The sequence below is a fragment of the Pseudorca crassidens genome, chromosome 10 (genome assembly GCF_039906515.1).
Source record: "Pseudorca crassidens isolate mPseCra1 chromosome 10, mPseCra1.hap1, whole genome shotgun sequence".
In the NCBI taxonomy this organism is placed as follows: Eukaryota; Metazoa; Chordata; class Mammalia; order Artiodactyla; family Delphinidae; genus Pseudorca; species Pseudorca crassidens.
The window spans coordinates 55,485,308-55,629,486 of record NC_090305.1 but is presented as its reverse complement, the minus strand read 5'-3'; the positions used below and the strand labels follow the sequence as shown (position 1 = coordinate 55,629,486).

Here is a 144,179-nt window from a genome sequence, read left to right as displayed (position 1 = left end):
ACATGGAGACTAAACAAAACGCTACTAAATAACCAAGAGATCACAGAAGAAATCAAAGAGGAAATCAAAAAATACCTAGAAACATATGACAAGGAAAACACAATAACCCAAAATCTATGGGATGCAGCAAAAGCAGTTCTAAGAGAGAAGTTTACAGCAATACAATCCTACCTCAAGAAACAAGAAACATCACAAATAAACAACCTAACCTTACATCTAAGGCAATTAGAGAAAGAAGAACAAAAAAAACCCAAAGTCAAGAGAAGGAAAGAAATCATAAAGATCAGATCAGAAATAAATGAAAAGCAAAGAAGGAAATGATAGTAAAGATCAATAAAACTAAAAGCTATGGGTTTCCCTGGTGGCTTAGTGGTTGAGAGTCCACTTACTGATGCAGGGGACACAGGTTCGTGCCCCGGTCCAGGAAGATCCCACATGCTGCGGAGTGGCTGGGCCCATGAGCCATGGCCGCTGGGCCTGCACGTCCGGAGCCTGTGCTCCGCAACAGGAGAGGCCACAACGGTGAGAGGCCCATGTAACGCAAAAGAAAAACAACAAAAAAAAACTAAAAGCTGCTTCTGGGCTTCCCTGGTGGCGCAGTGGTTGAGCGGTCGGCTGCCGACGCAGGGGACACGGGTTCGTGCCCCGGTCCAGGAAGATCCCACATGCCATGGAGCGGCAGGGCCCGTGAGCCATGGCCACAGAACCTGCGCATCCGGAGCCTGTGTTCCACAACGGGAAAGGCCACAACAGTGAGAGGCCTATGTACGGTAAAAAAAATTAAAAAATAAAAATAAAAAATAATAAAAGCTGCTTCTTTGAGAAGATAAACAAAACTGATAAACCATGAGCCAGACTCATCAATAAAGAAAGAGAGAAGACTTAAATCAATAGAATCAGAAATGAAAAACGAAAAGTAACAACTGACACTGCAGAAATACAAAGGATCATGAGAGATTACTACAAGCAACTTTATGCCAATAAAATGGACAACCTGGAAGAAATGGACAAATTCTTAGAAAAGCACAACCTGCCAAGACTGAATCAGGAAGAAACAGAAAATATAAACAGACCAATCACAAGCACTGAAATTGAAACTATGATTAAAAATCTTCCAACAAACAAAAGCCCATGACCGGATAGCTTCACAGGTGAATTCTATGAAACATTTAGAGAAGAGCTAACACCTATCCTTCTCAAACTCTTCCAAAATAGAGCAGAGGGGGTAACACTCCCAAACTCATTCTATGAGAGCACCATCACTCTGATACCAAAACCAAACAAAGATGTCACAAAAAAAGAAAATTACACGCCAATATCACTGATGAACATAGATGCAAAAATCCTCAACAAAATACTAGCAAACAGAATCCAACAACACATTGAAAGGATCATACACCATGATCAACTGGGGTTTATCCCAGGAAGGCAGAATTCTTCAATATACACAAATCAATCTATGTGACAAACTGTATTAACAAACTGAAGGAGAAAAACCATATGATCATCTCAACAGATGCAGAAAAATCTTTTGACAAAATTCAACACCCATTTATGATAAAAATCCTCCAGAAAGTAGGCATAGAGGGGACTTTCCTCAACATAATAAAGGCCATATATGACAAACCCACAGCCAACATCATTCTCAATGGTGAAAAACTGAAACCATTTTCTGTAAGATCAGGAACAAGACAAGGTTGCCCACTCTCACCACTATGATTCAACATAGTTTTGGAAGTTTTAGCCACAGCAATCAGATAAGAAAAAGAAATAAAAGGAATCCAAATCGGAAAAGAAGTAAAACTGGCACTGTTTTCAGATGACATGATACAATACGTAGAGAATCCCAAAGATGCTACCAGAAAACTACTAGAGCTAATCAATGAATTTGGTAAAGTAGCAGGATACAAAATTAATGCACAGAAATCTCTTGCATTCCTATACACTAATGATGAAAAATCTGAAAGAGAAATTAAGGGAACACTCCCATTTACCACTGCCACAAAAAGAATAAAATATCTAGCAATAAACCTACCTAAGGAGACAAAAGACCTGTATGCAGAAAACTATAAGACACTGATGAAAGAAATTAAAGTTGATACAAACAGATGGAGTGATATACTATGTTCCTGGATTGGAAGAATCAACATTGTGAAAATGACTCTACTACCCAAAGCAATCTACAGATTCAATGCAATCCCTATCAAACTACCAATGGCATTTTTCACAGAACTAGAACAAAAAAGTTCACAATTTGTATGGAAACACAAAAGACCCCAAGTAGCCAAAGCAACCTTGATAAAGAAAAACGGAGCTGGAGGACTCAGGCTGCTTGACTTCAGACTATACTACAAAGCTACAGTAATCAAGACAGTATGGTACTGGCAGAAAAACAGAACTATAGATCAGGGGAATAGGATAGAAAGCCCAGAGATAAACCCACACACATATGGTCACCTTATCTTTGATAAAGGAGGCAAGAATATACAACGGAGAAAAGAGAGCATGTTCAATAAGTGGTGCTTGGAAAACTGGACAGCTACATGTAAAAGAATGAAAGTAGAACACTCCCTAACACCATACACAAAAATAAACTCAAAATGGATTAAAGACCTAAATGTAAGGCCAGACAGTATAAAACTCTCAGAGGAAAACATAGGCAGAACACTCTATGACACAAGTCACAGTAAGATCCTTTTTGACCCATCTCCTAGAGAAATGAGAGTTAAAACAAAAATAAACAAATGGGACCTAATGAAACTTCAAAGCTTTTGCACAGCAAAGGAAACCATAAACAAGACAAAAAGGCAACCCTCAGAACAAGAGAAAATATTTGCAAAGAAAGCAACTGACAAAGGATTAATCTCCAAAATTTGCAAGCAGCTCATGCATCTCAATATCAAAAAACCACACAACCCAATCCAAAAATGGGCAGAAGACCTAAATAGACATTTCTCCAAAGAAGATATACAGATTGCCAAGAAACATATGAAAGGATGTTCAACATCACTAATCATCAGAGAAATGCAAATCAAAACTACAATGAGTCCACTCTCTACATCTGCATCTTTGTTCCTGTCCTGACCCTAGGTTCTTCAGAACCATTTTTTTTTAGATTCCATATATATGTGTTAGCATACAGTATATGTTTTTCTCTTTCTGACTTACTTCACTCTGTATGACAGACTCTAGGTCCATCTACCTCACTACAAATAACTCAATTTCATTTCTTTTTATGGCTGAGTAATATTCCATTGTATATATGTGCCACATCTTCTTTATCCATTCATCTGTCGATGGAAACGGGGAGGGGGAAGGTAAGTTGGGACGAAGTGAGAGAGTGGCATGGACTTATATATACTACCAAATGTAAAACAGATAGCTAGTGGGAAGCAGCCGCATAGCACTGGGAGACCAGGTCGGTGCTTTGTGACCACCTAGAGAGGTGTGATAGGGAGCGTGGGAGGGAGACGCAAGAGTGAAGGGATATGGGGATATGTGTATACATATAGCTGATTCACTTTGTTACACAGCAGAAACTAACACACCACTGTAAAGCAATTATACCCCAATAAAGATGTTAAAAAAATAAAATAAAATTTCAATTAATATTCCTATTTTATAAATAGAAGGCTGGAAAGGTTCAATTACTAGTCCAAGACAGCACAGTTAAGATGCTGTAGAACTAAGACTCAAACGAGAAGACTTCAGATCATAAATTCTTCCCACCAGCTGCTCAGCCTGAAGCAAGTAAAACACACTCCCATCTATTATTTGATAGGACCATGACCCTCTGCAGAAGAAAAGATTTTACACCGTGCCCAGGATTAAAGTCAAGGTAAGAGTTGGCTTTATTCGCAGCTAAGAACCTTTGCCAAGAGGGAAGACAAGTCCCATTCAGGCTCACACAAGATCTGCATTAATTCAGAAGCAAAGGGAACCCCAGGTTGGTAAGAAAAGACCTCGGCAACAGCATCCTCACTTCCTCAGGCTCCCGGACCTGATGCACTCCTCTCTCCTGCCTCTCAAACCCACAGATGCACAAACATTTTTAATGAGCTTGGTGTCAAACCGCAATCGTCACAAGAGCAGGGCCCAGGTTTCGGATCAATGTGAGCAATATTTAGCCTTCCCCGGGCCCTGCCCGTCACCCTCACCTGTTCAGCAGTTCTGCAGTGCCATTTTTAGTGTGTTAAGCTAACAGAGATCCCTGGAGTGATGTGGAAAGGGGAAAGGCACTGGAAAAGTGCTGCTAAATTTGTAACCTGACAGAGGCCTGCAGCTAGAGTTTCAGTAGGGAGGTGATGCGGGAGTGAGGTGAACAGCCCACAATCAGTTCATGTCTTAACTGATGGATACTGTTTCAGGCTGCCCTGGCCTGGGCAGGGGGAAGAACGACCAGCACAATTCTCCTTCTGCCTCAGTGATAAAGTAAATGAAATAAATGATGTGGGGGAGGGATGGACTGGGAGTTTGGGATTAGCAGAGGCAAACTAATATATAGGATGGATAAACAGCAAGGCCCTACTGTATTGCACAGGAAACTACATTCAATATCCTGTGATAAACCATAATGGAAAAGAATATATATATAAAACTGAATCACTTTGACGTACAGCAGAAATTAACACAACCTTGTAAATCAACTCTACTTCAATAAAATAATTTTTTAAAAAATAAATTAAGGGAATTCCCTGGCATCCAGCAGTTAGGACTCAGCAATTTCACTGCCAGGGCCTGGGTTCAATCCCTGGTTGGGGAACGAAGATCCCACAAGCCTCGCAGTGCAGCCAAGTAAAAACAAAAACAAACAAGAAAAAGACAGCACTGTTCTATGAGCTTAACCTTTACAAATAAAATAACATAAAACAGATGATGATTCCATATATATGTGTTAGCGTACAGTATTTATTTTTCTCTTTCTGACTTGCTTCACTCTGTATGACAGTTTCTAGGTCCAACCATGTCACTACAAAGCCGCATAGCACAGGGAGATCAGCTCCGTGCTCTGTGACCACCTAGAGGGGTGGGATAGGGAGGGTGGGAGGGAGGGAGACACAAGAGGGAGGGGATATGGGGATATTTGTATACGTATAGCTGATTCACTTTGTTATACAGCAGAAACTAACACACCGTTGTAAAGCAATTATACTCCAATAAAGATGTTTTTAAAAAATAGATGATGAAATGAAATTAAAATAATAGTATTCAGGGAGGAAAACCAGCCCATAAGCTTACATTACATTAAAACATATGTTAGGAAATAAAAACCATTCACTCTTAACCGATGTCAAACCTTTGGTTTCATACTCAAATAACCTCTACCCTAACATTCCCTCTGGAAAGCTGTCAGTGTAATTAGAGCTATAACAAAGGACATACAGACTTACCCAGGAAAGAAAATTATGACAGGCTTGATCAAAATTACCCTATAAATATCACTTTGCTGTTTTAACTACCATGTTTTAGTTCTAGGGCCATGAAAATGAGTCATATGCTACCAAAACCAGGCATGAAATTTGATTAATTTCTTTTATGGCAGCCACAAGTACAGATGTGCCCACTGAGAGGCTCGCCCTGTGATTAATGTATATAAGGTCCCTGGTGGGCAGGTCCATAAATGTGAAAGTTATACTGAAAGGAAGGCTGAGGGAATAAAAATAGAAATCGAGAACTTTTCCTCCACCTTCTGCTGCTAAGCCATGAACATCCCAAGTGAGGTTTCCCTAGAATGGCAAAAGATGGAGTAACTCTTGGCCAAGGGAAGTGCACTGGGCACCACCATCTAACTACTCAACCTTGCACATGGTGCTGATTTTTTTATTCCTTGACAACTTTAGAAGGTGATGGGTTTTCACCAAATTTGGCAAGTACACCAAGAAACACAAGGGCAATTTGGGGGTGAGGCAGAGAAAAAGGAAGAGAAAGAAAAAAGTACAGTTCCACCTGCCTTCTTGGAACAATAGGTTGACTAATGAACATTTCCAAAGGATGATTTTTTTTCCTATCATTTTTGTTGTCGTTTATTGAACTTCACTATGAAGACTGAAGTTACAAAGGAAAATGTCTTATGAAGGGGAGAAAAATGACTTATTCCCATCACAACTGAAGGAAGCATCCCTACCATCTCCTACATTGTTCATACAAACATGAGTCGTTTTACCTTGTTTCTGAATCAGGACATGCTCAGATACCACTTCCTCTAGAAGTGGGAATCAGAGGTTTTGAAACCTGTTCACTGATGCAAGATTTGATTCTGACTGACTTGTCAGAGGAACATGAAATTTTTATCTCTCTGGGTCCATGGGAAAAAAGGCTAGGCTCTCTTTTCATAAAGGCTTTTGTTTAAAATATTAAATGTTAATAACTAAATTGATAAAGAGGATTATTAAAAGAAAGATTTAGAGTTTCCAGACCGCTGGTTCAAGACATGTGGAATATCTGAAGGCTGAATCTAGTTTATTTTTACAAATCTTCCAGATTTGTTTTGTTTTTTTTTTAACATCTTTATTGAAGTATAATTGTTTTACAATTGTGTGTTAGTTTCTGCTATATAACAAAGTGAGTCAGCTATACATATATAAATATCCCCATATATCCCCTCCCTCTTGCATCTCCCTCTCACCCTCCCTATCCCACTCCTCTAGGTGGTCACAAAGCACCGAGCTGATCTCCCTGTGCTATGCGGCTGCTTCCCACTAGCTGTCTATTTTACATTTGGTAGTGTATATATGTACATGCCACTCTCTCACTTCGTCCCAGCTTACCCTTCCCCCTCCCCATGTCCTCAAGTCCATTCTCTACGTCTGCGTCTTTATTCCTGTCCTGCCCCTAGGTTCTTCAGAACCCTTTTTTTTTTTCAGATTCCATATATATGTGTTACCATACAGTATTTGTTTTTCTCTTTCTGACTTACTTCACTCTGTATGACAGTCTCTAGGTCCATCCACCTCACTACAAATAACTCAGTTTCTTTTCTTTTTATGGCTGAGTAATATTCCATTGTATATATGTGCCACGTCTTCTTTATCCATTCACCTGTCGATGGACACTTAGGTTGCTTCCATGTCCTGGCTATTGTAAATAGTTCTGCAATGAACATTGTGGTACCTGACTCTTTTTGAATTATGGTTTTCTCAGGGTATTTGCCCAGCAGTGAGATTGCTGGGTCATATGGTAGTTCTATTTTTAGGTTTTTAAGGAAGCTCCATACTGTTCTCCATAGTGGCTGTAACAATTTACTTTCCCACCAACAGTGCAAGAGGGTTCCCTTTTCTCCACACCCTCTCCAGCATTTACTGTTTGTAGATTTTTTGATGATGGCCATTCTGACCAGTGTGAGGTGATACCTCATTGTGGTCTTGATTTGCATTTCTCTAATGATTAGTGATGTTGAGCATCCTTTCATGTGTTTCTTGGCAATCTGTATATCTTCTTTGGAGAAATGTTTATTTAGGTCTTCTGCCCATTTTTGGATTGGGTTGTTTGTGTTTTTTGATACTGAGATGCACGAGCTGCTTGTAAATTCTGGAGATTAATCCTTTGTCAGTTGCTTCATTTGCAACTATTTTCTCCCATTCTGAAGGTTGTCTTTTCATCTTGTTTATGGTTTCCTTTGCTGTGCGAAAGCTTTTAAGTTTCATTAGGTCCCACTTGTTTATTTTTGTTTTTATTTCCATTTCTCTAGGAGGTGGGTCAAAAAGGATCTTGCTGTGATTTATGTCATAGAGTGTTCTGCCTATGTTTTCCTCTAAGAGTTTCATACTGTCTGGCCTTACGTTTAAGTCTTTAATCCATTTTGAGTTTATTTTTGTGTATGGTGTTAGGGAGTGCTCTAGTCTCATTCTTTTACATGTAGCTGTCCAGTTTTCCCAACATCACTTATCAAAGGTGATGTCTTTTCTCCATTGTATATTCTTGCCTCCTTTATCAAAGATAAGGTGACCATATGTGTGTGGGTTTATCTTTGGGCTTTCTATCCTGTTCCATTGATCTATAGTTCTGCTTTTGTGCCAGTACCATACTGTCTTGATTACTGTAGCTTTGTAGTATAGTCGTAAGTCCTGGAGCCTGATTCCTCCAGCTCCATTTTTCTTTCTCAAGATTGCTTTGGCTATTCGGGGTCTTTTGTGTTTCCATACAAATTGTGAAATTTTTCATTCTAGTTCTGGAAGAAAGGCCATTGGTAGTTTGATAGGGATTGCACTGAATCTGTAGATTGCTTTGGGTAGTATAGTCATTTTCACAATGTTGATTCTTCCAATCCAAGAACATGGTATATATCTCCATCTGTTTGTATCATCTTTAATTTACAGATTTGTTTTGATTCTACAGAGACCCACTGGCCATCTACTCAGTTCCACTTTGGAAAGCTAGGAGGAGGTGAGAACATGTCCCTGAATGCACCTGTCACGTACATTCAGCTCCATCATCTGAGGTGGGGGGGAGGAGCTGCTCTTCCCATTGGCTGCCCTGAGGAGCCCCAACTGCAGTGGGAGGGAAGGACAAGAGGACTCAAGGTGGGGATGGCATGAGAATATTACCAGTGTTAGGAAGATCATCAAGGCAGGCTGAGGAGGTCTTGCCCAAACCCAGTCAGAAATTACTGAGGGTAGGGTTTTTGACCCACGTCTTCAGCTGAAACAACCTTCACATTTCGCCTTTATCATCACAGAGCATCCTGCAGTTTTTCAAGCATCATCCAGGACTGCTGTCCATCTGTCCTCCTGAGGAATTGCTGGTCCTGCCACCAGACTGTCTATGTGTTTCCATCAGACATTGGCCTTTTGGTTATAATAGCTAGTGAAAGCCAAGCATTGATTTTCTGAGCCAGTTATTAGCTCTTTCTCACTGAAAGCCATATCGTAAGCCCTATATCTGATGAGCACCGTTTTTTTCAGTGAGCAATTGGAGACTGTCATTATCTCTGAGTACACAGAGGAGCCTCTGCCCCCACTGAAGCCATCCAAAAACCAGAAAAAAGCTGGAGAAGCACCATTCTGGCCGCCATTATCCTAGCATGTTCAGTGGACTAACCTACTCTTCAAATCCACCAGTGGAGATTTCAAACCTGGGTCCCACTCATGTAATGAGAAGGTCCTTTGTAAAAGATGGACTCCCTCTAGCCCTCTCCCACTCAGGCATTGAACCCCTAAACTGGGGAATACAACCTGAACCAGCCAAACTATCATCTGACCTTTGGCATTTTGTCTTCACATTTCTGTCTGAATCTCAAATCTGAGGGTGGGGGGAGAAGCCAGCATTAGATTAATAAGATTCATGGGGAAATAATGATTACCTAATTTAGCAGTGAGAAGAGAGGATGGGAACAACCTTCAAATATCATCATCCGAGGCACTGTTGAAATGCCTCCTTTCTCTGACACAGTTCCGTCAATTAGCTGAGCACAGCAATTACCATTCCTTTCTCTTTTTTATTTGCAAAGAACCAAAACTTTGTAAGGATGATAAATGACTCCCTGGAAAATGCAATGCTGGTTCTGCTAAATTTGCACTTTCCATATTGTAAGGGTTTTGGTGGATTTTTTTTCCAGTTATTTCTCATAATCAATAGGGTGAGCAGCTGGGGGAAAAAAAAAACCCACTTTGTGTAGAATTCAGAGATGGGGACCTTACAAGAAATTAGACACACTCAGATCTGTCCAAATGACCAGCAAATGAATACCTATCTCAGTGTAATTAGTACAGTCGAGGACATTGTTAGCCAAATAATGAAGTAAATCTCATTTTAATTGTTCTGAATGCTATTCCCATTCCCCTAAAAAGAAGAAAAGGAAATGTATTCAGATTATGACCTTTGAGAGTTCTGGACTCATTAGCGTTTCATGTAACACAGCACAGAATTAAAGCGGGAGCGAATCCACAGTGTTCCCCTCACTGCAGCGTGTACCTCGTTAATGGCACATAATTAAGGAGGTGTCAGTGTTGGTCCCGGGTCTCAGTTGACAATGTCTCACAAACAGCATCTTCAGTCCAATATAATAGCCAGCTTACAGTGGTTAAACCTGTTCATTAAAAAGAAGACAAAGGAGACCCAATTTTGCTCCAGTGCTAGGACAGGGGACAAAAAGAATAGGGAGGTGGACACTGATACCTCTCCTGAACCGGGTTTCAGAAGTTTCTGTAGCCTCAAGGGCTCACCACAGCAATATAAGAGGAGGGGGCAAGAAGGAAGTGAGGAAAACCAGGCACAGATAGAGACCAGGGAAGGAATGGTGAAGAAGAAAACTCGAGAGAAGAGAGACAGGGAGACAGAGGCCATTCTGTCTGTCATTGCCCCCTCGTGCCAAGACAGACTGCCCTCCACAGGCTACAATTAACGTCACAGTAAAGGAAGAGGTAACAGGAGAAACCGGGCAGGCAGAGCAGCCTAGAGATGTCTGTTTCAGAGACTCTCCACCCAGAAGAGCCCAGCCGCAGCCCAACTCCCCACATCATCTGGCTGAAGAGGTCTTTTCCATTATCCATTGCTGTATCACAAACCACCCAAAACCAGTGGCTTAGAACAATGATCATCTATTCTTCTTCATGATTTTGTTGGGGGGATGAGTTCTGCTCCAGGGGGTGTAGCTGTGGTCACTCCTCTGGCTGTGTTCAGGCAGACTCTTGGCTGGGGCTGGGACTTCCAAGATGGTCCCTGAGAAGGAAGGGTGTTGGTCCACGTGGCATCTCATCATCTCATAGGGTGGTCACCTGGAGCCTCTTTACAGCATGGCGGCCAACTGCCAAGAGAGGCTTCCAAGAGGACAAGCCCCCAAAGTGCGAGCACTTATCTAGCCCCTTCCTGCTTTATGTTGACCAATGACCCATTGGCCAGAGCAAGTCACAAGGCCAAGTCCCAGGTTAGTGCGGGAGGGGATGCCCAAGGGTGTGCGTTCCAAGATCCACGGTTCACTGGAGAACACCAGTCTACCACAAGGGCACAAGCCTTCTCAGAATCAAAGGCCTTTCTGAGGCTTCACCTCCTTTCCACTGAGGCTGCTGGAAGGCATGTAACACAGCAATGCTGTAGAAACTGCCATGGATTTGAGGTTTGCTCACACACACGCACACGTACACGTACACACACACACGCACACGCACACACACACACACACACACTTCCAGTGTTTCTTTGCTCTGTAAATGGTACCACGATCCATTCCACTGTGCATACGAGATCCTCCCTTGATATCACCCTCTCCTCCTCACACCCTAACTCAGCCCATTACCAAATCCCCTTCAGGGAAGGACATCAATTTAGGGGGGACACTATTCAACCCAATACAATTTGCACTAAGCATGTGGCAGCACTGAATGAGTAAATGGACAAACGAACAGACAAATGCAGGACTGGATGGTCAACCAGCAACCACTGCACGCCAAGACCACTAGATGGGCCTTTGTGAGTCCCCGCTGGACATTGATCTGTGAAGGGGAAAGCTACCTTGGGCCTCTGGCCTCTTTTTTGGGATGGATGTTCAAAATACAGGGTTTTTAAAACACTGCAGAAAGAGCAAAGACACCTTTCAAAGTGAAAAAGCAACGATGCTCACAGTAGTGAGCCTCCAGGCTTCATGGAGGGGGATCTTCGGAGCACACAATGTGTCTGACAGGCGGCCATCCCCCGGTCTCTCACACCCCTGAGCTCAGTTCTCCCAGACTATTGTTTTTCTAAATGAGGCCTGAATTTGGGTTCATCCAACATATGACAAGTGCCCAGAGAGGGCCCATCTTATTTCCATGCTCAGCCCTCATTAGAAGTCTCAGCTAAGAAGCTGCTAAGCCCTGACACTGCACATTTATTTAGAACTGCAAGCACCTGTGCACTAGAAAACCAGGCCAGCAGAAAGTCTGGCCTCTTAGTCACCACTCCCGTCCCCAGCAGTCTCTATTATCAGGGTCAGCCTGTCTTCCCTTGCCCCCATCTCAGCTCAGCCCGAAACGAGAAGTCACAGTGATTCACGCACTTGATGAAGGCAGAGCACCCCCCCCAGCCCCACACATGAGCACCTAGACAGACAGCCTCATCACTGCAGTCCCCTCCCACGCTAAGGCGCTTCCCACTAAGGCTTAAAGAAATCATTATTGTAGGGATGGGAGACATAGGAAATAGCATTAGCCTAAGGAGGAAGCAGATTTCCTGAGCCCAGCTGAGAAATACAATTAAGGTGTAATATTTTGTCAAGGGTTGTCCTCCTCCTGACTGCTTATCAGTATTAAGAGACAATTTATACTTTGCAATTCTCTGGGGTGGTAAGTATACCTCACAGCAGGCAGGTGAGATTAAACTGTCCGTCGTGAGGCGCTGGCCTTCCCGTGTTGCTACACACACACAGCTGGGGAGATGCCAGCCCCTGGCCCTTGGTGGAGCTGCTGACCTGGAGCCCTACCGACCGTGAGCAGGATGCACCATCTCCCCCTTGACCTTGACTATTGCTGGGAAACTGGAATCAGGACCAACAGGAAGATTCAGGACCCTCCTTACACACGGGGCATGGGCGGGGTTCCCCTCTTCAACACACAAGATAAGATGTCTTAGCTTTACACTCAAGGGTCTCTGGTCCCCCAACAAGTTGAAAGTGGGGTCCATTGGGGGCCCCCCTTCCAGCAGGGAACTGCTGTCACTAAGCAGAAGGCACCCTGATTAGCTCACTTCCTCATACAAGTTCACATGATGAACACACTCAAGTAAGTTCATGCATCTCCGAGGGGACACATTTAGCCTGTCTTGAAATCCAGTCAGCCTGGATTTCTCTCTCTGTTATAAAGGGTTTCAGCACATTGAATAACTGAAAATCTGTTGACTCTCCTTATCTTCCTAAGTTTTATTCACTTGAAAATGAATGCTCATGTCCACAAAAAGACGTGCACAGGAATGTTCATTGCAGCTTTATTCAAAATAGCCCCAAACTAGAAACAACCCAAGTGTCGTCAACAGAAGGGATAAACAAGCTATGGTGTATTCATACAATGGAATACTGCTCCTCAATGAAATATGACAAGCTGCTGACACATGCAACAACGTGGATGAACCTCACAGACATTATGTGGAGTGAAAAAAGTCAGATCCCAAAAAGTACAGACTGTATGATACCATGTCTATGAAGTATAAGATCAGTCAAAACTGATTTTGGGGCTTCCCTGGTGGCGCAGTGGTTGAGAGTCCGCCTGCCGATGCAGGGAACACGGGTTCGTGCCCCGGTCCGGGAGGATCCCACATGACGCGGAACGGCTGGGCCCGTGAGCCATGGCCGCTGAGCCTGCACGTCTGGAGCCTATGCTCTGCAATGGGAGAGGCCACAACAGTGAGAGGCCCGCGTCCGGGAAAAAAAAAAAAAAAACTGATTTCGGTAACATGTCAGGATAGTGGTTATCTCTGAAGGGGGGTATTGACTGGACAGGTATTTTTTGGGGTGATGGAAATGTTCTAGTGGTCACACAGGTGTATACCTTGTAAAAAGTCATCAAGTTGGACACTTAAGATTTGTTCATTTTACTGTATGTAAATTAAACCTCAGTTTTAAAAAACTTCTAAAATTGACTCATGGTGCCATTTAACTTGAATTATATCTTCCCCTCCAACCTACCAGACTGTCCCAACCTTCCAGCCGTTTGCTGAAAATAAACTTCTCAGCACTCTGGGACTGTTGGCTCCTCCACCAGACCGTGAACTCCCAGCTCTTTATGCGGCCCTCTGATGGCTGCCGGATGAACGGGTGAATGGATGGATGGATGCTGGCAGATGACCAGTCAGTGTTAGGCTATGTGATCAGATGACAGACTTAAGTTAATGGGTCCACAAGACAATGAAACCGTAACTTACCCCATTCATCTGAGCTACTGGAAACCATGTTTAAAAACTGTGATGGAGGAAAAGAACTAACTTGGATAATCCAAACTTAGTCCAAAAATGACTTGTATGTGTCTCAAAAATTGTTACTGCTGCCTCACTGTTTAGTTCAAAATTTTCTTACTTGCTAAAAGGCTACAATAGGCAGGAAGCAAACCAAATTAGTTATGGAGATGGCAGGCTGGGAAAAATCTTTTATAGGCAATGAACGTCTGAGAATCCAGTTCCAGTGAAAATGCAGTTAATCTTTGGGTCTCCATTACTGGGAGTATCTTATTTAGACTGAAAACTGTCCATCAGGATCCATGTTTCTGCTTTGAACCAGATTTTGGAGTCTTTTTCCTTTTAACTCTGAATGTGTGCACAGGATTCTTTCCTCAGAGGGACAAGAAAAAAACCTTGGCTATAAAATGCATTCTCAATTACTTTACACACACACAGAGAAAAAGAGAGAGAGAGAGAGAGAGACCATATCCCAAGAGAAGGGACGAAGGGGAGAAGAGGAAGGCTATCTTGCTTCAAAGAGGCGTTCTTTTGACCTTTTGGGGTGAAGCTGATCAAATACCTGAGCGGGAGAAAGGTTACACATGTGAAAATGTTAAAAGATTGATAGTTAATTGTTTAAAGTGCCAAAGTAATAAAGGGCAAATTTGCCACCATTTCTCTCTGAGTACGGGGTCTGGGATATTCAGATACAACTGGCTAGGCTTTCAAAAATGAAGATGAACGTTGTTCTTTAAACCAACAGAGCATGCAGCCGTCATGGATTAGACAACCACCAGAAACCTGGCCCTGGCGAGTCCCTGCCTGTATTTACAAAGCCACCGATGCTGACGCAGGGCACTGTCCTCCGATAGCCAGGGGCTTGCGGCCTGCAGGTTCTGAAGTCAGTCAGGAAACTAACTTTAGCAATCCCTTTAGACAAGCGCGTGCGCGCGCGCGCACACCACACACACACACACACACACACACACACACACACACACACACACACTCACACTCACACTCACACACCATCCAGCCCCACCAGCATCTCATCACCAGGATTCAGAGAGCAACACCTCTAGCAGGTGCCCTTGGTCCGAGCTCCCGCAGGCGGTTTAGGTGAAGACCTCTGAAGCTTGTACCCACAGCTCCAATCAGCAAACCCAGTTTCCCACAAAGCCTTCCTCCCCTGGTCCTGGAGAAGCCCCATATCTGGCTTCTCCGGACCACACCCTGGGGCTGTCAGTGGGAGGATGGCCACGACTGGGCCTCCCCCAATTCTTTTTCCAAGTTTCACAAGTCTCTGATGAGCACAGCTACAGAAGGCTGGCACAGCCTGCTTCACATGTGCCTCCTTAAAAAATCCCACCCTCTCCCATGTGTCATATTCCCACAGCAATATGAGGACGTGACCCACAACCGTGGATGACACAACCACAGTTTTGCTTCACAAGCTGGTGTGATGAAGGAATTGAGCCAAACTGAAATTTGGGGACAGCCAATCTGGTCTGAGAAGAGGGGCTTACCTCCAGAATGAACTGAGGAATCGGGGGACCACAGAGCAGGGGCAACAGGAAAGAGGAAAAGAACCAGAGGCCACACTGGCATCCACAGTCTTGACTCTCTCAGCTTTAATCCCAGCTTCCCGCCCATTCTAGGCCTGGCCCAGGCTTCAGAAGAGGGATGGTGATGAGAGCTGCTCCAGATGCTGGGTCCAGAAGCTGGACTCTCAGCTCTGGCACTCGGCACTTGGGTAACACTTAGGAGACAGTGCAGCTGTGGGCCTGGGTTTACCCATCTGTGAAGTACAGGTTATCTTGGTGCCCACCACAGGCTTGTGTGGAGGACTAAATTGGTCATATATGTAAGGCCCAGAGCATCACGCCCAGCACATGAGGACTCCTCAGAAGTATATTACACCCTAGTGCTAACAGTTGCGTGATATTGGACAATGTACATAACTTGTAAGGGTCTTGATTTCTGAGCTGTAAACTAAGGAAGTGAGATGAGCTTTGTATCCAATAAAGAAATGTAACTGCTAAAAAAAAATTAAAGCAGTCCACGACAGGTTAACATGAAGATAAATAAAGAGTTCAAAGGATTTGGAGGGCCGCTCTTGGCCCAGAATCCCCACCACCAATATTGCCTCCCAGAGAGAAGACACTAACCCCATGCCTGGCTCTTTTGTTATCACCTTCTGAAGGCAGCATGGGGACCCGCCTCAGACTCAGGGCTGGGTCAGGATGTCCCTGGGTCTTCATTATCAAGATCCATTTTTCCTCCACGTCAGAGGACTAGGAACAGGAAGGAAGGAGAAAAGGGGGCATTGCTGTGACCTCCCTACTTTGTGCTGTCACCACGCCCTCACTCAGAGGCTCCTACTGGCCCGCCACTCAGAGTCCAAGCCTCACTGCCCTTCCCACGGAAGGCCTGAGGCCAGGCCTGCTCTCAGACGTGGACGGCTCCCTCAGCTGCGTTCTCTGTCCTCTCCCCACTTCCACCACCACCAGCCCATCCTTGGAGCCCAGAAAAGTGGACGCCTCTGTAGTCAGGATACCCGGTGGTTTCCAGGCCCTGTGTCAGCACCTTTCGATGAGCTCCATTCTATTTTTAGTCAAGATGGTGCTGAAAGAGCCAAGAAATCTCCCACCTACCTCTTTCTCCTGCACAAGGTCCTACCTAGAAAAAATCCTCTTGTTCTCAACCTGAAAAACAGAGTGTTGGAACCTGAAAGTTTACGGGCCGGATGAGAACTGAAGATGGAGACAGGGAAAGAGTGACACAGAGCAGATTTGTTATAGGAGGCGGAGTCCAGCATGGGAGGGAGAAGTCTGGAGAGTGATGGAGAAAAGGAAAGTAGTGAGGTGGGGTTGGGGAGGGGGGGTAGTGTTCAGGCAGGGTAAGAAGTCTGGGGGCCCAGGGTAGGCCAGGGAAGGAAGACACAAAGGTAAACATTAGGATGGGAAAAGCCAAACTCCTGAATCTCTCCCACACACTCCTCGCCCACCCACCACCCCATCCCAATGTGACAGAAAGCACTTCATAAACCTGCATCCATGGAGGTGTTTGTTATGATCCTAGCTTCATCTTTTGCCAGGACTCCCCCTCCACTGGCTCCTTTCCCCATGAATGGCAGCTGATTCCGTAAACTAAGGGTGGTTTCGTTCCCCAGAAAAACCCATCTGAGAGCCCTCCATGCCCAAGGGTTGATGGCACGCCTTCAGGTTTTCCTCCTGAAAGAAAGGCTTTTGCCACACATTTGTGAAAGGCAGATAACATAAAAAGGGAAAACGCTGAAGGCAGAGATTAAGAGGAAATAATAAAGAAAAGATGGGTGAGGAAAGCAGCTTCTGCATCCTAGTTTCTTCCACTAAAGATGGGCAAAACATCCCCCAAACAGCCAGAATGCTCACACCTTTGGATGCGCAGACTTGCTTTCCACACATTCTAGGGAGTGACACCCATGCAGAAGGTGCTGGAAGGTGCTGGAAGGTTGGAGTAGCCCCTGTTGACTGCAAGGCACCAAGAGTTTCTGGAGGACCCTCAAGCTTTCTACTTCCCATCTTCAAGACCCCACTTTATTGAACTACCCCTCTACACCCCTTAAACCTGTCTGCACCTTCATCCTCAGACCCTGTCACTGGGGACACTCCTCTGAGCTCAGAAAGTTCTCATTCACTTTTTTTTTTGCAAAGGGGGGGTTTAGGGATTCAATTTCACACACACTGATAGGCTGCTGCTGTAACAGGTGTGGCTATCTGGTTGACCCGGCAACCTTCACTTCCCTGCTACGTTATACACGAAGAAGCACTGCAAACAGCGGCGACAGTGAGCAACCAAGTAATCTAAAAAGACAGCACCATTTACAGCAACGTGGACGGACCTAGAGACTGTCATAGTGAGTGAAGTAAGTCAGACAGAGAAGGATAAATATCATATGATATTGCTTATATGTGGAATCTAAAAAAATGGTACAAATGAACTTATCTACAAAACAGAAATAGAGTCACAGATGTAGAAAACGATCTTATGGTTACCAGGTGGTAAGGGGGGGAGAGATAAATTGGGAGATTGGGATTGACATATACACACTACTATATATAAAACAGATAACTAATAAGCACCTACTGTACAGCACAGGGAACTCTACTCAATACTCTGTAATGGCCTATATGGAAAAAGAATCTAAAAAGAGTGGATATGTGTATATGTATAACTGATTCACTTGGCTGTACAGCAGAAAGTAACACAGCATTGTAACTCAGCTACACTCTGATAAAAATTTTTTTTAATAAATAAATAAATAAGAAAGTAAAAAGACACCAAATAGGGAGCGAAGAGTGGGAGAAAACACAACAGTTTGGAGGCATTTGGTGCAAAACTGAGTGCAATGCCTCCCAAGCAAAGCCACAGGAGATGGTGCTGAAGGTGAAAATCAGACAAGCTTCATCATATTCATGCAACAAATGATGTACTGCATATATTTGGAATTCCTCATTATGTCTCAAAATCTTTCTCAAAAATAAGTATTTTTCCATTTCTTTGTAGCTGTTAATAATGACTTCATTTTCAAAGAAAAAAAAAAGAGCATTAGGACAGCACAATGAAACACTTGCCTTTTTAAGAGATGAAAAGTCCTAACCCTCACCCTCCAGAAACAGCCTGTGAACGTCCAAGATAAACTCAGTACTGAAATTCAGGTAGGAAAGGCTCTCTCAAATCCTATGTGCTCTTACTGAACGTAGAATTTTAACTCCGTTGGCTCTATTCATTTCCAGACCCATAGGAGCCAAACTAGAGAGAGTCCTCATAAAGGCAAGGATACAGACATGAGAAATACATGGAAGGGGATGTGTGCTGCATGGACCGCAAAACGCTGCCCTAATGATGACCAGAGGTCAGCATAAACAGGGTGAATACAAATAATCTGGGGTAGAGGGAAGTGGGGACAAAATAAAAGTTGGTCATGAATTGATCATTGCTGAGGCTGGCAGTTGGGTATATACAGTTTATTATATTATTCTCTCATTTTTGTATATGCTTGAATTTTTCCATAATAAAAAGAAGATATTTTATGGGGAGTTCCCTGGTGGCCTAGCGGTCCGGATTCTGGGCTTTCATTGCTATGGGCCAGGTTCAGTCCCTGGTTGGGGAACTGAGATCCTGTAAGCCACGTGGCGCAGCCAAAAAAAAAAAAAAAAATTATTTCAAGGCTGAACTGATCTTAGGGTACTCTGCTTGTAAAAGGTGGAAATCACATGATACATTATAAAACCATTCTTTTCAAAAAACAATCCAACAACATAAGAAGGTCCTTTAAAGGATATACTCTAGAAGATATACATTTATCTGAAAATACCTCACTTCTTGGCAGTAATTTATGTGCAGGGAAGGAAGTGTGTGTATGTCAAACTCTCTTGCCTCTGCTAGGGCCCAAATCTATTCTTTCTGCACTGATAACCTCTCTCTCCACATAGACCAGCCAGCCCTAAGATGTGCAGCCCAAGGCACGGGTAGCTATGGCCATGGGAGGCGAAAATGCTGGGCCTCCTGCCAGATCCTGCCCGAGGAGAGGCGCCCTCCCAGGCTGCCCACAGGTGCCTGGAACCAGGATCTCTATCCCCTGCTGGCTGCCGGGGCAGCCTGGGCAGGGCCGAGCTGGACCCAGGCTCTGAGATTTAGGCTCAGGCACACATGTGTCACCACTGGCCTCTTCCTGGACCTGAAGGGTTTCACCTCACCCCCTGGGTGTCAGCCATTAGGGAAGATTGGTGCTGCAGAGCAACGCACTGTCTCAGACCAAAATTAAATTGAGTTTTCAGGAAACACAAGCACTCGAGTCTGAGGGGGGATCCAATCATTCATTCCAAAGCAAGTTAATTTATTCTTCATTTGTTCACATCAATGACGCCTCAACGGCCTGAGCTCAAGAGCCGTGGGTAGGAGACAGCAGCCAGCCTTGGCATTCCAGTGGGCTTCCTCTGGAGGCTCCAAATGATTTCCTGTTTGTGAATACTTAGAGGTGCCAGCCTTCTCTGCATGTTCCTGTCAAGGACCATTTGAGATGATTATCCTTGAGGAAACAGTGCATCGAGATAGTTAATGACTTATGAACAGACAGTCACTCAAGGCAGTAGTGGCCATCCACTATTTTTACAGAAGCCCCCATCTCACAAAATGGTACCACACCCATCTTATTACTCAAAACAAACCTGGGCACCAGCCCAAAAAGTACCCTCTCCAACACATCTGAGCCAATACAGTCCATTTTCATTCCTAAGTTTCTCTCAAATCCACCCAGCTCTCCATTCCTACCTCCAATACCCTCATCCACTCTAATTTCCTTGAGCTTACTGATATCTGTGAGAAAGTTCAAAATGAGGCCAAGCAACGGAGGACACACCTCCAAACCCCAGGAAGGAAGATGTGCCTTCCCTGCAGGGGAAACCTGGCATCGTAGAATATCAAATCCTCCCCGAGTCTCAGCATCTGTCTCAACCCATCCCCCAAATTGGAGCCAATCAGGCCAGCATCGATGAGGAAGATTTGCTTGAGAGGTTGTCCCTGAAAGCCGCTCTCAGCAGCAAGCAGAAAATCAAAAGCCCTGTCCCAAGAAGAACGAGAAAGGAGTTTGGGGACCCGGTTAAGAATTTCACATAGGGTTACTAGCATAAAAAGTTGACGGTTGAGTCCTTCAGTATGTCAGGCTGGTTTCATGTGAAACTCATTCTAATTCTTGAGGGACTCAAAGAGGCAGCCTGTTGACATGACCAAGAGCAGGTTTTGCTCAAGGTGTTTAGTATTGGACTTAAAGCCCTTTAGCTGGAATTTTCCATCTGCATTTCGCCCCAGGCCCCACCACACCTGACAGTATGACACCTGGCCAATTTGCATATTTCCACAACCTTCTGAACCCTCAAGGCAGTTAATTGCTTCACCCCCATAACATAAGCATAAATGACAACAGAAAGCCCCAAAGGAGCACATTGTACAGTGTGTGACACTTCTCTCCCTGACCCAGTGTCTCTGGAGAGGGAGGGAGCTGGGAGCAGCTCCAGGACCTCTCGCCAAATCCAGGGAGGGAGGTAAACCAAGTGTCCATCAGGTATTCACAGACTGCTCAACTAGAAGGGGAAGCCGAGAGTGCTGGAAGCAGACAGGTGAGAGGCAGGTTGTGTCTCGAGCTTCCACGGCCAGGCAGAGGGGAAGTGGGGGGTCAGAGCCATCTCCCAGCTGAGGGCTGTGCTCTGGGGCCAGCTGGTGTTCAGCCTCCCTGGTTACCAGCGCATGAACAGTTGAGATGGAAGCAGCACCATGAAGACCATCATGTAGATGGCTGCAGTCTCCTCCATGGACCCTGCTTGGGCCTGTGCCTTCTTGCCAAGAGCAGAGAAGCCCTGGGTAAAAAGGCAGCTGGAGGGTTTGGGCTGCAGCTGAACATCCTCTGCAGTGTTCACTCCGGAGGAGACGCCACTACCTGTGGGTCTCATGGAGCAGGAGGCCACGGTCAAGCCCTTCCTATCCTCAGTGGAGCTCCTCTTGGCCAGCAAGTCCCTGGCATTTCTATCTCCTGCCCTTACAAAGAAGGGGTTCAATCCAACTCTTTACGCTTGAAGACCTTTCTAGAAATCCAAATTATCCAGCAGTCCAGACGGACCACACCTCTTCCAGGGTGGCCCTGGAGGAGGTAACAACCCCTCCCCAGGCAGATGTGATGCTCCAGGAAGCCCAGAGGAACCACCCTAGACTTGAGCACCAGAAGGAAGGGAGCACCAGCTCAGTTCCCCATGAGCTGAGCCTGTCACAGAACAATTCAGGGTTTGCTCTTCTCTGAGTTTCAAATCCCAGACGACATGTCATGTCCATGGTGATGGCTGCTCATTCTACCCGTTAGGAACCATGCCCCTTCCAGTTCCCTGGTTGACCATTCACTCCTGTACTCCTCTGTCTGTTTACTCATTTGCTCTTTCATTGCTATCACACACTGAGAATAAAACTCAAAGTCCTCATCACAGCTTACAAGGCTCCTGGTTACTTGACTGGAGCCTCCTGACTGCTCTCCATACACAGCAAACATCCTCAGTGCTCTGGGCCTTTGCACTTCCTACATGACTCATCGCTCCTTGGATCCTGCACCTTCCAGCAGGCTGACCTGGGCTTGCTTACGTGGTAACTCAGCAAGTTTCTGAGGGAAAGGGAGGAAGCACCCGAGGTCCCTTGAGGCCTAGGCCAGGACCTGGTAGTTGGTCACATCTGCCACGTTCTACCAGCCACAGCAGGTCACAGGGCAAGCCCAGATTCAAGGGGTGGGGAAATACACTACACCTCCTGATGGGAGAAGCTTCAAGCAAAGAGGTTTGGATAGAGGGAGGGAGAGGAACTATGGCCATGTTTCAATCCACCATATTCGCATTGCTTTCCCATAAGGATCAGGCCTGGGAGAAATCTCCCGGGGCGGGAGAAGGATTTTCCTTGATATGCCTTCTTATCCCTCTTGGATTTTGAACCCATTAAAGCAAATAATTGCAGCTAAAGCAAATAATAAGCAAATAATTTCAACTAAGTCTCTTTTTTAACCTCTTTTTTTAAATGTCCATTAAGGAAGGAGATGGAAACGTTTAGCTAAAGAAAATATGGGGCTTCATGATCCCTGCACAAGTTAAGATGGATAACCACACGTTGGCTGGGTCTGTGTTTCTAGCAGTCCAGTTTGGTAACTTCTTTGTATTTTGGTTCTTTCTAACGTTCTGCCTGTCCTTAAAGAACAACGTGGCTGAAGTGTCATTTCAGAGGGCTGGTGTCTATGATGTTATGTACATGTGCGCTGAGGTCACACCTTCATGGGTTCGGGTCCTAGCTGTGACACTGCCTTTCTGGAATCTCAGGCAACTCGTTCATCCTATTTAAGTCTCAGTTTCCTCTGTAAAATGGAGATAATAACATCTATTCTGTGGGATTTGGGAAAGAATTAGAGAAAATATATACAGAATACCTAGAGAAATGCCTGGCACATAATAGATGAAACAAATAGTACTACTCAGCAAGTTGAAACGTGAATTTTCTTTCCACAAACAATTTCCTACATTAATTTAAAAATAAACCTTCTTGGGGAACTTCCCTGGTGGCACAGTGGTTAAGAATCTGCCTGCCAATGCAGGGGACACGAGTTCAATCCCTGGTCCGTGAAGATCCCACATGCCGCGGAACAACTAAGCCAGTGCGCCTAGAGCCCATGAAGCCACCGCAATGAGAAGCCCACGCACCACAACGAAGAGTAGTCCCCCACTCGCCGCAACTAGAGAAAGCCCGTGTGCAGCAACGAAGACCCAACGCAGCCAAAAATAAATAAATAAATTTTAAAAGTAATATTTTTAAAAAATTAAAAGTGAAAAATAAACCTTTTCGGGAGTTCCCTGGCGGTCCAATGGTTAGGACTCATCGCTTCCACTGCGATCACTGGGGTTCAATCCCTGGCTGGGGAACTAAGATCCCACAAGCCACACAGCGCAGCCGAAAAAAAAATAAAACAACACCTTTTCAATAGAATGGATAAACAACAAGGTCCTACTGTATAGCACAGAGAACTATATTCAATATCCTGTAATAAACCATAATGGAAAAGAATAGTTTAAAAAAGAATGTATATATATATTTATACGTATATACACATATATACATATATGTATAACTAAATCCCTTTGCAGTACGGCAGAAATTAACACAACATTGTAACTCAACTATACTTCAATAAAAAATGAATAAATAAATAAACCCTTTCAGATCAGATAACTGGCTAGTGCTTCCACGCGAAGCCCTGGTAATCAACCCTTTAAAAAGACATGGCAATCCTCTTATTGGTTATGATTTTCAAAACCCAGGTTTACTTAAGGTAAACAATGCCTGTGTTAATCACTGTCACTCAGACAGCAAATCTATCCCCCAACCTATTAAATACACCATCAGAAGACACGGGGCATTTTTTTATACCCACAGGTAGATGAGTCAGGCCTCTAGGAACCCAGAGGCTGGGACCACCCCAGAGAGAAGTAACCTCTTTCCAAATAAAGTATGGGGTTTGGAGAAAATTAGACTCTAATTCAGAAGATGGCTAATAAGAGAATGGTATGATGCCATTTGCTCCAGGAGGTGCTCTTGTAAACCCTAGGGAAATGAGGCTCAGGTCGACAAGATGCCTCCTGGGATTTGGATGGATAACCCAGATGAATCAAGTGGATTATCAAGGCTCTAACTAGGCTGACTGCATCCTTGCCAGCTTAATCACAAAGGCACGTCTCTGGAAGGGTAGGGCTCCACCCTTGCTAGGGGCTTAGAAAAAGAAAGGTCCTGGTATCCAAGCAGTGGGCTCAGGGCTGCCGGGAAGCCAAAACATGGTGCGGTTGCGTGGGGTGCCTGCTGGGTGGCTGAAAACTGAAGACGATTGCTTTCCAACGACAAGCTCCAGCTCACACTTGCTCACACATACAGATTTATTACCCAAACAGCGAGAAGCGAAATTTTAAGTCTTCGACAAAGAAGGAGCATTTTGAACTAGGGATTTACAATGACCAAGAGACAGCAGAAAGATACAGTCCTTTGCATCCATCCGAGCAGTAGGGCAGTCTGAGAAATGATTATCACTGCGTTCCTTGAGGGCGTTCATCAGAATTACAATGAGAAACTGGAAACTTCCACTGTGGAAAGGCCAGGACTGGCAGAAATGTGAAGAGGGCTGAAGTACTCTTCTAGACTTCCCGGCTCTTCTCTCCTTCCCAGCTAACCTGCCCCCATAACTCACCCCTAGACCCTCTCTCCTGCATCCCACTCTCCCAACATCAAAGGCTAACCCTAGGGAATGATCTAATCCAGGGACCAGCTAACTTTTCCGGTAAATACTTCAGGCTTTCCAGGCCATGAGCCTCTGTTGCACCGACCCAGCTCTGCTACTCCAGTGCAAAAGCAGCCAACAACAAAACCGTGTTCCAACAACACTTTTATTCATGGACCCAGAAATTTGGGTTTCATATCATTTTCATGTGTCATGAAATATCTTCTCATTTTGATTTTTTTTCCAACCATTTAAAAATGTATAAACCATTCTCAGCTCACATGCCACACAAAAACAGGTTGGCAGGCAGCACTGGCCCTGGGGCAGCGGTACTCCTGATCCAGTGAAGTCGCACACACTGGAAAGTAAATGACTACTAGGGTTGAAAGTATCACCTCTCCCACAGGGAACTGCACATAAGGGAGTCAACAATGACCCCGCAATCCCACTACTGGGCATATACCCTGAGAAAACCATAATTCCAAAAGAGTCATGTACCAAAATGTCCGTTACAGCTCTACTTACAATAGCCAGGGCATGGAAGCAACCTAAGTGTCCATCAACAGATGAATGGATAAAGAAGATGTGGCATATATATACAATGGAATATTACTCAGCCATAAAAAGAAACAAAATTGAGTTATTTGTAGTGAGGTGGATGCACCTAGAGTCTGTCATACAGAGTGAAGTAAGTCAGAAAGAGAAAAACGAATACCGTATGCTAACACATATATATGGAATCTAAAAAAAATATGGTCATGAAGAACCTAGGGGCAGCACAGGAATAAAGACTCAGACCTACTAGAGAATGGACTTGAGGACACGGGGAGGGGGAAGGGTAAGCTGGGACAAAGTGAGAGAGTGGCATGGACATATATACACTACCAAACATAAAATAGATAGCTAGTGGGAAGCAGCCGCATAGCACAGGGAGATCAGCTCGGTGCTTTGTGACCACCTAGAGGGGTGGGCTAGGGAGGGTGGGAGGGAGGGAGACACAAGAGGCAAGAGATATGGGGATATATGTATATGTATAGCTGATTCACTTTGTTATAAAGCAGAAACTAACACACCATTGTAAAGCAATTATACTCTAATAAAGATGTTTTTAAAAACTTTTTTAAAAATAAGGGAGTCAACAGAATCCATCCTTCCAATAACTAGTTATTGAGCATCTTCTAAGTGCCAAGCGCCATGCTGGATCCTGGAGATATACTGGGTGATCCAAACAAGTCCTGGTCCCTGAATTCCTATAGCTGATGGGTTAGCAGGGAATTTCCCTAACTGTATTATGTGAAGACTTAGAGCAGGTAGAGAGGCTATCTTAGAATGCCCAGAAAACTCCCCTGGATGTCAAATCCACACCCTTGAACCCAAAGTCAACCTTTGACAAACCCAAAGACTGAACCGGCTACAACACAGCCCCGCCATTCCTCCAGCTGGATGTCTTCCGGCCCCAGAATTCCTTGAGGAAGCAGCAGCTGCTTTGTCCTGTGGAGAGTTGGATGCTTTTGTTGGGTGGGGGTGGGGGGGGCGGGGTTGGAGTGTAGTACAGAGGTGAGGGGACCAAGTCAGGAAGATCACTGAATGATATTAAAACTCAAATCACAGACTTGTGGTGGGATTAACACCTGTTCCCAGGCAAATTTACCGATGATAATTCAGAACTTTACGTTTTCTGGGCAACGAGACTCATTTACGCAGAGCTTTTGAAAATTCTGTTGTTCTGTCTCCCCAGCCTGTGAAGGGTGCAGAACGCAATCTGCACTTGCTTATTTTGTATCTAAGCAACTGTCAGATTCCATATCTACTAATAAGAAAGGGTATAATTATACCGTGATACTTTAATTAGTAGCAGATGCCTGTGTTTGTGAATAAAATGTAAGATTTTGAGAGACCCGGAAGCTCAATTATATGCAAACTTCAGGTGCCTGATGCTTAAGACTCTAAACCTTCCTCTTGGTCAGCGAGGACACAGATGCCCAGACAGTGGCCTTTACCCGATTTGGCCACAGTGAGGAAGGCTAGGGGCCTATATGCATGCAATTTTCATATTACTGAATATCACTGTGTAATAGGAACAGACTTTCTCTAGCGCTTTTCCAGTTACGGATGGTAACGTCTTTATTTTTAATTCACCACTTCTTTCTACCCACAAAACCTATTCAACTAATAAACCCTAAGAGAAAGAGAGATGAGAGCCTGGAGAATCCGGACAGACTACCATAAACTGTGACTGGATTACAGTTTGGACAGCAACACCCAGACAGTATTTTTGAGTTTATCTATTGCAGAAGGTGTATTTCGTCGGGCCAAAAAAAAAAGTCTTTAAGTTGACTAGCTTGATTTATTTTCATCCTGTCAGAATTCAAGGCAAGTTCCTACAGATAAAAAAATAAAATTTGCTTCCTCAGGTCTGAAAGCACTACATCTTGTATCCAGGCCTATAGGGAGGACAGAAGTGATCAAACATGTCCTTGGAATTGCTAATACTGCTGCTTACTCACTTCCACCTGGTAAATGCAAAGCCCCCGAGGGCTTAAAAAAAAATCATCAAAATTCAAAAAAAAAAGAAAAAAAAGAGGAAGAGAGAAAGAGAAAGGGAAACTAATATAATGAAGAAAAAAAGGGGGGCGGGGGCAGGAAGCCATTCTTCCATACCTGTATCCACCACTCACCATAAGGCACCTGGGCCATAAGCTGATCCATAAACTGATAGAGGCTGTATTTCAGTCTCTTTGTTTGGCCTCGGTCCCTGGCACAGAGCGGGCCCTCATTTAAGGTTGCCAAAACAAACTGAATGGAACTCTCTGGGCCTCAGTTTTCTCATCTGAACAAGACAGGCTGGGGACAGGACAATCTCTAACATCTATTCTGTAATTCTACAACCCTATTACCAGTAGGCTTGCAGACTTCTGCAGGGGTCAGCTGTCCAGCCAAGCCTAAATTTTGGTTAAAGACAGAGAATAACTTGAAAAAGTCCAGACCCTGACCTTAAACACTGAAATCTCTAAGAAGAATGTGTCTCCGCCCATCTGAAAACAACTTCAAGGTGTTTTCAGATGGCACGTCCACCAAACAGTCAGGAAAACATGACTGTCTCTGAACGGATTTCCAACGAAGCGCTCCAACTTTGGGGTCCACTGACCAAATGAGAGAGTCTCTGGAACAAACCACTACAGGATAAAAGAAGCTGGACTCTATATGGTGACCTCACAATCTGGGGAATTTCAGGAAACCTTCCTTTGCACTTGTTTTCTTAGAAACCAAAGATGGACTCCAGTCCCTCAAACATGGGGGGCCACAGGGCTCCACCCTAGACTTTAGTCCCAGGGAATCTATGGAGGATGAAGAAGAGAGAACCTTAGGAGCCAAGATAACCATGTATATTCTTTTCCCCAGTCTGAATTCAGCCAAACAGCTGGACACAGGAGGAAAGCAGATCTGCGCTCTGTCCCCTACAGAGCTGGAGGGTGTTAGCAGAGCCTCTGGGCAGCGGGTGGGCCTATCCTGCAAGCCCACTGCATGGTGGGAAAGGATGCTCTCATTCCCTGCCAGCCAACTTTGACCAACCCACACTGCAGACTGGCTGCCGCTGCCTCCCTGACCTCAGGGAGCAGAACAAAGTGGATTGGGAACTTTTTCCCACTCTTAATTCCCTTCAGCTTCGCTGTACCCAGCTGCTGACATCCCTCCCGCGGGAAGACTGTGTATGTTTAACATAGCTCGAGGCAAAAAAAGAAGCAATTACTCTTGCCCAAATCTCTGATTCCACAAAACAGCCTTCCCAGACTCGCTGGTGAAGTCTCAGTTTCTTTAATATCATCCCAACAATCTCCTTTCACGACCCAACTATGCTCAGCCACCCCTACCCACGCCTTTATCATTTTGTCTTGACCCTTGGCAGTGACAGCGCGGTGCCTGTTTTCTGCCGATGCCTGTCCATCCATTGCCACCTAGCGTTCGCATGCTGTCAGATCCGCCCGACTCTCAGGCAGTTGTTGAGAGCATTTCCTTGAGCAATTCTGTTCGTTCCCCTGGAAAGAAATACTAGGAGTGGGTTTGGCTTTGTCCCCTACTCACAGGGGAATTTCTGACAGTGGGGACACACGGCATGGAGCCTGTTGGTGTCACTGCTGTCCCGGACATCTCTAGAGCAGGGCTTCTCAAATTTTCACATGCATTCCAATCACAGGAGGATCTTGTTAAAATGCAGATTCTGATGCATCAGCTCTGGAGTGGGGCCCGAGACTCTGCATTTCTAACAAGCTCCCAGGTGATGCGGATGCCCTTGGTCCAGAGACCACGCTGAATGTCAAGGTGCTAGGGAGGCAGGAGGGACTCATCGGCATTAATTAGCAGCTAAGTATGTCCTCAGCTCTGTCTGTGAATTGCCCAGCGCTGCTTGCACATCCCCCCCGCCAACCCTTGCCACAGTCCCCAGGACCCCCTGCTCCAAGGTGGGGTTGATATCCGACTCTACCACTTATAGTGTGGCCTCGGGAAAGACGCTGACCCTCTCTCATCCTCAGTTTTCTCCTCTATCGAATGAGGACAATGATACTTCTCAGGGATAATACTCATAAAGCAATCATTCGTCCCATGGTTGGTGCTGAATGACTCCATCTTATTCTCATTGTCAGGAAAGCTCCAAGGTCCCTATCCCGCTGCCCCTGGACGGTTATTTGTTCTCTAAGAGATGATGAGTATTCGAATAGGCAGGGGCTTCCGGAGGCCAAAAGAGCAGACCCTGATATTAAGAAAAGCGAGGAGGTGGGGAGGAAGAGTGTCAGAGGCAGACAAGGTAATAACTGCTGCTGCCTTTTGATTTCTGCTGAAGCCTCTGGAACCTGCTTTGTCACTTGTGAATGGCTCTCCAGGGAACGTGACAAGTGATGGCCCAGCTCAGGGGCTGTCATCAGGCCATGCACACGCGCCTCCTCCCCACTCTGCTACTTGGTGCCGAAGGCTTTTATTTCTGCACAACTGGCCTTGCTCCCACCCCATGGGCACGAGGCAGAGGGAGAGGCAGGCAGCCAGCACCCGGCCCTGGGGGGCTTTGTGCCATGCGGGGGACAGCAGCAGGTGGGGAGGGGGGTACACTAGGACAGAGGTGGGCGGCGGGCAATCTTGCTCTGTTCCCAGGCTGAGGCCCCAAAGGGCTGACAGTGAGGAGTTAGGAAGGGCAGGAATTATTTGTGCTTATTCCAGATGATTGTTTTGACCAGACTAACCTGCATCATAGTTCCCACATAAAGGAATAAAAATCACAAACTTTTTTAAAAAAAGGTATTCCGAATTCCACCTTCCTCAATCTGATGGCTAGAAAGTGTTTTCTGCCTAGTACATCCCTTTGTTATTCGAAGCCGTAATCAGCCATGAGAAACAGCCATAAACTGAAGTGTTAGAAGCAGAGAGGTAATACATTTGCATTGTTTTGATTCTTCCCAAGGACTTTTCCATTCTATTTTTCTATATTTGAATGGCAATCCTAGATAAAATAATCTTATTTTAAAAAAAAAAAAAAAGTCTGGGACTTCCCCGGTGGTCCAGTGGTTAAGACTCCACGCTCCCAAAGCAGAGGGCCCAGGTTTGATCCCTGGTCGGGGAACTAAGATCCCACATGCCACAACTACAGAGCCCATGCACCGCAACTACTGAGCCCGTGCATTCTAGGGCCCATGCACCACAGCTAGAGAAGCCCGTGCACCACAATGAAGAGCATGCAATGAAGACCCGATGCAGACAAAATTAAAAAAAAAAAAAATGGCTGCAAATCTTTGGCAGGCCTGGAGCATTTTATAATAAATTTCCAGAAAAGCCTTAGGAAAAAGGACTTTGGGGTTACAGAGGAGACACTGAGGCAAGCCCTTTAAAGCCCTGGTGTGAGAACTTCTCCTTGGGGTGAGCTCACAGCAGACTAGTCTTATCTGCCTTCAAGAAGATGTCAATGGGTGGTTCCCTGCTGAGGATCTTTGGAGATACCCCAAGCTTCCCCAGCATTTCCTCCCTACATGCCTTTCTGTTCTTGAACTTAAACCATGTTCCTACTGACTCGAAGACAGCTTCCTCCTTCATTACCACTGACAACCTTCTGAAGTCATTGCACGGAAGACACTGCCAACTGTCTCTCCAGAAGCAGCCTCATCCTGAGGCCTGAGGGGCAAGAGCAGCTCAAACTCCAGGCAAGAAAGGGTTAGGTCAGAGGAGCACTGCTTACCTTGAAGCCCTTCTGGCAAGAGGGGAAGAAAAGAGGTTGCAGAGGTGCACACAGTCCCCCATGCAGGAGGCCAGCATGGCTGGCATGCAGAGAACCAGGTGAGTGGTAGGGTAGGTGAGGTCACAGAGACTAGAAGCAAGATAATCTATCCAGAGACTGGTGGGCCAGAGCTGGGATTATTGAACACTCCTGGCACGCTTGCCTCAGGGCCTTTTCACATGCTGTGTGCTCAGCTCTCAAAACTCTTCCCTCGAGATACATAAGGCTCCCTCCTTCACCTTCTTGGTCCTCACCCAGAAGTCTCCCTGACCACCCTCCCAACACCCTTTATCCACCTTTGCTCCTGTATTGTTCCTTCCTAGCACTTATCATTACCTGCTATATGATATATTTCCTGATTTGCCTTGCTTATTGTCTGTCTCCTCCACCTGATTTCAACTCTAAGAGGGCAGAGACTATTCAGTCCCATGTGCTTAGGACAGTGCTTGGCACTTAGTAGATGCTCAATAAGTTTGTGTGGACTGAATGAATGAATCAGTGAGCCTGGGGACACGATCAAGTCTAAACCCTCAAATCACATCAAGGAGTCATGGAGTGCTCACTGTGGGCAAAGCCCTGTCCTCGTGCCACAAGGAAGTCAGTGAGCAATAATGCAACATCCCTGCTTCAAAACTCACACAGCCTATTTGGAAGACAAGTCATAAATGTCAGGAAAGATAAACAATAACAGAGTATTTCACCCTTTGTGACCTATTGAGATTTTTCAGTCTCTAAGACAAAATCCCTGTGCTGTAGAGTGTTGGGCTTTGGTGTTATGGAATTAGTGATTCCCTACTTGATGAAGAGTCCTCCATCCTCACCAAATGACACAAGCCTCTTAATATGTATCCAAGGCTGTCTTACAGGCATGATAGGACTAGTGCATCAGTCAAGCGGCCGAAAACAGCGCAAGGAAGATACATAAAAGTTTAGTGTATTAAGAGTTAAACAGAGGGCAGACAGCAGAAGCAAGAACTACAATCCTGCAGCCTGTGGAACAAAAACCACATTCACAGAAAGACAGACAAGATGAAAAGGCAGAGGGCTATGTATCAGATGAAGGAACAAGATAAAACCCCAGAAAAACAACTAAATGAAGTGGAGATAAGCAACTTGCCAGAAAAAGAATTCAGAATAATGATAGTGAAGATGATCCAGGACCTTGGAAAAAGAATAGAGGCAAAGATCGAGAAGGTGCAAGAAATGTTTAACAAAGACCTAGAAAAATTAAAGAACAAACAGAGATGAACAATACAATAACTGAAATGAAAACTACACTAGAAGGAATCAATAGCAGAATAACTGAGGCAGAACGGATAAGTGACCTGGAAGACAGAATGGTGGAATTCACTGCTGGGGAACAAGATAAAGAAAAAAGAATGAAAAGAAATGAAGACAGCCTAGGAGACCTCTGGGACAACATTATAGGGGTCCCAGAAGGAAAAGAAAGAGAGAAAGGACCAGAGAAAATATTTGAAGAGATATAGTCAAAACCTTCCCTAACATGGAAAAGGAAATAGCCACCCAAGTTCAGGAAGCGCAGCGACTCCCATATGGGCTAAACACAAGGAGAAACACGCCGAGACACACAGTAATCAAATTGGCAAAAATTAAAGACAAATTATTGAAAGCAGCAAGGGAAAAATGACAAATAACAAACAACGGAACTCCCATAAGTTTAACAGCTGATTTCGCAGCAGAAACTCTACAAGCCAGAAGGGAGTGGCATTATATACTTAAAGTGATGAAAGGGAAGAACCTACAACCAAGATTACTCTACCCAGAAAGGATCTCATTCAGATTCAAAGGAGAAATCAAAATCTTTACAAACAAGCAAAAGCTAAGAAAATTCAGCACCACCAAACCACCTCTACAACAAATGCTAAAGGAACTTCTCTAAGGGGAAACACAAGAGAAGAAAAGGACCTACAAAAACAAACCCAAAACAATTAAGAAAAAGGTCATAGGAACATACATATCGATAATTACCTTAAACGTGAATGGATTAAATGCTCCAACCAAAAGACACAGGCTTGCTGAAAGGATACAAAAGCAAGACCCAAATATATGCTGTCTAGAAGAAACCCACTTCAGACCTAGAGACACAGACTGAAAGTGAGGGAATGGAAGAAGATATTCCATGCAAATGGAAATCAAAAGAAAGCTGGAGTAGCAATACTCATATCAGATAAAACAGACTTTAAAATAAAGAATGTTACAAGGGACAAGGAAGGACACTACATAATGATCAAAGGATCAATGCAAGAAGAAGATATAACAATTATAAACATATATGCACCCAACATAGGAGCACCTCAATACATAAGACAACTGCTAACAGCTATAAAAGAGGCAATCGACACTAACACAGTAATAGTGGGGGGCTTTAACACCTCACTTACACCAATGGACAAATCATGCAAAATAAAAATAAATAAGGAAACACAAGCTTTTTTTTGGGGGGCGGGTACGTGGACCCCTCACTGTTGTGGCCTCTCCCGTTGCGGAGCACAGGCTCTGGACGCACAGGCTCAGCGGCCATGGCTCAAAGGCCCAGCCACTCCGTGGAATGTAGGATCTTCCCAGACCAGTGCACAAACCCATGTCCCCTGCATTGGCAGGCGGACTCTCAACCACTGCACCACCAGGGAAGCCCTGGAAACACAAGCTTTAAATGACACAATAGACCAGATAGATTTAATTGATATTTATACGCCATTCCATCCAAAAACAGCAGATTACACTTTCTTCTCAGTGCGCATGGAACATTCTCCAGGATAGATCACATCTTGGGTCATAAATCAAGCCTCAGTATATTTAAGACAATTGAAATCATACCAAGCATCTTTTCTGACCAAAACACTATGGGATTAGAAATGAACACAGGGAAAAAAACACAAACACATGGAGGCGAAACAATACATTACTAAATAATCAAGAGGTCACTGAAGAAATCAAAGAGGAAATCAAAAAATACCTAGAGACAAATGACAATGAAAACACGACAATCCAAAACCTATGGGATGCGGCAAAAGCAGTTCTAAGAGGGAAGTTTATAGCTATACAAGCCTACCTCAAGAAACAAGAAAAATCTCAAATAAACAATCTAACCTTACACCTAAAGGAACTAGAGAAAGAAGAACAAACAAAACCCAAAGTTAGCAGAAGGAAAGAAATCATAAAGATCAGAGCAGAAATAAATGAAATAGAAACAAAGAAAACAAGGGCAAAGATGAATAAAACTAAAAGCAGGTTCTTTGAGAAGATAAACAGAATTGATAAAACATTAGCCAGACTCATCAAGAAAAAGAGGGAGAGGACTCAAATCAATAAAATTAGAAATGAAAAAGGAGAAGTTACAACAGACACCGCAGAAATACAAAGCATCCTAAGAGACTACTAAAAGCAACTCTATGCCAATAAAATGGACAACCTGGAAGAAATGGACAAATTCTTCGAAATGCACAACCTGCCAAGACTGAACCAGGAAGAAATAAAAAATATGAAGAGCCCAATCACAAGTAATGAAATTGAAACTGTGATTAAAACTCTTCCAAAAAACAAAAGTCCAGGAACAGATGGCTTCACAGGTAAATTCTATCAAACATTTAGAGAAGAGCTAACACCCACCCTTCTCAAACTATTCCAAAAACTGCAGAAGAAGGAACACTCCCAAACTCATTCTATGAGGCCACCATCACCCTGATACCAAAACCAGACAAAGATACTACAAAAAAGGAAAATTACAGACCAATATCACTGACAAATATAGATGCCAAAATCCTCAACAAAATACTAGAAAACAGAATCCAACAACACATTAAAAGGATGATACACCATGATTAAGTGGGATTTATCCCAGGGATGCAAGGATTCTTCACTAGATGCAAATCAATCAATGTGATACACCATATTAACAAATTAAAGAAGAAAAACCATATGAACAACTCAATAGATGTAGAAAAAGCTTTTGAAAAAATTCAACACCAATTTATGATAAAAACTCTCCAGAAAGTGGGCATAGAGGGAACCTACCTCAACATAATAAAGGCTATATATGACAAACCCACAACAAACATCATTCTCAATGGTGAAAAACTGAAAGCATTTCCTCTAAGATCAGGAACAAGACAAGATGTCCACTCTCGCCACTATTATTCAACATAGTTTTGGAAGTCCTACCCATGGCAATCAGAGAAGAAAAAGAAATGAATACAAATTGGAAAAGAAGAAGTAAAACTGTCACTCTTTGCAGATGATATGATACTATACATAGAGAATCCTAAAGATGCCACCAGAAAATTACTAGAGCTAATCAATGAATTTGGTAAAGTTGCAGGATACAAAACTAATGCACTGAAATCTCTTGCATTCCTATACACTAATGATGAAAACTCCGAAAGAGAAATTAAGGAAACACTCCCATTTACCACTGCAACAAAAAGAATAAAATACCTAGAAATAAACCTACCTAGGGAGGCAAAAGACCTGTATGCAGAAAACTATAAAACACTGATGAAAGTAATTAAAGATGATACCAACAGATAGAGAGATATAACATGTTCTTGGATTGGAAGAATCAATATTGTGAAAATGATTATACTACCCAAAGCAATCTACAGATTCAATGCAATCCCTATCAAATTACCAATGGCATTTTTTACGGACCTAGAACAAAAAAATCTTAAAATTTGTATGGCGACACAAAAGACCCCGAATAGGCAAAGCAGTCTTTAGGGAAAAAAAAAGAGTGGGAGGAATCAGACTCCCTGGCTTCAGACTATACTACAAAGCTACAGTAATCAAGACAATATGGTACTGGCACAAAAACAGAAACATAGATCAATGGAACAAGATAGAAAACCCAGAGATAAACCCACGCACCTATGGTCAACTAATCTATGACAAACAATGCAAGGATATACAATGGAGAAAAGACAGTCTCTCCAATAAGTGGTGCTGGGAAAACTGGACAGCTACATATAAAAGAATGAAATTAGAACACTCCCTAACACCATACACAAAAATAAACTCAAAATGGATTCGAGACCTAAATGTAAGACCGGACACTGTAAAACTCTTAGAGGAAAACATAGGAAGAACACTCTTTGACATAAATCACAGCAAGCTCCTTTTTCCATTACTCAACCTCCTAGAGTAACGGAAATAAAAACAAAAATAAACAAATGGGACCTAATGAAACTTCAAAGCCTTTGCACAGCAAAGGAAACCATAAACAAGACGAAAAGACAACTCTCAGAATGGGAGAAAATATTTGCAAATGAATCAACGGACAAAGAATTGATCTCCAAAATATATAAACAGCTCATGCAGCTCAATATTAAAGAAACAAACAACCCAATCCAAAAATGGGCAGAAGACCAAAATAGACATTTCTCCAAAGAAGACATACATATGGCCAAGAAACACATGAAAAGCTGCTCAACATCACTATTAGAGAACTGCAAATCAAAACTACAATGAGGTATCACCTCAACTCACACCAGTTAGAATGGGCATCATCAGAAAATCTACAAACAACAAATGCTGGAGAGGGTGTGGAGAAAGGGGAACCCTCTTGCACTGTTGGTGGGAATGTAAATTGATACAGCCACATGGAGAACAGTATGGAGGTTCCTTAAAAAACTAAAAATAGAATTACCATATCCAGAAATCCCACTACTAGGCATATACCCAGAGAAAACAATAATTCAAAAAGACACATGTACCCCAATGTTCATTGCAGCACTATTGACAACAGCCAGGTCATGGAAGCAACCTAAGTGCCCATCGACAGATGAATGGATAAAGAAGATGTGGTATATACATACAATGGAATATCACTCAGCCATAAAAAGGAACAAAATTGGGTCACTTGTTGAGATGTGGATGGATCTAGAGACTGTCATACAGAGTGAAGTAATTCAGAAAGAGAAAAACAAATATCGTATATTAACGCATGTTTGTGGAACCTAGAAAAATGGTACGGATGAACAGGTTTGCAGGGCAGAAACTGAGACACAGATGTAGAAAATAAACGTCTGGACACCAAGGGGGCAAGCCGCGGGGGGGTGGGGATGGTGGTGTGATGAATTGGTCAATTGGGATTGACATGTATACACTGATGTGTATAAAACTGATAACTAATAAGAACCAGTGGTATAAAAAAATAAGTAAAATTTTAAAAATAGAGTTAAACAACTACCGTGTAGTGCAGGGAACTATATTCAATATCTTGTAATAACCTATAATCAAAAAGAATCTGGGAAAGGAGGGGGAAGATGGCGGAAGAGTAAGACGCGGAGATCACTTTCCTCCCCACAGATACATCAGAAATACATCTAAACGTGTAACAACTCCTACAGAACCACCACTGAACGCTGGCAGAAGACCTCAGACCTCCCAAAAGGCAAGAAACTCCCCAAGTACCTGGGAGAGGGGATTAAGAGCGCTGCTTAAAGGAACTCCAGAGACGGAAGTGAGCCACGGCTATCAGCGCGGACCCAAGGGACGGGCATGAGACGCTAAGGCCGCTGTTGCAGCCACCAAGAAGCCTGTGTGCGAGCACAGGTCACTATCCACATCTCCCCTCAGGGGAGCCTGTGCAGCCCGCCACTGTCAGGGTCCCGTGATTCAGGGACAACTTCCCCGGGAGAACGCACGGCCCGCCTCAGGCTGGTACAACGTCACGCTGGCCTCTGCCGCCGCAGGCTCACCCCGCGCACTGCGTGCCCCTCCCTCCCCCCACCCCTCCGCCTGAGTGAGCCAGAGCCCCTAATCAGCTGCTCCTTTAACCCCGTCCTGTCTGAGCGAAGAACAGACGCCCTCCGGCAACCTACACGCAGATGCGGGGCCAAATCCAAAGCTGAACCCGAGAGCTGTGCTAACAAAGAAGAGAAAGGGAAATTTCTCCCAGCAGCCTCAGGAGCAGCGGATTAAATCTCCACAATCAACTTGATGGACCCTGCATCGGTGAAATACCTGAATAGACACCGAATCATACAAAGTTGAGGAGGTGGACGTTGAGAGCAAGATATATTATTTTTTTCCCCTTTTCCTCTTTTTGTGAGTGTGTATGTGTATGCTTCTGTGTGAGATTTTGTCTGTATAGCTTTGCTTTCACCATTTGTCCTAGGGTTCTGTCCGTCGGTTTTTTTTTTTTTTTACTTTAAAAAAATTTTTCTTAATTTTTATTTTAATAACTATTTTATCTTACTTTATTTTATTTTATCCTCTTTCTTTATTTCTTTCGACTGTTTCTCCCTTTTATTCTGAGCCATGTGGATAAAAAGCTCTTGGTGCTACAGCCAGGAGTCAGTGCTGTGGCTCTGAGGTGGGAGAGCCAACTTCAGGGCACTGGTCCACAAGAGACCTCCCAGCTCCATGTAATATCAAATGGTGAAAATCTCCCAGAGATATCCATCTCAACCCCAGCACCCAGCTTCACTCAACGACCAGCAAGCTACAGTGCTGGACACCCTATGCCAAACAATTAGCAAGACAGGAACACAACCCCACCCATTAGCAGAGAGGCTGCCTAAAATCATAATAAGGCCACAGACACCCCCAAAGGACACCACCAGACGTGGACCTGCCCAACAGAAAGACAACATCCAGCCTCATCCACCAGAACACAGGCACTAGTCCCCTCCACCAGAAAGCCTACACAACCCACTGAACCAACTTTAGCCACTGGGGACAGACACCAAAAACAACGGGAACTATGAACCTACAGCCTGCAAAAAGGAGACCCCAAACACAGTAAGATAAGCAAAATGAGAAGGCAGAAAAACACACAGCAGATAAAGGAGCAAGATAAAAACCCACCAGGCCTAACAAATGAAGAGGAAATAGGCCTTCTATCTGAAAAAGAATTCAGAATAATGATAGTAAAGATGATCCAAAATCTTGGAAATATAATAGAGTAAATGCAAGAAACATTTAACAAGGACCTGGAAAAACTAAAGAGGAAACAAGCAATGATGAACAACACAATACATGAAATTAAAAATACTCTAGAAGGGATTAATAGCAGAATAACTGAGGCAGAAGAACGGATAAGTGACCTGGAAGATAAAATAGTGGAAATAACTACTGCAGAGCAGAATAAAGAAAAAAGAATGAAAAGAACTGAGGACACTCTCAGAGAACTCTGGGACAACATTAAACGCACCAACATTTGAACTACAGGGGTCCCAGAAGAAGAAGAGAAAAAGAAAGGGACTGAAAATATTTGAAGAGATTAGAGTTGAAAACTTCCCTAATATGGGAAAGGAAATAGTTAATCAAGTCCAGGAAGCACAGAAAGTCCCATACAGGATAAACCCAAGGAGAAACACACCAAGACACATTAATCAAACTGTCAAAAATCAAATACAAAGAAAACATATTGAAAGCAGCAAGGGAAAAACAACAAATACCACACAAGGGAATCCCCATAAGGTTAACAGCTGATCTTTCAGTAGAAACTCTGCAAGCCAGAAGGGAGTGGCAGGACATATTTAAAGTGATGAAGGAGAAAAACCTACAACCAAGATTACTCTACCCAGCAAGGATCTCATTCAGATTTGATGGAGAAATTAAAACCTTTACAGACAAGCAAAAGCTGAGAGAGTTCAGCACCACCAAACAAGCTTTACAACAAGCACTAAAGGAACTTCTCTAGGCAAAAACACAAGAGAAGGAAAAGACCTACAATAATAAACCCAAAACAATTAAGAAAATGGGAATAGGAACATACATATCGATAATTACCTTAAATGTAAATGGATTCAATGCTCCAAGCAAAAGACACAGACGTGCTGAATAGATACAGAAACAAGACCCATATATATGCTGTCTACAAGAGACCCACTTCAGACCTAGAGACACATACAGACTGAAAGTAAGGGGATGGAAAAAGATATCCCATGCAAATGGAAACCAAAAGAAAGCTGGAGTAGCAATTCTCCTATCAGACAGAATAGACTTTAACATAAAGACTATTAGAAGAGACAAAGAAGGACACTACATAACGATCAACAGATCGATCCAAGAAGAAGATACAACAATTGTAAATATTTATCCACCCAACATAGGAGCACCTCAATATAAAAGGCAAATACTAACAGACATAAAAGGGGAAATCGACAGTAACACATTCATAGTAGGGGACTTTAACACCCCACTTTCACCAATGGACAGATCGTTCAAAATGAAAATAAATAAGGAAACACAAGCTTTAAATGATACATTAAACAAGATGGACTTAATTGATATTTATAGGACATTCCATCCAAAAACAACAGAATACACATTTTTCTCAACTGCTCATAGAACATTCTCCAGGATAGATCATATCTTGGGTCACAAATCAAGCCTTGGTAAATTTAAGAAAATTGAAATTGTATCAAGTATCTTTTCCGACCACAACGCTATGAGACTAGATATCAATGACAGGAAAAGATCTGTAAAAAATACAAACACATGGAGGCTAAACAATACACTACTTAATAACGACGTGATCACTGAAGAAATCAAAGAGTAAATCAAAAAATACCTAGAAACAAATGACAATACAGACACATGACCCAAAAGCTATGGGATGCAGCAAAAGCAGAGGGAAGTTCATAGCCATACAATCCTACCTTAAGAAACAGGAAACATCTCAAATAAACAACCTAACCATGCACCTAAAGCAATTAGAAAAAAAAGAACAAAAAAACCCCAACGTTAGCAGAAGGAAAGAAATCAAAGATCAGATCCGAAATAAACGAAAAAGAAATGAAGGATAGCAAAGATCAATAAAACTAAAAGCTGGTTCTTTGAGAAGATAGACAAAATTGATAAACCATTAGCCAGACTCATCAAGAAAAAAAAGGGAGAAGACTCAAAACAACAGAATTAGAAATGAAAAAGGAGAAGTAACAACTGTCACTGCAGAAATACAAAAGATCATGAGAGATTAATACAAGCAACTCTATGCCAATAAAATGGACAACCTGGAAGAAATGGACAAATTCTTAGAAATGCACAACCTGCCAAGACTGAACCAGGAAGAAATAGAAAATATGAACAGACCAATCACAAGCACTGAAATTGAAACTGTGATTAAAAATCTTCCAACAAACAAAAGCCCAGGACCAGATGGCTTCACAGGTGAACTCCATGAAACATTTAGAGAAGAGCTAACACCTACTCTTCTCAAACTCTTCCAAAATATAGCAAAGGGAGGAACACTCCCAAACTCATTCTATGAGGCCACCATCACCCTGATACCAAAACCAGACAAAGATGTCACAAAGAAAGAAAACTATACGCCAGTATCGCTGATCAACACAGATGCCAAAATCCTCAACAAAATGCTAGCAAACAGAATCCAACAGCACATTAAAAGGATCATGCACCATGATCAAGAGGGGTTTATTCCAGGAATGCAAGGATTCTTCAATATATGCAAATCAATCAACGTGATACACCATATTAACAAACTGAAGGGGAAAAACCATATGATCATCTCAATAGATGCAGAGAAAGCGTCTGACAAAATTCAACACCCATTTCTGATAAAAACCCTGCAGAAAGTAGGCATAGAGGGAACTTTCCTCCACATAATAAAGGCCATATATGAAAAGCCCACAGCCAACATCGTTCTCAATGGTGAAAAACTGAAAGCATTTCCACTAAGATCAGGAACAAGACAAGGTTGCCCACTCTCACCACTCTTATTCAACATAGTTTTGGAAGTTTTAGCCGCAACAATCAGAGAAGAAAACTAAATAAAAGGAAGCCAAACCGGAAAAGAAAGAGTAAAGCTGTCACTGTTTGCAGGTGACATGATACGATATATAAAGAATCCCAAAGATGCTACCAGAAAACTACTAGAGCTAATCAATGAATTTGGTAAAGTAGCAGGATACAAAATTAATGCACAGAAATCTCTTGCATTCCTATACACTAATGATAAAAAATCTGAAAATGAAATTTAAAAAACACTCCCATTTACCACTGCAACAAAAAGAATAAAATATCTAGGAATAAACCTACCTAAGGAGACAAAAGACCTGTATGCAGAAAATTATAAGACACTGATGAAAGAAATTAAAGATGATACAAATAAATGGAGAGATATACCATGTTCTTGGATTGGGAGAATCAACATTGTGAAAATGACTCTACTACCCAAAGCAATCTACAGATTCAATGCAATCTCTATCAAACTAACACTGGCATTTTCACAGAACTAAAACAAAAAATTTCACAATTTGTATGGAAACACAAAAGACTCCGAATAGCCAAAGCAATCTTGAGAACGAAAAACTGAGCTGGAAGAATCAGACTCTCTAACTTCAGACTATACTACAAAGCTACAGTAATCAAGATAGTATGGTACTAGCACAAAAACAGAAAGATAGCTCAATGGAACAGGACAGAAAGCCCAGAGATAAACCCACGCACATATGGTCACCTTATCTTTGATAAAGGAGGCAGGAATGTACAGTGGAGAAAGGAAAGCCTCTTCAATAAGTGGGGCTGGGAAAACTGGACAGGTACATGTAAAAGTATGAGATTAGTTCACTCCCTAATTCCATACACAAAAATAAGCTCAAAATGGATTAAAGACCTAAATGTAAGGCCAGAAACTATCAAACTCTTAGAGGAAAACATAGGCAGAACACTCTAGGACATAAATCACAGCAAGATCCTTTTTGACCCACCTCCTAGAGAAACGGAAATAAAAATAAAGAAATGGGGCCTAATGAAACTGCAAAGCATTTGCACAGCAAAGGAAACCATAAACAAGACCAAAAGACAACCCTCAGAATGGGAGAAAATACTTGCAAATGAAGCAACTGACAAAGGATTAATCTCTAGAATTTACAAGCAGCTCATGCAGCTCAATAACAAAAAAGCAAACAACCCAATCCAAAAATGGGCAGAAGACCTAAATAGACATTTCTCCAAAGAAGATATACAGACTGCCAACAAACACATGAAAGAATACTCAACATCATTAATCATTAGAGAAATGCAAATCAAAACTACAATGAGATATCATCTCACACCAGTCAAAATGGCCATTATCAAAAAATCTAGAAACAATAAATGTTGGAGAGGGTGTGGAGAATAGGAAACATTCTTGCACTGCTGGTGGGAATGTGAATTGGTACAGCCACTATGGAGAACAGTAGGGAGGTTCCTTAAAAAAATACAAACAGAACTAACATACGACCCAGCAATCCCACTACTGGGCATATACCCTGAGAAAACCATAATTCAAAAGGAGTCATGTACCAAAATGTTCATTATAGCTCTATTTACAATAGCCAGGAGATGGAAACAACCTAAGTGTGCATCGTCGGATGAATGGATAAAGAAGATGTGGCACATATATACAATGGAATATTACTCAGCCACAAAAAGAAACGAAATTGAGCTATTTGTAATGCGGTGGATGGACCTAGAGTCTGCCATACAGAGTGAAGTGAGTCAGAAAGAGAAAGACAAATACCATATGCTAACACATATATACGGAATTTAAGAGAAAAAAAAGTCATGAAGAACCTAGGGGTAAGACAGGAATAAAGACACAGACCTACTAGAGAATGGACTTGAGGATATGGGGAAGGGGAAGCTGTGACAAAGCGAGACAGAGGCATGGCCATATATACACTACCAAATGTAAGGTAGATAGCTAATGGGATGCAGCCGCATAGCACAGGGAGATCGCTCGGTGCTTTGTGACCGCATGGAGGGGTGGGATAGGGAGGGTGGGAGGGAGGGAGACGCAAGGGGGAAGAGATGTGGGCACATATGTATATGTATAACGGATTCACTTTGTTATAAAGCAGAAACTAACACACCATTGTAAAGCAATTATACTCCAATAAAGATGTAAAAAAAAAAAAAAGAAATTAAAGATGATACAAATAGATGGAGAGATATACCATGTTCTTGGATTGGGAGAATCAACATTGTGAAAATGACTCTACTACCCAAAGCAATCTACAGATTGAATGCAATCCCTATCAAACTACCACTGCCATTTTTCACAGGACTAGAACAAAAAATTTCACAATTTGTATGGAAACACAAAAGACCCCAAATAGACAAAGCAATCTTGAGAACAAAAAATGGAGCTGGAGGAATCAGGCTCCCTGACTTCAGACTATACTACAAAGCTACAGTAATCAAGATAGTATGGTACTAGCACAAAAACAGAAAGATAGATCAATGGAACAGGATAGAAAGCCCAGAGATAAACCCACGCACATATGGTCACCTTATCTTTGATAAAGGAGGCAGGAATGTACAGTGGAGAAAGGAAAGCCTCTTCAATAAGTGGTGCTGGGAAAACTGGACAGGTACATGTAAAAGTATGAGATTAGAACACTCCCTAACACCATACACAAAAATAAGCTCAAAATGGATTAAAGATCTAAATGTAAGGCCAGAAACTATCAAACTCTTAGAGGAAAACATAGGCAGAACACTCTATGACATAAATCACAGCAAGATCCTTTTTGACCCATCTCCTAGAGAAATGGAAATAAAAACAAAAATAAACAAATGGGACCTAATGAAACTGCAAAGCTTTTGCACAGCAAAGGAAACCATAAACAAAACCAAAAGACAACCCTCAGAATGGGAGAAAATACTTGCAAATGAAGCAACTGACAAAGGATTAATCTCCAGAATTTATAAGCAGCTCATGCAATAACAAATAACAAAAAAAAAACAACCCAATCCAAAAATGGGCAGAAGACCTAAATAGACATTTCTCCAAAGAAGATATACAGACTACCAACAAACACAATGAAATAATGCTCAGCATCATTAATCATTAGAGAAATGCAAATCAAAACTACAATGAGATATCATCTCACACCAGTCAGAATGGCCATCATCAAAAAATCTAGAAACAATAAACGCTGGAGAGGGTGTGGAGAAAAGGGAACCCTCTTGCACTGCTGGTGAGAATGTAAATTGATACAGCCAATATGGAGAACAGCATGGAGGTTCCTTAAAAAACTACAAATAGAACTACCATACGACCCAGCAATCCCACTACTGGGCATATACCCTGAGAAAAACATAATTCAAAAAGAGTTATGTACCGAAATGTTCACTGCAGCTCTATTTACAATAGCCAGGAGATGGAAGCAACCTAAGTGTCCATCATCAGATGAATGGATAAAGAAGAAGTGGCACATATATACAATGGAATATTACTCAGCCATAAAAAGAAACGAAACTGAGTTATCTGTAGTGAGGTGGATGGACCTAGAGTCTGTCATACAGAGTGAAGTAAGTCAGAAAGTGAAAAACAAAAACCATATCCTAACACATATATATGGAATCTAAGAAAAAAATGAAAGAACCTAGGGGTAAGATGGGAATAAAGACACAGACGTACTAGAGAATGGACTTGAGGATATGGGCAGGGGGAAGGGTGAGCTGTGACAAAGTGAGAGAGTGGCATGGACTTATATACACTACCAAACGTAAAATAGATAGCTAGTGGGAAGCAGCCACATGACACAGGGAGATCAGCTTTGTGCTTGTGACCACCTAGAGGGGTGGGATAGGGAGGGTGGGAGGGAGGGAGACGCAAGAGGGAAGAGATATGGGAACATATGTATATGTATACTGATTCACTTTGTTATAAAGCAGAAACTAACACACCATTGTAAAGCAATTATACTCCAATGAAGATGTCAGAAAAAAAAAGAATCTGAAAAAGAATAGATATATATGTATAACTCAATCATTTTGCTGTATACCTGAAACTAACATTACATTGTAAATCAAGTATACTTCAATAAAAGAAAAAAAAGAATTTTAAATCATCATGAAAGATATACCATGAGCAGGTATATTTAAAGTTACCTTTTGGCCCCTAGAGAAGATTATTACAAGGGATTCGGGGGCAGCAGGGGTCACTTGGGGTCACTTACTGTCTCTTAAAGCAGGATGGGTCAGAAAGGAAGCACGTTTGAGCCAGAATCTCGGTTTACCAAGCCAACTTGAACATGGCCTATTGAGAGACCTGGGCTCCCTCAGAAGAAACGAGGGGATTTCTCAGAAAGGATAGGAACCCTCTTTCCCATTAAGAAGAAAATCCCAGAACACCATGCTCTGGAAGTTTTCCTCAGAAGCCCCCTCTCTCTCAGGAGAATTTCAACACTTGGAGCACCCACGCAGAGCTTGGTCTCAGGGGAGCAGCCTTCATTCCCAGGCAGTTTCCCTCTTTTCCTCATGAATAAGAAGAGCTGAGCCTCGGGGTGATGTCAGGACTGACAGCTCCCAGCTGCGGGAGCAGGCCTGTCTTTTCACCCACTGTGTCACTTCCCTCCTTCATTCATAATTACTCTCACTCCCACCACCAGGCTCAGGGAGCCGCTGCCTGGCAAGGTGCTGTCATTCTGGAAGTCTCCAAATGTGAGCAGGTGTGGTGCTCAGGGGGAGGGGAAGGCAATTATCTCCTGAAATGTACAGCCACCAAAATAGCAAAGTGGTGAGTCACCAAAAACTGCCAACCATGAGGATCATGACAGTGATGTCATCACAAAGAGGAGGAAATAGGAGGCAATACTCTCGAATTCATCTTCTGAAAAGAGGTGGAATATGAAATGGGGGCTAGAGGGCAAGAAATTGCTCTCAGCAATGAGCACGACACCTCCCCACTTCCTACCAGCCCTTCTACACCCTCTCCTGGAAAAGGGGACCGTCTTGAGATGATGCATTCAGCAGACACTGTTCTGCACCTCCTATGTGTTCAGATGAATCAAGTGAGCCTCCAAAACAGTCTTTGCAAGGCACTCGCTCGAGTCCGATTTCAAAATTCCTCACAATCGCATCTCTTGACCGTTTTTACCTTAAACCTGCCTGAGAAAGAGCTGCCACCTAAAAATCAATCCCATTCAACTCAGTTTCCAAAGAGAACAGCCTCATCTGCCTCTTGGAAGAATTTGTTACATCCTATACGTGACAACCAACACAGAGCTATGAGGGGAAGCGAGTGCTCCTTTAAAAATCTAACAACAGAATAGCTGGGTGCCGGCAGCTCTCTGCACCCTGGAGATGGGGTGATGCTGCCTCATCCAGCTGTCCCCTCCTCAGGGGTCAAGACAGCCAAAGACAAAAGCTACGGCCACACTGTGGGGCCTTGTAGAGCCAAGGAGGGCCCTTGCCCGGGAAGAGTTAGACCTCAAGGTCACCACCCTCTCTTGGGAACATCCTTAACATCCTTCGGTCCCCTCAATAATTAAGGAGTTCAACAAATCTTTGACACATTTTCATTCTATATTTGTTTGAGTGGCATTTTTAGCATTTTGAAAATTATATATTTGACACGTGAAGGTTTGGGAATATTTCTTGGTGGAGGAGGAGGCGGTAGGGATGCAGCTGAAATGCATGGTTAGGGTTTGGGGGACGGGAACTTGACCGTAGCAGCTATTCACGATAGTTTGGGATTCACTCGTCAGGCACTACCAAGCTCCTTTTACTTACAATCCTCCTTTAATTCCTTCCTACCCTCCAAACATCTCAATCCATCCTCCTTCACAAAGAAACTTATTGTAAGGTCCTGCCCTCCTTTCACGGAGGAGAAAGGAAAAAAATTATATTATTTCCTGCTCGGAGATTTATCGGAAATCCTAGAAGACAAAATTACATCCAAGATCAGCCAAAACCTAAAACAAAGAGAAGAAGCAGATTGCAGGGCTGAGGTCTGGAGGGAGCTCTGCTTGCCATCTGGGGAACAGAGGGGACTCAAAGGCCAGGAAGCCCCACCAGGGCCCCCATCCCTTATTCCGAAGGGGCTGTACATTCTGTCCAGGGCCGCCTCTCTCTGACACTGTTAATTTTCTTCACCTTGCTGTGATTCATGGTTCCTGATGTGTTTCTGTGGTCTTTTCTCACCACCTTTCCCTCAGCAGTGATGTCAGTGACAGAAATAAGGAGTTAAGAACATTCCTATTTGAAATAAGCTGAGGATGGTCTTGGTGGGTTGTCAAAGAATGGCAATTAGCAGCTAAGTGCCGTGTCCTTCCTCTGTCATTTTCCTTAACTCGATAACGAATAAATTAGGCTGCTTTGGGATTTTCTCTTTGCATTTTCAATTACAAGTAGCTGAAGCCTAAAATGTCACAAACACAAAAATAACATCTCTTTACATTTTGCCACTGAAAGGCATTTCAGAGGGAGAACTCTATGTTCTGTTTGTCTACATGCGTTTAACTTACATCATTCTTTCCCACCCATGTCCAGCTGGTATAATCCCTGATTTCTTTCCTGTCCCTCTGGTTTTGCTCACTTTTCCATCTTCTGCAGGATTTTTCCTCTCTCAACTTCCCTCTCTCCGCTGGTTCTAAACCTGCCCACCAGTCTCCCAGCACCACAGCCTTTAAACCGGGAGTGCCCACCACCTTGTGTGCGGGACCCAGGTTCCTTAGATTATGAGATCTTCTAGCTCTCAAACCTGCCCTGTCAATCTCTGGGCTGATGCCTGGCCTACAGATGCTGGAGCTGGGGCTCGGATGACTGAGGACCTGGGCCCAGCTCCAATGCCATCACTTATCCGTGAGCGGACCGGAGCAAATCAATGGCTTTGATCCTGTTGCCTTGCCTACACAATGTGAGTGACACATCTCAGGGGCATAGAGGAGACCAACAAGATGATCTGTGAGAAAGCACATCAAAGGGTCTGGAAAGCACTAAACAGATGCTAACTCTGGTTTTCTTTCACCAAATGCCTGGCCATGATTTCTCTCACTCAGAGATTTCCTGCAAGGTTTTCTAAGACAATCCAACAGGACACCTGCTTCTAGAACAAGGCTCTGGCTGATGCCTAGAGGACTTAACCCTGGCCTCTCAGCAACTGTGTGGGCCTGAGGAAGCGTTGATTCTCCCAGGGCCTCACCTTCCTCATCCATACAGTATGGGTAACAAACACCTCCAGTCTTTCTCACAAGTTATCAGGAGGATCAAATGAACATATTTTGAAATCATAAATGTTATAGAAATGAAAGGCATTATTGTTTCTTTTTTTTAAGATTTTTTTGATGTGGACCATTTTTTAAATCTTTATTAACTTTGTTACAATATTGCTTCTGTTTTATGTTTTTTAGTTTTTTGGCCACTAGGCATGTGGGATCTTAGCTCTCTGACCAGGGATCAAACCCCACCTGCATTGGAAGGTGAAGTCTTAACCACTGGACCACCAGGGAAGTCCCCATTATTGTTTCTTAATTTGTAAAAAGGAAGTAGCGCTTGGCTTCAGCTCAAAAACTTTTCCCATGACCTCTCTGCCTCTCCTTGTGGAAAATCTGACTCTTAGAATATTTCTCCTAAGAAATCTCACTCATTCATTCACTCATTCAGTCAATCAATCCATCAACAAAAATTTCCTGGGGCCTCCCTGGTGGCACAGTGGTTAAGAATCCGCCTGCAAAGGCAGGGGACACAGGTTGGAGCCCTGCTCCGGGAAGATCCCACGTGCCACAAAGCAACTAAGCCCGTGCACCACAACTACTGAGTCTGCGCTCTAGAGCCCGCGAGCCACAACTAATGAGCCCACGTGCCACAACTACTGAAGCCCGCACACCTAGAGCCTGTGCTCTGCAACAAGAGAAGCCACAGTAAGGAGAAGCCCACACACCACAACGAAGAGTAGCCCCCCTACCACAAGTAGAGAAAGCCCGCGTGCAGCAACGAAGACCCAACACAGCCAAAAATTAATTAATTAATTAAAAACAAAAACAAAAATTTCCTGAACACCACCAATGTGCCAAGACCCTCCGCCAGGCACTGGGCATCAAAGTTGAATGAGACAGAGTGCCCACTATCAAGACTCGTGGGAGACAGACAGGTACCAGCTGAGATGGGCTTTGATGGAGCAGGACAGGAAGCTACAGAAGCACAGAGGAAGGGGGTCAACTCCATAAGCCCTCTCTGGTCTAGAGGGTCCTGGTGTGAAAAATAGGGGACTTGAACGAGACAAGCCCTAGGCTCATGAAGATTAAAAAAAAATAGGGTTCTAAGACTCAGGATGCCTGTATGCTCTAGTCCAACTGAGATACCACACACATTGAAACTCTCTCTCTGTCTCCCTCCCTCCCTCCCTCCCTCCCTCCCTCTCCCTCTCTCTCTCTCTCTCTCTCTCTCTCTCTCTCTCTCTCTCTCTCTCTCTCTCTCTCACACACACACACACACACACACACACACACTCACACACACTCACACACAGGCACAGCCCCCTTGCTGTGGGAAGGGATTTGGCACATAATTCATAACCAGGCACATTCCATCTAGCTCCCCCCACTCTTTTGCTCATGGCTGAGGGCACTGCAGGGGTTTTCTGGATGTAGCTCGAAGAAATCCAGGGTGGGCCAGCCTGGCACAAAGCAGCTGAAATTAGTATGGAGTCTATCCCAGGTGCAGGAGGTGGCTCCGGAGCTACTTTTAGACTTTTCAATATGCAGAGCTACTGCTTCACAATTTCCATTAACCCCTCTGAGGTTGTAGCTGGCAGATTAATGTCCCAGGTCTCCAAGGAATGCTGGACCTTTATTAACCTCGTTGGACCATTTTCTTTGGGGGTGCTTTTCTCTGTATGTGGCAAACACTCGACATCTTCATAGATCTGCTCAATCTACCTTGTGCTTCTTCAGCCAGAAAAGTCAAAAAGAGCTTCCAGATTTTAAGACTCCTAAGCACCCTTCCCCAAACACCTTTCAGAGCAAACAAACTCACCATGAGGGCGTGCAGTTAGGAGAAACGATGCATGTATAAGCATGGTGTCTACATACACAAATAAATGGTAATATGTATGACTTCATAAGTATTTATGTAATCAAACCACAAAAAAGACTATCTGTATATATGTGCCACATCTTCTTTATCCATTCATCTATCGATGGACACTTGGCACAAGGAGATCAGCTCAGTGCTTTGTGACCTCCTAGAAGGGTGGGATAGGGAGGGTGGGAGGGAGACACAAGAGGGAGGAGATATGGGGATGTATGTATATGTATAGCTGATTCACTTTGTTATAAAGCAGAAACTAACACACCATTGTAAAGCAATTATACTCCAATAAAGATGCTAAAAAAAAAAAAAAAGACTATCTGTGTGACCTGAGTTCCAGTTCTAGCTCTGCTGCCAACTATCTACATGACCTTGGGCTCAGCCTTCTATCTCTTTGGGCTTAAGTCGCCTTTTGTATCAAATAAGGGAGTTGGACTAAATCAGTGATTTTCAAAATTTTGAGCAGCAGAATTCTTTCTTGAGACCAATGAGATTGTAGAGGTGCTCAGTGTATATAAGAGATGTTCCAATACATAAGGGAGATGCTCCAGTGGGTCGTGCAGGTCCTGAGTCCCACCTGGTGGGTCTCTCTTATCCCCATCCTGGAGCCCTCTGGGATCGCTGGAGCACAGCTTGAAACCCCTGAAACTGAATGAGTGTTAAATCCTTACCAAATCCCAAGTTGTGTTATTCTCATTGCCAAGTTCTTGCCTCCACTGGCACAGCCACCATCTTAGGCTGTTCTGCTGTTTTCAACAGTTCAGATCTACAAGCAAAACCTTCCTGACAGAAACTCATAACGGCCACTTCACTTACGGTGACCCTGCACGACTCAGTGAGGTTCCCTCACCCCATAGCACTGGAGCAGAAGTGACCCACTTCACAGGAAGATGCCGTCGAGTGGGGAGACTGGACAAATGGCTTGAGATCTGCAGTGATAATCCAGACCTCCCAGCACACACAGAGCACCTGTCAAAAACAGGGGTCCACCCCGCGGCCACCAGGCACTAGCAGAGAATGCAGAGACGAAGGTGAGTCCTCAGAGGAAGTCACCTCCACTGGGTGACATCCAGCTCTGAGTATCAGTAACTCTATGGGAGAACCTGGTGGCTGTGGATAGGGCAGAGTGAGGGCCATCCTGAGGGCCAGGGCCTGAAACCCAACCATCCTAGATGGGGAGGGGCCACTTTATCTTCCATCCCAAGGGCGTGGCTCACATGAGAGCCTCCAAAACTCTGGGGGTTCATTGATCCCTGTAGACAGTACCCTTGGTCAGGAAATCGATTTCAGGAAGTGTCTGCAGGCTCCACTGACTGTTCCATCAGGCAGACAAGTTCCCACAGGACCTGATGAGGAGAGATAGCAACTCATCCTCCCCTTCAACAAATACTGAATGCCCACCATGAGCCCTGAAATGCACCAGGAATTAAGCAATAAGCAAGACAAATAGTCCCTGGAAAGCCACCAAATCCAACAGACATTTATCAGTCCTTACGTCATGGAACTTCCAGCATTTGACATAACTGACCACCCCCTTCATGGATCACTGGTTTTCCATGGATTTTACAAACAAAACTCATTTTCCCACCTACCTGCCAGGTCTCCCTTTTAGCCCTTCTCAGCCTTATCCTCCTCTGCTTGGCCCAAGACCCTATCCTAGCATCCTAAGCACTCTCTTCCTCTTCATTTAGACCAAGGGTCTTAACCTGGGGGCCCCAGGCCCCTAGGGGGTCAGTGAACTTGGATGTGAAAAAAACTGCATCTTCTTTTTCACTTTCCTCTTACTGACATTTAGCAATTCCTTCAATTATGAATGCAAACAACAAACCACGGCAGTATTAGCAGAACCTGTCACCTTGTCCCCAAGAAAAATTCCAGGGATCTTCATCCCACACAACAGCTGTAGCAGACTTCTCGAAATCTGTATTCATCACTACTTTACAATGATAGTAATTATTAGAACTGCCACTGGGTATTGTTATTTAATGAGTTAATAAAGAAATGTCTATACTTCTATGTCACAAATTTATTTTTAGTATTTTGATAACTGTATTTCAACATAATTGGTTTCCATTGTTATCTTATACATTTTATCTCACACATTTAAAATCATAGGCATTCCCAGACTACCAAAGGAATCCAAGGCACACAAAAAATGAACAGCTGGGCTTCCCTGGTGGCGCAGTGGTTGACAGTCCGCCTGCCGATGCAGGGGACATGGGTTCGTGCCCCGGTCCGGGAAGATCCCACATGCCGCGGAGCAACTAGGCCCGTGAGCCATGTCCGCTGAGCCTGCGCGTCTGGAGCCTGTGCTCCGCAACAGGAGAGGCCATAGAGGTCCGCGTACCCCAAAAAAAAAAAAAAAAACGAAGAGCTGCCACCCTTCATATGCCACCCCATAGAAGGTCTTATGTATGACTGCAGCTTTAGTTATGACCACCCCACATATATCTTCAGCTCAGACCTCTCCTCTGAACTCCAAACCTGTAAAACTGCCTGCTCTAGAGAAACCTTTGAATATCTCCAAGTTACCCTAAACTCATCATGTTCAAAGCCAAGTTCATGGTATCCCCCAACCCAGCAGAGAACACCCAGTCTAACTCCCAAAGCTTGTGCTGTAACAATGTCTGGCCCTCTGTCTCTGCCCTCCAGCCTCCCTTGTCAGTCCTTTGTACCCCACATTCTCCCTCCCACCAGAAGTGGGGTCACAGCTGTCTCACTCCACCCACTCCACCCTCCACCTCTGCCTAATTGACACTTACTTTCCACATCTCAGCCCACAGCAAAACCTTCCCTGCCCTCCTACCTGTCAAATTGCCCCGTGGCACTATGTAACCCTTCTTTGTAGAACTACCTCCACTGCAATTTTACTTTTGCTTTGGTAATTACTTCTTAATGTTGGTGTCCCCATCTGATTACAAATTCCCTGAGAAAGGAATTGGGTCTATTTTTTCACCACCCATAATCCCAGCACCTCAGCACAATGCCTAGCACAGAATCGGTATTCAATAAACATTCGGTAAACAGATGAGTTAATTAATTGAAGTCCATGGAGTTTACAGTCTAGGAGAAAACAGATATGACACAAACATTCAAAATAATAATTATTTAATTCCAAGTGCTGTGAGTGCTACTGAGAAAAGAATGATGTACACTGCGAATTTATAACTGGAGAAACTGATCTACTTAGTCCAGATTAGTCAACGAAGATTTTCCCAAAAAAGCAACATTTGAGCTGAGACCTGAAAGATGACGACCAATTGTCCAGCTGAATGAAGGAATGGCATTTCAGGCAAAAGGATCAGCATGTGTGTAGTCTCGGGAGTGGGAAGAGCTGGGCAGGTTCAAGGGACTGAAAGGAGGCCTTTGGGGCTGGAATGCCAAGAAGGAGAGGACAGGGCCCAAATCACAAAGAATTGTATAGGCCAGGCTAAGGGTTTGGGGCTGTGGTCAGTTGCAAAAGTGGCTACAGTTATTCCCCTACCAGAGTCTAGCCCCTTTGCAATCTGATTTTGCAGCTCCTCCCATCAAGAAGTGGAATCCGGGCTTCCCTGGTGGCGCAGTGGTTGAGAGTCCGCCTGCCGATGCAGGGGACACGGGTTCATGCCCCGGTCTGGGAAGATCCCACATGCTGCGGAGGGGCTGGGCCCATGAGCCATGGCCGCTGAGCCTGCACGTCCGGAGCCTGTGCTCCGCAACGGGAGAGGCCACAACAGTGAGAGGCCCGCGTACCACAAAAAAAAAAAAAAAAAAAAGAACTGGAATCCACCTCCGCACCCCTTGAATCTGACCTGGACTTTTCTCTTGATTGAGCCAACAGAATGCAGAGGAAGCGATATGCCAGTTCTGAGCCTGGGCCTCTAGATGCCTTGAGCCTCTGCTCTCTTTCTCTTAGGACACTTCCCAGATCCTGAAGCATGAGCGATTATGTGGAACAAAGCCCAGCCATCCAAGCTGAGTCCCTCCTAGACCAGCCAGTTCCCAGCTGACCCTAGAATCATGAGTCAACCCAGACAAGCCCAGAAGAACCACCCTGGTGAGTCCAGACCAAGTTACCAATCATAAGCCATACATGCCTGTTAGTATCTATGTTTGGCAACATTTGTTAGGCAGCAAAACCTAACTGATATCACAGCTTTATCCTGAGATCCATGGGATGCCTTTGAAGGGATTTAACAGCTGAGTGACAGGGTGAGATGTGCCTTTGTAAGAACTACTCTGGCTGCTGTGTGAACATTGGGTGGAGAAGGGGCAGGACTAGCGCAGAGACCAATTAGTGAGTGCTGCTGCCACCCAGGGGGAGGGGCTGCTGCCCTGGCCTAGGAGGTGTCAGTGATGTGATGAGAAGTGGACGGGCACGGGAGCGCTTTGAGAAGTGATAGCCACAGGATTTGGTGACTGATTCAGTGCTGTAGGTAATGAGAGAGGATGACGCCTCTGTTTCTGCTTGAGCAGCTGGGAGGACAATCGTATTAGTCAGGCTTCTCTAGAGAAACAGAATTCATAGAATGTGTATACAGAGAGAGAGAGAGAGAAAGATTTATTTTAAGGAATTGGCTCATGCAATTATGGGGGCCGCAGTACAGATCTGCAGTGTGGGTGGGCAGGCTTGGGACCCGGGAGAGCCGACGGTGCAGATAAAGCCCAAAGAAGTCTGCTGGAGAATTTTTTTTACTTAGGGAAGGGTCCGTCATTTTGTTCTACTCAGGCCTTCAGCTGGTTGGATGGGGCCCACCCACATGACGGAGGGCAATCTGCTTTACTCTACCAATTGAAATGTTAATCTCATCCAAAAACACCCTTGGAGAAACATCCAGAATAATGATTGACCAAATATCTGGGCACCCTGTGGCCCAGTCAAGTTGGTACATAAAATTAACCATCACACTGGTGCCGCAGTTACTGAAATGGGGAGGCTGGAGGAGCAGGCTCGTGCGTCAAGGTGCCGAGCTCAGGAAGCACGAGGCTCAACGGACAGAGGCTGCTCTGGCCGGGACCAAGGCAACCCAGGGAAGCCTGAGCAGTGAGGCTGGTTTCTTCCACCTTGCAGTCATTCCATCACTAGATCGTGATGTGACCCTAAGAGCTCAGCAGCCACTGAAGAGACCACAGTGAAGCAGACGGCACAGCCCGCACCCCGGCAGATCCTGACAGTCTAGTTAGAGGAGAAAAGTGGAACTCAAGGACACTGGACCCCAGCTGGACTCATGGAAGAGATCCTGGGGCCGCCCTTCCAAAGCAGGCCCCCACTGCAGCCATGGGCCCTGCAGCGGGCAGCCCGACTCCACGACTGCCATGCTTCGTGGCCTGTGGGCCTGTGTGCTGCACACAAGGCCCTCCGGGGTCTGGGGCCTATCAGCCTGCCTCTCCAGACCCGCCTTCCCTCACTCTGCCCTTCCAGGAAAAGACACCCGGAAAAGGGCAGTGGTTAGGAGCACAGGCTTTGCTTTAAGGCTGCCTGGGAGCAAACCTTCACCCACTGGTAAAGGGCTTCAATCCCTTAACCATTCCCCAGCATCCTCTTCTGTGAGGTGGGGATAAAACAGGACAGACTTGCATGTGTTGAGAATTAACTGAAATAATGCTTAGCGCAGTATCTGGTGCTTACTGAGTATGCAGTGAGTGTTAACTACCATTGTTAGATTCTTGCTGCCACCACTATCATCACTCTGGGCTTAAAGGTCCAACAAGCCTAGTCCACTCCTTACTAACTACTAATTAATGATGAATCCTGGCTACGTCACTTAACCTCCCTGTGCCCCAGGCCCTGAACTGTGAGATGGGACAATGGTTCTTCCTTCTCAGGGATACTGTGAGGACTAAAAGAGATGGAACCTTGAAAACACTGAGAACCTTCCCCTCCCTGGTGCTTGGTAAGTGAGCAGCACACTTTAACCTGGAGCAGCACGGGGTATGGTAGTTCTCAAAGTGCGCCATGTTGCTTGGCTCCCCTGTGACTTTTCTCTTTGGACACCCCTGTCCATCGGCCAAGCATCATTCATTTTGTGAAGCCTGCTCAAGTCCCTACTCCCCTAGAAGCTTCCCGGATATCTGCCTCGACCCAAGCATCTTCTCCTGGGTATACCTGCTGTCAAGGATATGCCTCTATCACTTCCCACGTCTCGTCACATCGAGGACACCTGCTTACATGTCTGGACACCGCGGGACCTCCGGAGCCCAACACAGGGCCTGGTACACAGCAGAAGTTCTTTAAATGCTGGTAACACTGAACCAACTTGGCAAGAGAACATTCTGGATTGATAAAAGGTCTGCAGCTGCAGGTCCACAGCCCCTCAGACCTGTGGCTCTCTGAGAAAGGCAGGGAGACACTGAGACTTCAGGGAGGTATCCTCTGTGCCATCTTTTCCCTACCACCCCACACTCTCTCTTTCCTCCAGCCTCCCCTGGAGCCCCCCCGCCAACCCCAAGAGAGCAAGAGGGAAGCCACAAAGAAGGAAGAGAATGAGCAGCTGAGGAAATGCCCCAGCCCTTCTCTCCTGCTAAGAGGCCTGAATTTGCAGGTTTCCTGCGGCCCCAGCCCAACCCTTAATGAGTTGGCAAGAAAAGATGCCTCGGCCTGGTTTGCTGATCCTGCCAAAGTCAAAAAATGCTAACTGGCATCGCTCTGCTCCACAAGGCTGGAGGGTCACGCTGGGCCTGCCACGTTAGATGACACGCCAGCAGCCTGGGACTCATGTGAACCTGGCCACGCCTTCCTGCCACCCGCACTCCCGGTAATTGGACAGGGCTCTCCAACAGGCCCTGTCCCCAGGGCTAATGGCCTCACAGCCTGGCCCTGCCGACGGCTCTGTGCACTCTCCCCAGAATTGTCTGCAAAAGCTCTCAGGGCTCCCCTCCACCATTAATACAAAGCTCCTCATGTCCCTACCCTGGGAGGTGGGCCTGGAAGCTGCAGCCTTCACACCAGAAGCCACCCACCTGTCCTATTAACTGTCTCGTCAGAGCTACTGCACGCGGGAAGGAGCCATGGGCTGGGGGGCAGGGGGCAGAGAGATATTCGCTATTTTCCTGAGAAACTTCACACAAAACAGAAACTGTCCATTCACTCATGTATTCTTTGGAAATTTACCAAGCGCCCACTGTATGCGGGGTTCTGTGTTAGATGCTAGACTACCAGTGGTGACCAAAGCAAACATGATCCCTTTTCTCGCTGGTGGGGTCCGCATGCTGCTGGTGGGGCCGGATTTGAATCAAGGAATCACAAAAACAAAAGCCTGATTCTACTGTGCAAAGCTGCTACGGACTTCAGAGTGACAGCCCGTGTCCTACACTACAGGACAAGGGACCCAGACTGAGTCGGGGGCTCAGGATTAATCATCTCCAGAGACGCTTAAAAGGCATGTAATGAAATTACATACATTCTTAGGATGATTTCATTCTTAATAAAAGGAGGAATTTTTTGAGAAGTCCCTGACAGCCTCGTGGTTAGGACTCCACGCTTCCGCTGACAAGGGCCCGTGTTCAATCCCTGGTCGGGGAACTAAGATCCCATAAGCCGCATGGCATGGGCACCCCCTGCCCATAAAAAAAGAGAAACTTTTTTACAGATTATCTTACAAACCTTTAGAAACAGTTAGTTCTCCCCGGGTCTCATCCTTTCTTTCTATAGTAATCAAACACCTGAATATTAGCTGGGTACTTGGCTACCTAGAATAAAATTTCATTCTCCCTGCTAAGTGTGACTATGTAACTAAGTTCCACACAATGGGATATAAAGCAGAAATGGTCTGAGCAACTTCCTGGACATATACTTACAGGGAAAGAGAATGTCCCTTTTATTCCCTTCTCTCCTTCCTGCTGCTGGAAAAGTGGTCATGACTCCTGGAGCTGGAGCAACTGCCTCGGACCACAAGTGGAAAAGGAACGTTGTACGTGACAGAACAACAATAGTTCATTCTAATTTAAACAGAATTTGGTACCCGCAGGTGGGGAGCCTCAGATAGCAAAGCATAAATGAGACGCTGTCCAAGTGGAGCCGGTGGGACAGCCGATGGCAAAGGTGCAGACGTGATATGTCTCATCATATCTAAGGTGCACATTTTTTTGTCCATTTTAACATTTCTGAAATTGATTTGCATCTTATAATTGAGGGCACATTACAATCGTCACGGGCCATTTTTTACATTTTAACATTGTTGAGTAAGAGGTACCCAGCAATTACTAACATCTCACATAAAATATGGCATCACAAGCTGGTCATATGATGACTTGTTATTCCACACAGAGCTCTTGGTTAAACCATCACTCGTGGTACCTTGGAAGACAGACAACCTTCCAATGAAGGTGAAGCATTGGGGAAAATTCCAAATTTTGATGGACTTTAGCTGTCTTTTTCTTTCCTTCCACCCAACATTACAAGGGAGATTAACTCAGTCTAAAGCCAGCCAATCACAAACACAGATGGAAGAGGACATAATTCTGCTAGGAGAGGTACTATCTGTCTGTGGCTAGCAATCTAAGTTGACTGGAAGTCAGTACATTTATGGTCTTGAACAATAAAAGACAAGGAAGAAAGTTGCCCACAGGCAGAGCTGGGGATTTCAGAAGACAATGACTTTTTCCCAGGGAGCAGAAAGAGGTGGTCCAAATGGACGAACCAGTGAAATGTGTTCTACAGCCAGAAAAGGGAATATTTGTCATAGCCCAGTGTAATTAATGTCTACCATATCTCCCATTTTCCCTTTTCAACACGGAGTTCCTGTTGTGATTAACCTGTGTCCACTGAGTTACTACATATTGGCCATGCTGTGATTAGATCATTTCCCTTTTAGTTTAAAGACCACCAGATCAAGGGAAGACTATCTTTTTGGGAGGATGGGTGGGAGATGCTCTGAGGAAACAGCCTGCTTTCTGTTGGTCCTCAGATATCTCCACCTAGTGAGTCTGTATGATTTGTGCTGTGACATTCAGAGCTAAACCTCTTCAATAAAGAGTTAAATATTTTATATATTTGTAAAAAGTTTAAATTTTTTAATTATTTTGGTTCCTAGCATATATTGTTCCCTCCATGACACAATTAACCTCAAGAAGGAATTTTATTTTTTTAAAAACAAAACAACTCAACAAAATAAATTATGATTCTAAATTTGATCTTCTCATACTGTGGACTGAAAAAAACTTAATCTCTTATAAAATAAAGATAGGACCACCTGACAATTTCTGAAAAACAAATCAAGGGAAGACTATCCTGGTCTGATGGACAGGACTGAGCATCACCCACAGATCCTGGCTGTTCACCCAGAAGCTGACCCAAGTGGGGCTCTGTTCCCATTAGGGGGTGGGGATGTTCTACAGAGGGAAAAGGTACACACACAGATACTTGGCTAACCCAAAGAATTGGCTATACCGAAGGTTACTAATGATGGATGCTTACCTAATGTAACAGGTATATATCTATATCTATTTTTTAAACCAGCCTCACGTTTAATGGGAAAACACAAGAAGCATTCCCATTAAAGCCAGGAACAAAATAAGAATGCTCACTATCACCCTTATTATTTACAACGGTTCTGGAAATACTAATCAAAGCAATCAACAATAAACAGAAATATAAAGTATAAAAAAAATTTAAAAGTGGAGGCCAAGTTATTTGTAGTTGGTATGATTATCAACCAATAAAAGTCCAAGACAATAAAAAAAATTTGTAGGCTGGATGGATACGAAATTAATATAAAGAATTTAATAGCCAGTTAGAACTATCAAGGAAGAAAATATCTCATTTATAGTAACCAAGAAGGATAAAATATACAGAAATAACCTAAGATGTGCAAAATTGATGTGAAGAAAATTTAAATTACCCCTGAGGGATGCACACCAAAAAACGACTTGCATTAATGGGAAGATGTGCCATATTCTTAAATAGGAAACACCTCAAATGCAAAAAAACAAAACAAACAAAAAACCCAAGCAAACGTTTTTAAGAAAAGTCTCCTTTTAAAAACAATGTGAGGGGGCTTCCCTGGTGGCGCAGTGGTTGAGGGTCCGCCTGTTGAGGCAGGGGACGCGGGTTCGTGCCCCGGTCCGGGAGGATCCCGCACGCCGCGGAGCGGCTGGGCCCGTGAGCCATGGCCGCTGGGCCTGCGCGTTCGGAGCCTGTGCTCCACAACAGGGGAGGCCACAACAGTGAGAGGCCCGCACCGCAAAATAAAATAAAATAAAATACAGCATTGTTTCTCATCATCAAAAAAAAAAACTTAAAAAAAAAAAAAAAAAAAACAATGTGAGGGAGCTTCCCTGGTGGCACAGATGGTTAAGAATCCGCCTGCTGATGCAGGGGACACGGGTTCGTGCCCAAGCCTGGGAAGATCCCACATGCCGCAGAGCGGCTAGGCCCGTGAGCCATGGCCACTGAGCCTGCGCGTCCGGAGCCTGTGCTCCGCAACGGGAGAAGCCACAACAGTGAGAGGCCCGCGTACCGCAAAAAAAAAAAAAAAAAAAAAAAAAGAGTAGCCCCAGCTCGCGGCAACTAGAGAAAACCCAAGCACAGCAACAAGACCCAAGGCAGGCAAAAATAAATAATTTTTTTAATTAAAAAATAAATAAAAGCAACGTAAGGGCATGGAGGCGAGCAGAGGCCTGGCCTATCTCCCCTCCTGCCCCGGCCGCCATGCGGCCCTTCCTCAGCCTCGCTCTCTTCCCTCACACCACAGAGGCCTGACAGAGAGCTTCCAACCCCGAGGCCCAGGGCTGGGGGGCCTGGTGCCGCCGGGCCGGGAAGACCCCTCTGGGCCCCAGAGCTGGAGACAGGGAGGAGGAGGAGACAGGGGAAGCGGGGGAAGAGGACGAGGAAGACGCGGGCTTCCTGCCATCTCTCTTGGAGAAGGAGGACCTGGCCGAGTGCCCGGTACCGGACCGGGAGCTGGAGGCCATGAAACTGAAGCTGTGGGCCATGGAGCAGGCCCAGGGCCCAGAGGGGGAAGAGAAAAACGCCGGGGCCCTGCTGGCCGGGCAGCTGCTGAGCCCCAAGCCAGACACCCCCATGGAGAAGGTGGAGGCCGACCACAGGTCCAACTACATGGGCAATGTGGAGCACGGCGGCACGGCCCAGGAGCTGGAGGCCTATTTCAACTACTGCGGCGAGATACTCCAGGTGGCCATCCTGTGCGACAAGCTCTCCCGACACCCCAAGGGCTATGCCTGCATAGAGTTTGCCACCAAGAGCTCGGCCCAGCCCGCCATGGAGCCGAACAAGAGCGTCTTTCAAGGTGCTACCCAAAAGAAACAACTTACCAGGAATCAGCTCCACGGACCGCGAGGGCCTTCAGAGACACCCAGGCGCCGGGGCGGACCCTCTCCCCACAGCAGCCTCCAGGGTAGGGCCCGTGTCGGACCACGAGGGCGGAACCTGGGGCGCGGCGGATTCTCCCGTAGTTTTCACCGTACTGAAGGGAGGAGCCGATTTTGAGAGAGGCTGCAGCTGGGTCAAGTGTAAACACCTGTGCTCCTCGTAGGCCCATTTACTCTGCGCAGAATCACTGCCCCGCCCCCTTCACTTGGCGGGAGGACGGCTCACACCCCACGGCCGAAGCCCTCGGTCACGAAACAGCGCACGGTGTGGGCCTAGCACTGGGGCTACTGGGGGCTTTGGAGGGCACCGGGCAAAGCTGCAGCCAGGTGAGGCCCAGGCGGCGCTGGGTGTGCTCCCGGTCGGCATACTCAGGGCTGTTCGACCAACGCCTTTTATTTATTTATTTTTTTTTTTTTGCGGTACGCGGGCCTCTCACTGCTGTGGCCTCTCCCGTTGCGGAGCACAGGCTCCAGACGCGCAGGCTCCGCGGCCATGGCTCACGGGCCCAGACGCTCCGCGGCATGTGGGATCCTCCCGGACCGGGGCACGAACCCGCGTCCCCTGCATCGGCAGGCGGACTCCCAACCACTGCACCACCAGGGAAGCCCCCAACACCTTTTATAGAAAAGTAGAATCGTGTCTTAATGGTTATTTTTTTTTAAAGCAATGTGAAAATGGAAATAGACCCACAGACACAGAAAATGAACTTATGCTTACCAAAGGGGAAAGGGGGGGAGGGATAAATTAGGTGGTTGGGATTAACATACACTACTATATATAAAATAGATAACCGACAAGGACCTGCTGTATAGCACTGGGAACTATACCCAATATTTTTTAATAACCTATAATGGAAAAGAATCTGAAAAAGTATATATATGTGTGTGTGTGTGTATGTGTATATATATATATATATATATATTTGTGTAACTGGATCACTGTGCTGTACACCTGAAACTAACACAACACTGTAAATCAACGATACTTCAATAAAAAAATAAAATAAAAGCAATGTGAGAGGACTGCCAGATATTAAGATATATTACAATACTACAGTAATTAAGTTAATATGGTGCTGGCACATGAAAGGACAGATAGATGAAAGGAACAAAATTTAAAGCCCCCAAAAATATCCATCAATAAATGTGTGTATAAATAGATAAACATTTAACACATGATAAAGATGAGATTCTGAATCAGTAAGAAAAAGATTTTTTTCAACAAAATAATGTTAGGAAAACTAAATAGCCAGATAGCAAGGCTGCCACACATTGCAAATATTTTTTCCTAATTTGTTGTTGGATTTTTTACTTTGTATGTGGTGTTTTTTTGCAGTGCAGGTGTTTTTTATTTCTATTTTGCTTTAGGTGGTCAAATACATCAATCTCTTTTACTATGACTTCTGGGAAAGTCTTGCCCATTTTGAGATTAAAACTATTTTCATATTTTCTACTAATACGTTATGACCTTATTTTTTTAATACTTAAATCTTTGCTCCATCTAGATCTTATCTTAATGGAAGATGTGACGTGAGGCCAAGTTTATTTCTCCTAGTGTGATTTCTCGGAGAACCAAGGTGTGTTCAGAAAAGAAAAGTGATTCTTCCTCTGCTTCTAGGACAAGAACCTGCTCCCAACTGCAGAGAATCAAACAGCCTGCACTGGTCAAACCACCTCTTCAGCTCTAATCCTGAGAATCTTCACAATAAAACGTGCAGTCACCGGTGGCCCTGCACTGCCTCCAAGATAAAGGTCAAAGGCAGGCTGAAAGCACTTCGACCTTGCCCTGCTTTTCAGTGCAATATCCCTCTGGTTGGCTCCCTGCCCCAGAGCACCCTCATTCATTATCTGGATAAAATGCCTTGTGAATACTGGGGTTCACTCTTCACCACATTCTTTGTCTGGCTAACTCATTTTTCAAATCTAAAGTCAGTCATTACAGGGAATTCCCTGGCGGTCGGCGCTTCTGCTGCAGGGGGCACGAGTTCAATCCCTGGTTAGGGACCTAAGATCCCACAAGCTTTGTGGGATGGCCAATAAATAAAATGTAAAAAAAAAAAAAGTCAATCATTACCTACTCCTGAGCTGCCTTGCCTTACATAAGACACACACACACACACACACACACACACACACACACACACACACACACACACATATTCCCCACCCACATCTCTCCCTCTGGGCTACAGGCACATGCCCCAGACCCCTCCACACACATCACTACCAAAGCAGAAGCCACATTCCACATTGTGCTGTCCACTACTGTGTATCTTCCCTGCTGGACTCCAGACAAATGTGCCCGCTGCTTCTGCCCTCCCCCAACCTAGTGCAGAGGGATGCTGAATGAATGACTCCAGAATGAGTGAAGATCTTCCCACCTTGCTCCCTTAGTAAGTATTTTTCTAATGCCGAGAATGGTAAAATCATCAGGAAGAATGTGATGTTCATAGCAGTGATACACGTAATGTGCAGAGTAATGCACACTATAAATGCTTCATTTCTAACAGAGTGATACTCAGTCTGCCATTCTGGTATACAACAGCATGGTAGTTTTTGCAAAAATGGCCCAAATTATGCTCTTCCCTGTATCCATACCTGTTTTCAGTGTGATTTTACAGCATCTCCCATACAGAGGTGGAGTCCTTGTGGCTGACCTTGGAACTTGCTTTAGCCAATTAAGCGTGGCAGAAGACACACTGTTCCCATTCCAAGCCCAGACCTCAGGAGTCCTTGCACGTTTTTTGCTTGATTTCTTGCAACTCCATCCAGCCATGTGAAAAGTTCCATCTAGCCTTCTGGAAGATGAAATACATACAGTCAAGTCATCTCCATCACACCAGGTGACCCTGCAGCACCCAGTAGCAGACTGTCTAACTGACCAGCAGCAAACCACAGGCATACAAATAACCCTAGTCAGGACCAGTAGAATCACCCAAACCCCAGCACAAATTGCTGACCCACAGAATCATGAGCTAAGGGTACTGCTTTTTTTTAAGTCACTAGGTTTTGGAATGGCTTACTGTATAGCAAAAGCTAATTTACAACTGGTTATTGAATTGTTGCAGTCCTTCCATATCAGTTAGTAAATATCCACTACCAAATTTGCCATCACCAAATGGACCCCTGACCACTCTACACCCAGCAACAAGAGCTAATGCCAGGTCCAGCAGGGGCCTTCAGTACATGCTCTGTTTCTATAGCCTGGTCTCTTCTGACTAATCGATGTTAATGAGGTATCGGTTGTTAAATATTTTTCAAATAACCTCTGATCAAAGGGGAATGACTAAGTGAGCTATAGCATATCACAATATTACATTGTCACTAAAAATAACCATATGAACTGTCAGTCCGTAAAACCCTGTCTATAAAATACTGTTAAATGGAAAAGAATAGATCACTACCAATTGGTATGCACCCACTGTAATAACATCAAATGTCTATGTACACAATGACAAAAATGAGAATTGAAATTATAGTACCAAGAGCTTGGTGTTTTTGTTCTCTGTAATTATTTTATTCTAGTGCATAATAAGACAGAAACAACTCTAATCTTTCTTAGTAGAATGCATTTTGGAAACTTGTCTTCTTGGAATTGAATTTTCTCAGAGCAAAGTCCTGACATTGAGTAGAATGCATTAAGAAAAAAATATTTCGTTTCCTATAGGCAATATATCCTAAATGTCTACTTAGATTTCTAACTTACTTTTTTTTTTTTTTTTTGCAGTACGCAGGCCTCTCACTGTTGTGGCCTCTCCCGTTGCAGAGCACAGGCTCCAGACGCGCAGGCTCAGCAGCCATGGCTCACGGGCCCAGCCACTCCGTGGCACGCGTGATCTTCCTGGACCGGGGCACGAACCCATGTCCCCTGCATCGGCAGACAGACTCTCAACCACTGCACCACCAGGGAAACCCTCTAACTTACCTTTAAAAGCTAAAAAGTCACAAAATGAAAACTAAGTCAATGTGTTCTAGAATAGATCTTGCTTATTTAAGCAAATACTAATTCACGTGTGGATAACTTTGCTCCATCAGCTTCTCTGCCCCATCCCAACGTGGACAAGAGCCCTGTTTTTACTAAATCTGCCCTCAAAATTCTTTGATGCAAAATCTAGAGGATGAGTATACCAGACATTGCCAACTTCTTACCCAATATCTCTTCTTCCCATCTTTATTAACAGGACCCTGATTTTTTTCCCCAGGGTTTCCAGGTGACAATTATACTTACTTCCCCAGGATCCCCTGCAGCTAGTGATGGCCATGTGACCACTTCTGGCCAATGGGATGTAAGTATCAATCTACTGGATGAGGCTTCATGGAAAGTAACTGTTTTCCCAATATAAAGAAACCATTCAGATAAAGAGACAAAGAAGATGTGGTACATATATACAATGGAATACTACTCAGCCATCAAAAGGAATGAAGTAATGTCATCTGCAGCAACATGGATGGACCCAGAGATTACCATACTAAGTGAAGTAAGTCAGACAGAGAAAGACAGATATATGATAACACAGGTAGAATCTAAAGTATGACACAATGAACTTATTTACGAAACAGAAACAGACTCACTGACATAGAAAACAAGCTTAGGGTTACCAAACGGGAAAGGGGGTGGGGAAGGGATAAAATAGGAGTTTGGAACTAGCAGGTACCAACTACTGTATATAAAATACATAAACAACAAGGTCCTACTGTATACCACAGAGAACTTTATTCAATAGCCTGTAATAAACCATACTGGAAAAGAATATATATATTCATATATATATATTCATATATATATGAATAACTTTGCTGTTCACCAGAAACTAATGCAACATTGTAACCAACTATACTTCAATAAAAAAAATTTTTTTTTTAAATAAAGAAACTATTCATCAGGCACATGTCTTCTGCCTTTGTCCATTTCCCCTCTTCTGGCCTGGAATGCAAACACGATGCCTACAGACACAGCAGCCATCTGTGAGAATGAAGAAAGCTACACAGCATAAATGGCAGAGCAGAAAAGCAGAAGGACCTGGTGGACCAGCTGTGGAGCACCTTGCTATGGACTTTTTTGCAGGGAGAAAAAGAAACCTCTTACTTGTTTTAGCCACCGTAGTGAGGTTTCTGTAACATGTAACCAGACACAACCCTGACTGATATAAAGGTGGGATGGGCACTGAGAAAAAGGAGGATGGAACAGAGGGTATGGACAGAGAGGCCAGGCCAATCCATTTATGAAAGAAGTAGACGAGAGGAAGGAAGGAGCAAGAGAAGATCCAGCCCCAGTCTGTGGTTAGGGAGCCGTGTGGGTGTTGGCACAGAGGCCACCTGGAGAAGCTGAGAGGGGAGAGGAGGAAAGGCCTTTGGAAGTGTTACTAGAGCTCAGGAACCACATCGCCTTAAAGGTCTTCAACAGAGTCCTGTAACAATGGAATTCCTTCTCAATTACCTCTGGCTGCTTCATTTTATTTTTGTGAATTGGCAGGGGGAGGGGGGGGGTGTCTCTGTAGTGACCCAGCCATGTGGAGCCCCAGGATTTACTAGGATTATGTAAGCATCAATTCAGGGACGTTTTGAAAGAGCAGAGACAAGGCAGCCGGGGATGTGAGGTCAAGTCCTCATCCTTTCATGATTTGCTGTGGAGTCTCAAGCCAGTACATTGCCAAGTGTGGCTTCAGGTCCCCCTTTGTGAAAGAGGGGAGCAGATCAAACGTTCCGGAAGAAGCCTTCCATCTCGGTTCCTATAGTAGTCCAAGCGTTACTGCAAGAGAAGCATATCTAGACTCCTAGAAGGATATCCCCCCTTTGGGTAGCCTTCCTTTTGGGCTTTGATGGCAATCCATGGTGTGAAGAAAAGAAGCGTGTGCAGGGAAAATGAAGGCCATCCCACATCAATAAACATCTGTTGACCAGCTGCTCTGAATTGAGCACTCCGATGAAGATGGCCAAAGAATACAGTCAAAGCTCCGTAGCCAGGGGCAAAGTCCTCCCCACCCGGCCCCCTCTAATCCAGGGCCTTTCTCCCCGTCTCCCACACACATTCTCACTTCTGACACTCAAGCTGCTCACAGCATCCTCAGCCTCTTGTGATACTCCAGGCCTCCCTCAATCTCCTCCAGCTATACCCTCTCTCCACGGGAGATGCCTTCCCTCTTTGACCTGGAAAAATCCTACTCACCCTTCAGTGCCCAGACCAAGCATTTTGAGAAGAATAAAAGCAGCTAGTCATTGACCCAGGTGCTACCAGCTAGGCTGTGATGTTCCCCCTGATGAAATTAACAATTTCATAGACTATCAACGCCAGTCGAGAACTCCAACAAGACACAAATGATACCACTTGGGAATCATACCTGAATAGAAATTGAAAACAAAGACACTGTGCAACAAGGAGAAGGACCACACCTCCCCTCCTGAGGCTGACGTGAGCTGCCATGGCTTCTTTTCCAAGGACATCTCTATCCCCACTCCATTCATCCCACCTCCTAGACTAAAGGTATTAAGATGCCCAGTCACCAAATTGCCCCTCTTTCTAACAAGACTGACCCAGAAGAGACCCCACTTCCTTGTACTCAAATCACCAAACACAAGCCCAAGCCTCTCTGAAGCCTCTCCGAACCACTCTTACCCAGACGCTCCATGGTTCCGTGGGGTGCATGTTCTCTTTTCATGCAGCAGGTTACAAACCCAAGTTCAACTACATGTGTATTCCTGGTGCCCTTGGCAGGTGGTCAGTGACAATCTCTTCCTCTCTGACCTGCTCTAATCCAGCAGAGCAAATCTCCTCTCCCAAGGACGTCTACATCCCCTGTGCACACCTCTAGTTGCTGGAACACTCTGCTGGAACATCTCTCCTCAGTTCCACTGTCTCACTACCTCTCCCCAAAGCCTGTTCATCCTCTCATGACAGGGTTCACATCTTCCTCTGCACTGAGCAGGTCCCTCGGGTGTCTGTGGAACAAACGTCCCAAGACCCCACACCACAAATCGGCATGGCTAGGCCCCCGAGAGTCTCAACCCCAAGCACCAAAATGTTCATAACTCTTCCCCCTTCCCGGACCACACATCACGTGGAACCACAGGACGGGAATATTAGAAAGTCTGCCTTCATCAGCGCTTCCCATACTGCATCTCATTTTTGCCGTGTGCGCTGTGCTTAAATTTGCAAATTTGCCATCACTGCTGATCGCCCATTGAGGCCACCTCTGTGACATGAACCTCCCCTGACAGTGCGATGCCACGTTATTGCAAGCAGAGGATTGCAACGGCAGGCAAATAACGGGAACATAAGTTAATGAGTTGAGAGCACCAAGCTCCTTCTCCAGAGGGAAGAAAGGAAGAGTCCTGAGGTTTAAATCACGTCCATAAAACATCTGCAAAGGAGTCGGAGGGGCTGCTGGCAGCCTAGCAAACAGCAATTCTAGGAAGCAGCCTTTTAGAGATCAGTATGTCCTGAAGTGTACCTTTCTATTTCTTTTTCAGTTAAAACACATCGACGTGGAAGTCAGCTGCATTTGTCCTGGCCCTGGCACGACAGGACACCACCAGGAACGGCGGCAGCAGCCCATCTTCAAAGGCTCTCTGCGAGAAACTGCATCTGCTTTAACCAAGGAAAATGTGATTTTGCCCAGCCTTATGGAATGTGGAACAAATACTTTTTTAAAAAAATAACAGGTTTGGTTGGGGTTTTTCTCCTTCTCCAAAATGGTTCCCTAGATGACAAGGCGTAGTGCAAACACCACTCACTTACCAAAGCTTAAAATGAAAACTTCTTAAGTCAGACAGAGAGAGACAAATATATGATAACGCTTATATGTGGGACCTAAAAAAATGGTACAAATGAACTTATATACAAAATAGAAAGAGACTCACAGGTATAGAAAGCAAACTATCGTTACCAAAGGGGAAAGGGAGTGGGGGAGGGATAAATTAGGAGGTTGGGATTAACAGATGCACACTACTATATATAAAATAGATAATCGGGCTTCCCTGGTGGCACAGTGGTTGAGAATCTGCCTGCCAATGCAGGGGACACGGGTTCGAGCCCTGGTCTGGGAAGATCCCACATGCCGCGGAACAACTAGGCCCGTGAGCCACAACTACTAAGCCTGCGCATCTGGAGCCTGTGCTCCGCAACAAGAGAGGCCGCGATAGCGAGAGGCCCGCGCACTGCGATGAAGGGTGGCCCCCGCTTGCCACAACTAGAGAAAGCCCTCGCACAGAAACGAAGACCCAACACAGCCATATATAAATAAAAATAAAAAAAGGGTTCCAATTTCAACGGTCAGCTACTCTTACAAATTCCCACAATCAGAAAATGCAAACTTTAAAATATATATATATATATATATATATATATATATATATAATCAACAAGGACCTACTGTACAGCACCGGGAACTCTACTCAAGATCTTGTAATAACCTATAATGGAAAAGAATCTGAAAAAGAATATGTATATATACGTATAACTGAATCACTTTGCTGTATACCTGAAACTAACGCAACATTGTAAATCAACTCTGCTCCAAAAAATTTTTTTAAAAAAAGAAAATTTCTTGTCTGCTCCCATTTCCCCACTCACTCCTGCAGTATCAGCCCCCATACTCCAGTACCTCATCAGAAAGGAAATAGGGTCACAGACACACACACCGGAGAGAAGGGGCCCAGGATGACTCTCTGAAAAAGAAGAGAGTTTTTCTTGTTGTCTCTTTTGCCGTTGTTGAGGGGAAGTTGAAATATAACAAAATGGCCTCTTTTTTTTTTTTTTCAACAAAAATTAATTCTGCAGCCACAGGAAGGGTTGTAAACCAGATGCCTCCTCTCAATAGTTTAAGAAACATGTGATCTGGAGGATCATCTCAGTTTTGTCACCCGTAAAGCTGGGTTCTTTTATCTGACCCCAACATCAAAGGGATGTTATAAGAAACATTGGTACAATAGATTTTTTTTTTTTGCGGTATGCGGGCCTCTCACTGTTGTGGCCTCTCCTGCTGCGGAGCACAGGCTCCGGACGCGCAGGCTCAGCGGCCATGGCTCACGGGCCCAGCCGCTCCGCGGCATGTGGGATCCTCCCGGACTGGGGCACGAACCCGTGTCCCCTGCATCGGCAGGCGGACTCTCAACCACTGCGCCACCAGGGAAGCCCTGGTACAATATCTTTAAAGTGCTTGTGATTTCTCAGAGAAAAAAAAAAATTGAATATGAGGTGAGACTGTAAAATAAAGCGTAGGCCTGTCCAAAAGCAAATGAAACGAGTTCTTAGACTACATGCCACACTGGCCTTGCTGCTCAGAATGCCAGCCTGGCCACGACTGACCACAGCTGGGGAAACACCTGGGCTCCTGGGGAGCACTGCCCAGCGTCCCACAGAGCTCTGCACCTGAAATGCACTGGAATCGGAGACAAACCTGATTCCTGAACATGGGTCTGCTTTGTAGTCACAGCATGGAGGGCCTCCAGGGAGTCAGAGGGGAGGGTCCGTCCTCCTACCTCACCACTGAGTCCTCCTGGTGCCTGAGCACCACTGCTGCTGACTCATCGCTTCACCGTCAACACCAGCTACTCATCAACATTCCCCACCTAGACTACCAGCAAAGACGCGCCATCACTCCACCCACACCCCTCATCACCCACCGTCACCGCCCCACCCCCACCAGCACATGCTGGTTTGCAAACTAACCCTACACACGGAGGGCAGAGAAGGATCAAGTTTAGAGGCAGCCACTCCAGATGAGGAGGCGGCAGGTGTGACAAGCCAGGGAACTTGCACACGAGGCTGGTCTTGGGCACCACACGTCAAGGGCATCTCCCGCCCGCCTGCCAGAATTTTACAAGTTTATACAGAGGCCTTAACTGGGTTCAGTCACATATACTGTCCAGATGGTTCCAACACCTTATTCTGTCAAGGCTGTGTCCTTGAAACCGGCTCCACTGGGGGATGGCGAGTGGAAGGTACATTCCAAGGACAGGGGAGGTAGGGGAGGGGGTGCAGCTCTCATGTCAACCTCAGAGGAAACAGGGTCCAGGGACCTGAGACCACTGGTCCAGACTGTCTAGTAGATTCACACAAACCTTTACATTTGTCATCAGACAACATTTAACAAGTTGCCTAGGGCAATCATAATAATAGCTCATAATTTTGAGAGCTTACTATGTGTCAGAGACCATTCTAAGAGCTTTTCATGCATTAGAACATAATAACTTCAGGCAGAAAGTGCCATTACTGCGCCTGTTTTGGATCTGGGGAAGCACAGAGGCGAAGTCATTTGCTTCAAGTCCTGCAGCTAATAAAGTGTCAGACCCCCAGCCCCAGAGCCCATGCCTTTGGCCACTTTGTCACACTGTCATCTCACAAAATGAATCTAGGGCACGTTAGTGAAGAGCATTTGTTAAGTTCACCGGGTTATTGGGGTACCCGTGCCAGAAAGCCAAGCAGAAGTTGCAGCCGCTCACACTCTGGGCTACTGGTATTTGCATGCCCCAAGTACACCACACGCTCAAGGACAAAGCTACGATCCTCGATCCTCGGTGGTAACAGCCAAGCATGGTGCTAACCGTGTACACGCTTGGTTTTCTTTATTCTCACAATAATCTCGTGACGTAGGTGATATTGATCCCACTTTATACAAGAGGAAACTGAAGCTCAGAGCAGATCAACAACTTGCCTGATGGGCATGCAATAGACACACCTGAAAAGATCCTGTTCAGAGTGGTCACCTGGACCCAACCTGTGCTGAGTTCTATAAGGAGCTAGAAGCCACAGCCCTTGGGTCCGGTCTGTGCTGTGGCCTCAGCACCCAGGATGGAGCCTGAAAGGTCAGCTCCTGTAGATGAAGGCATGCATGCTTGCAGGAAGGAATGAATGACTGAATGAAACAGTGTTGCTCATAATTAAAATAAGAGCCAAATATACCTGGAGAAAACCATAGTTAGTTCTAAGACACATGCACCCCCAATGTTCATTGCAGCACTATTTACAATAGCCAGGACATGGAATCAACCTAAATGTCCATCAACAGATGAATGGATAAAGAAGATGTGGTACATATATACAATGGAATAAAAAAAGAATGAAATAATGCCACTTGCAGCAACATGGATGGACCTAGAGACTGTCATGCTGAGTGAAGTAAGTCAGACAGAGAAGGACAAATATCTTATGATATCGCTTATACGTGGAATCTAAAAAAATGGTACAAATGAACTTATTTACAAAACAGAAATAGAGTTACAGATGTAGAAAGCAATCATGATTACCGGGGGAGAAACAGAGGAGAGATAAATTGGGAGATTGGGATTGATATGTACACACTACTATATATAAAATAGATAACCAATAAAGACCTACTGTATAGCACAAGGAACTCTACTCAATACTCTGTAACCTATATGGGGAAAAAAGTCTAAAAAAAGGGGCTATACGTATATGCATAACTGACTCACTTTGCTGTGCAGCAGAAGGTAACACAACACTGTAAATCAACTATACTACAATAAAAAATTTTTTTAAAAAAGAAAAAGAAATGAAAAGTTCGAGCTTATGTTGAACCAAAAAGTACAGAGTACCCATATCCTAGAGATTATTTAATGTTGTGATATTAAATAAAGCTAGTATTTTATAATTTAAAAAATAAGATAACAGCCAACAATCCTTAAAGGTCAGAAGAGCAGGAAGTGTAACAAAGGTTAATTTTAGAGTCACTGCGGGAGGTTGGAACACAGAATCACTCCGCCCACCAAGTCATTTTCCTCCAGGCCGACCTACTTCTGGGCGAGTGAGGGTTTGCATAGCTGTTCCTCTGTCCCAAGCTGACTTGTAAAAGTGGCTGCTGCCCTTTTCAATTAGACACTCTCAGACCTCCATTCTGAGCCCTTAAATATATACAGTGACCTATGCGCTGATGTAGCCAAAGAAGGAGGAACATGTGAAATTGTTCCCATTAAAATCAGCCCTGGGGCAACCACCGCGTCACCAAGTGGCAGGCCTGGCTGGGTCCTCGGTTTGTAGTTTAAGATCGCGGTCTCTCTGCGCCTGTAAAGTTCCGGTTTTACAAAGTCCCTCTCTCCTACCGCATCTCCCGCCTCTGCCCCTTCCCCTCCCCCACACAAGTGCACCCACTTCCAACAGCCGCTGACTTAATGAAAACCCTTCAGCTTTGTTTCTACCCTAAAAGCGGATCTGTTCCTACCAGAATAACAAACCAAGTATGCTCTCTGCTTCACAAGTTTGGGTGTTTTTTGTTTGTTTGTTTTTCTTTGGGCGGGGGGGAGACGGCAAATGAGCTGTGGGCACTAAACTAGTTCTTATCTGGGTGCCTGGGAGACTCACTTTTTCGCATCACGTCTTCCTGGACTCACAATAAAGGATGCTTCAGCTCTTGGCGGGGTATCAGCTTCAGAGCCTTATCACAGGACCCCAATTACATTGTTAACGGTAAAGAAGAAAGCTTGAACCAATTTTAGAACAAGAGTTAAGAGGAATAAAAATCCCCGCCGTGATCTTTTAAGGCATTAGTTGGGAAATAGTTCCCTCCTGTGGTGTAAGTGGAAATTGCCGCTCTTACCCATTGGAAAGTTTTCCAATGTCTAGAGGTTAATAAATTTTGTGTGCTGCTATGAACCATATGGGCAGTCAGGTAAAGCCTATGGACCTCTTCCCAAATGCATAAAGTAAAATACATAAAATTACAAAGGAAAGCAATTATATTTAGATTTATTTATCCAATTATTAAACAAGTGGGGTCTATACTAATATATGTGCTTTTTGACAGTAAATAACAAGACTTAGTGGCAGGTCTATTTACCATAAATGCAAAGTAGTGATAAGTATAAATGACGTTTTGAGAAATCAATGGTAACTTTAACGTGATATACAAATAGCTAGGATTTCGAGACGGGACAAAATCACAGGTTCTAGTAATACCGCAAAGGTCAATATTTGACCTTTTGTCACCATATATAATTGAAGGAATTCCATATTTCAGTTAGAGCGTAGTAAACACAAAGCCTCAGTTTTTTCCCATTCTAGTAGAAGAAGAGACCTCCTGAATTCCATCCCCTTGGGGACCCCTTTGGGGTTGGTGGAGCCCAGCTAGTCTCTCCACCTTAATCTATTCATGGAGCAGTTTCCCCACCTGAGGCAAGGAGGTTACCAATTTTGTAGTATTTCAGGGGGAAAATGCTATTGTTACCTCCAGGGTGTGAGAACTGGGGAATCTGAATGCAATGGCCATTCCAACACTTCACGTAACTGAAACAACACTGCTCTGAAAACCAGGACACCAGTTTCTCTTCCATCCTGGCTAAACTGGCAGAAATGGAAGCAAATTTCAGCAAGATAAAATACATATAAGCCTAAAGTCAGAGAAGGGCCAACAATCTCACCAAATTCTCCCCAAGTTATGGGGAGTTTGCAGGTGCTGAGAACAATTATAACAGCCAGCAGCTCTGAGCACCTACCGGGGTCGGTCTTTCGGGCGCTGCTCCTTTGCTGCTGCACCATCAGGGAGATGGAGGCTAAAGGCCAGAATCACAAAGGATCCAGACCAGGTCAGGCTGCTTCTAACAACCAGCCTTTAGCCTTCGCACAGCGCTGCTGGTGGTTTGTAAATTTGGGACTTTCAGGGATGAAATCTGAAACTAGCCCCGAACTCGAGGGCAGGGGAAGAGCACACAAAGCGGCAGCCAGTCCAGCTCGTAGGCGGCAGGCGGCGTGTTAACAAGCGGAGGAGCTTACCTGCGAGGTCGGTCTTGGGCGCCGCAGGGTGAGTGGGTCTGCACACCCACCCACCAGAATTTTACACGTTTATGTAGAGGCATACTGGGTTCGATCACGTATACTGTCTAGAGGGTCTCAACACCGCGTACCCTCTCAAGGCTGCATCCTTGAAACCCTCTCCACTGCATGCACCACAGATGGCGCGTGCATTTCAAGGACTGGAGGGGGTGAGGAGCCTCCTGTTGCCTGGCTCAACTGCAGGTCCCAGTCTCTAGATGACCTCCCCCAACAGCTGCCTCAGTGGGAGGGACCCTGACCCCAGGAGACCCCAGTGATACCCACAACTTGGAATGAGAAGTTGAAGGGGAAGTGTGTCCTCTGGGAAAGGCAGCACGTGAGCAGAACCTGGCGTTCAGCGGAGGGCCTCCCAGCCGTGGAGAATGACACAACAACATGGGCAACCAAGGACCCCTTGGCTGGAGTGTCCCGCCCACTTTCCACAAGCCTCTCGTCCACCAAACAATTCCACAGCCCGTCCAAATGTGCCCCTTCTCCCTGCTGGACTCCCCAGACCTCACCTGCCTGCACCCCTCTCCTGCCCAAACCTTCTTGGGGCCTCTTGCCAACGGAGCTCTCTCACTGCTGCCCTTTCTCACCCCTGGACTCCTCACACATTGCCTTTGTCTAAACACTGCCCAACCAGCCCACCACCGCCTGCCCGCTACACACACACACACACACACACACACACACACAGGGTGAGGGGGCTCTCCCTTGGCCATCTAGACACAGTGGGAAGGGATGGAGATGAGATGGCAGAGTCGCAGGACTTGAGCTCATCTCCTCTCACGAAAACCCCAAAATCACAACTAACTGCTGAACAACCATCAACCAAAAAAGACTTGGAACCTACCAAAAAAAGATATCCTACCTCCAAAGACAAAGAAGAAGCCACAACGAGACGGTAGGAGGAGCACAATTGCAATGCAATCAAATCCCACAAACTGGAAAATAATTCTGTTGCAGAGGTTCTCCCACAGGAGTGGGAATTCTGAGCCCCACGTCTGGCTTCCCAGCCTCTGGAAGCGGGAGGAGGAGCCCCGAGAGCATTTGGCTTTGAAGGCCAGCGGGGCTTGAGTGCAGGAGCTGCACAGGACTGGGGGAAACAGAGACGGCACGCTTCCTTTTTTTGGCCATGCCGCACAGCTTGCGGGATCTTAGTTCCCTGACCAGGGATCGAGCCCGTGCCCCCTGCAGTGGAAGCGTGAAGTCTTAATCACTGGACTGCCAAGGAATTCCCCTTAAACTGCACTCTTGGAGGGCATACACAAGGTGTCACGTGCACTGGGATCCAGGGCAAAGCAGCGACTCCAAAGGACCCTGGGCCAGACCTACCTGCAGGTCTTGGAGGGTGTCTTGGGGAGGCGGGGGTGGCTGCGGCTCACTGTGGGGACAAAGACACTAGTGGCAGAAGCCACAGAGAATATTCCTCCACGTGAGCTCTCCTGGAGGCTGCCATTTTCTCACCAAGATCTGGCTCCACCCAACAGCCTGGGACGCCTCAGGCCGAACAACCAACAGGGCAGGAACAGAGCCCCACCCATCAGCAGACAGGCTGCCTAAAGTCTTTCTGACCCCAAGGCCACCTCTAAACAAACACATCCTTTGACACAGCCCTGCCCACCAGAGGGACAAGACCCAGCTCCCCACAAGAGAGGACAGGCACTGGCTGCTCCCACAAGGAAGCCTGCATAAGCCCCTGGACCAACCCCACCCACCATGGGGCAGACACCAGAAGCCAGAGGAGCTGCGATCCTGCAGCCTGTGGGACCAACACCACGAACACAGAAAGTTAGAAAAACACCACAGAGAAATATGTTCCAGACGAAGGATCAAGATAAAACCCCAGAAGAACAACTAAGTTAAGGGGCGATAAGCAATCTACCTGATAAAGAATTCAGAGTAATGATAGTAAAAGTGAGCCAAGGTCTCGGATAAGCATGGCGGGAAGTACCAGTGGTGCCCCACCGCCCACACTCTGCATGCACCCCCTGGATTGCTGATCCACCCCAAGTCCTCCTCAGCCACCTCACCAGCTGCAAGCTCCCTGGCTGAAACCTCGTGAAATGCCCCAGGCCTCCCCACAGGCACACGGTTGCCTCCTTAGGACACCCTTTCTGAAGCAGGGTGTCCCTTACCTGCCTCACCCCGCTGTCTGTCCTAAGCAGGTATCTCCCCAGAGGGCCCAGGCCACCCCATGAGGACGGGCTGAGGACTGCCCTCACACTTGGGATGCAGGCTCCACACCCATTTCCTGAGAGTCTGAGACATATCCCCATGTGTTGGTCTCAGTGGCAGGGCCTGGATCTCCCCACCCTCTAGTCGCGGCCTTTATGGCATCAGTGGTTGGAGAAGGTGCGAGGGTCGGTCAGATAGAGCTTGGGATGGGAAGTGCCACTCAGGTCTGTCAACACCTGTTCTGAGTGTCCAGGCCTTGCCTGTGAAGTCCAGAGCTCTGGGGAAGAAGGCCCTTCTGAACTCCTCTCCTGACCAGTGGGTGCAGACACGTTCCAGCAGACTGCTGTGTGCTCATAAGGGGTGCAGCCCCTGAAAGCCTGCTGGGGAGTCCGCATCACCCGCTGAGCCTCCTTTGCTCCGAGAGCCCCGGAGGCCCAGGACGTCACCCCTGGGATTTCATTCAACTCTACAGTTTCTCAGCTACCAACCTGCTGCATCTCAGGAATGAGCCCCAAAGAGAGGCAGACTCTTCTCCTGGGACCAAGCTGGAGCTTCATCCCCCAGCACCCACAGCTTCTAGTGGGCTCATCTCTACCATAGCAAAACAGGCTTCCCCACAACTGGGGCAAACCCGTGGCCTGGGCCTTACATGGCATGACCAGGCTGGGGCCATTTTAGGATTCAGGCAGCTCCCTCTGAGGTACAGGGCACTTTCTGCTGGGAATGAGAAACATGAATCTCCTCAGCACTGTCTAATGAGTGATTTACCTTCTCTCCATCCTGCCAACCCCCATATCTGACCAGCAGGTGAAAGCATTCAGATCACTCTTAAACATCAGCAGAGGCTTCCAGGGGCCCTGTTATTTCTGCTCACCAGTTCTCCAGTGGGGTCTCAGCCAATTCAGCCAAACGAATGCAGTGCTATTGTTGGAGCACGGCATGGCATGCATGGCATGAACATTCTTTGCCCTCCCAGAGATGGCCTGAATGCAATAGGCAGCTATGAATTGAAGCTGATCAGCCCAGGTACATAAGAAATATCTATGTATTGATTGATTCAATTCTGACTCTGAAGCCCATCCCACAGGGTGATGAGAAATTGTCTCAGTCATTACTGGCTTCCCACACAAATACCCAATGTGGTGCCAGGTCCTGGGTCACCATTCCATGCTGCCCAGACTCATGGTCCCTTCAGTTACGGAAGCTCCACCTCATTTGGAGTGTGACACCCACTGGGCCTGCTGTGATCCCTCTAAAAGAACTATCCCCTCTGAGATGTTGCTGCTTCCTTTAACTCCTGGCCCCAGAGACTCCACCCAGCAAACAAGCCCTGGAACAGGAACATGAAAGGGGTTTAGCTACCTGGTTGGCATTGAAAGGAGGGAGAAGGAAATGGAGAACTCCCACAAATTCACACTTAAACCTATCATTGTTCCCAGTTCAATTTCACTCTTCCTTGGAATATTAATTCCTTGAGGGCACAGTTGTATTCGCAGCACCTAGAATAATCAATAATCTCTCAATATATAATTTTGAATTATTGGGGAGAAAAAAATGAATAGGTGAACGGAGAGATGGATGTGAGGAATGAGAGCAAATGCCTTACTATAAAACAAATACTCCAAGAGACAGGATAAACTTTAGAAAGCCTTTAACTTTTCATCTCAGTGAGATCCCAGCTCCATCACTCAGCTCCTCTGTGCCTTGTTTCCTCCTGTCCTGCAAAATGGGATGAAGTCACTGGCCGTCTCACTAGTGACTGCTCAGCTAAAATAAGTTAATGGAATTTAAATGCTTAGAAGAGGACCTGGAACGTGGCAGGCACTCAGTAGATGTCAGCTACTTTTAGCAGTAACAACAGCACACAAGAGGAAGCTATGTTTGTCATTGTAGATGTTCAGATCAGAGATGGCCGCTGAAAAGATCCCCAGCTCAGCCACTCGGCAGCCATGTGACCATGGACAAGTTGATCAACTTCTCTCCAACAAGTTGACTCCTCTGTGTAGCGTATGAATAAACATATCAATTTCATAGGGCTCTTCTGCAACAAATGAATTATTTGAAGACTCAGTACAGTCCTTAGAACCAGTAAGTACACAGTTGATGTTGAGCAAGTTATTATATGAAATAAGAGTAGGCAACCATGCTATCAGTGGAACACAGCCAGCAGTGGACTAGAGAGAGAAAGGTGAGATCAGTACACAGGGCATCAGAATGTAAAGATGAGATGTGAAGTCATTAGAGGCAAAACTCCCAAAACTGGAGACACAGACGAAGACAGAGAATCACAGGTTACTGGGAGCAGAAGCCACTGGAGCCAGAATCCTGGAGGAAAACACAAACCTGAGCACAAAACAGTTTTATTCATAATCTCCAAAAACTAGAAGCAACCAAGCTGACATTCCAAAAGTCATAATATAAGAAAATAATACATTAACAATATAAGTCTAAACCCTGTTTACAAAAATATATATAAAAAAGATAAGATTTAGCTGAGGATGGGAGGGAAGAAAATAAGAGTATTAGTGTTCCAAATAACTAGAAAAAAAGAAAACATAATCCAAGCAATGAAACACAGGAAAAGGAAATAGGACAAAAATATTCCAAACAGACAAAATGTCCAAAGATTATATGATTATAATTTTAACAAATTATTTTAAACTTTCCTATTAGATTACAAAACAAAAACAAAACGAAACAAAAAACACTAATGTATCCAGATATAAAAAACAGTGGAGATATTAATAATAATATATATTAAAAAGGATCACTTCATGTTCACAATAATTGGCTTGAATATGAATCACGTGGCTTCAAAATGTGTAGAGACTAGAAGAGTTACAAATGCAGGAAAACTTAAAAAGAAACACAAAGGTTATAGACTTGAACATATCCACCTGTATCACTTGGTGTCACTAGTTGAAAAGGACGTAAGCAGCTTTTAAGCAAAAAGGAAGGTTATCAGGAGCCACAGAGCTGACACGAGCCAGGATCCCTTGCAGGCAGAGTACTAAGGCAAACAACTTGGATGTGCCCCAGTTGAATTAACTACAAAGGCAAGACCGGTCAGTGGATGGGGACCCTGGTTAGCAGGGGCCAGCGGCTCTCCGGTACACAGGTTCTAGGCAAGCTCCTGTCTGCTCACAGGCAGTGCCCAGGCCAACCCCACCCACCCTGCGGTCATAAACTGAAACAGCCCCAGCAGCAGAGCTGCTCAAGTCACTGTCCTAGATTTAGGTTGCAGCTGAACTCCAGTTCATGGGAGGGTCCCTTAGTTCCCCATGTTCTCCCACCCCACATGCCTAGGTTCCCAAGCCCCTCCGTGAGAACTCTACTGTCCAACCCAGATGCCAGATAAGTGAAAACAAACAAAAAAGATTTAACTATACCCAATAGTTATGTATCTTAAATGTATATAATAGGGATTCAGACTATAGATTCATTCCTGGAGGTAGCTTGTTCAACTTCAACACACTTCAAAGACATACAAAGCCAACACATTCTCTGATAAATTGTGTATCCTGAGCTACATAGGAGAACAGCTGCATCTGACCTTAAAACATGGGAGAAGTAGGAAGAAAAGAAGAAAATATAAATGTTTTAAAAGACGAACACATTTCACCATCCCCCTTTCCCTGGTCAATTGACTGTGGTAATCTCGCCAAATATTTCCAAAATTTAACCCAAAAATGGCACCTGAAGAAGAGATTACTCATCTGAAAGATCTGGGTCAAATCGTAAGTGATGAAAATCATGGTCCATCCATGATCAATTACAGGGTTGACAGCTGTAAGAAAACATTTAAACAACACTGTCTTCTTGTCTCATGCAGTTAGTCAAAGTGGGTATTTTTTTATTTCCCAACCCACTGTTTGTCAAAGAAATTAGAGAAATATAAAAGCTGAAGCATAAACACTTTAAATAAGAATTCATACTACAAGGAAGTAAGAATCTTTCAACTTTTATTTCTAGGATACATTTCATCCGGAACCTTTTGTTTTCTTTACAATTTCCCCCTAAGAGAAATGAATACAATAAAAATATCATCCAACTACCAGCAATGTTTGTAAGCAGAAAAGAATCTAAAATCTCTGGTGTGATAATATAGGATTTCTTAAAAAATATAAACTTCATACCAGAAATAAAGCCTGAATATTCTCTTTTTCTCTAAAAATATAATTTTTCCTTCTTTGCTCTTCCATGTAAATCTTATAATCAACCATTTAGTTCTAAAGTCTATTTTTAAACTAGTAATGATAATGCTATAGCACTGTTTTTCTCCTACTTTGTATCCTGTTCTGTACTGTGAATCAACTAATAATTGCAGAAGTGTAAAAAAAAAAAACCAACAAAAATAGATGCTGCTAGGTTGTAGCAAGATTTTCCAAGATATCCTGATCATCCAAAAAAAAAAAAAAAAAATTCCCCATCAGCAAACTGAAGTCTACTTAACAAATTGCATTTTGCCATGTTTATGAAATTAGAAAATGTGTAGAAAAAAGCACTTTTGCAAACTGTAAAGCTCTAATGGAAAATATCTTTTTAATCTTTTTTGATTAGATAGGCTGCTGACTGGTACAGAAAACCAGGGACAGAGGCTCTGTGAAAACTTTTTTTTTTGGTAACTACTTCAATTTGGGGAGAGATTATAAATTGCAAAGAAGTTGGATGCACAGATCTCACAAAGATTGACTGGTTTGCAGTGACATATGACTATTTTTCTTAAATGTAAATAAAGACCAAGAGGCACAGGAGTAGACCAATACTTTACACCAGACTGAGAAGTCAAGCCATCTGTCTCCAACTAGGAATAAGAAATAAGTTAGTTTTTTCCCCACTTCAGACCAGCTCCTTTATGCAGAGCTTCATTACTTATAGTCCATTTTAAAATAGTATTCCAAAGCCTGACATAAATAAATAAAACAAATAGTGTCCTTTCTTTAGTTTAGGAAGATAATCAAAAAGCCTAATTATAAACATAGGTACAACATACCTGAACCAGAGTGATAACTCTCCTACCTCTAAATAAAAAGCATTATCCACAACAACTTTTTAGGGTATTTTGTGGAATACAGGAAGTTAAGCAAAGGATAAAAAAGTTTGGTAACAAAAATAATCCCAGTGAGGGCTTGCTTCTTCTTTGCTAGAATGCAAAACGGACATAAGAGAAACTTCTTTCCATGAGCCACCTTAATGAAACTAGAGTCCTATGAAGACACACCCAGCAATGAAGGGCTGCAGAAATTTGGTCATCTGTACCTAAGACACTAGGTGACCAAAGGAAAGCATCCTCAATCATCTAAAGGATGAGTGAACCAACAAGAGGGAATAGGCCTGGGTTTGCTAACAGAGCTGAACGAGCTGGGTATGCTGAGGAGGCTGCCACGAGGGGCTGTGGAGCCTCCTTCCCTAAAGTTTCTGAACCACCTTCCTGAGCCCTCTGAGAGAACAGAGGAGGCCTAGTCTAGCACAGGGAATGGCTAAATGGCCTTGTAACTTCTCTGGTGGCCCTCCGATGCACTTACTCTTTTCTTTAGTGCCTTCTTTCCCCAAGAGAATATTCAGGCCAATTTTGTTTTGTTTTGTTTTGTTTTTGCATTAGTGAGAATTATAAACTAGCAATTTGGAATACCCCTAATCTCACTGAGTATCTTACGATAGAAATGATAACTTGAGTAATAATAAGAAGGAACTTAAATGCCATTTACACAAGTCAAACGAGCCCATGTCATATTCTGATGATTCCACATTAATAAAACTTAGCTATGATATGTAAAAAACTATTTTTGCCAAGGTTTTAACTACTGAACTTTAAACCAATTTCAGTATTCCATGTAAAGGTCATTTATGTTGAAGTAACATGCCTTCATGTTTTCTACATACAACAACAAAGATTTTTAAAGATATACATATATTTTAAACCAATTCACTCCCTTTACAATCACACCTTCAGTCCCACATTTAAAATATAAACCCAAACTGTCAAATTAAAACAACAGTGGACCAACTGATAGTATCATTTAAATGAAACAGTAATTCAAGAGAAGGTTAACATTAAAACTTAGAAAATAAACAGATTAATTGGACATCTACTCATATGTCTGATATGTTCTGAAATGAACCTCACACAGAACAGACCCCACTGGGATATGAGACAACTCATTCCTTTCTCGCTTTCTCATTCCATGAGGCATGTCTATGCACTCCACTAGGCAAGTCTCACTGAGGTTTATACAGTGATTAGTTTATCCTAACAGCGGAGACTAATATTAAATACACAGCCTATTCCAGAATTGGCATATGCTCCCAACAACTGTTTTGTGCACTCCCTGAATTATAAAATAGTCCAATATTTTAGGAGCATAAAAATGAAAGGGCTTAGATCTATTCATATACATTGTGCATTAAATGTTAGTAGGTTAAGACAGTAAGGTGAAAAAAAGGAACGGAAGGGTACAGTAAATTTTCTTTAAACAATTCCATTACATTAGACAGCACTGTTAATGACATGTATTTATTTTAACCAGATTATGAAAAAAAGAAAAAAAATTATTACCAGAATTTGTATCAATTTCTTGGAGAAGCTCATAATAAAATATTAAATATACATATTTACTTGTATATTTATTTGAAGAATCTTTGGTAGCAATTGTGTTTCTTCCACATTATAGGATTTTTCAAAATAAATGTCAAAATTAATTTACTAACCAGCATATGAAGGATAAATTATGGTTATTATTCTTTTGGTTTTCCTATAAAATGTACTTGAACCTATTAACCTGCATTAATCATGCACTTAACTCATGATCTGTTTAACTTGTGTACACATAAAATGAGAGACTAATACCAGAAAGAAATTAGACAGGAATGAGAATCAATGACAAAACATAACAATGACAACTGTTCTTAAGGAATTTATTTTTAAATTATAAGATTTACAATGTTTTGATTACGCAAAATAGCATAATGAAAATTAAACCAAAAGAGAAAGATAACTTAGTTTTCTTGAGTATCAGTACTGAAACCATCACTGTAAGCCTCTGATGTTCCCATCATGTCTTATGTAGAACTAAGTATAATAATTTCAAACGTTTCACTTGTGGGTTTAATTTCTCATTTTCAACTTTTATGAACTGTAATGTAATTTATTTCAAATCCTATTAAACTTAGTCTTTATACTGCAACAGCAGCAAATGGCCCATGTGCAATCAAATGTGGAACTGGGGCACAGCTTCTAGCCGCAGACAGAAATTACACACTGCACTCAGTACATCAGAGTACGTTATATTAACCAGAGCGTAGGGTTTAGTACACTTATTGCAGGGTTGGTATTTCTTTCCCTCTGAGCTGAACCAGCTGATCTTCTGAGCTGACACACTACTGCTGTGGATAGTAAGGCTGCTGTGGGGGCTGAGGGAAGGGGTATGAAGGCTGCTGGGGTCCCGGGTACGGAGCCTGTCCAGGGCTCTGGTGATACACTGGCGGATATGGCATATTATACTGGCCGTACGCGTAAGGATTATAGCCCATGGGCATGGGCATTTGGCAATACCTGATGGGAAGAAGAACACAAGAAAGCTGGATTGGTAAATCAAACACTAGAAAATGAAACATACAATAATTATTCTAAAATGAAGTTTTTTCAAGAAAGCCATTCAATGGAGAGAAAAAACAGCTGTTTCAAGGTACTTGCTAGAGAAAAGTGTTCTATCCTGTTATTAATTGAAATGCAAGAAAAAAGTGTTGAATGCTACCCAAAAAATAAGATTGTTGAAGGAAATAAGACTAAATATTCAACTATGAACAAGGAATAAAAACGGAAGCCCTTAAATCTAATGTGGCAATCTAAGTACACTTCTGTTTCACAAGATTCAATGTTCACTGTAAGGCTCATAAATTTACTATTTACAAAGTTTTAACGTTTGGAAGATACAATGTACTTTACTAAGTTTGGAAGACATTTTAAAAGATAGTTAAATGTCTGGATTTTTAAGACTAAAAAAACTATCACAAAGGCAGCTGATCTTTAAGAAAACACATGACATAATTAGACAGATTTCTATTTAAGAGTTGATCAAAATGCCAAGACATCAAAGTACAGGTATGTAAAGAAGGCTTTATCAACCTTGCTATGCTAAGCTCAGAAAAGGCACCTACCTGTTTGTCACCTAAATAAAGAAGACCAAGGAAACATTCTGAATTCCATACAGAAGAGATATATTTAATATAAACCCAGTATGTAAAAACTAAAATTAAATAAGCCTGGGAAATGGCTATTCAACAACTCAAAAAAAGTGACTATAACTTACTTTTATTTCTACGTGAGCTGACAATGTAGCTTACTCATTCATGACACCTCCATTCAGAGAAGGGGTGAGCTTGTTTTTAAAAGACTAACCAGAGCTAGAAACATTAGCCAATTCATTGGGATATACAAAGTTTCAGCCTTACCCGGGATACCCTGGATAGGTGGGGTATGGAGGTCCCTGGGCCTGCAGAGGGGGAGCTGAACCAGGAGTCTGTGATGGAGCTGGTGCAGTGGTCCCAGTGCTCGCTGGAGCTGGAGCTGGAGCTGGAGCAGTAGCAGGAGTTCGATTTGCTGGAAGCACAGGAGGTGGAGGCCTGGCTGGGGGCTGGGGCTTAGTAGGCTGTAAGAAAAAGTCAGCACTGACAAAATGTGTCAGGTTTCTGTCAAACTGCTATCAATCAAAATAAAAGGGCATATGAGAAACTCTAGAATCCAACCAAACATATTTCTAATTCCCATTCTTAAATGTGGGCTTATTACTCCAGAAATGTACTGTAGCTGAAAAGTAATTCTCCAATGTGTGGATACTCCATAGCCACTGCTCTTTCCCTGATGCCTAATACTTAATCATTTACTGTTCACTACTGCTCCCATCAATGGTTAGACATTTGAGGTGGGAGGAAGGAGCAGGTCAGGTACCGTTTATTCCTGTTATCTCTTCCTGGCCCCATGAATTTTCATATGAAAATTTTTAAACACCAGAAAACTTAAAAGACTACTATTATAAACAATCACGTTTACCAATTAAATTAATTATTAACATTTGGCCATCTTTGCTTTATCTATATCCATATATTTATCTATCTATATATTTGCAGAACCATTTGAAAGTTAAGTTGCAAACTTCAGGACACCAGCCCGAAAGACTTCAGCATACCAGTCCTATTATTCTCCTACATAATCACAATACCATTTCACCTGAGAAAATTAATAATTATTTCCTAATATCATTGAGTATCCACTCCACATTCAAGTTTCCCTATTTATCACAAAATCTCTTCTAGGCGTTTTTATGAACCAAGATCCAGCTGAGGTTCATGTATTGCATTTGATTATTATGAATCGTTCCTCTCTTTTAATCTAGAATATGCCCCCTGTCTATTTTTTTCTATGACATTTGCTTTTAGAAAAGACCAAGCCAGGTGTCTCACAGAATGTTCCAGTTCTAGACTGTCCAACTGTTCCTAACAGCACAATTTAATTTCTTGTTTTATCACTGTATTTGCTATAAACTGAAAGTTGATTCTAAAGACTTCTTTAGATTTAGTTAAACATTTTTAGGCAAGAATCCATGAGTGATGCTGTATTCTTTATACTGCAAAACATCAGAAAGTTGAGGTTGGTCACCTGATCAAAGTGGTGACCACCAGACCTCTACAATGTAAAGTCTGTGTTATCTTTTACAGCAAGCAAGCTGTCAAGAACACGTAAAACTTGCATTTTAAAAATGTGGTTGCTTACTGACCGGCATGGTTCTCGGCGCTGGAGTTGGAGGCATTGGCGTGTGTCCCCCTGCGGGAGAGGACTGATACGCAGGTGTAGGAATTGAAGGAGCACTAGGTTCTCTGGCAATGCTTTGTTGCAAGTCCCTTATTAAAGACAGAAGTGTTAGAAATTAACACAATTTTGAAAACCAACACATACAAAATACCAGATCTTTTTCTTACCTTCTTTTCTTCATGTATGAAACACAGAAAATATACTCAAAACAATGATGGTATTTTAAAATATACTACATTTCTGTTCTTGACTAGAACTAACTGAAATCTTCTTTCTTCCTACTATTGAATAAAATAAAGTTATTTCTTATTCTGTTTATGAAGACCAGGGAAAAAGGTAAACTTTTTCAGAGATCATAGTTAGAGCCAGACTAAGGAACATGTCAAACTGAGCAAGTGAGCCTAAGAAACTGCCCTCTCTCTAACAGGAGGTCATCCCCTAGATGAGAAACTCGTAACATAATAATCTAATAATTATCAGAAAACTACAACTGTACATAGTTACCTAGCTAATATTTTAATCGCTGTATTGTATCAGTGTTTACAAAAAACAACAACCTATTCGAAACCAATGAGCAAATTTCTTGATGAAAACTTTAAAACCATTGTGCAAATTTCTTGATGAAAGCTTTCTGAAAGATATTCGAAATGTGGCACCGAGATAGTTTATGTTAAAAGATACCTCATAATCTATTATTAAGGTAAATTCATTAAACATAGAGGTTGAAAGGACTATTAAAATACAGTATTAAAAATTTTGTTAATATTTTAAAGTCTCCTCTAACAGTCAATTGGAATCTCACTAAACAAAACCCTAAAGTAAAATACACTCTATGAAATACTTGGTATTGATCAACTTCTCACTGTGCTGATTCACAAGCACAGAGCAGTAAACATGACGTGTCCTGAAATGTCTGCAACAGGACCTACTGTCTTGATGTAACAATTAACAGCAACTCCAAGTCCCCCAGACCACACTTTCACTGTCAAAAACAATCCCAGTTGTAAGATAAATTAGACACTCCACATAGAAAGAAAACTTACACACATTCATCAAGAAATCAAAACTACTTCATAATGTTTGTAAATTTGTAATAAATGCTTACAATATAAACTGTAAGTTTTTAGTCAATATTAAAATTTGAAAAAGGTCAAACTTTGAAACATCTAATATATATGTGTGTATATATATAACTCACATATAATAAATATAACAATTATATTTAATATTTTATTTATTTATTATAATTATCTTCACAACTATTTAATTAGATTTTGAATACATTTAATCATAAACACAGTATCTAGCCTGTATAATTATAATATATTATAAAGCACATAAGACATAATATTTTTTCCTTTGATAGACTCCAGAGATGGTTGCAGTAAATAACACATTTATAGGACAAATGAGAATTTCCTAGCCACTTACTAATTATATAAATCAAAGCTATTAAATCACAGAGCCATTTCTGTTTGTTTCACAAACTGGGCTTCTCTGCAAGATTGAGTCTGAACAAAGGGTTCTATGGCTAAAAAAAAAAAGGCCAGGGGTACAGATAAAATGTCAAAAATAAAGTTAGACTAGTTGGTGGTACTATAAAAAACATGAAATCCCTATAATTATTTAGATTAATTTAATATAGTTTTCTGAAAAGGTAATATATTCACTTGATTCAAAAACTAAAAAGTGACAGGCCACTCGCTATCTACAAATTCTCATTCCACCATTCACTACCACAAACAGACAGCCACTATTTTTTATTTCTTATGAACCTGACCAGAGCTTCCTTATCAGAAATAAACCAATTCAAATGTGTTGGGTTTTTTTTGTGGTACGCAGGCCTCTCACTGTTGTAGCCTCTCCCGTTGCGGAGCACAGGCTCCGGACGCGCCGGCTCCGGACGTGCAGGCTCAGCGGCCATGGCTCATGGGCCCAGCCGCTCTGCAGCATGTGGGATCTTCCCAGACTGGGGCATGAACCCGCGTCCCCTGCATCGGCAGGCGGACTCTCAACCACTGCGCCACCAGGGAAGCCCTGTATTTTTATCTTCTCCGTTTTTACATAAGAAGCATACTTTACACTGTCTGTAACCTTATATTTTTTTTTACCATTAATTATTTATCTCAGAGATTTTTCTACATGGGTAAATAGAAAACATTCTTTTTTTTTTTTTTTAAATAGCTGCATAGTATTTCACTGCACAGATGTAGCTTTATTTCACCAGCCCAACCAGGGATCGAACTCGTGCCCCCTGCAGTGGAAGCGCGGAGTCTTAACCACTGGACCACCAGGGAAATCCCTGAAAAATGTTATTTCAGAGTAATTTTAATTCATATTTATTTTATATTGAGCGAAGGTAGGTATTTTTTCATATGCTTAAGAACCACTCATATTTCATCTGCAGAATTTCTGTTCACATCCTTTCCCAATTTTTCTACTGAGTTTTTTTCTCCTCATTAGTATCTAGGAGTTCTTTATAAATTACGTATATTTGCCTTTTGCCCATGAATAAGTTTCAAATATTTTTCCCCAGTTTATTACATTTTGACTCTTTTCATGTTATGATGAACTTTTTTTTTTTATGGCTTCTGGGTTTGAAGTCAGAATTACAAAGACCCTTCTTATTTCAGCTTTACTAAGAAATTCTCTCATATTCTCTCTTCATTTCATTTTATACATTTCAATTATGATCCTTTTGGAACTTATTCTGAGGTAAAAATAACTTGTTTTCTAAATGGCTAAGCACATGTTTCTAACTTCTTCTTACTGATTTAGGATTTTTTCTTTCACTAAATTCACATATGTATTTGAATCTACTCCTATCTTCTATTCTGTCTTTGGTCTAATCACGTGCCAGTATCACTGTGTTTTAGAGACACTATTACATATTTTAGTATCTGGCAAATTAGTTTCCCCTTACTGTTGTTATTATTCAGTTTTCCTGGCTAATCTTGTTTAACTGTTTTTCTACTTGAGCTTTAGGATCAACTTGTCTAGTTTTACATGAAAATCTGTTGATTCCTTTTTTAATCAAAGTTATGTTGAGGGACTTCCCTGGTGGTCCAGTGGTAAAGAATCCGCCTTCCAATGCAGGGGACGCGGGTTTGATCCCCGGTCAGGGAACTAACATTCCACATGCCACGGGGCAACTAAGCCCGCGCGCCACAACTACTGAGCTTGCGTGCCTCAACAAGAGAGCCTGCATGCCGCAAACTACAGAGCCCATGTGCCACAATGACAGAGCCCACGTGTCCTGGAGCCCCCACACCACAACTACAGAGCCCATGCGCCCTAGAGCCCGAGCACCACAACTAGAGAGAAGCCCAAGTACTGCAACAAAGAGACCACGTGCTGCAACGAAAGATCCCGCATGCCGCAACTAAGACCTGATGCAGCCAAAACAGTTAAAAAGAAAATAAATAAATGAATATTTTAAAAAATTATGTTGAGGGCTTCCCTGGTGGCGCAGTGGTTGAGAATCCGCCTGCCGATGCAGGGGACGTGGGTTCATGCCCCGGTCCGGGAGGATCCCACATGCCGCGGAGCGGCTGGGCCCGTCAGCCATGGCCGCTGAGCCTGCGCGTCCGGAGCCTGTGCTCCGCAGTGCGGGAGGCCACAACAGTGAGAGGCCCGCGTACCACAAAAAAAAAAAAAAAAAAAAATTATGTTGAATACATAAGTTTCTTTAGAACTGACATCTTCATGAAGCTGTCTCATCCTATCTAAGGACATGATACGTCTTTCAGCTTGCTCAAGTCCTCTTTTGTGTCCTTGAATAGTGTTTCAAAGTTTTCTTCATACTGGTCTAATAAATGACAAATTTATTCCTATGTATTTTATCTTCCTTATTGCTATTTTAAGTGAAGTCTTTTCCTCCATTATATCTTCTATGTGTTTATTTGTATGAAGGCTATTGATTTATTTTTAAATATTTATTTATTTGGCTGCACTGTGGGACCTTTCTTTAGTTGCTGCATGTGGGATTCAGCTCCCTGACCAGGGATCGAACCCAGGCCCCCTGCATTGCAAGTGCGGAGTCTTAGTCACTGGACCACCAGGGAAGTCCCAAGGCTATTGATTTCTACAAATTATTTTTATAATCACCTATCTTCAGTAACAATTCCTTTATTATTTGCAGTTTGAGGGTTGATTCTTTTGGGTTTTCAAGATGTGTAATCATAAAGTCTGTAAGTAGTGATCATTTTACCTCCTCCTTTCCAATTTTTCTATCTCTAATTTCTTTTTCTTTTCTAATGGTATAGTCTGGTACTGCCAATATAGTATTAAATAATAGCATTGATAATGGGCATTTGTCTTTTGGGGAAATGTTTATAGCATTTCTCCATTAACCATGAAGCTGAGTTTTGTGCAGATATAAACAGATAAATAGATCTATTGTATATATACACACATACACATATATTTTCATGTTAAGGAAGTCAATTAATTCCTATTTTGAGTACCAGAATAGTTATTTTCTCATGCTTTTTCCTCATCTATGAAGAGAATCTTTTTCTCCTTAGATGTAAAAATACTGGATCAATCACTGCATTACTGGAATAACCACCCACTCCCCTTGGTCATGCTTCTTTATTAATATACTGAAGAATATCAATGGCAAGTATTTTATTTAGAAATTTCGCATCCATATTCATAAATGAAACTGGTCTGAAGACTTCTATTTTAATCTTTGTCAGATTCACTTATCAGTAAAACTAACTTGGAGGGTTTTTTTTTAAACCTCTAGAACCATTTAAAAAGCATTCTAGGGCTTCCCTGGTGGCGCAGTGGTTAAGAATCCGCCTGCCAATGCAGGGGACACGGGTTCAAGCCCTGGTCCGGGAAGATCCCACATGCCGCGGGGCAGCTAAGCCCGTGAGCCACAACTACTGAGCCTACACACCACAACTACTGAAGCCCGCGTGCCTAGAGCCTGTGCTCCGCAACAAGAGAAGCCACCACAATGAGAAGCCCGCATGCAGCAACAAAGACCCAATGCAACCAAAAATAAATTAATTAATTAAAAAAAAAAATTCTAATTATTTGCTTTTTAAAGGTTTAGTAGAAAAACTGAAAACAACTGGCCCTGCTCTTTCTTGGGGGGTGGAAGAAAGTAGCTCTTAACTTCGTCCACTTCTTCAATGGGAAACTGTTTAAACATGGACAGAGACAAGAATAATGGTCAGGTCATATGAAGGGCTCAAGAAAGGCTCATGAGTATAATAGTCTCTGGGCCCTTTACATTCATTACTAATTGAGCACATGGCTCTGTATACACCTGAAGGACAGGTTGACTGGATATAAAATCTTTGCCTCACATTTGCTTCGAGTTCCAACAAGCAATCATTCCACTCTCTTCTAGTATGCAGTGCTGCCAGCCTGAATTTTTTTCACCTTTTTATAAACTTACCTGATCTTTTTGCCTGACTGCCTTAATAGGATCCTACCATTATCTTTTAAGACTAATAATTTATATGCTGGGGTGTTGACAGTTCTTGTTCATTTCTCCTGACCGTATTATATACCCTTTCAACAAGCCTTATTTTAGGAAAATGTTCTTGAGTAATATCATTAAATATTTGTTCTGTTCACTGTTTTGGTTTTTATTCTTTGAAGGGAATTCAATTTTACATATATTGGATCTCCTCTGCCCACTTTCTCTAATCCTTTTTAATCCTTTCCTTACTCTGGTTTCATTTTCTTTGATTTCTTCCTTTCTACTTTGTGCTCCTGTGTTTTCTTCATCGTCTATCCTCCGTTTTGCTCCTTCCCATTTCATCTTATACGTGTGATGGCTTTGTTCTTCTCTTCCACTTGTTTCCTGAATCCCGACACCTCACGTTTTAGTGCCTCCTGTTTTCTTACCATTTTCCTTGAGTTCTGGCACTTGTTTGTGGTGATCCTTAATGACTGTTTCCTAGCCTTTTTTTTTTTTTTAATTCATGGTAAATTTTTTATCTGTTCTGTGACGACATTATTCTGGTGAATGTTCTTCATCTATTAAGTTTAGTAAAATTTTGTTCTGTTTCTCACCTCAATGAATATATTATATTTGTATCGATGCTGTGTCAACTCTCTATTCATTACTCCACATGGAATGAGTCCTATGTTACTCGCCCAGCTTTCCCAGTAGGCCCCTGCAGAAAGTGACTTTGCTGACATTTTCTGAGCTATAAACCCTCTCTCCCTCATGTTCTATGCCTCTAGCTTCATGTAAGGAATCTATTTGCCACTTCAAAGTAAACTGTTTATGTTTATTGGCATTTCCTAAGATCTGTTACCCTGAGCTATTCTATCACTTCTGTGACATCACTGTTCTTCCTACATCTAGAGTTTCCACTCCTTTTCACCCTTTTGTTCTCAGATCATGCAGTTGTTTCCTTGCTGCTTTGTAAAACACCATGGAGGGGACTTCCCTGGTGGTGCAGTGGTTAAGAATCCACCTGCCAATGCAGGGGACACGGGTTTGATCCCTGATCCAGGAAGATCCCATATGCCACGGAGCAACTAAGCCCGTGCACCACAACTACTGAGCCTGCGCTCTAGAGCCTGCAAGCCACAACTACTGAGTCCACACGCCACAACTACTTAAGCCCGCATGCCAAGAACCCATGCTCCACAACAAGAGAAGCCACCCCTCGCCACAACTAGAAAAAGCCCGCGTGCAGCAACAAAGACCCAACACAGCCAAGAATAAAAAATAAATAAATATATAAAAAAGCAAATAAACAAACAAACACCATGGAGGAAAGGAAAGAAACTGCCAACTCACCACAAAAGTCTCCACATATGATTTTTTTAAAAGAGGTAGCAAGAATATTTTTTTTTAAAGAAAAATACTTCAAAAGTACAATTTAATACACAAAATAAACTTACTTTAAGAGTTCATCCCTCTCTGTCTTCCGCGCAAACACTATATCACTGCATTTGTTCTGGAACCTGATGAGTATTTCAGTCAGCTCATTGTAAAACTACAAGTAAAGAACAAACACAAGTGATAAACCGGAACAATTTTTAATCTAAGAGGAACACAATCTAAAGCTCCTTTGTCAATAACAGTTAAAGCTAAAGAGCTAAAATCCTATGCATGAGAGACAGTCATACCACTTAAGTCCAATAACTTAATATTAAATATGACCTAAGATTCCCTAAGAAAATAAAAATAATAAAATCATCGTTAGAAAGCACTGCCACCAAAAATTAAGTGGCAACAAGTTAAAAGTTTCATGATTGTAAACAAGTTCCCAATTCCTAGAGAAAAGTCAACTTCTTAATAAACACTCTAAACCTATTTAAGTGGAAGTATTAGATCTGCACATTCACTTCAGAAATGCAGGCATCATTTCAGAAACCCTCAGAAGAATTTGCAAAGGCACTCTGGTGAGTTTTCTCAGCTTATCTATTTCAACAAAGCATTTTAAACCGAATTAAAATGGCATTTTACTATCCTCTCTCTTTGGAAGGCTTTGGCAGTATTTCTATGCTCTCTTCAGAGGGTTTTACATTATATCTACCGTATTTGCATCAAGATAACTTTATTAAGTGATCATTATGGAGTTAAAGGTACCAAAAGGAATTATGTATTTGAAAAACTTAAAAATCACTTGTTCCCTCAAAAGCAAAGTAATTGGTAAAAACAAATATAAGCATTTCCCTAAAATATCTAAAGGAAAGGCAAGAAAATACTTAAACATATTTAGTAAGCACTCTGAGTCATAAGCAGATCACAAATCTATCATAATCCACACCACCAGCACAGAATATAAAAGCCATACACACCCCCTTCCCCACCACATATCGGCTTTCACTACTACTCCTCTTCCCTCATAATTCACTCAGATTGGCCAACTTTCTACCCCCCAACAAAGTGTCACTGATCTTTTGACCTCTCTGTGCTAATTCCTGCTACCTGAAAGGAATGCCTACACATCCTCTTTCTGCCTGGTGAAATATAAAATTCATTCTGCAAAGTTCCCATGAAATACTCCCACCTTCATTAAGCTTTCTCCCATTTATACCAAAGCTCTCAGGAGCCAAAGTCATTAAAGCTAAGAAATTCAAGACAGAATGATTTGGTCCAACTGGTAATACCAATTAACTTCCCAAACTCACATCCACACTGGTTAGTTAGCTCGTTTCTTTTGTGCTTCATACCTTTGTGCCCTCCTTCAAATTAGCTACAAGTTCAACAAAGTTGTCATACGCAGTGGCTAAATTCTTCAAAACTTCTTCTCTTAAATTAGCTTCATTGTTAGACTGTTTCATTTTTGAAAATTCCTGGTGTGAGACCTTATTAAAAGAAAGATTTATGCAGTTACACTTATTTATCAAGTTACTATAGCTCATAACATTTGTACTGATACTTCCCCAACTATGAAAATCATATATGATTTCCTGCAGCTATTACGAGGTATTTACCTAGTTATTACTAGATATTTACCTAATATATTCCTTTTGGAGTAACACAGTACTTTACAGCTTTCCTTAAGTAAAAAATACCACAAATTCCGTGGGCATGAAAATATAACCAATAACGTTTACAGATTTCTATTAATATGTAACATTTGCAAAAAACACAATCCTAATTGGATACAGATTTAGTCCAGGCTTATCCTTCCTGTAATTTTTTAAATAAAAATCTTATTAAACTTTACCTGAATATTTTTAAGAAGTTCTTCTTGTTTCTTTAGAGATTCTTGGACTTTAGTTGTAAGACCCCCATAGATTCGATCCAGTTCAGTAACAGAAATAGCTTCTTCATTTATCACACCATCTTGAGCCAGAGCAGTCAAAAATTTGCTCGTCATGTCAAAATTCACTGATTTCAGGTCATTCTCCAGCCCCTCTCTTTCCTTCTTTACTTCATCAAGATTTGTCAGTAAGGATTTTAAGACATTTACAACCTAAACAATTTAAGAAACTTAGTTTAACTGCCCAAAAAACAGAAGCCAATTTCAAGAAAGGAATTATATACAAAGGTTCACCAGGGTCAGGGAGAGACGATCTCTCAGAGAGCCAAGTATAAATTGTACATCAGGTTTATTTAGATACAGACATTGCTGTACCTTTAGTGGATTCAGATTGCAATAGCAGCAGCAATAATGATAACAGATCTACTGAACATCTATTATGTGCCAGGCACTGTCCTAAACACTTTACAAATATAATTTAATGTATTCCTTACAATACCCTATAGGGTATATATTTATTACCTCTATTCCACAGATGGAGAAATTGCGTCCCAGAAAAATTAAGTTAACATGCCTAAGGTTACACGGCTACTAAAAGGAGCAGAGGTGAAATCTGAGACCTAAGCCTGCCTAACTCCAAACCAATCTCTTAACCTTGCTACACTACACTGCATCCTTGTCACGAGGTAGAGGAAAGTATATATATATTTTTTTAATATTTATTTAATTTTATTTATTTATTTATTATTTGGCTGCGTCGGGTCTTAGTTGCAGCATGTGGGATCTTCACTGCAGCACACAGGATTCTCTCTAGTTGTGGCGTGTGGGTTTTCTCTCTCTAGTTGTGGCAGGTGGGCTCCAGAGTGAGTGGGCTCTGTAGTTTGCAGCACACGGGCGCTCAAGTTGAAGCGCGCGGGCTTAGTTGCCCCGCAGCATGTGGGATCTTAGTTCCCTGACCAGGGATTGAACCCATGTCCTCTGCATTGGAAGGCGGATTCTTTACCACTGGACTACTAGGGAAGTCCCCAGAAGGTATGTTTTTGTCAAGTAAAGAGATACCCTATTTTGCCGACCTAGCGAGACTGAGAGAGAGAGAGACATGGAGACAGAAACAGAGATACGGATATACACGGAGAGAGCACTCGAGAGAGACAGACAGACAGAAAGCTATAAGCTGTATGTTTCTTTTATATCCTGGGAGAGAAAGAGCGGGCGGGTTCTGTATCTCTCTTCGCATCATGAGTTCTGCCTCTTACTCGGTCCAGGCAGTCTCTAATACCCACGTGATTCATAAACACCCCGTTGTAGTAACAGTGTTAGAGTGTTCAAGCGCCCTCTAAGGCCACACATGAGCTGCCCCCTTTCACTCACATCTCTTCACACTTCTCCTAGGACCAGAAGGGAGAACAGCAACCCCAAGCCCTCTATTCTGCTTGCCCCAGGGATGCTTATAGAAAGAAAGTGGGGAAAGACAAAGGAAGAAGGGGCCGTCCATGAACCCCATCTACACCTCTGTCTGTCTTCTTACCAGCAGCACTTCCAGCTCCAAAGGATCTGCTCACCTACTGCCTGTTTCTAAGAAGCTCTGTCCGGCTCTTCAGTCCACGGTCTTAGTTAGCTCCCTGACAAGAGGATCCAGAGCGACCTTCCCATGTGAAAACCAAAGCCCTGAGGAAAAGTCTCAAGTTTCTTCTACATTTTGGCCTCTGTTACCACCGTATCTCCTAAGTGTCCTTCTTATCTTAAATTCACTCTCTTAACATGCAGAGCAGTGCAAAGAAATGGTCTTAGAGGTCCAAGAAGCATCAAACCACAGACACTCTTAAAAAGGAAGGAAGAGGAGAAAGAATCATACCTGGATGGACATGGCAAAGTCTATTAAAGGGATCTAGTAGAATTTGATGTTAGACAAAGTGGAGCAAAGTCTTGCTTCCAAATGACTTCCAGGACATATTGTTAAATGAAAAAAGGTACAAAAGCGTTACGTATGGTAAGTCGCATTTTGAGTGAGAAGGGAAATCAGAATATAAAGCTATACACACACATAATATATGATATGTATCTGTGTGCATATGTATTTTTCACAAAAATAAAAGCACTAAGCACAAAACAAAAACTCATGAATATTGCTACTTACATAGAGCAGATGGGAAGAAGGTAGAAAGAAAAGGGGTGAGATTTCTCTGCATGAACCTTTTGAATCATGAACATTCTTTTACACATCCAAAACACAAAATTAAATCAAATCGTGAATACAGAAACAAATGAAACTAGTTGTCTAGCAAAGTGAAATATGATGACATAGAAAAAAAAACTTCAACTCTGACTACACTCCCTTAGTGAATATAATGGGCTTAGTTACTGTGTAACCAAGGGCAGTTTACCCGGAAAACTCAATTTTCTCATCTGCAAAACAAGAATAATAATAGTACCTATATGCCAGGACTGTTGTAAAGACTGAAATAATCCATATAAAGTGCTCAATGTAATTTCTAACATAGGCTAAGTGTTCAGTCAGTAGTAGCCATTATCATTAACTGTTAGTTAGGTTTCATGGTTTAACTCTATACTTCAGGTGCATTGTGGACTGAAGAGGCTTAGGCATCTGAGCACTCAGACAAGAACAGAGTAACAAGAAGGAACAGACCAAGAATTAAGTATCCCTTATTTTGCTGAATTATAACTATTTCTGTAACTATGTGACACATTTTGTATTGGGGGTATGTAACAGCATATAAATTTGAAAAGGCTGCAATAGTTTTATCTGTTGGCATATTTAAACTGATAACGGAAACTCAACCATGACTATGACCCTATGTGAAGGTTGCTTGGCTATTAGGAGAGTAAGAAAGGTCATTTTCCTCTATATATAAGTTATGTCTAACGAAAGTTAGAAAATGTTTAAGTAGCCAAGTGAAATAAAGCTGGGGGAGAAATAGGAATATGCAGAATTGGTCTTAAAAAATAGTCTAGTAAACAAAGCTGAAAGTCAGGAACACTATTATCTTGAAATAGATGACTGTCTCTTACAGTATAAAAACGAAGATCCTCTAAGTACCTAAAACCAGATGCCCAAACAGAACAAAGACAAATAACTAGTTAGTTGGCCTGTTCATAATGAAAGAAAAAAACAGTCCTACCTGTTATGCTTGGACCTCTTAATAAAACATGTACTTTGTATCACTTTAATAATCAGCAATTCAAATGCTTGAGTTTTTCTCATAAAAACTCTGGCTAATGTGTCACCAACTACGATGACAACTATGTGAAATAGCTTTAATAAACACATGATGTTTGCCCTTTCTGATAAAGGCACATGATGAATGAATATTTAGAACACTGAAAATTGTTGATTACCTCTATGCAGAAAATCTAGTTTCAGTAAAATAACTTCATATTGACTATAAAAGTTTTCTTCCCCTATGTAATACCACTGTGAATTAACAAAGCAGCTATTACTGAATAAAATAACATATCAGTATATGCTCATTCTGATTTTGCTTAGCAAGAACCATTTTTGCTTTTCTATAGAAAGCAGGAGAATAAAAGGACAAAAGCCCTATAAGTTCTGAGTCATGCATGTGACACTAAAAAGAAAAAACGAAGATACTAAACAGATGTTTTTTTCTAAAATAAAAAGGGGCCAGAAAGTGTTGCTGTTCTATGGGTCTGCAGGCTCTGTTCTTCACAAGTTAATCTTCTAACCACCTTCCTTTTCTCCCCCACGTCCTCAAAGCATCTAACTGACAGTCACTGTTCCCTCAGGCACCCCTGCCTTGAGACGCAGGCTCTGTGCCCATCTACCAGCGCCGTCTTCTCTTCACTTCGGGGGCTGCTTCCACAGAACCTCAGAAACTGCTCTGGACACACCCACTCACTCAATCTTCTCGGATCCTACACATGTCCACGTTCCTGCCTGTCTACTGTTCTCATAAAGTGCCAATTTCTTAAGCCTCCTAAGCTTAAGGAGCTCCAAATGCTGAAACATAACTACTTCGTCACCTAAATTCTCACAGTGTAGTTGCGACACTTTTCAATTTCTACCCTGTATTACAGTAATCCTTGTATACGTCTCATCTTCCACACTGGATCGTGAATTGAAGGTAAAGGCTAGTTATTATGTGCATCTAGCATAGTGCCTTACACAGTAGCTATCCATTAAGTCTTGGCTGAGTAAATACATGAAATGTTTCTGTGCAAAGACAAATAAGGAATGATAGTGATAACTTCTGAGAACTACTATTCCAGGAAATTCACCTTTTTCAAGAAGTTTTCAGCGCTATCTCTTGCCCTTTGGCTTATTTTCCTGTGTGCTTCGGGTCTCCTCTTATCCTCCTACACAACTTCACGGTGTTCAGCCCACACTCCCCTTTTGGGACTTAGCGAATCACACGCCCCACTACTGATTTTCTCCTTCCTGTCACCAGCAGAAATGTCATGATGACGTTATCCATTTATTAGATTAACAAGCACACCTTGACAACTTTCCCTTCAGAGGTACTCCCAGTGGAATATGGTGGAAAGTGGTATAGAATGATGTAAGAAACAAAGAATCTGTGGTCAGAAGAGTATCTGGCCAATCCAGTCCTTCCACTTCAAGGAAGTTCCTATACTTCCAAGCCTCTCCCTTTTATAAAATTTGAATTAAACCTGTGAACATATGAGGTACCTAGAATACAGTACCCAGTTCATAGGAGGCATTCAATAAATGGAAATTATTACTACAGGACAGTAGTATTATTAATATAATTACTTTTTACACGGTGTATATATCATGCTACTCTAAAAACAACCACCTCAATGTACATCAGCATTTTTAAAAAGATGCCAGTAAGAAAAAAAATTGGTAATTCATTGTATATAATGACTTGAACATAGTTTTCATAAGCAAATGATCACCCACATCAAAATGCATGTCCTCACCTCGCTGCCCTGCATGGTCTTCGCTGGGTTAGCCGATGGGATGGCAGCATTCAGCTCCAGCTCTGGCTTACACAGAAGTGCAATGGTGTCCCGGTGAGCCTGGTAACGCTCTTTCACCTGTCCATCTGCTTGCACAGCTTTATCCAAAACAGTTCTGAAGTTGCTTCCCTCTGTGGAGGGAAAAAAAAAAAAAATGTTACCAGAGCACAGTACTGATTTTAACAGTAATGTATATGAGCTGGTTGTACTTTTAATTCTGTTCTCCAACTTTACTTGTTTCCCCCTTCGATAAGTCCCAATTCACTACATAACAGAAACTGAGCTCCTATTAGTCTCTGCATTTTCGGTTTTGGAAAAATGACAAAATCAATTATAAAGCAAAAGCACAGTTATACCTTAAAATACATTTGCGGTTACTGTCCACCAAATAAAAGCCAATCGACATTAGTCTAATCTTTTCCTACAACTTGTGAATATAGAAAGATAACATTTACTCCAAAAATTGTTACAACTTATTTCAAAAGTATTCCTCTCTCAAAGGATCACTCCTTAAATCTGACTTAAAAGAAAGGCGGATATATTTTTAGAAAAATCTCAATAGTATTAATTACTTTTACAGAGAAATAAAACAAGTCTAGACATCATTTATCTTAACAAGCACAAAATCTTAATATTCAAAGTCTTAAAAATAACAATTTGGGGCTTCTCTGGTGGCGTAGTGGTTGAGAGTCCGCCTGTCGATGCAGGGGACGTGGGTTCGTGCCCCAGTCCGGGAGGATCCCACATGCCGCGGAGCGGCTGGGCCCGTGAGCCATGGCCACTGAGCCTGCGCGTCCGGAGTCTGTGCTCCGCAGCGGGAGAGGCCACAACGGTGAGAGGCCCGCGTACCGCAAAAAAAAAATAAAAAAATAGTAACAATTTGGTTTCAGGTTAACTGTTAAAACTCATCTTCTACTATCCACTACTAAGTGAAATGAAATTACAAAACCATATATATAATATCATATCATTTATGTTTTTAAAATATGCATAGAGCTTGGAATAGGAAAAGAGTATTACAGGATCATTTTAATTTTTACTTTCTTAAGAATTCGAACTTCTCATAATGAACGTCGATTACCTTTGTTATTTTTTGTCTTACACGGAACTGAAGAAAAACACCTGGATTTTCATAATAGCAGTTTCAATAAAAACACGTTTACATCAGAGCCTACTTCAATCAAGCAAAAAACGTAGATCCAAACTGAGAACTTACTCAAGTCAAAGTCATTTATGCACATTCTTACCTGCTCTTAAGGGCTTATAGAGTTCATTGGATGGCGTCCTTTGCCAGCGTTCCTTGAATTTTGCTCTTAAATCATTGTCAGTTGTTTCTTCTTCATCCAACAGTCTTAATGACTTTTAAAAAGAAGGTAAAGCAACAATGAAATATTTCTGGTGTAAAAAATTTAAAACAGTTTTTAAATGATCATACTCAATACAGGTGAGAATTAGTGAGCTCCTACAGTACTGGTTAGAATATAAATTAGTACAATAATTTCTGCTGCAGAAACCCAAGTTATATTTAACAAAAAATCTTGTAAAAATTTAAGACTAGGTTAGCCATTACCTTACTCAGTAAAATTAAGAAGACTAAGAGATTATGCACATCCATGTACCAAGACTACTGTGAACAAAGATGTTTTTAAGATGAAAACAAATAGAAAGCCTTTAGACCACTGAAGCCATAAACAAAACAGAGAAAACTGATTAATTCATGAAAATAAAAGATTTAGACTTCACTCCCAATACAACAAACTGAAAATTAACATATAAAAAATGCCTTTCTAATGCACAGCTGAGAGGACAGGATAGTAGAGCGCCTGAAACACAAGTGCTAATCCACCAATGGACACAAGTGCTAGAGTCAATGGTATCTGCTAATTCCTGATAGCTTAGAGCAGAGGTCTGCAAACTTTTGTGTCAAACATTAGGGTAAATATTTTAGGCTCTATGGACTATAGTTTCTGTCAAATATTCTTCTCCTTTTTTTTTTTTTACAATTCTCTAGAAGTGGTAAAAATCATTCTTAACTAGTGAACCATATAAAAACGCCACAAGGTAGAACTGGCCTACTGTCCCTAGTTCACCTCCTACACATTCTCTAATGGCTTAGAGTGTGAATTTAACAGAACATGAATAGGAGACAAGAAACACAGGTGGAGTTAATAAGAGGAGGAGGTTAGATCAAGGGCATGATCTTCCCTCAAACTGGGTCACTTCCAAATGGGTGACACTCGGTGGACAAATTTTTAAAAAGGAAAACTGCCCAAGAGAAGGGAACTTAGAACTGAAAATCATAAAACCTGTGTGACACAAAGTCCTAAGATGAATTTCAGAGTAAAAGATTAACCACAAAGAAAAAAAAAGAAAGAAAAAACCCTCCAAATTAACAGTCTTAAAATACAGGAACACACCAAAACAAAACAAAAACAAAACAAAAAACACTGAAATAAGAGGAACAAACCACAATTAGCAAAAAATCAGCAAAAATAACAAATCATGAAACCAAACCACAAAGACCACAGATACTAAGATGATAAAATAAAGAAAATAAAATAAATATATTTACTACATTTAGAATAAGAGATAAAAGTATGACAGGAGAAAGAGAATAAGAAGAATTGAAAAAGAACCAAATAAGATTTCTGGAAATGAAAAACATAAAATGAAAAAGTTAGGAAGTTAATGGATAGTTAAAAACTGCTGAGATATAACTGAAGAGAACAAGTGAACTGTAAGACTGACCAGAAGAAATCACACAAGATGAAGCACAGAGCAACAGAAAATACAAGTGGTTAGAAGACCTGGAAAATAAAGGGAGAAGATTCAACATCAGAGATCCAGAAAGAGATAATAATGAGAATAGGGAAAAAGCAATATTGAAAGAAGTGAAAACTAAGAACTTTCTGGGATGGATGAAAGACACAACTCCTCAAATTCACTGGATCCAACAGAATATCAAGCAATTTAAATGAAAATAAACCCACACCCAGACACATAATAATGAACTTTAAAGAAGAAAAATAAGTGTACAACTTCCTTGCTGTTAAAAAGAAAAGAAAGAAATGGAGGAAACTCAATAAAACCAGGAAAACTTAAGGGTGAAGAGGGACAAAAAAAGAAGGAAATCAAAAGAGTGAGACAAGTAGAAAATGCAAAATATATAGAAGAACATGATTCCAAATATATGAATAATCACAGCTAATATATACGGATTTAACCCTCTACAAACAGAGATGAAGATTGTCAAACTAAAAGAAAAGGAAAAACCTTACTATGCGCCATTTACAAAAGACACAACCATAAGGACACACAAGTTGAAAGTCAAAGACACAACAAGAAAACTACAGACCAATATCCTTTATGAATATAAATGCAAAATGCTCAACAAAATACTACCAAACCAAATCCAGCAGCACATTAAAAGGATTCTAGGGCTTCCCTGGTGGCGCAGTGGTTGGGAGTCTGCCTGCCAATGTGGGGGACGCAGGTTTGTGCCCTGGTCAGGGAGGATCCCGCGTGCCGCGGAGCAGCTGGGCCTGTGAGCCATGGCCGCTGGGCCTGCGTGTCTGGAGCCTGTGCTCCACAGCGGGAGAGGCCACAGCGGTGAGAGGCCCATGTACCGCAAAAAAAAAAAAAAAAAAAAGATTCTACACCATGACAAAGTGGGATATACTAGGAATACAAGGGTGGTTCACATCTAAGAATCAATTAATGTAATACTCTGTATTAGTAAAATGAAGGGGAAAAAACCCATATAATCATCGAGATACAGAAAAAATATTTGACAAAATCCAACACGCTTTTATGACAAAAACACTCCAAATGCATGATTCTGTTTATCTGAAATGTCCAGAATAAATAAATCTATAGAACCGAAATTAGATTTGTGGTTGCCAAGAGCAAGAGGAAAGGGAGAATGAGGAGTGACTCAACTCCATGAGGAGTTAATGGGTACAGGGTTTCTTTTGGGGGTGATGAAAATGTTCTGAAATCAGATTGTGTTCGTGTTCACACAATACTGTGAATGTACTAAAAGTCTAAAGAGGTTAAAATGGTGAACTTTTATGTTATGTGAATTTTATCTCAAAAAAAAAAGACACATGTAGTTGTGAGATTAATATAGGTGATTTATTAAAAGAACCAATCAGGCATCTTGGAAATGAAAAATATGGGGGAAAAAACAATAAGGCACAGCTAAACAGCCAATTAATAAGCTGGATGGCTAGCCTGAGACAACCTCCCAGAAAGAACAAGAGCACAAAGAGAAAACGTAATAGAAACTTTAAGAGGTGTGGGACTTCCCTGGTGGCCCAGTGGTTAACTCTCCATGCTCCCAATGCAGGGGGCCTGGGTTCGATCCCTGGTCAGGGAACTAGATCCTGCATGCCGCAATGAAGATCTCGCAGGTGGCAACAAAGATCCCGAGTCCGCAGCTAAGACCCAGTGCAGTCAAATTAATTAATTTTTTTTTTTTAAAAAGAGAGAGATGTAAAGAACTGACCCAGAAGCACCACAATCAATCTAACAGGAATTCATTAGGAGAATGGAGGAAAAAAGAGTAACTGAAGAAACAGAATCCATGAATCTAAGATGGAAAAGGCCCAACAGCTCCCAAGCAAGATAAATTTTTTTTTTTTTTTTTTTTTTTTTGCGGTACGCGGGCCTCTCACTGTTGTGGCCTCTCCCGTTGCGGAGCACAGGCTCCGGACGCGCAGGCTCAGTGGCCATGGCTCACGGGACCAGCCGCTCCGCGGCATGTGGGATCTTCCCAGACCGGGGCACGAACCCGTGTCCCCTGCATCGGCAGGCGGACTCTCAACCACTGCGCCACCAGGGAAACCCAAGCAAGATAAATTTATCATTTAAAAAATAAATTAGTGGACACTTTAAATTTTCTCAAAATCAAGACTAAAATTAAATTTGCAACCACAGAGATAAACACTCAAAAACAGTATCAGATTCACAACTAACAACTTACTTAAAATGAGACTCTCCAAGTACAACTGACAGAATAACAGTGACTCTGACTCATAAGGCTGTTAGGAACATCAAATAAAATAAATAAAAATACCTCATATTAAGATAGGCAGAAAACAGACATATCATATACACTAATAAAGCCAGTTTTTCCTTAATTATAAGATGAGATTTTTTTCACATTAATATTTGTTTTATTTTAGTTAATCCTTTAAATAACCCTGGAAGGTATATATTCTTATCCCCAAGGTTCACACTGTCATCTCTGCCCCCAAAGTACTTGGATATGATGTAAATACAACATCCTCTGATAGTTAACTGAAAGATCAAAATATGAATTAAAGCATTGAGAACAGAAGTCACCTACACCTAAAAAAGATGTGACTCCTAAACTGACAGAAGCCAAAATAACCAGCCTGAATATATTTATAGCTAAAGAAACAAATGTATCAATTAGGGGAAAGAGGTGAAAGCACAGTAAAAGGAGAATAACATTGGCAAATAGTTGTCTTTAGCCAAAAAACTTGAGTGTTCCATTCTTATTGATAAAATCTCCTTTCTACTAAAAGATAGGTATAGTCGGCTTATAAAACATTTGATAGCCTAACTTCCTTAGTCTGATTCGTTGTTCACCAGAGACCTAATCTTTCATAGGAAAAAAAAAATCATTAATTAGGAAAAGCTTGAACAGTTTGTGTGACAGTAATTTCTCACAGTATACTAGTTTTACACAATGGTCGTACGAGCTTCAGTAATGTGCATTTATATACCCTTAAGACACATATGACCCCATTTTCACTCAATCAGAATTCCTCTTGAGGCTGAAGAGCAGACTCTGTCTGGGCCACAGCAAAGTCACCTAAATGATGAGTGCTACCTTGTGAAACCCAATAGGAAGAAGCCTTGAGTCCTAATCCCTGCTGGACACCACAGGGTTGAAAAGTTTTTACTTGAAAAGCAAATCTCTTAAAACATACCTCATCTAGGATTTCTCTATTTCTTTGTAGAAGTTCAGGTAGCTCTTTGATCAACTGATCAACAGTCTGGATGCCTCCCTGTTCAATCACAGATGTGGACTTAGTCAGTATAGACTGAGGTACAGTATCTCCAGATATATCTTCAATTGCTGCTGGAAGATTAAGTGAAGCTAACACCCTGAAAAAATGAGATAGTATGTCATCTAGAGGTCTAATCCTCCTTTAAAACACTGATGTCCTGTATCCAAATCAATAGCAGTAGAGTTAGCACTCCAAAAAAGTGGGTAAGCCCTGTCAATGGAAACATAAAGCAAAAATAGAGGAAAAACAGAAAATCAGTGATTGAAAAAATTAAAACAAAATCATTAAAGAGTTAAGTTAGGTTCACAGTTCAGAACTGAAAGCTAAAAGGTAAGAAATATGCATTAAAATATACTAGATACCTTTGGCTCACAGGTAAATTTAACTTCTTTCAGTCTAAGTAATTAAAAGTCAAAAATTCTATTTTGAAAATGCAATCTTTTATCACAATCCTGATATACTGTCAGTGACAAAACAGAAGTAATACACAAAATGGTTATAATTTCATATCATCTAAGCAAAATTTCAAGAGTACATAGTTGGTCTATGTATTAACACGGCATCTTCATCTGTTCTGTTTTGTGGCACAATAACTATTATTCTATTATTTCATTTACATAATGGAGGGGATGTTGGAGTAAACTTATGTTGCTTTCTCACTGGAAAAGGTAAAATGAGGTCAAAACCTATGCATTCATCAAAATTAAAAACATGAAAAAGCAAACAAGACTAGGAAAAAATTCTCAGTAACATTTCTGATAAAGGACTTGCCTCTAAAATATGTAAAGAACTCTTTAAAAATTATTAAGAAGAAAAACTCAGTTTCTAAAAATGAGCAAAAAGATTTCAACAGACACTTCACAAAGATATATGAATGGCTAATAAGCACATGAAGAGTTGCTCAACATCGTCAGTCATCAGGGGAATGAAAATTAAACCACTATGAGATACTGCTACACAAACACTAAAATGGCTAAAATTAAAGAGACTGACAATCCTAAATTCTGATGAGGATGCAGAGCAAGTGCATTTCTCACACAGTGCAGGAACAATGACTTTGGAAAACCATCTGGACATTTCATGTGAAGTTAAACATACACTAACCATACAACTCAGCAATTCTAATCCTAGGTTACTTACCCAAGAGAAATAAAACATGTCCACACAAAGATCTGTACATCAATGTTCATAACAACTGAAACGTCCATTAAAAGGTGAAAGAATTAACAAACTATTTAACCATAAAAAGGAATACTGCTCAGTAATAAAAAGAATCAAACTGATGCATAAAACATAGATTATGCTAAGTGAACGAAGCCCAACACATTTTTAATATATACTGTTACATGCTGTGCATACTGCAAGTATTGCATATACATACTGTAGCAATACTATACACTGTATATAATGTACTATCAATATATATCATATATAATGTACTATTTACTGTATATAGTATACTATATACTGTCATGTACATATTGCACATGCTATAATGATTACATTTATATTAAATTGTATAAAAGGTAAAACTAACCTATGGTGACAGGGAGCAGATCAGAAGTGGCTAGAGGGTAGAGGAGGAGGAATTGAATGGAAAGGCATGAGGGAATTTTTTAGGGTGATGGATATGTTCTCTATCTTGATCATGATGGTGGCAGTTACATGGGTATACATATTTATCAAAAAGAATTGAACTATACACTTAAAATGGGTGTATTTTATGGTGTGAAAATTATACTTAATATATTTTTTAAAACAACGTATTATTTTCTTAGCTTCAATCCACCAAAAACAAAAACTGTTTCAGAATACTGAACGTACATGTATCTTAACCTTGAAAGTTCAGTTCTACTTCACATTTCCCTCAAATAAATATCCCCTAAAATACAAATTAGTGGTCAAATATTTTCACTTTGTTTCAGTAATTAAATTTCTTCCAACTGTAATATATTTGCCAGGGTTCAGTAAATATAGTGTCCCCAAGAAATGTGTGTGTGTCTGTATTTGTTATTTCAAATATCCTTGACATTCAGCTCTGAGCTCAGAAAACTACAACGTTCATAAATAATCAATCAGAAAACATCAGAACTTTAGAGATAAATTTATGAAAGTTAAGCTCTACTCACCCATTTGCCAAAGTGGTGGCTTCTCTCATTTGAGCAATTGATCTGTTAACTAAATCAGCTTTCCTCTGACCACAGGCAGCCAAAGACTGCTGCACTGACACAGGAACCATCTTCTCAAACAGATCTAAAATTAGGAATTAAAATTTCAAGAAAATTTTAAGACAAAAACTCAAACTGTAAAGAGACTACTCATATTTCCTTTCCAATATTCACATTAAAAGTCTACAAATATTTAAAGAACAAAACTAAATCACTATTGAAAATACGATGAAGAGAATTTTTAGATCACCATATTCGTGGACAATGATAACGAAAGCTTCTTCTTTGAACTTAATTTTCTTAGCTTTTAAAGATGTGTTAGTCATTAAGTTTAAAGGATCTTTGGTGAAGATCTACACAGGAGAAAACAATGCTTATTTGTTGATGAAACTGACTGAGTGGGCCACAGTGCTATGGTTTCCAGCTCTACCATTTCCTGGTTCTGTAACCTTGGGTAAATGACTTAACCACTCTGCATCAGTATCCTTATCAGTCAAATGGGGATAATAATAGTACCTGTCTCATGGAGTTGTTCTGAGAAATAAATGAGCTAATATTTGTAAAGTGCTGAAAAGAGTTTCTGGTACATGGTAGACACTTTGTGTTTGTTAAATAAGTACAGTTATCCCTTGGTATCTGGGGGGATTGCTTCCAGGACCCCCAGCAGATACCAAATCCGTGGATGCCCAAGTCCCTTATAAAAAATGGCACAGGGGCTTCCCTGGTGGTACAGTGGTTGAGAGTCCGCCTGCCGATGCAGGGGACACAGGTTCGTGCCCCAGTCCGGGAGGATCCCACATGCCGCAGAGCAGCTGGGCCCGTGAGCCATGGCTGCTGAGCCTGCGCATCCAGAGCCTGTGCTCCGCAACGGGAGAGGCCACAAGAGTGAGAGGCCCATGTAACACACACACACACACAAAAAAAGGCACAGTATTTGCATATAACCTACACATATCCTCCCAAATACTTTAAATCATTTCTAGCTTACTTATGATACTTAATACAATGTAAATGCTATGTAAATAGTTGCCAGAGGATGGCAAATTCAAGTTTTGCTTTTTGGAACTTTCTGGAAATGTTGTATGTGAATATTTTTCAATCAGCAGTTGCTTGCATTCATGGCTGTGGAACCATAGATACAGATGGCCAACTGTAAAATAACCACCCAATAACTTAGAATATTATCCTTGGCATCTCAGCTAGAGGCTACCATAATATTGCATATACCTACAATATTTAAGGATATTATAACATTTGATACAACCATGACTCCAGAAGTTTATATGTTTAAAGTCATATTTATGTATTTTTATTTTTATTAGCAGAATCTTAAATAACAAATGTTAACATAAAGACAAATGCTCACTGAGGTCGTTATCATTACTCAGACACAGTTTCAAGTTTTCTGACTCTGTTATATATATACTTCATGCTTTACTACCATTTACTTTCCATCTTAAAATTTCACTGTAATTTTTATTCTCTTATTCACTTTGAACAACATGAAAGCAAATTATATTCAAAGCACACAATCGCCAATTATGTGATTTTAGCTACAAAAAGTAGATTAAATTGCAGAAAAAATAAGTAAGATTAAAGTGCCTCTGAACAGTTTGACATACCAGTGAATTTCTGGCTGATGGGTACACTGACTGGCGTAGATTTCACAAGTGTGGCTTTGCCAATAGGGTCTAGATCTTTAAGGTCTGGAACTCGATCATGATAAATGAAGTCATTATCCTTCTTTGCTGCAGTAAGGGCACGGTTGATTTTGTCAGAAAATTCCTTCACATTGACATATTCATCATAGCGAGATGCCACTGTTTTAATCAATTCTGCCGCATGCTAGTTAAGAAAATGTAAAAAGAAAAAGAGAGAATATTTTCTTTCTTTTTTTCAACCAGGTATCCAAGCACTGTTTTTTTAAAAAAATCTTTGAGGATTGGCATTACTAGAAATGTGGTCAACAGAACAGCCTAGAAATTCTCCCATCACAAAATACCAAAATATCAAAAATGAAGAATAATACAGAGCAGATATCCCTTTAAAGACATGAATGAATTACCAAGAAAATAAAAGAAATCAAAACTATAAACTGACATTGAGGAAAGCTGGCTCTGGCTGTTGGGTATTTCTGTACCCAAAGGACGAGCTATTAAAATGCATTAAAAGCCCTCAGGGAGACTTAAGACACGGGTCTTGAAACTACATAAGACAGAAAACTAAGAAACATCCCTTTCACTCTCCACATGAAGGCAGTAACCTCAAAGGGCTATACCCGTGATGAAAAGGGTGAGTCAGAAAAAAATTATGCAACATAGGAAATCAACAAGGAAGCATGCTGTGTCAGCACCAATAGGAATTTTTTCTTTAAAGGCTGCCCTCGTGATACATAAGATGAACACATGCCTCACATAAAGTTAGGGTTCAAATTACTCAGGTGGTGTTAGGTATAGTAACACCAGATAAAATAGACAATAAAGTCAAAGCATTATTAGGGATAAATTCAATATAAAACACTTTCCAATTTGCCAGAAAGATATAAAACCTCTTAAATATTGTATTTAAAAGCCTTTATCGGGCTTCCCTGGTGGTGCAGTGGTTGAGAGTCCAGATAATTACAGATAATTACAGATAATTACAAGGGCAGGGACGCTGGGGGAAGCAGAACAGAGGACTGAAAGTGGGGAGAAAGAGGAAAGGGGATGAGCACTCAGAAAATGTCAACAAAATACAAACTCTGAAAGTAGATGCATCACCTGGAAAAGCAAAGGCTGTGAGGAACTCAGGGAAATACAGGCACAGAAGTGGAATCCTTCCTACACCAGGCTTTGAGAAGCAGAGAGGAGGAGAGGAGGAAGGGCCCTATACAAGGAGGCTGGGAAAGATACCCTGCAGGAACCTTTTGCTATTCCCCGACTAAAATCAAGCTCATTCAAACACAAGTGACTGAAAAGGCATCCCATCTGCCTCAACACTAAGAAACCATAAGGAAAAGGATGAAAAAGAGCAGTTTAACTTTCCAACAGATAATGAAAATTCACTGAAGAAACGTTGCCACAGGGAGTTCCCTGGCAGTCCAGTGGTTAGGACTCGCACTTTCACTGCTGTGGCCTCGGGTTCAATCCCTGGTCGGGAAACTAAAATCCCGCAAGCCTCGCAGCACAGCCAAAAAAAAAAAGAAAGAAAGAAAGAAATATTGCCACAAAGCAAAGAACACAGCATACTAAAAAAACTAAAATAAGCTGAAAACTTAAGGATGCAATCACAGTACCAAAGACACACCAAATACGAACAGAGGACCAGATGGCCCAGATAACAGTGGGTGATAGATAGCAAGAAAATGTGAAATGGGACCTGCAGAACTCAGGAAAGAAAGTGAAGAAAATACGAAAATAGTTTAAGGAAGACTGTAATATTTATGCAAGGAACATGAAAGAGATAACAGACATCACAGAAATCAGTGTAAGAAACATACAAAACAAGAAAAAGTGAGGACAATTCAACATGGCAGTTGGGGAGCAGAGGCCATTACAAATTAAAAATTTATGAGACATATCAACCAAATGCAACATGAAGACCATGTATGAATCCTCAATTTGAACAAACCAACTGTAAAAACACATTTTACAAAAAATCAGCGAAAGCTAAACTATGTTTGGATACTATTAGATTACTAGAATTAATTATTAATTAGTATTAATTGTGCTAGATCGGATGACATTGTGGTTTTAATTTTTTTAAGACTTACATATACTGAAGTAACTTAAGGATGAAATGATACATAAGACAGCTGAAAATACTCCAAAAAAATAAGAGGGGAAGGGGAAACATGAAACGCAAAGCAAAATATTGATAATCACTGAAGCTGGGTAATGGATATTTGATGATTCTTACTTTTATATATATATTTTTGAAATTTTCCATAGTAAATGCTTAAATAAAATTCATACAGAAGCATAAACAATCTCCTTAATATCTACAAGCTACTATCATAACAGAGAAAAAAACAATACTTTCACAAAATCAGTTTTATCCTCTCATTAGGTCCCTCATTAATGAATTAAACAAATTCATTTATTGTATGTATGTATGTATTCATTCTATCTGAGTCACTTTTTTTAATCTATATAGAGTCATCCCTCAGTATCTGCGGGGGATTGGTTCCAGGATCTGCCACAGACACCAAAATCCAAATTCTCAAGTCCCACAGTTGGCCCTCCGTACCCAGAGACTCTGCATCTGCAGATTAAACATAGCACACGACCAGCATTTGGTTGAATCCATAAATTCAGAACATGAAGATACGGAGAGCAAAATATTTATTCACTGAAATAAACCTGCATATAAGTGGACTTGGACACTTCAAGCCTATGTTGTTTTTTATGTCTTTTTGAAGATCATACCTTGGCAGCTTTAGAGACTCCACCAGGATGATCAAGTGGACCCACCTTCTGAAGCCAAATGAACTGCACTGTCCAATAAGCACACTTCATGAGCTGTGTAAGTCCAGGTTCAACTTTTCTTGGCCCCAGAAGTGAATCACAAGCAACAGTTTTCCCTTTGTTATTTTACCTACTGTTGTGATATTCCTGACTCTTGTGATTTTGTTTTTATATCTGGTTTGCTCGTGACTAATAAGCTTGTCCCCATTATTGTTAACCATGATTGCAAAGCTGATTGAATGGTGCAACCATCAGGTACATGGGGCAGGAGAGACTATGGATAATATGACTTGCTGGTCAACTTTTTTGTCTGTTTTGTTCTGTTTGCCTATTTCTGAGCTCAAATCAAGTAGAAAAATATCTCATACTTCATGGAAAGAGGAACAGCCCTTGGAGATATGAATCAGTAAGTATTTGTGTTTTATATGTTAACTTCTGACCTATGACTAAAGGTGTAAAACTGAAGTTATAAACTCTTGTGTGTCTATAACTGAAAAAAGTCATCTCTTGTTATGTGAGTTTGAAAGTTTCCTTTTTCCAGAGGGGTTTTAAAAATTAGATTAAAATTTCAAAAGAGGCTCTTATATAACTGGTTTATAGAGAATAAAGGCTTATTTGAATATAATAGTCCCAGAATTCCCCCAAAATAAAAAAGCTAAACTTCTGTAAAACAAACAGCAGTGCTCATCACCCAGTCATTATCCACTGCAGTGGCTGACCAACACTGCTCCCTGAGAGAGGAATTCAGGATGAAAAACAAGATGAGGCACTCTATGCTTTCAAAAAACAGGCCCCTTAGACAGTTAGATGCGTATCTCAGGAAGAATTTTAATGAACCCAGATTCCCACATCTTCCCATACATAGAAAAGCACTAAAATCATTAACTTGAAATATCTGTTCTTTGTGACTAACAGTAATGTTACTGTCAGGCGTAAGCCTGACCGATTGTACATATTCCTTAGCCAAAATCATATATAAGCTGGTTTCTCCCCTACCTCTTCAGAGTGGTTCCCCAGAGCTACTGAGAGGCTGTCTCCCAGGCCACAGTCCTCAGTAAAGTCCCTGAATAAAACTTAAACTCCAACTCTTATGTTGTGTGTTCTTCTTTCAGTCAAAACTCCTAGTACTCCTAATACTTTAAATATGCTACCCTGAAAAAAATCTCTCCCCCAGAAACCCCTTTCTCAGAAGCATTTTCATATAATGCTTTCATATGATGCTAAGTTATTACAATCAAAGTGAATCCCTGGAAAAATAAAGTATGTTTGATAATCTGAGTGTGCCCGTCTCTGATTTTGTCAGTGTGGAGGTGTGGAGCATAATACAAGCATACATTTTATTTTTTATAAAACTTGGGTTTCTTTTCTCATGAAAAGACTAATTAAACTGAACTTCCTAAATAAGACTTGCATGTATCTTCTAATACCAGTCCATATTTAAATTTCCTTAACAGTCCTCTTCCTACCCTCTGCTTACCAACCCTCAAAATACAAACAACTCATGTAAACAGCCTTACCCCTGCTGCAAAGTTGCCCCAGATGTCACATCAAGTTTCTCACACACCCAGTGCTGATACAACAGCATAGAAGATACTCTGATTACCAAATCTATTTATGTATCTATTACCACTGTCCTTTTCAAGCTGTGGAATTGTAATGACCCAATTTAGACCAAGGCTAGGCCACAAGTTAAGTACTCCACAACCTTTCTGGAGCATATAATTAATTTAGAGTATTTTATATTACAATAAACATGGATAAATAAAAAGAAAACTGAATGCAAATTCTGCATGAAATTTTTAGATAAAATATGAGACTTCAAAAAGCACACAGTAGGTATAGCCTAGAAAATAAAAACAATCACCTGACTCTGTTGACAGGGGAAATGAGTGGGAAAGGTTTTTACGAGCAAACTTGGGAATCTCACTAAAAAAAAAGAGAAATCCGGGCTTCTCTGGTGGCGCAGTGGTTGGGAATCTGCCTGCCAATGCAGGGGACATGGGTTCGAGCCCTGGTCTGGGAAGATCCCACATGCCGTGGAGCAACTAAGCCCGTGAGCCACAACTACTAAGCCTGCGCGTCTGGAGCCTGTGCTCCGCAACTGGAGAGGCTGCAACAGTGAGAGGCCCGCGCACCGCGATGAAGAGTGGCCCCCGCTCGCTGCAACTGGAGAAAGCCCTCGCACAGAAACGAAGACCCAACACGGCCCAAAACAAATAAATAAATTTATTTAAAAAACAAAAAAAAAGAGAAATCCAAGTTACTTAAATATTTATTTCTGAGAAACTCACCTGTAACCTTGCAATCTCTTCTCCAAATTTCTTCTGCTGTTTTGCCAGGATAGACTGGTGGTACTCAGCATAGGCCTGCATGATACAGTGCTTTGCAGCCAAGACAGGGAACACCTCCTGGAAATAAAAATACTGACCAGGGGAGAGTCCAACCACACAAACCACCACAGACAACATGGGATGCAGGAAGAAAAAGGAAAAGGAGACAGAAATTAGAATCACCCCATTAATGGTTTAGAGATAGGTTAGTCAGGTGTAAACAGAGAAGACCACATGATTTTGCATGGACTGGATTCAATGAATTCAGTGTTTTTCTTCCAATTAGAATTAAAGTTTGGGTTCTTTTCTTTTTTAACTGTTAAATGAAGCCAATTAAGCTTTCACAATTCACTTTAATTGAGCCATGAAGTCAACATTTTGTTTACAAAGAAGAAAGGAAAGCATGCATTAGAAAGAGAAGTAGAATGGACATTCACAGAGGAATACCAAGCACAGGGCTTTAGAAGCTTTCTTGTGAGCCCTTACCCAGCCCTTAAGAGTTAACTAAACCACCATTACTCACATATACTAATGAAATTGCTCTATAGCTGACTGTTTCAACATGTTTAAAAGACAAAAGACAGTAAAGTAAGTTCCCTCTTAAATTCATGTCCTAAGAGACTTTTTTAATAAAGATGATTTTTAGCCATATAAAAATTACTCAGTATCACATACTCAAAAACACATAGCAAACAGACAAATGCACTAAGCTAATGACTAATATGATAAAGTGCTATTTTGCCCTAATTTGTTTTGAAAAAAATTCCAGTCAAAATTAATTTTAGAAGATCCAAAAACATGAACCAAAAAAGCAGTAGAGGATCTTCTAAAATGTCAAATCCTAGCCTATAACCTCATTGTTTTTAGGAAGTACATGCCATATAATATCCAAGAAATATACTAGACAATCACTGTCTAGACAAAAAAATAAGAGAATCAAAAACTGAATTACTACCTTGTGAGCTTTCCTGTCTCCCAGTGAATAATTTCCTAGCTTCCTGGGTCACTACTTGCAGATATTCCAGTTTTATAACTAGAATATGAAAATATCTTATGAGATTTATTAGTAAAAAGGCAAAAAATAAAAGACATCTAAATCTCAAACTGTACTCATGCCAGTTCTCAAGGTAAGTCTGGAGCAACTTGGTACTTAAACAGGAGATTTTCAAGGAATACCAGAATTGGTGCAGAGGTAGTTTCCAAGTCTTTGTAGGTGACCTTCTTCTCTCCGGGACAGGACTGAACTAATGGCCCAACAGGATGTAACGGTACACTGTGCAGCTGATCATGAGGTCTTCCAGATGAAAAAAAGGTGAGAGGAGATCCCAAGTCTCTTTTTAAGAGCAACACTATTACTACCCAAGAGTCCTGGGCAAATTTCTACTGATCTCTTGGTGAATTTTAAATCTCCAGGAATCTTCAAATTCCCTAGTGCTCACATTCTGACTAATGTGTTGATGTACTTACATGCTTTTTTATTTCACCACAAAATTGTCTGCAATTTCATAATTTATAAAGATTCCTGAATGACTTATAAATCAATAAATTTCCCTACAAAAGAGCATGTAACAAATATCATTTGCTATCATACAGACAAAACTAATTCCTTGAACATTTCTGAAAGAAAGCAGTTGAATCATACTACATTTCAGTCTGTAAGTTTCCGTTTTTAAGCATTCTGAATTTACTTCTTAGTCTAATCATCTGCTTTGTCATTTACAAATGATCATCAGTGACTAGTCTCTTCAAATGCCACTTCAGAAAGGTTTATATTAAAACAATTAATACTTCCTGTGATATATGGTTTTAGATGGTTGTTTTCCTTAGCTGTCCAACAGCAGCCCAATTTTCTAGCCCTGTTGGCAAAATTTAATTCTAATCAAAGTACTGGATGAATTTGTTAAGTTTCCTTTTCCTTTTGTCTTTATGTCTGTTTCTGCGCTTTAAGATTCATCTCTAAGAAAACAGGACAATAATTAAAAGGGTGAATAATCAACATGCTCAAGTACTCATGCTGTACCAAATAACCAATGATTCAAAACTACACAATGCCCTGATCTGATAAAATTACTGGAGACAGGTGTTCAAAATTTTCCAGCAAGAGTTTTAGCTCGGAAAAATAAGTTTAGTAAAGAGTGGAAGCAAAGGCATCCCCTAAATATGAAAGAGAATTTGTCATGCATCTTAAATAAAAAAACTGTTTCTACAAATATACTCTTCAAATGCCGCTCCTTAAATTTCAAATTTCTTTATAAAACATAATTTTTAATTTGCTTTTTATACACAAAAATGTCCAAATATTTCCACATGCAAAACAACCAAGTATTTACAAAAACAATAACTGACCTTGGGGAGAGTATCTTTGTACTGACACTGTTTAAAAGCATCACCGAAATAATCTGCAGCCTGATTAGCCAATTTAGCTATGATAGCATCTTTCATTTTATCTGGAATAAAATATTAAATTGACCATTATAATGAAAATAAATATAAAATAATCTGATATAATAACTCAGTATAGACATTGAGATCACAAGTTTGTACATTTGTCTTAAAAAATTCTTATTGATGAAATCAATTCTTCTGCATACAACTTAATTATTCCACAGGCAGATCCAAAGAGTCAGAATAGATCAGCAGTTGCTAGAAGCTGGGGGAAAAGGGGAATGGAGAGTGACTGACAGTGGGTATGGGGCTTCTTTTGGGGGTAATGATAATGTTCTAAAATAAGATAGTGGTGATTATTGCAAAACTCTGAATACACTGAAAACTAAAGAACTGTATACTTTAAAAGGGTAAATTTTATTGTTTATTAATTCTACCTCAATATAAGCTGTTATTTTAAAAGAAAAACTTTTCAAGTTTATTTAGCTTCCACCTGATGGACTGCTCCCTTATTTTCAATTTCTCTGTACTTACATATTCAATCTTATACTAATCTCTCATACTAATTCACAAGCCTTACAAGAGTTGCTCTTATTCCCTCATTCACAGGGCCAGGGACTCTGCCTGAATGGCTCCTTCGTATCAGTTAAGTCTGGTTTAAACAAGACCTCCTCAAAGAAACTCTTCTTGAATGATGAATCTAAAATAGCATGACTCCCCCTACATACTTACCCAACTGCCAGACCACTAGTCATTATCACATCTTATTTTCTTCACAGCAATTATCTCTCTTTAAAATTACCTTGGCTACTTAATTTCTTGTTTATCATCTCCCCCACAATAAATTGTAAGCTTCCAGAAAACAGAAATCTTGTTTGTCTGCTAACTCTATCTAGAGCCTATCACAGGGATTGGCACACAGTTGTACCCAATACTTATTTGCTGAATTAACGAATTTTTGACATACTACAAACCTATATAAATACTATTCCAGATTTCAGTGTTTTAAGACAGTAACTATATATTTCATAAAAGACTTCAAACACAGCCTACATTCTTAAATGTACATTTATACCACCTTAAGGTCAGAAAAGGAAAGCTGAAAATTTTCAATAATCCGTGGGTCAAATTCAAAGAGGAAAGTTCTGTGTTGAACATATTACAATCACCTTCTTATTTTAAAAGCCTGTCACTTCTTTTCACATGCAACAAAATATAGGACAAACTGGAATTACCTCTTGTGGCTTTTAAAAAAAATACTTCTTGGGCCTGTGCCAGCATGATAAGACTGAGAGTCCCAACGGTATCTGGAGATATGTCCACAGTAGGCTCTCTATTCAAGGCAGATAAAACCGTCTCTTTAATATGCAAAAAGGCACCACTAGCAAACTAGAGGAAAGAAAAGAATTTCTTTTAAATCTGTAAGAATTCAGCAAGACAATTTTCTACTGTTACACACAAAACCACTTACATCTGACCTATAGACAATAAGGACAGTTTTCTAAAACTCTATAGAATAACAAGAGATTTAACGTACATTAAAGTCAAGTGCAGTAACAAACAAAGTAAACTGATGGGACAAATTGATTAAACTTTTTAGAAATACTCCCTCAAAACTAACATGAGAACAAAGGCAGGGATAAAACATTATTAAAATGTTTTTAGTTCTGAAATGCTCTTGCTTTGGTCCCAAATTCATCTCTCAAATAATTAAACATGCCATACTTAGGGGAAACCTTAAATAGTACTGATACCTAGTCCTCTGGGAAACAGCATGACTATCCATTGCTACGGATTTTTTATTTGGCTTTCAGAGCTCCCTACTGACATGTTCCCCATCAGATTTTTCTTCTCAATTATATTTCGCTGAGGTTAACACTAAGATAACTTCGCTTTTATGAAATAAATAACCCTGGGAAAAAGAAAGGTGGCAGTCTGGGATTAAAAAGTGCTGGGGGGCACTTCCGTGGTAGTGCAGTGGATAAGACTCTGCACTCCCAATGCAGGGGGGGCCTGGGTTCGATCCCTAGTCAGGGAACTAGATCCCACATGCATACCATAACTAAGAGTTCGCATGCCACAACTAAGGAGCCCATGTGCCGCAACTAAGGAGCCCTGGAGCCGCAACTAAGGAGCTGGTTACTCAAGGTTAACTGTACTGAAGTAAACATCAATGATTGCTGCAGTCATGAAGTATCATAGAACTAGAATGTCTCCAAGGAGTGATCAGCTGACTTGCTTAGTAAACTCACAGAATCACAGACTAGAACTGCAAGGGATCCAGTCTCTCATTCACAAATATGGACTGGAGACCTACAGAGTTTAAAGCACTTAGCCAAGGGCACAGAGCTTCTTGGTAGCAAACGGCCCAGACAGGTAACTAGGATCTCTTTCCATCACACTAGGGGACCCTGCTGTGAATCACAGAGGTGACTCACAGAATGGAACATATCCTCAATAATTCAGAATGCCCTCTAAGATTTCACATGCCAACTAATGGAGTTACAATGAATGGAAAATTAAATAAAATTTTACTTCACTTTCACATTTTAAAATATTTGCCATTTATAGCCTCACAAAGGAAAGGTATATGCACCATGCTTGTCATCTGTGCCCATCTAAAATTGGGAGCATGTTGTGTGCTTAAAGTACATTTTCCTCTCACTTTCTTAGAACAGCATTCTTCACCTCTCTTCTAAACTTAAACAATGGGAAAGATCAAACTCCACCTCTGAGACAAGCAAATTCCAGAGCCATGAGGGACAGTGTAAGAAGCATTTGGAATTCCATAAAATTTGGAATCAGAACACCTGAAACCCCAATCTACCACTTTATTAACACTTCTGCCCTTTAGTCTCCTTGTCTGTAAAATGAAAATGGCATTATATAACATGCATCAAAAAGTTTATGTGAACATCAACATACTCTGTAAATTATAAAGGAATATAAAACATAAAAACATAATTACAGGTATCACTTAACAATAATCACTTACTGTTTTTTAAATTGAAACAAAAAAGAAAAGCTGAGTAAATAACATACTGCCGCCAAATAATATGCCATATTAGTAAATGATTGTATCTAAAATCTAAATTTAGCTAACTTAAGAACATTACACATCTGACCACATTTAACTATGACCTCTCCACAAGCTCAGAGTTAAAATTTTCTTGCCAAAAGGTCTTAATTTTTGTGACACTGGTAAAAATTTTTAGTGTGTCTAAGAAAAATTATGTAAAAATAACGTACAAATATTTTAAATGAGGTCATTTATTTAAAAGGGATTTGCCAAGGATTTCACCTCAAAACATTTAATCATTTGTTCTCCCAACATCTACTGAGCCTTTATTATGTGCCAGGCACTGTGCTAGGTGCTGGGTATACAATGGTGAGGAAAAACAGAGCTGGGTCCACAAGTAAGTAGTTTATCTAAGGGCTTCAAAAATATGTATCAATTCATTAAAAAGTACATTATTTTTCAAGAAAGCATCTGTGTGTAAAGAAACATTTATAAACCTAAACGTAAATTATTTTCAATTTAATCCAACTTAGTGTTGATGGTTATGTAGTAACTACTGTTCTGCGTACCTGATAATGCTTAGCAGCGATTTTCAATCCTTCATCATTATCCAGGTTCTGTTCCGCTGCAATCTGGCTAGCTAAGGCTGCACAATTGAACAACACACAGCTCTTTTCATATCCTAGGCTTGCAAGAGCTGTAAAAAAGTTGAGAAGGAAAAATTTATCAGATTATTTTTGTTCTAAAGAAAACGAATGTTTCAAAGAGAAATACTATGACCTCTATCCCACTGGCTCGCACAAAAACAAGTTTCCAGACCTGTTTTCTGACGCATAATACCACTCCCATATTCCTAGCTGCCCTGCCAGGCATCTATTTCCACAACAATATTCTCATCACCTAAAACTCAAGGATCAATAAATTAATCTTTCCTTCCCTTTACATCCACACTGCTATTAGTCAGATTCAAAATGAAAAGTCATTCAAGTCATTTTAAATTCAATTAGAATAAACTCTTTCCATTTTTCCATCACCTCTCTCAAAATGATATCTTCCCATGACATTCAAACCAGTTCCTCACTACTACAAACCTATGCCAATGCAAGTACCTCCTAGGGTAAGGGAGATATGGAATGCCAGCTAATACATCTCTCAGAGGTAGAGAAGATTATATGGTTAAAATACAATTCTAACCAAGAATCTACACAGCTCACATTCACTGGGATAGCTACTATCAAACAAAATGGAAAATAACAGTTGTTAGCAGGCATGTGGAGAAATTAGAACCACTGTGTACTGTTGGTGGGGATGTAAAATGTTGCAGCCATGTAGAAAACAGTATGGAGGTCCCTCAAAAAATTAGAAATAAAATTACTAGATAATCCAACAATTCCACTTCTGGGCATAAACCCAAAAGAACTGAAAGCAGGGTCTCAGTCTCAGAGATATTTGTACACCCATGTTTGTAACAGAATTATTCATAATAGCCAAAAGGTGGAAGTAACTCAAGTGTCCACTGATTCATGAACAGAAACAAAATGTGATGTGCACTTATAATGGAATATTAGCCTTAAAAAGGAAGGAAATCGGGTCTCATGTTACAACATGGATGAACCTTGAGGACATTATACTAAGTGAAGCAAGCTAGTCACAAAAAGACAAACACTCTATGATCCCACCCATACGAGGTGTCTAAAGTAGGCAAACTCACAGAAACAGAAAGTAGAATGGTGGTTACCAAGTACTGGGGAAAGGGTGAAAAGGGGAGTTGTTGTTTAAAGGGTACAGAGTTTCAGATTTGCAAGATCAAAAAGTTCTGGAGATCTGTTTCACAACAATGTGAATATACTTAACACCTCTGAACTGTACACTTAATATTGGTTAAGACAGGGAATTCTCTGGTGGTCCAGTGATTAGGACTCGGCGCTTTCACTGCTGGGGCTCAGGTTCGATCCCTGGTTGGGGAACTAAGATCCCACAAGCCATGTGGTGCGGCCAAAAAAAAATAAAGAATTTTTAAAAATTGGTAAAGGTAGTAAATTTTATGTTACGGGTTTTTTTTAACTACAAAAAAATTTTTAAAAAAGAACAAATTAAATCATAGTGACATTCAAAAGTCTTACATAATGTGCCAGGTATTGAACACCAAGCAAAATAATCAGAAGGCTTCTTACAAAAAATACCGAACAAACCATCTAGAAAAATCAGAACAACACTACAGCTGTGTGTTTGTGCCACACAATAGTGCCATAAAGTAAAACCCTCCTTGTTATGTAGCATGTTAGTAGTCTCCCTTGTAATTACGGTCAGCTTTTAGCTTGCCTCCAACCTAATTCTAGCCTCCTCACCATAAAGTAAAGCAGACATACACACCAGCTACTCTAACCTACTTTCTTAAATAAATGTATTAAAAATCTGGAATAACCAGGATATGAGTAGAACATGCAGCAAAATAAAGATCAAGGTGAACTAAAAATCTAAGCCCAGAGTAAACAATTCCAATAACAGAAAACATTTCAAAGATCCACATTAACATCCTTAAAGAGATTCAAAGATGGTACATCCATAAACAAGTACATGATGTTATTAAAAAAAGAACAATCCATGAATAAGAAAAAGCCCCTGGAAATTAAAAACTTGATTGCTAAAAGTTTTTCAAAAGAAAGGTAAGAAAGTATCTAGGCAGCTCATAAAGAGAAAACAAAATGAAACGTGTAAAAGTTGTGAGTGAGTAGCTCAGAACAACTAATATCAGTTAATACAGCATTCTGAAAAGAGACTAAAAAATGAAGAAATTATCAAAGAAATATATGAAAATTTCCCAGGGCTGAAGGGAGATAATGAGTCTTCAAACTGAAAGGACCAACAATAAAATGCCATACCCCAAATGAAAGCCAATTAGATCTTTTGAGATTTCTAACCATGAAGTATAAAGAGAAAATTGTAAAAATCTTCCCAAGAAAAAAGGATCAGGTCACCTACAAAAGAATACTCAGCAGACTTTTCATCAGTAACACTGGATAGTAAAAGGCAAGGGAACAATGCCTTCAGGTTCTGAAGAAACATGATTCTAATTAATTCAACATATATTAAAGCCAGTATGGCTAAAAAAACGGGGAACAAGGGACTAATGGGAAGCAATGATGTCAGGGAGGTAAGAGAGCCAACTCTGCTGTAAAGCTTTTTACTCTGAGTGAGGCAAGAAGTCAACAGAGTTTTGAACAGAGACACATTCAGCCCGCCTGGTGGACAACAGACTGTGGGGAAGCAGCACTGGTGGAGGCCAGAGATTAGGACAGGTAGCTGCTGCAATAGGTGCGAGGGGTGATGGTGGCTCTGACCACAACAGCACGAGCAGAGGTGCTGAGAAGTGACTGGATTTTTAATACCTTTAAAAAGAAAATCTGATAGGATTTGCTGATGAATTCACTGAATGTGGGGAATGAAGTGAAACAATGTCAAGAGTGCCTCCAAGGTTTCTGACCTAAGCAGAATTTCAAACCAAATTCATGTGAGGGCAAAATACAGACATTTCCACAAAGAAGAGATTCAGAAATGTGACCTTTTCTGAGAAAGTTACTTAAGAGTATATTCCAGCAAAAGAGGAAGACACCGTAGCCAGAAAACAATGGCTCTAAACTAAGGGATAATAGTTATACAGCAGATTTAGATAGCAAACAGTCCAGATTCAAGCAAGAAAACAGTCGAGGCCAAAGGGAACAGAAGAGTCACTCAGGAAAAGGTGAGTCCAGAGAGATAAATAATAAGACCAAGAGTTTGCAAAGTCTTGAGAATATGATAAAAGCACAGAATGTGTGTGGTGGTGGAGCAATTAAAACTTCTAAAAACACACACACACGCACGCAGAGCCATACAAGAAAGTCACAGTCTAAATATAAAGCAACTCATCCAGTATATATGACAGAGAGTCAGTGGACTTAAAGAAGAATGAAATACATTCCAAGCAACAGATAAAAATAAACTTTTTATATATAAGATATATATGCCAGCCTATTATATTTCCTATGAACATTATCATCCCAGGCTGTTGTCTTTCATTTTATTTTGACAATTTCTCACGTATAAGAGATTTTGTGAAAACTTTTTCCTGTAATTAAATCTTTTTTCCTTTATGATTTCTTCTATCACATCTAAAGTTAAATCAGGGTTTCTTTAAAATAAATGTTCAACTCTCCTTTCTTCAAAGACCTCTTTTTTGTTAATATTGAACTTCATTCTTGTTTTTTTACCTGAGCTTTTCAAAATGACAACAGCTTGATTATAAATAAAAATAGTTGTTCTAAAATTCAAACAATTGTTTAAACATACACACACACACACACAAAAAAAGAAAATACATTAAAAATCATTCAATATCCTCCCAGAGTTACTCACTAATTTTTGGTGAATATCTTGACAAATAAGTACATACATGTTCACATACCTAATTTTTCACAAATAGTACACTATACCATATTCAGGGTGCCTGGAATGCACAACTCCAGGAAGCAGCAATCACCCTGGTTTCTATATAAAAGGTGTTCCAAAGAGACCAGCTCTGGGGCCCCGAGTTACATCAATTCAAGGCAACAGCTCTCACCTCTAACAGGTCTTTTATTGGATATTCAATTGACACAGATATATATGTCAACAAATATATATTTGCATTATCATTCTTAATATTCTAAATTATACAATATTCTAATGAATGGGCAGCCTGTGCTTTATTTAACCAAAACATTAGTGATGGACATTTAATTCCCAATATTTGCTACTAGAAATGCCTTGATGATCTACCTCCTGCTTTACTTACGCTCTCAATTTTTTGTGTGTCCCAATTCCTCTAGGACCTCAGTTCATCAACTTAACCTATCTCACTTAAATGTCTCCTGGTTGTCCTGCTACCTGCTCCTTATTCTCAGCCAAACAACTTGCTTGTCACAACAGCACTAGAAGTCCTTTTCTTGACTTTGCCTCCCTCTCAGCATAACGCTCCCTTTGTCCCCAACTCTTTACTGTATATTTTCTTAACTGAGCAACCCACACATGCTGCTTGTACTTCCTCACTTCCAGTCCACCCCTCGACGCAATCTGACTTCAGCATGCCCCTAGTGACACTTCTTTCTCTGCCAAATCCAGTGAATTCTACAACCTTCTATTTCTTGACCTCGGCCACAATGACTCTGTCAATGACATTTCGACATCAGAGTCACCTGAAGGTATTTTCAAAGGTATCAATTCCAGTGGCCCACCCTGAAATGTCCTCCTATCACATCTGGCATCCTGTATCTTTGTCTGTAAAGATATAATCTGTATTTCTAACATTCTCCCCAGATAACTGTAATATGCAGCCAGATTTGGGAACCACACAATCTCTGAAACTCTTCCGGCATTCAATCCCATTGTCTCTATTTTACCCTGGTTCCTCTGAGATTTGAAAGTCTTTTCTCAACCTCATTCCCAGGAACCTCTTCTTCTCATTCCCCTGAACGTTGTATTCCCTAGCTTGGCTTTCATATTTTTCCCAATCTACAATCTACCAGAGGAGATAAATTTATTATCATTTAATGAAAATTGTTCCCAAATCTACATCTCGACCTCTTTTGAGCTTTAAATATATTATTTCTAAATGCCAAAGAGAAACTTCTACCCAGATATAACACAGAAAAGTCAAACTCAACCTGTCTATTGAAAGGAATAATTAGCCACAGGTCAAACCAAGTTACAAACCTTAGAGTCAAACATCAACTCCTACTCTTTCTTCTGACAGCCAGCCAGCAGATCCATCAGTTTCACCTCTGAATCCTCTCTCAAACCCATCCCTTCCTTGACCCACATACACTACACCTAGTCAAATCTCTTCATCTCTCACCAGTCTAACTGGTCTGTTTCTCTCTAGTCTCTGGACTTAGGCTTTCTGGAGTTATATCTGGCTTCATTAAATCTTTGCCATATGATCTTGGAAAGTCACTTAATCTTTCTAAACCAGTTTGTGCAACTGGTGATAACAGTGCCTTTCTTCATTGGGCTGAGAAGGAATTTACTAAGATAATATGTGTAAAGCCCCTTCCACAGTGCCCGGGTGGAATAAGCTATAAACATATAAGAGGGAAGAGCACAAATTCACAGTACACTTGCAGCTCTTCACAATCTACTCTCCAGTATCTTCACCCTCCATAATCCCCAATTCACCTAAGGTTTCAAGCCTTAACAATAATTATATCAATATGTATTACATATAGCAACACACTATATGACACTGTTATATAATATTATATAGCATATATTCTATGATGCATACACATTATATATATGTATTTCATATGTAATATAATACTCATATTATTGATTGTAGCTAATAGTTATTGAGCCTTGTTCTAAGGACTTTACACATATTCACTCATTTTATCCACAGAAGAACCCAATGAAATAAACAGTACTTCACAGTACTATTCCCCACTTCACAGAGGAGAAAGTTAATACATAGAAAGGTTAACATGATGAGCTGGTAGATCAAAAAGCCTCTCGACTTTCAGTTATAATATTCTACATGTAATGTTATTTTCTACCTGGAAAAACCAAATTCATCCTTCAAGGCCTCACTCAAACATCACTTGCATTCAAACAGGCAGAATTAACCACTTCCTCATCTATGCTCCCGGAAGTTTGTTCACAGACTAATATACTCTCTACAATATTTTAGAATGATAGCTACCTTCCCAACCTGACTGAGTACAACTATCTTATTCATTTTTAAAACTATGACAGTGCCTGGCAAGGTGTAGGCTCTCTACAAATATTCGGAAATTTCATTAAAAGTTGAAGTTAGAAAGAAAATAAAACATTTTTATTATTTACAAAGAGTCATAAGGAGAGCAATTTCAGAAACCTACAACAATACAAAGTATTTAGAACAAATTTCCTATCATTTTTTATTTAAAAATTACATACCCAATTTTACAGATCCTCCAAAAAGTGAACCTTTATCAAAAGCATCCTTCCAGGTAAATGTCAAGCAGATCTTGATAAAAAGAGGAAAAAAAGAAAAGAAATTCATGTTACCTTCCTGAATCTCATTAAATATTAAGTCTCTTTCAAAGAAAAATCCACAGTGAAGAAAAGGACAAAAGCTTCAACCCATCTAAAATGCTATCTTCTCTAACCAACCAATTCCTTTTCCTTTTTGTGGACCATAAAATTTTCTTTTTTGAAAGTAAGATACTGGCACTAGGATATTTCAAATGGTCATTCTGCCTCAGTAACTGAATACATATTGTCTTCTTCAGAAAACACAATCTTACTCATCTTTACAAACACACAATGGCTTGAACAGAACAGATACTTAATAAACGATCATCAAATAAGCCAAGAGAAGTAAAGGCAACGAAGTAAGCTCTACAGGTTTCCCAGAGGATAAAATTTAAAACTATTCCATGATGACAAAAGTAGGAGAATGATTACCTTTCCAGGATAAAATGAGACAATATTTTATTTCTTGATCTGGGTGGTGGTTATACATATATATTCACTTTCTGAAGATTCAAGCTATATACATGATACTGTTCACTTTTATGTATGTATACAAATAAAAGTTCACGTAATTAAAAACTGCATCTCACTCTACTCTAAAATATTCCACACATGAAGGTTAAAAAGAACTTGGCCTCTTTTAAATTATGTATTGCAATCCAATACAAAATTTTTCAATTCTAGATTAGAGAAATTTTCAATACACACAAAACTAGAGAGAATAACACAAGGAACTCCCATACATCCATCAGCAGTTTTAGCCTTTTGCCCTTCTTGGTTCATCTACCCTCACTTCCTGACCCCAACCCCACTACACACATACTTTTTCTTCTGGAATATTTTAAAGCAAATCTTACCATATTATTTGACTTGTAAAAACTTTAGTACAAGAATGTTTGAAGTATTTTGTATAAACTATTTTAAAATTTAGAAATGCCACACAAATTTAAAACTTTTAACAAGTCTCCCAAATAAAACTGTAAGAAATCATCAGCATTTTCAATATCTAGCCTTTAAGAGAAAGTAAGATTGACATTCTTATAGTGTAACATCTAATCATAGTATCTGCAAATTCATATGCAAATATAACATGTGCAAATAATTTTTAAAGCACATAAAATGAGACTAGTACTTCCTGAATCATACAGTTTTCTTTATTCTGTAAAAATCAAAGGAAAGGGCACCACAGATTATATTAGTCAAAAGATCCTATTGATTAAAAACTGCAAGAAAAAAAATGCAGTCCAATGCACTAAATGAGCCCAGAAGTGACTGAGGAATGGCATGAACAGAATTTCCAAGAGACTCTTTACAATGGGCTTAAAAGTTTCTAATTTGTATTTTTAAAGTCTCATAAAAACCTAGGGATAGTGAAGAGGCACCATTTATTTTAATAAAATACCATGGGTAGGAGGAAATGAGTGATTTACCATTATCATATAAGTTTAAAACAAATTAAAATTAATGACTTACCTGGTTTTCAGAAAATGGGAATTTGGGTTCAATGGAACAGATCTGATCATAGTATCTAAAAAACAGAGCAAATTTGTTTATTTTTCTTTTTGTTTCCCTTGACTGAGGAGACATATTCAAAAAAATATTATGAAGACTCATGTCAAACAGCGTACTATGTTTTCTTGTAGAAGTTTTATGGTTTCAAGCCTTACATTTAAAAGTCTTTAATCCATTTTGAATTTATTTTTGTGCATGGTGTGAGAAAGTAGTCCTGTTTTCCCAACACCATTTATTGAAGAGGGTGTCTTTTCCTTACTGCATAGGAGATTAAGAGGTATAAATGTCCTGTTGCAAAATAAATGAGTTACGAATATGGAATGTACAATATGGAGAATATGGTCAATAATTATGTAATATCTTTGTACGGTGACAGATGGCATCTAGACTTGTGGTGATTATTTTGAAATGTACCAAAATATCAAATCACTATGTTGTGTGACAGAAACTTACATAGTGTTGTAGGTCAATTATATTCCAAAAACAAACATAGAAACAGAGATCAGATGTGTGGTTACCAGAGGTGGGGGGCTGAGGGGAGTGGGAACTAGATGAAGGCAGTCAAAAGGTACAAACTTCCAGTTACAAGATAAATAAGTACTAGGGATTGTCAAGTACCACATGATAAATATAATGAACACTGCTGTGTGTTCTATATGAAAGTTAAGAGAGTAAATCCTAAGAGTTCTCATCACAAGGAAAAGAAAACTTTTTTCTACTTCTTTAATATTGTATCTATATGAGATGACGGATACTCACTAAACTTATTGTGGTCATCATTTCATGATGCATATAAGTCAAACCATTATGCTGTACACCTTAAACTTATACAGTGCTATGTGTCAATTATATCTCAATAAAACAGGAAGAAAAAAAGAACCTTAAAAATAATTTATTAATTAATTAAATATAAAAACCGGTCAAAATTTAAAATTACCAAAGCTAAATATTACACACATTTATGTAAATATAACTGGAGTACACTAAAATTATACGTGTTAACTTTGAGTGGACCACGAATCAGATTTCAATCAGCCATTTTAAAGTTAATTAACGTAGTCTTTTTTTTTTTTTTTTTGGTTGCACCGGGTCTTAGCTGTGACATGCATGTGGGATCTAGTTCCCTGACCAGGGATCGAACCCAGGCCTGCTGCATTGGGAGCACAGCACCTTATCCACTGCACCACCAGGGAAGACCCACACAGTCTTTTAATGTGCAAACCTGTATCTAAAATGCATGCAATGAAAAAACTGTCAAAAAAAAACTCTTACCACCAAAGAAAAATACTTATCAACTATTATTGGCTAAAAGCAAACTAATATCTGCCTAGGTAACCAATGTATACCTTAAAATACTATTTCTTATTAAGATAACTTTATATCCATTGGGCAGATTAACACCTCTGGTAAACTACTGATTAAAATCAGGTTTACCAACTTTCCCATATGATTTGGGTATGTCCTCTCCTGTCCATCTCCACCACTGCTACACAGTCAACAATTCCACTCTCCCTTGAATGTAAACTAATCCAAAAGTTCCCTAGCCAGTCGCCCTGTCTCCTCTTCTCCTTTCTCATTCTCTTCAATGTGTTCTTCATACAGCAGCCAGAATGATTATCAAACATGAGGCAGTCTTCCCCTATCAGGCTGACCTCTGAGCTAGCCAGGGGGTTGGGGGGTGTCCAAGGCCAAGCTTTCTAACTGGCCTATAATATTTCTTCCTTCCCTTATCACCTCCCTGCTCCTGCACCCCCATCACCATGGCTCTTTGCAATTGTTATTTCTGAGGCCAAGTTTTCCAGAGGGGTGGGAGCAACATGTCAGAGATCAAGTTTGGGGCTGCCATGGCCACAACTTTGGTTACACAGAGGAAGAATTGAGCAATTAGGTAAATACAATGAAGATAATGGGAGTCAGGCTTCTAACTACCAGAGAAAGGAGTTACAAACATGGGAATGTGGACAGCTAGAAGAAACGCTGGCTTTGGATTGGAATGGGAGGTAACAGTGTGAACTCATTTTTTAATACAATGTAATACAGATACAAAAGAGGTACAAATGTGTGTGTGTATGTATTTCCTAAGTGTATATGCTGAGAGGTCCTAGAAGCAATAATACCTAAGTAGCAATAAGCACACCTAGAGGCCAGATAAATAGTACTATGCATTAAACGGAGCCAGCCAGTCCTTAGAGAAATTGCTGGCTCCATGACTGCAACTGAGAAAATTCAAGCAGCAAGGCTAAAACATCTAGCTATGCTAGGAAGTTAAGGACTCAAAAAATGATGAGGATATGTCAGAAGAACACAGGAACTAGCTTTAAGCAGCTCCTACTAGCCAAGTCCAGAATAATTCAAATAAATAACAAATCATAACCCACTAAGGAAAATAAGAACACCGTTCTAAAGTAAACAAAACAAACAGGTGAATAGGGAAAGCTCTACCCTACTGTACAATGCCAACTAATAAATCTAGAAGAAACAATGAAGTGAGAAATGTCACCATCTGGCATCTTTCATAATATAATATCTGATTCAGGTAAAATCATGAATGGAAGCTAAAACACGAAAGTTTGATGGAAACAGGATATTACAAAGTCGCAAACTACCTCCCCACAAAATACTAATTAGTATAACTTATTAATTGTAAGGCCAAAAAATCTGGCAGACAGCATCTTAACAAAGTGATAAAAGTTAAACATTATCAGCAATGGGACAAATCAACCTCATGTTTTTCCTAACATGCACTAAAAAGAACACAGCATCACTTGGGTGGTACGAGAGCCCCAAAATGTGTAAACACAAGAAAATATGAGGCAAGCCCTTACTGAGGGACATTCTACCAAGTAAGTAGTCAGTACTCTTCAAAAATGCCAACATGGTGAACGACAAGGAAAAACTGAGAAACTATTCCAGATTGAAGGAGACTAAAAAGGCAATTAAATGCAATGCAAGATCTGGGATTAGATCCTGGACCTGTAAACAACATTATTGGGAAAATCAGCAAAATCTGAATGAGTTTTGTAGATTAAATGGTAATATTCAATCAATGTTAATTTCCTGATTTTGAAAGCTGTACTTTGGTTATGTAGGAGAGTATTCTTGCATTCCCATTATACTTATAATTACATCCAAAACTTTTGACATCATTCAACTCTCCAGCCTCAACTCAATATTCACTACACATTCTAGGCACTAAAATTCTTTCTATGCTCTCTCCTGGCTCAGGGCCTTCACCCATTTTGTTCCCCCATACCTGGAAATTTTCCCATCACAATTTCCCATTTTTCTTGTCCTCATTCATTCACTCATTCAACAAACATATACTACAAGTTTACTATGCACCAAACACAGTTCTAGGACATAGGAATTCAGCAGAACATAAGCATTTAAAAATTTGCACCCTTGTAAAGCTTACTTTCTGAGTGGGAGACAAAACAAGATAAAGTAAAAATGTAGTAAAGTAGATAGTGCTAAGTGCAATGGCACTTAAAGAAGTGAGAGAAATAAGGTACGTGTATGGGGTGAGGTGAGAAGGCTGTAGTTTTTTCAGATAACATGGTCATTTGACTACATAAAAGTAAAAAATAAAAAATTTTGAAACATCCTGGGGGCTTCCCTGGTGGTGCAGTGGTTAAGAATCCGCCTGCCAATGCAGGGGACACGGGTTCAAGCCCTGGTCCGGAAAGATCCCACATGCCGCGGAGCAACTAAGCCCATGTACCACAACTACTGAGCCTGCACTCTGGAGCCCACGAGCCACAACTACTGAGCCCATGTGCCACAACTACTGAGCACATGTGCCACAACTACTGAAGCCCGTGTGCCTAGAGCCCGCGCTCCACAACAAGACAAGCCACCACAATGAGAAGCCCGCTCACTGCAACAAAGAGTAGCCCCCGCTTGCCACAACTGGAGAAAGCCCATGCGCAGCAACGAAGACCCAAGGCAGCCAAAAGTAAATAAATAAAAAATTTTTTAACAATCATGAATAATAGAAAGGGCATGAAGGAAGTCATGGGATGTGAGGGAAAAGCATTACCAGTCAAGGGAAGAGCAAGTGCCAAAAAGCTGAGACCAGAGTATGCCTGAAAAGATCTCTGCCATGATAAGGAGGCATATGGCCAGAGAGTGAGCACTGGAGAAAATAGTGGGAGAGTAAATCAAGGAAGTAATGATGCCTTGAGTGCAACTTGTAAGACTTTTGGCTTCTACTATAGAGTAAGAGGAGGAACCATCCAGAGGGTTTGGACAAGAGTAACACGGGCTAATCCATTTTCAGAGTCACCCTGGTTGCTATGTAGAAAACTGACTTGCAGGTGTGCCAGGGTATAAGTACAGACAAGTCAGAAAGCTATTGCAGTAATCCAGTAAACAGATGATCCACGGTGGTGGCAGAAATGATAGAGGCACTCAATCTCACTCCTTTTCTAAATTAGTTCCCCTCTCCATTTATAATCTTAGGCCCCTGAATTTTTCCTTCACAGAACTTACCACAGTTGGTAATATATTTATTTGCGGGACTTTGTTTAATGTCTTTTCTCTCAAAGGATTGTAACAGAAACTGGGTCTATTTGCTCAGTTTCATTGCTAGCTCCAAACAAATGAATCAGTAAAATGCAAAGTTTTTAAAAGGCAACTTTTTTTAATCTCTGAAAAGTAAAACCTGAGATTCTCTGTTTTGGTAATAAACAGGAGCTACCAAAGAATGTGTCCATAAGGAGAGACTAGCAAGTACCAAGACCCTGAGGCAACAATGTGCAAGGAGGCCGACAGGGCTATAGGGCGGGGACTGGCACACTTTTTCTGAAAAGGGCTATTCTAGGCTTTGCCAAAAAAGAGGCAAAATCAAGGATAAAATGTAGGTACTTGTTATAACAAGAAAGAAAACTCCTGCCCTGCCCTGGGCGCTTTTTACCTGGGTTGGGCCATCTCAGATGGTGGGTACACTAAGTACACAGCTATCTAATTGCCATTAGCTGGAGACTTCTCTGAGGGAAGAGGATCCAGTCTGGTGTTAAGAAGCCCAGGGGAGGGAGGTGAGTAGTGGCTAATACAGTCTGTTTCACTCTCTGCCCCAGTGACACTCAAATATCGGCACGCCCTTCTCTCCTGCCAGAGAGTCCAGCCATCTCAAACTTGGGCGGCTGGTACAGCTGGCAGGAGAGAGGGCAATTTGCTGAGTCACCAAGTTCCGGTATGAGATTATACCATTCACTGCCAAGCAACTGCCAAGCAGAAAACCCAACGTGTAGGGCACCTGAGCAAGCCCTGGGCAGCAGTGAGGCACGGCTACTGGCCAGAGAAGCAAACACTTGGAATAAAGGGGAGGATGGGGCAGAGGGGAGCACCCCAGCTAGCTCTCCAAGGCTCACAACGCTAGAGTGATGCCCTGGACCATACAAAAACAGGCAGCTGGGCAGGCCTCTGCTCTACAGACAGCAAGGAAGGAAGTAGGAGGAGATGAAGCTACTTGCTCTGCAAGTGAATCAGGAAAAAAAAGAAAGGCTAAAGAGAATGTACTAAAATTTTATACCTACCCTATTTACTCCAAAGCTTTTGGGGTCAACTCTGAAAACTTACGTGGGGTAACAGTGCATGTATATCCTACATTTAAATGACTAGGAAGATACGCGATGGAATCTTCAAAGTAAAATAGCTGTCTTAAGACAGGTTATATAATATGAAATATAAGTATGAAAAAATGAAATATAAGTACTGTACAACAGTCATTGGAAATCAATAATATCTGACTTCATATGGAGTAAACTCCAACAAAGAGACCAACTAATGCTTTTCAAAAGAAAATAGCCATTGCTAACTGCAGGTACCACAGGGAAAATGCTGTTCCTACAGTACGAAGTACAGTAAGCTATCCTTTCAATATAATTCCACCACATACGACCCCTCATAGTTCAGCCTAATTCTCAGCTATCAAAGCTCTCTAGAGAGGGAACAAGAGCAGAACAAGAGAATCTACCACACCCCTCTCTTTATCATTTAAATATGCTTTACTCAATCAGCAGATTCTATCCCAGGGTATACTTCTAACAAATTAGACCTAGGCTGCAAGTTTTCCACAAGTGGGGAGAGAGAAAGCCAGTATGCTACACCAGAGTACTGGTGTAGCAAAGAAAAAAAAAAAAAAAAAAAGAATCTGTACCGTTAAAGATTTTATTTTAAAAATAAGTAAAAAAAAAAAAATTAACTATAAAATCCTAAACATAAAAAGGTAAGTCAGACAACCCTGAGTTTGAATCCCAACTCCACCAACTCTTAGCTGTGTGACTGCATGCAAGTTACTCCTCAACCTCTCTAAAGTGAGGGCAAAACCTCATTTAATTTAAGCATGAGGGACAAATGATACAATATATACTCAAAGCTTAAAATATTGCCTGGACACACTGCACATGTTGGAAAAACGGTAGCTACAGATTCTTATTTTACAACTATTCGTAAGTGTTTTACATGTTCTCCAGTATTTCATAAAACTTAATCACTTTAGAGCACATATCTAAGAACTCAACGTTTAAAATCTCATGGGGAAATAAAAAGGAAATGAATATATTTCTTTTAATATACCAGTGATAGGTACAGGACAAATTCCAATTAGAAATTCTAGTTTTAAAGTTTTTCTTAGGGGGAAGGTGTGAAGACCGAGAACAACCAATCTATGTTAGGCAAAGTGATACTGCAACGCAAATTCACGTAACCCATCCAGCTCCAGCCAGTACTGAGGGCTGGGCAACTCCCAGCCCACCAACCAGAGACAGAAACAAGAGAGCTGGGCCAGATATTGATCAGAGTTAACAGATGCCTCCTGAACCTTATTTTCACACTTCTTTCTTTGCCCGATTTACCTCATGAAGAATCACTAATGAAGCACTACTGCAGCAGAGTATGGCAGAAAGTAAATAGTCAGGGAGTCAAGAAGTCAAGATCTTAGTCTAACTCTACCACAAAGCTAGCTGCGTGGCTTAAACCTCCTGTGTGCAGAAGACTCTGAGAGAAGATTCTCTCTAGGGTTACAAAGAATGAAGAAAATCCTGACAAGCTATTTTATTTATTAAACATTAGAAAAGTCAGAACACAGAAAAGCAGAGATTTTAAATTTTCCTTTAAATTTTCAAGTTTATTCATTTATGCACAATAAAATTACTGAGCCAATTTAAGGTCTGGCTACTACAGATACTCCTTGAGACCAAGGGTCAGGTATTATATATCTTTATATTCCCCACACTGTTTTATTAACAAATTGTAGCAACGTCATTAGGACTAATATTATCTCAATATCTTAAGCAACAATCAGAATGTAAGCAACAGCTTGAGAAGTAAAATGGAACAGCAATATTTTCTTTCTTGATCTGTAAAACACTAGTGCTGGGATAAAATTTCAGAAATTATGAAACTAATTCCATCACCTTTATTTTACAAATGAAAAAGATACTACCATAATGCAGCAAACTAAGTATTAACCCACAAAAAAGTGACACACAAATCTATTTAGAAATTTTACAAAATCTATATAAAGGACTCTTGAGTTAAAGAAAACTAAAATTACAAACTATTAAAAAATGTCAACAAGAATACTATATACCGGGGACTTCCCTGGTGGCACAGTGGTTAAGAATACACCTGCCAGTGCAGGGTACCACAGGTTCGAGCCCTGCTCTGGGAAGATACCACATGCCGTGAAGCAACTAAGTCCGTGCACCACAACTACTGAGCCTATGATCTAGAGCCCACAAGCCACAACTACTGAAGCCTGCATGCCACAACTACTGGGCCCGTGTGCCTAGAACCCGTGCTCTGCAACAAGAGAAGCCGCCACAATGAGAAGCCCACGCACTGCAACAAAGAGTAGTCCTGCTTGCCTCAACTAGAGAAAGCCCGGGGACAGCAACAAAGGCCCAACGCAGCAAAAAATAAAATAACTAAATTTATTTAAAAAAAAAAAAAAAAGACACATGCACCCCAATGTTCATTGCAGCACTATTTACAATAGCCAGGACATGGAAGCAACCTAAATATCCATCAACAGAAGAATGGATAAAGAAGATGTGGTTTTATATATATATATATATATATATATATATACACACACACACACATATACACACACAATGGAATACTACTCAGCCATAAAAAGGAACGAAACTGGGTCATTTGTAGAGACGTGGGTGGACCTAGAGATAGTCATACAGAGTGAAGTAAGTCGGAAAGAGAAAAACAAATATTGTATATTAATGCATATATGTGCAATCTAAAAAAATGGTATAGATGATCTTATTTGCAAAGCAGAAATAGAGACACAGACATAGAGAACAAACATATGGATATGGGGAGGGGGATGAATTGGGAGATGGGGACTGACATATATACACTACTGATACTATGTATAAAATAGATAACTAATGAGAACCTACTGTATAGCACAGGGAACTCTACTCAATGGTCTGTGGTGACCTAAATGGGAAGGAAATCCAAAAAAGAGGGGATATATGTATACATATAGCTGATTCGCTTTGCTGTACAGTAGAAACTAACACAACGCTGTAAAGTGACTATACTCTGATAAAAATTTTTAAAAAAATTCCTTTACCTATCCTACCCTTCTATTAGATGTGGACACACATAATGGCCAATAACATATGAGCAGGGTATTCCGGGGCAGTTTCCAGGAAACATCGTGGAGGCTGAGCCCTCTGCCTTCTTTCTCCCTCCCTCCATCCTCCTAAAACTTGGGTATGACTGCTATCTGGACCTTGAGAGCAAGGACTCTAGGTTTTACAGAGCAGCTCACTGGAGGAGCCAGAGCCTGAGCCTGATGAACTTCACAGAACCACTACACCATCCCTAGGCTACCAGAACTACCCATCCACCAACTTTTCACACAGAGTAAAATCATAATTTTTTTTCAATTTATTTTTTGACTGCGTTGGGTCTTCATTGCTGCACGCAGGCTTTCTCTAGTTGCAACGAGTGGGGGCTACTCTTCGTTGTGGTGCATGGGCTTCTCATTGCAGTGGCTTCTCTTGCTGCGGAGCACTGGGCTCTATGCATGCAGGCTTCAGTAGTTGCAGCACGGGGGCTCAGTAATTGAGGCACATGGGCCCTAGAGCACACGGGCTTCACTAGTTGCAGCGTGCGGGCTCAGTAGTTGTGGTGCATGGGCTTAGTTGCTCCACAGCATGTGGGATCTTCCCAGACCGGGGATCGAACCCATGTCCCCTGCACTGCCAGGCAGATTCTTAACCACTGAGCCACGAGGGAAGTCCTAAAATCATAATTTAACTCACTGACAGTTTGAGATCTACCACACGCAGATGACTTCACCCCTAACACAGCAACATAAATAATATAAACTAAAACAGATAATATAAAAAACTGCATACATGACTGCTGAGATCCTCAACCTCCATTCCCCCTGACCAAATTTCAGAAAGCTGACAACCAGGCTTTTTCATGGAAGGAGACTGGAAGCTTTCTCTCTAAAGAAACTGATCACAACAAAAGACATGGAAGATGGTATCTGGAGCTTCCCCCTCCCCCACAAAAAACCCAGCAGGGTTCCCATCTGATCACCTAGTGTAAAATTCACTGTTTACCAAGGCTCTCCTAATCAATTTGTAGTTAAAGTCACTTTACAAAGGATGACATTCATTCTTAATATTATAACTCATAAATGTGTATTTTAGGAAATGTTAATAGGTCATCTAGAAGTTAGTAACAATAAAAAAGGCAAGTCACTGAAACTATATGTAGAGCTGTGTATCATTACCAAGCTAGCTTCTCTTCTTTAGGAATTAGATTAAGCCCTCTTTTTTTAAAATTTTATTTAAAAGTTCATTAAGTGTAAAATATGTAAATTAATGTTCAGTTTACACAATTATCCAAATATAATTATTAAAAGTAAGACAATCTGCTTGATTGGATGAACACCCCACAACTGTTTCATTTTTACAGTATGTATACCAATGGTACTTTTGTACACACCTCCATTTAACAGACTGTACTAATAGCTATTAGTTTACCCTAACTCTCCTATAACAGCAAGAAGTGAAAAAAGCGTAGTTGTTGAACGAATGTGTTAATATGAGGATAATACAGACAACTAAAGAAACACAGTTTCAAAGACACTATCTCCTCAACAGCCCTAAACCTAGGAACAGTTCTCACATTTACACCTTGGAAAAGACTAAAGGAATGAACAAATGAACAAAGTTTTAAACTTCACAGAACCACTACTCACTATTCTCTCATCTTCTAGTCTCTGAAGACTACACACTCCTTAAGGGCTGAGACCAAACCTAATGTATTCATATGTACATTATACACAACCCATGCTTTTTTAATACTACTAATGAAAAATCGTCACTGAATGCCCCTCATGTCTACATAAGAATTGTACTGGAGATTTTTTTAAAGTATGTTAATTCTAAAGAATGGCTAAGTGTTCATAGGTTAATTTTTTTTTATATTTGTTTCTTTTTTAAATATTTTTAAATTTTATTTATTTTTGGCTGTGTTGGGTCTTTGTTGCTGCGCACGGGCTTTCTCTAGTTGTGGCGAGCGGGGGGCTACTCTTCGAGTGGGCGCTACTCTTTGCTGCGGTGCACGGGCTTCTTATTGCAGTGGTTTCTCTTGCTGCGGAGCATGGGCTCTAGGTGCATGGGCTTCAGTAGTTGTGGCACGCAGGCTCAGTAGTTGTGGCTCATGGGCTCTAGAGCACAGGCTCTGTAGTTGTGGCGCTTAGCTGCTCCGTGGCATGTGGGATCTTCCCGGATCAGGGCTCGAACCCGTGTCCCCTGCACTGGCAGGCGGATTCTTAACCACTGAACCACCAGGGAAGCCCTAACTTTTTAAAAAGCTTATACTAAGTATCAAGTTAGTGATCTTTGCAACCCAACAGTCTTATCTTTAAAACTGACACCAAGGGGTCATCATCCCTCTAAGCAATCTATTCAGTATCCTCCTTCTGGAGGACCAGCTCTTCCCCAGTCCATACTAATATTACTTTAATCCATGCTGCATGGAGAAATTAAACCAGCAGAGTGATTCAGACAAGGGCAATTAAATTAGGCCATTTCCCACCATCATACATGGGCACAAGCCAACCCAATCAGAGGCCTCCATAGACTTTCGCCAGGGTGTAGGAGAAAAGTACTCTTACCTAAGATCCTGAGTGTTAAGACCACTGTAATTACAGGAGAGCCAAGATCCTGAGTGCTAAGACCACTGTAATTACAGGAGAGCCAGTGGCCATCTCTCCCAATAGAGAAACAAAGCTCTCCTAAGAGGTAATCATCATAGAGGCAGGATGATCTCCTGGAATGCCTAAAGATAAGGAAGCAATATTCCTTGACTTTGCAGTTACTAAGCTAGTTTAACCTGAGCTGCTCCTACCTGCATCCTAATACAGCTGTGTTTTTCCCGTGAAACAAGGAGAATATGTTACACATAGGAAATGAGATCATTAACAAGATGGGCGAAATAAATTTTTTTAACTATAAAGTGCTATAAAAATGTTCTGCCATCCTAACTAGAAAGAACTACAAAAGGAACTCTCCTTAAATACAGCCTGAGCTCAATAAACATTTGCTAAGATAACAAATTTACTCCAATATCTGCATACCTGTTTGTGAACAAACTGATTAAAAGCAACCTATCTTGAACGTTAATGTCACTCAAGTTTAACTTCAAATAATGGCAGCTCCTAACCTATGGAATTCTCCATTTGTCGTTCGGTTACGATGAAGCTAGGAAGATGGCTCATTCCGAAGTGGATAGGGTAGTACGTAATAAACATGGGTTCCAGTGTTCCAATTCTGCCACTTCCCTGAAGCAACTACGATTACGAAATCCAAACCTGGCCAAGAAAGTTTTGCAGTGATGCAAAAACTGGGGAAGAGAGGAGTCTCAGAGACCCCCTCCCCCCACCAAAAAGTGAAGAAAACCAGTTCTGGGTAAATGTGGCAAAAGAGATCAGTACGTGGCAGACCGTTCCTCCCAGGTGGCCGACGGCCCGAGCCTCGGTGGACCAAGGGCTAGGGCGGGCAGCTAGGGGAAGCGGGTCGGGTCCCCGGGGACTTCGAGGCCGCTCCTGCTCAGCAGGAAGGAATGCAGACCACACCTACGCGCCCGGCCAACAGGGGCAGGACGGCCGGCCCGGGCAGTAGGTGTGAAGGAGGGAGGCAGGAAGAGAGAAGGAAGCAAGGGGAGCGGCAGGCCGCCGACGGCCTCCCCCCGCCCGGCCCCAGGCCCACCTCAGCAGCGTCTCGAGCGCGCTCTCGTGCTTGTCCAGCGGGCGGCCGAGCGCGGCGCGGCGCAGCTTGCTGAGCTCCTCCGCCGCGCGGCAGTACTGGGCCTGCTCCTCCCCGCCGCTCGGGTACGTCTGCTGGATGAACTTCACCAGCGGCTTGGCCAGGTCCACCTCCGAGGTCTTCTTCAGCTGCACTGAGACGAACGTCGCCATGGCGAGCGCCTCGGCCGCCCTTCGGGCCAAAGACCGCGGGACGACAACGAAGGCCGAGGCGCGCGGGGTACCGTACAGGCGGACTGACGGGCTGACAGGGGTCCGCTCGGCCTGCGCTTCGGGTCTGGCCACTTCCGGGAGCTATCGCGCAGGCGCAGTCGGCGCGCCGCCTCCGGTCACGTGAGGGAGACCGGGCGCTGGCGCTGCTCACCTGGGCCCCCACTCTTCCTGCGCCCAGCCTTACGGCGCCGGCTTTCTCCACAGGCGGAATTTTCTCATTCCTCCGTACTTCCTCGGCAGGTGGGCAGAGTGCTTTCACGTAAAGATAATTCTTCCTCCGCTCTAACAATTTCCCGGGGAAGTGCTACAGTTACTGCCACGTGCGCGAGTTTGCAGCCACCTGTCCAAGACCTGGCAGCCTCAGGGTTATTGTGACCTATGGTAATTCATTCAGCGGGCTGCTGTGTATGAATACTGTGTGCACAGTGAGCCGAGTAGGCAAGGTCCTGGCTATTGTGCAGCTTAATGTCAGGTAAGGACACAGATATTAAGGTGGACCAAAAAAGTATCTTGGTACAAAAAGCAGGGTGCTTGGCATGTAAGGGTATGAGGGTCCCTCGAAAGAACCTAGTTTAAACAATAATAATTATTAAATAATTATTTAAGAGAAGGTTTTTCTGAGGAGGTGAACTTTAAAAGACCTGCAGTTTGAGAAGATGCTTGACATTAGGAGAAGGGAAGAGTGGCCGGGAGAGTAGTGGCTGGGGAGAGCCTCCCAGACCAAGGGGCAACGGCCCTAGGAGGCAAGCACTTCCCATGTTCAGGGTGTGGAAGCAAACAGTGTGGCAAAAACTTAATAAACAAGTAGAGAATGGGATGAAATAAAGTTGGAAGAGTAAACAGGCATCAAATCGTTCAGAACCTTGTAAGCCAAGTTAAAGAATTTGTATTGTAGAATAAATGGAAAGGAAGCTATAAATGCCATTTAAGAAACGGTGACATGATACAATTTATCGACACATTTTTAAAAGGCCACCCTGTGCATCAATCTGATGAGATGTCATATGAAGTATACAATATCGTCATCTATGATCTATTCCAGGCAAAAATGTTTAACTTGAATCTGTCAATTCTTTGCATCTAACACACAATTTATAAAGAAGTACAGGGGATAGAAGAGCAAACTAAATGATACCATGAAAAGTAACCAGACAAATGCAGAAGGTGGAACATTAGGCAGAATAACTGATCCCATCTCTTTAAAAAATTATAGTTATAAAAAAGCCACTGCTCTGTAAAAGAAATTTGAGGGACATAGAATCTGGATTGAATCCTGATTTGAACAGACCAGCTATGA

The 144,179-nt window shown here is 41.7% G+C and overlaps 1 protein-coding gene, 1 non-coding gene and 1 pseudogene across 4 annotated transcripts; 2 read left to right on the top strand and 1 right to left on the bottom strand.

Moving 5' to 3' along the window:
• The first annotated feature begins 30,199 nt into the window (after nt 1–30,199).
• On the top strand, nt 30,200–30,272 carry TRNAW-CCA (transfer RNA tryptophan (anticodon CCA)). The gene has a single exon. It is a non-coding gene; the product is annotated as a tRNA-Trp (tRNA).
• Nucleotides 30,273–61,335: 31,063 nt separating this feature from the next.
• Nucleotides 61,336–62,133, top strand: LOC137233078 (embryonic polyadenylate-binding protein 2-like; annotated as a pseudogene).
• A 22,726-nt stretch (nt 62,134–84,859) lies between these two features.
• PDCD6IP (programmed cell death 6 interacting protein) lies at nt 84,860–142,961 on the bottom strand. 3 transcript variants are annotated; one of them, XM_067753682.1, is made up of 18 exons: nt 142,614–142,960; nt 130,312–130,366; nt 128,761–128,830; nt 122,379–122,506; nt 120,026–120,179; nt 118,752–118,852; nt 116,367–116,498; nt 111,253–111,475; nt 109,592–109,715; nt 107,382–107,559; nt 102,669–102,780; nt 101,383–101,552; nt 96,424–96,672; nt 95,924–96,058; nt 94,646–94,740; nt 87,732–87,855; nt 86,410–86,606; nt 84,860–85,510 (listed from the first exon to the last, which is right to left on the bottom strand). In XM_067753682.1, exons 1-18 carry the CDS (start codon nt 142,820–142,822, stop codon nt 85,336–85,338), a joined length of 2,631 nt encoding a protein of 876 aa, XP_067609783.1. In that variant the 5' UTR covers nt 142,823–142,960; the 3' UTR covers nt 84,860–85,335. The 3 variants fall into 3 exon arrangements, with proteins under 3 accessions (XP_067609783.1, XP_067609784.1, XP_067609785.1); XM_067753683.1 differs by having other exon boundaries at nt 116,367–116,483; XM_067753684.1 differs by lacking the exon at nt 84,860–85,510 and having other exon boundaries at nt 86,445–86,625; nt 142,614–142,961.
• Nucleotides 142,962–144,179: the final 1,218 nt, after the last annotated feature.

What these genes read in the sequence shown, in the direction of transcription:
- PDCD6IP (XM_067753682.1), bottom strand. Translation starts at nt 142,822, where the DNA reads ATGGCGACGTTCGTCTCAGTGCAGCTGAAGAAGACCTCGGAGGTGGAC. An exon ending in ATAGAGAAATCCTAGATGAG is followed by an intron (nt 102,781 to 107,381) that starts GTATGTTTTAAG and finishes TCTTTTTAAAAG; the next exon opens with TCATTAAGACTGTTGGATGA. An exon ending in CTATAAGCCCTTAAGAGCAG is followed by an intron (nt 101,553 to 102,668) that starts GTAAGAATGTGC and finishes TTCCCTCCACAG; the next exon opens with AGGGAAGCAACTTCAGAACT.